Genomic DNA, 144,179 nt, shown 5'->3' on the forward strand with positions numbered 1-144,179 from the left:
TTTTTTCTGCTACAACCAGTAAACTACAGTAAAGATTTAGAAATACTGTGTCATACCATAAAGCACTATGGGTAATGGCAGTTTGAAAAACTGGAGAAGACTGTCATTAGAACGGGGGACATGTTCTACGGTGAAATTTTTTACAGTGTGTGCTGCACCACGTAATGCACTGCAGGCCTACCACAGTATGGTAACGCTCTGAATACTGATTTGCTCAAAAAAGGAATCTGTGCGTTTCTTGTACTAACTTCCCCTTATGCAAAGTAGTCGAAAAATGTTTTCAGCCAATGGGAAGGGGGAGGACATCATTCTGGAGTCTCGTTGACCTACAATGTGTCGTGTGTGAAGGTCATTTTGAAGAGTGTAGGTGGTACAAGACTGTGTTCCCACGTTCTTGGCAGTGTTGACTAATAACCATAATAAAGTAGAGGGTACATTTGTTGCTTCATATATTTGTGTCATGGCAAAGTATGTAGAGATACATCTGTCTCAACATGCAGGTGACAAAACTGCTTTTTATGCCTAAACTATGACAAATACATAGTTGTCTGTTCAGCATCACTAATCATGTGTCGGTCTCCATGAGATGTCTGTGACATTCCAAAGTGATTAACATGTCCCATAGATGTGTGCAATGCTGAAGATGACTGTGTACCTTCTATGGATTCTTGATTCAAGAAAAGTACTGTCTGATTTGCTAACAGCGCCTGGCTGTACCTTCACAATTCTACATAAAAATATGTAAAGTTTGCCGAAGGAAATATCATGAAGGTCCATAGCGAAAAACCCTGAGACGAGGGATAGGAATGGACATACATAATGTCTTAACATAGCTTGTTAATGTCCCTTCTTGTATCTCCTCTTCAGGTCTCGCCATCATGGACACTATCACCAGCTAGCTTGCTGTTGAACCGTTCTTTCAACGATAAGGGTCACTTTCATGGACTGGATGGCAGCCAACACGCTGTCAATAAAAAGAATAATGGAAGGAGCTCAATATGATCCTTAGGCTGTGCGTGGTCATTGCTTTCTGACAAATGGTGACTTGGAATTTCAGGACAGTGCCTGCAGTGGTAGTATTCTTGTGTTCTCACCCTTGACGCCCATTGTGTGTCATCGGTCATCTATAATCTGCTAATATGCACATAGCTAAAACAAAGTATATTTGTATTTCTTTGAATACAGTTGGTACAGCACATTGTTTTTTACATGTTCTTTGGAAAATATGAATAAAAAATTATCTACTCTGCAAGTCTCCTGTCAGCTCTACAGAGCAGCTTCGAATTTCACTAGAAGCCACGTGTGAAACCTCGACCAAACTAGTGGTGAAGGTCCATATAGGTCATAGATAGATACTATTATTATTATTAGATCATAGGTCAGGCTTAGGTCCTGGTTGGTAGCAACGCATTTGAATTTTATTAAAAATTGGTGCAGGAGGTGACCAACATAACTAAATACACCAACTGACTCTCACAAATTTTGTGGTGTTATACTTTTGAAACAACATTAATACGCTGCAGTGGTCTTTTTTCCTTTTAACCTAGAAATATTAGGTCTTCGGCATCACCAGCCTTAGTTGCTGAGCATGCAGTTATTTACGTTGAGCACTGCAGTTTCATATTTGTTTCTCTGGACAAGCAAGCCCGCTTCCCCATTTTGATAAGAGCCTTTCAGCTTTGACAGGGCATTTGGGGACAAGGAAAACATTTGGACTATTGTGTATTTTGCTATGAAGTGCACCGTACAAGGCAGAGGACAACATCAACCATTTCCACTAAGGTTATTAAATTTGTGATAAAATACATATACCTTTTGTCACTGACTAATTTGGTGGCAAAGTTACTTGAGTAGCAGTTGTGCAATTTTAAGCACATGTTTAAAAAAAATAGGATATGGGAAGTGCTGACTGGTTGAACATGTGGAGTACCCAATATAATAATTGGGGGTTTACGTCGCGAGACAACTGAGTGTGGAATACACAGCACAGTGTAATGTTCCTTATTCTGGCAATGTTAGCATGGTTCAAGAAGTGGGAAATGTTGCACTACCCTTAATAACATCTGTTGGGCCCAGCAAACAGGGTACTCATACCCTGATCTGAAGACACTGTGCCTAACTCAAAAGCAATATGAGATCTACCCGTACGTGTTTATTTGCGAAACTATTATGAATGAAATATGGCCTGTGTGGTATAGAACAATGCGCACACTCAAGTAAACATGCAAAAATACGTATAAGGGCTCTCGACCTACATGCCGCGATGCGCTCTACGAGATAAACAACACACTACAAAACTACATCCAACACTTTTTGTGCGGGGCAACTTTAATGAACACTTTCATATAACCGACGAATGGTTCAACGAATGCAGTTCGAGTGGTCACGATACATTCCTACGTCGTTCCTTGCAGTCGCGCTATGATGCTGCACAATATATGTATCTCGTGTAACAAGCCTGGCAATCGCACGATGTGCATGGGCAGAAATACGGCCTTCTTTATTTGAAGACCAGTCCTCTGCAGGTATATGCTCAAACGATCACCAAGTCTCACGTTGTTGCTCAATCGCTCCCATTCCTGTACTTGTACAGTAAAAGCAGCAAACGGGTTGACGTGAATGGCAGCCGAACGGTTGAACTGCGAAGTTCTCGAGCACATAATCACAATTTCACGCCGAAAATGATGTTGAGGTGAGTTCGCGGTTGTTGTCTCCATCGTTCAATAGTTCTCGGGATTACGTCGGACGAAACGCTCATCGTAGCCGGCGGCCATAACTGGATTTCCTCGCAAACGGGAGAAGACGGCAGGGAAGTCAGAGAAAGCCTCAGCTTTCATCCAATCAGACGCACGATTCTCTATCTACGTAGATGGAGCAGGTTTATCCCATCTACGTCACAAAAATGGCTGCGCCCATGGCTTGTTTTGGTTTCTTTGATGAATTAATTTTCGTAATAGGAAGACAAAATTGAGAAATGAAGGTCCGTTTCGGGGGCAGTTGGATGTGCTCGTTCTGAATATCACAACCGTTTCAACACATCGGGAAATCGGCGTAGCTGACCTTTAAGAAACATTCCGTCTGGACCCCTGACCCATCAAAAACTAGCCCTATGATCGACAATTATATTAAAGCAGTATCCAATGACATCAAAGGCCTTCTTAACATTTCTGGCAACCGGGGATCATTTAATTTATCTAAGCAAGAAAGGATAGCACTACGGAATCTCAAGTCTCGTGATGATATCATAATCAGGCCCGCTGATAAAGGCGGAGGAATTGTCGTGATGAATACTTCAGACTACGTCAGCAAAGCAAATGAGCACCTCAGTGATGCTAGGTTCTACAAGCCTCTTGACCCTGACCCCACCCCACTATTTTGTCGCAAAATTAACCAAAAGATCAGCGCGCTAATCACTAACGACTCTATTCCACGTAACATTGCGGAGTTCATTAGACCCAAAAATGCTACTCCAGGTTCATTTTACCTATTGATTAAGGTACACAAGAAAAATAACCCCGGCAGGCCTATAATATCAGGAATAAACACACCCACCGAAAACATTTCTCTCCTTTTAGACCATTGTATCAAACACGTTTCTGGGCTTCTGCCCTCTTACGTAAAAGACACCAATGACTTTCTCCTCAAAGTCGATTCGGTTAATAAGCAGAACAGCGATTTGAGCAACGTCATCTTGGCTACTATGTATGTTACATCCCTTTATACAAACATACCACACGATGAGGGTCTCGATGCGGTGAAAGTTTCTTTTGAATCTTTCCCGTCTGAAGTTCTCCAGGCATCAGCTGTCCTCTCGCTCCTTGAGCTTGTGCTCATGTACAACAACTTTATATTTACCGAAAAACATTTTGCCCAAATTCAAGGTGCAGCAATGGGGTCACGCGTGTCTCACAACTATGCGAATCTTTTCATGGGGCAATTCGAAGAAAAAACATTAGCATCCTTCCCGATCAAACCTTTAGTCTTCTTAAGGTACATTGACGACATTTTCATCGCGTGGTCGGGTGATGAACCATTCTTAATTGCGTTTTTCGATCATTTTAACTCCGTACATCAGCCCATCAAGTTCACGTGTAATCTTTCCCACGCATCAGTGAATTTTCTAGACGTGACTGTATCTATACAGTCCGGTAAGCTGGTCACGAATTTATACAAGAAACCCACTGACAAACGCCAGTACCTTCATTTTAACAGCTACCATCCTAATACTCAGAAAAGGAACATCCCCTTTGGTCAATTCACACGTCTAAAACGCATATGCTCTAACCCAGAAGATTTTGAGGCATGCGCTGAAGAAATGTCCAACGATTTTAGAAAACAAAACTTCCCTCCCAACCTTATAAGCAATGCTCTCTCCGCGTGCAAATCTCTAGATCGGGATAAATTACTTTCACATGAACCGCGGCAGCAACAAAACCTCTTATCCTTCGTTACCGCCTATAACAAAGCACTGAGTGGCGCAGGGTCCATCTTCACCCGCCATCTCAACATACTTCCACAGCGACGAAAAACTTAAAATAATTTTTCCTGCTCCCCCCAATATCACATTCCGTCGATCACGTAACATTCGTAACTTACTAGTTTCATCCCGTCTATCCCGACCAAATCCTGGGTGTTCCCCTTGTGGTAACAAACGCTGCCAAACATGTCATTTCATTAGCCGATGTACATTTATCTCGAGCACCTCAAACTCTTTTATTTTCGAAATCCGACAGGGATTGCACTGCAACTCTTTTAACGTATGTTACCTCATTATGTGCACTAAATGTTGTATTCAGTATATTGGAGAAACCTCGAACACCATGAGGGAAAGGTTTTACGGCCATAAATCCGATAATGTTAATAACCATCCTACACCCGTTTCTACACATTTTAACCTTCCTGGACACGCTTTAGGTACAGACCTCAAAATCGTTATCCTTGAATCGGGTTATAACAGTGACATGAAGCGCAAAAATCGCGAATTCTTTTTAATTGCAAAATTCCAGTCTCTGAAGCCTCATGGTTTGAACATCCACGCAGGCCCACTACAATTATTGAACCCGTAAATATAATTTTTCAAATAAATTTTAACTTTTAATAATGATATATACACACACACACAACTCTCCAATTTCCACATTTTCTTCGTTTGTCTCTCTCCTGAGACCACCTCCGTCTTCACTTTCTCACGGTCCACTGGTCACCTTTGTACTCCCCACCTGTGTCCTCATTCCGTCGCCATAACCCCCCCCCCTTTTTTTATCCTTAATTCCTCGAACGTCACCAACAAGTGTTCTCGTTTCCTCTGTATAAGCCCTTGGGCTCGCGTTATGTTTCGCTTCTGATACCCCTGCTTTTGTATTTATGTTCTTTTGATTTTTATCTGTGTTTGCATCCTTTACATCGACCTGTTACCCTCTCATGCCAGAACTCCCCCTTCAACTGTATATATGTGCCTGTACCATGTTTATATTTTTGTAACCTGAAGAAGTGCAGTCTCGTGCACGAAAGTCTTGTTTACCATGTGTAAATAAATAAGTTGTTCCTACCGTTTAATCACTCTTTGATTTACTCACCACCGGCAACTTGACATCGCCTATTTTTTCTGCCTTCGGAATAATTTTAGTACAAAGTAACATAGACTTGCCACTGAGTGGTGAACTTTGGTCAGTCACTTCTAAGATTCGCTTCATTTTATAAATGCTCCCGTCTTTAGACTAAAAAATGGAACAGTTTTTTTTCTCCCAGACCGATACCTCTCACTGTCAAATACTGTGCCTAAATAACTGAATCTGAAGTGTTCTTGCGCACGAGGTACACATTGCAGCAGTGACTCCAGGCAAGAAGTCTCCTGATGTGAGAGAAAAGAAACATGCTTGGGCACACCAAACATAACAGCGCTATCGACACGTCGTGCACTCTGAGTGTTTGGATGACCGAGAAGGTTGTGGCAGAGCTCTGCCACGTTAGCTGGGAGTGGAACCACTGAGAGCAGAAATTGAAGCTCCTGTGTCATGATGACCCGTTCTAGTACCTGCTCAGGGACACCTTTTGCAGCAGTGACTAGATTCACAATAACGCCATTGCCGCTTTCGAATCTGAATGCTGAATGGGCCCAGAGCGGTCCAAAGTTCTTTGCTGCGTTGGCAAGGTGCAGCAGCTGGTGAGCGTTGAAACTCATGCAACGATGATCGTAGAGGTTTGCTGCTTGCTGCACAAAGCGTCTCAGAAGACATTCTGAAATGGGGTTTAGCAGAAGTCAATTGCATAGGTTTTTGCGGTGGCTAGTAACTATCTACCATTGATTCCCACCTACTCACAGCCCACATTTGTAAAAAAAAAAGGTGTTTCTCCACCCAAATAAGTCGGTCGTTCATTTAATGTTCTCTCTGTTTAATGGTGAGTTTAACCAAAAAATACCTTAAAAGTAACTGGTTACTTCTATACAGGCCGTGGACGAATCCAGCGATCCAGTTAAAAATGAAATCAGAGAACCTCAGTGGGAAACAGTCAATATTTGGAACAGACTGTCCTGCTTCAGGGCACCGTCTGCATCATGGGCATCACTTTTAAACGTTAGGCGAATTACGTGTGAAAAGAGACATGCACAGTAGAGAGAAAAATGCTGTACATCCTCAGAGTGATGTGAATAACCACAAGTTCTTGGGGGTCATTGTTAGTGTCGAGTTGCTGGGTAGGTCGCCACGCAGAAAGGAAGTCAAAATATGATGATTACCGAAAAATACAGTAGGTACGTGCACAGGAGGTAGAACACACACATACATCAACTGCTGAGGCCCAAACCCAAAATTTATTCTAAAGCCCAAGCTCTGTCCACACTGGGCGTCAAGATAGTTGTGAGACCTGAGCTCAGCTAGGGTCAGAGGTCAGAACGTCTGTGAAACCGCCATTGCAGTGCTCCATTGTGCTATCAGGCTGGGAATATGAAATTGAGGCTCAAAAATTCATGGCTTGATACTTACCAGCATAGCTGATCTGACCAAGCGTGAGTTCTTCTTGCAACAAAATGAATATTGCTTCAGAAAGCAAGGCAAAGTGCCGCAGATACTGCAGTGGAAGAAGGTGATGGCAGCACTGCAGGCAGCAGTAGAGAAGTCAGTTTCTCCATTCGTGAGCTTTCCAATAGCACCTCTCACGTAGTGTTCGGGGCAAGCGTGTGATGTGATGAGGAGGCCTTATGCTCAACAGACGGCTGTTTAGCACTTCAAGCATGCTTGGACGCCCTGGAAGACTAAAAAATATATAAACATGTTGTGTAACTGCAGTACATTCTCAGCATGACCAGATACCAGTATCGTCCTGCCACACAACTGCATATTATTAAAGTTTGGAAAACTAGTGCCTCAACAATAAAATCTGCTGGGATGACTTGGGCTGCACCACACAGCAACACTTACCAATGTAATACCGTTCTTGGCTGTTTGAGGGGTCTAACCAGTAGTCGGTGAATGACACCAGCTGCAGTTCGCTCCACCTGGGGTTCAACATCCAAGTACACCCGTCTCCCTGTAACAGATCCAAAAAGCATTGTAGAAATACCATGTCTTTATTTTGCCTACTTAAATGGAAGCAAGCAGGACCAGCGTCTACTGTTATATGTGTGGGAGGCGAGAACTAAATTTACGGATCCCTCACAAGCACTGTTCAAGCAGGTGGCAATTTTGTGCCTCCACTGCTTCCAGTAGGCGCTGACCCTGTAAGCAATTTCAACATAGCTCATGCTTCAGCAAATTGGCGCTCCAGAAAATGTTACATCAACACATTTTTTTACCAATAGGCTTACCTTCTTAACTTGTTGCACAAGAAAGGCACCATGGGCAACCAAATGATCCATTAAATTGGACATGGTTTGCGACAGCAGCCCTTGCAGGAGAGTCAACGCAGACGCATGTAGTATACACCTTGCTACTAAGAGGAACCGTGCAGCACTCCCACACCAACTGTCCCACATTTCCCCTGGCCTCAACAAATTTGCCAAGAAATGACAGCATCTCGCGTCCAAACCACAACCCAGCAAGGACTGTGTTCTTGTGCCTCTGTGGTAATGGAAGCTCATTCACAAGAAGTTGGATAGATCATACGAAAGAATTTGATGATTTGTCAAGTGTCCTTCCATCTGTATTCAGCGTCACAGCCAAGTCTGTCCAGTTCAGTACCTCTTTCTGACGAAGTTGACGGTGGGTTGCACCAGTTGTAATCACGTATGACTTGGCACCCTTCGTCGCAGTCACGCTTCAGTTCACATAGGCTTTTGTACAGTACACTTTTCAGCTTTTTAATCAAGTCGATGAACTGTTCTTTCGAATCCAGTGTTACAAAAAAACACCTAGCACCCTTTGCTTTTGACAAGGTTGATACTGTTAAGCACACATCACAGGACAACCGTAATTTGTCCTGGCTCTGTTTCAGCAGCGAGCCACATACATCACAAAAGTAGTGGTAATTTACCAAGGACGCACACTTCGGTGCCCAAAGCTTTCTTAGAATGCACTGTTCTGAAATCCAAACAAGCCGTCGACCAAGTTCAAAAGGTCGTTCACAGCAGACCAGGGCAGCCCATGGGCGACAATGAACGACATAATCAGCACTATGGCCACTGAAATAGTCGTCGTTGAACCTGGAAGAGTTTTTGAGCCAAACTCAGCCGTGCATCGCGCGAACAAATCTGCGTTGTCGAATTGTGGCACGGTATTGTGATCGACGTCCAAATCTGCTTCATCCTCGGAGACAGTGTCACTGGGAGTCTCACTGTCAAAATGCTCGTCGTCATTTTCACTAATATCACCGTGTACAGTCGGGCCTCGTTTTATGAACCCTCGATATACGAATTCCCTCAACTTACGAACGGCTCCACAGGGAACCAAACTTTTTTCCGTGTATTTTGACCTCGTTTTACGAACCCTCGATATCCGAACTATGAACGAATTATTAGGGAACGGACCCAAAGTAACCAAGCCATTCTGACCTCGATATACGAACGGGTGTTATGAACGTTGAGAGGACAGGCCAATGGACCGGAGGATAATGAAAGTTCCTCAGTACATGCTGCCAAGGTCAAACATACAATGTCCCAACGTCGCTACGTTCCACAAACAAGATTCACCATTTCCTGAAAGAATAATTCGGGCGTTTACAGCCGAACGGTTGTGAGTTTGGACCAGGTCTCCGAGATGGAAACAACTTGCCGTTCCAAGAGAAGGCGTTTAGTCCTAACAGCCGGTGACAAGCGTTATATTTGCCGTTGGAAACAGTCTCATCCGCGCGCGATACGGTACTTTGAGGACCGGGTGGATGAGTCAAGTGTCAGACTTCCTGTCATCTCTTCTAAACAGGATAGACCCTGCAAAACGTATGGTGCAAAGCACAATTACGCAGTATTTTCAAAAATAAAACTTATTCAAATCAATTTCCCGTGTTTTTGTGAGGTATTTGTGCACTGCACTCCTCGGACCTCGATTTACGAATACCTCGATTTACGAAAGATTTTCTGAGAAACGAAGGGTGTTCGTAAAGCGAGGTTTGACTGTAGTTGGCCCCTGTTCTCTTCTTCTTCCTCCGCAGGGAGACGGCTGTCATCTAATGCCGTGTAGTCGTCTTCCTCGACTTCATAGCTGTCGTTGTTTTGCGAACTGCTGGAGTCACTTTCCACGTTGTGTACATAGTCAGGAGAGACATTCGATGCGGCTTCAGAACGAGAAAATGAAGAGTTGTCAGTTGCAGAGGAGTCCACGGCCGCCGCACGCTGAGATGTTTCCGAGTTGGAAAGGCTGTTGCCCCCGCGGTATTCCGCTTGCTTCCTGGACCACAATGTAGAACGAGGAAGGACTAACGGCTGACCGGGACCTAAATACAGTTTCCGTCGCTTTTTCTCATCGCCCTGGCTCATGATAACGTAACCTTCGATGACAAATATTCGAGAATACAATGAAAGAGAATAGTTGGCTGGCGTCGGCTGCAAAAGGTAGTAACCAAGTCAAAGGGAAGCGGAAAGCCAGGAGAATAGGCAGGTCCGATGTTAAGGTGCCTAAGGGTCCCTAAATTACACGCATGTTTTCATTAAAAAATGTATATTATTGTAAAACTTTACGATTTAGGAATTAACATGTGCAACAGAAAAATATTACCGTGTTTCGGGCTTTGAAAAGAGAAAAAACGCGAAGCTAAACATATCCAAATCCGTAGACCATTCCGTAGGCGTTGAACTGACAGCTGGTCAAGTATTTGCACGTGGTGTTGTGGTAGACGCTTTGTAGTGCGAAATGTCAGCTACGCCAAAATACGCGTACATTGTGTACAAGGATGGAGGCAAAGCCATCAAGAGAGAAACTGATGTTCTGAGGCTGGAACAACATAGAAGGGACAGATACAAACAAAGCCTCAAATTGCCTAAGAAATCAACGATGAAAGATGAAAGTCACTGAAAAGGTTAGCCAGCTTTAGGGATCGAACCGACATCTTCTGGATTACCGGTCCAGGGCTCTACCAATTGAGCTAAGCTAACACGCCTCTCCAGCGCCTTTCGGGGTGCGTCATCTGAAGGGACGACAAACCAGCCACTCACTCTCACTCACCCTCCTTTCACTCTTACATTTTTTGATCACTCATACACACATTCATACGACGGAAATCGACGCAAGCGGCACCTGTTGAACAAGAGAACACATTTTCATCGCTGATTTCTTAGGCAATTTGAGGCTTTGTTTGTATCTGTCCCTTCTATGTTGTTCCAGCCTCAGAACATCAGTTTCTCTCTTGTTCAACAGGTGCCGCTTGCGTCGATTTCCGTCGTATGAATGTGTGTATGAGTGAGCAAAAAATGTAAGAGTGAAAGTGGGCTACTTCATTCTGCCCAACTTGGCATGCTTGTTTTCCTAAATTCATCAGTTGCTATCTAATTTCGGCGTACTATGTGCGTGTCTCATATGTACTTGTTAAACAAACACGCAATGAATATTTTCCCACTACATCACTTGCTTGGGTGCTGTTGTTCGTTCGTCACTTTATCACAACACTCGACAGGCCAGAGCATGGAATCGCGGGGGGTTTCGTTTTTTGCCATTTCCAGTTCCCCTTGGTTCGCAGAGCAGCATCAAGATGACAGTTTACTCTGTGCATTCATCTTCGGGTTACTGTTTTCTTCAGAAATACATGCCTCCATTTGTTGCGATGGGTAACGATTTGATTTCACTTGCAAAGCATACAAACTCCACTTCAACATGTCATAGGCCTCCAACATGTCATGCTCCCTAAATACAGCGGAGCTGCTCTGTTTGTTGCCAAACACTGGACAGTCATGTGGGATGACAAACAGGGAAACGGGTCGGTGAAGGGAACAACGTCCAGCATAGGAAGCGAAGCAAGCCGTGTAATTGTGTTGCGTACATACAAATCTTTGTGATGCGCGCAGAATTGAGTAGTCCTATCAGATTCACAAGGTAACCATCGTGATATCAAACGTGAATCATATTTTATCCGTGATTGCCTGCGACACTACCAACACAGATTAAGATGTTTACCGTCTATGATGTGTTGAAGTGGCGTTTGTATGCTTTTCGAGCGAAGTCAATAAATCGTCACCAATCGTAACGAATGTAGGCATGTATTTCCGAAGACAACTATAATCGAAAGATGAATACACACAGTAAACAGTTATCTTCATGCTGCTCTGTGAACCAACGTCCAACGGGAACCGGAAATTGCAAAAATGAAAACACCCAGCATTCCATTCTGGTCTATCTGTTTCGTGATAATAGAGTGACGGGGGAATGAAGGACAGCACATAAGCATGTGGTGTTGTGGAAAAATATTCACAGTTTATTTGTTTAACAAATACACATGAGATACGCACATTCTACACCAAATTTAGATAGCAAGGGATGAATTTAGGAAAATAAGCACGCCAGGTTTGGCGGAATCAAGCAGTCTACGGAAGCAACACCTTCCATGACCAACGGATGGTTCCCTTGAAAGCTCCCTTGTGGTCATGCTTTCTAGAGTGAGTCCGACTCCCCCCCCCCCCCCCCCTGGGATCTACTACATTGTAACTTTGTCTTTTCAAGTCACATCCTGGACCTTTCTTACATTGACATTGTTAAAGGTCAGCTACGCCGATTTCCCGATGTGTTGAAACGGTTGTGATATTCAGAACGAGCACATCCAACTGCCCCCGAAACGCACCTTCGTTTCTCAATTTTGTCTTCCTATTACGAAAATTAATTCATCAAAGAAACCCAAACAAGCCATGGGCGCAGCCATTTTTGTGACGTAGATGGGATAAAACTGCTCCATCTACGTAGATAGAGAATCGTGCGTCTGATTGGATGAAACCTGAGGCTTTCTCTGACTTCCCTAGCGTCTTCTCCCGTTTGCGAGGAAATCCAGTTATGGCCGCCGGCTACGATGAGCGTTTCGTCCGAGGTAATCCCGAGAACTATTGAACGATTGTAACAACAACCGCGAACTCACCTCAACATCATTTTCGGCGTGAAATTGTGATTATGTGCTCGAGAACTTCGCAGTTCAACCGTTCAGCTGCCATTCACGTCAACCCGTTTGCTGCTTTTACAACAAGTGCTGGAATGGGAGCGATTGAGCAACAACGTGAGACTTGGTGATTGTTTGAGAATATACCTGCAGAGGACTGGTCTTCAAAGAAAGAAGGCCGTATTTCTGCCCATGCACATCGTGCGATTGCCAGGCTTGTTACACGAGATACATATATTGTGCAGCATCATAGCGCGACTGCAATGAACGACGTAGGAATGTATCGTGACCACTCGAACTGCATTCGTTGAATCATTCGTCGGTTATATGAAAGTGCTCATTAGAGCTGCCCCGCACAAAAAGTGTTGGATGTAGTTTTGTAGTGTGTTGTTTATATCGTAGAGCGCATCGCGGCATGTAGGTCGAGAGCCCTTATACGTATTTTTTGCATGTTTACTTGAGTGTGCGCATTGTTCTATACCACACAGGCCATATTTCATTCATAATAGTTTCGCAAATAAACACGTTGATCTCATATTGCTTTTGAGTTAGGCATAGTGTCTTCAGATCAGGGTATGTCTATCCTGTTTGCTGGGCCCAACAGATGTTATTAAGGGTAGTGCAACATTTCCCACTTCTTGAACCATGCTAACATTGCCAGAATAAGGAACATTACACTGTGCTGTGTATTCTACACTCAGTTGTCTCGCGACGTAAACCCCCAATTATTATATTGGGTACTCCACATGTTCAACCAGTCAGCACTTCCCATATCCTATTTTTTTTAAACATGTGCTTAAAATTGCACAACTGCCACTCAAGTAACTATGCCACCAAATTAGTCAGTGACAAAAGGTATGTGTACTTTATCACAAATTTAATAACCTTGGTAGAAATGGTTGACGGTGTCCTCTGCCTTGTACGGTGCACTTCATGGCAAAATACACAATAGTCCAAATGTTTTCCTTGTCCACAAATGCCCTGTCAAAGCTGAAAGACCCTTATCAAAATGGGGAAGCGGGCTTGCTTGTCCAGAGAAACAAATATGAAACTGCAGTGCTCAACGTAAATAACTGCATGCTCAGCAACTAAGGCTGGTGATGCCGAAGACCTAATATTTCTAGGTTAAAGGGAACAAAGGAGAAAAGACCGCTGCAGCGTATTAATGTTGTTTCAAAAGTATAACACCACAAAATTTGTGAGAGTCAGTTGGTGTATTTAGTGATGTTGGTCACCTCCTGCACCAATTTTTAATAAGATTCAAATGCGTTGCTACCAACCAGGACCTAAGCCTGACCTATGATCTAATAATAATAATAGTATCTATCTATTACCTATATGGACCTTCACCACTAGTTTGGTCTAGGTTTCACACGTGGCTTCTAGTGAAATTCGAAGCTGCTCTGTAGAGCTGACAGGAGACTTGCAGAGTAGATAATTTTTTATTTATATTTTCCAAGGAACATGTAAAAAACAATGTGCTGTACCAACTGTATTCAAAGAAATACAAATATACTTTGTTTTAGCTATGTGCATATTAGCAGATTACAGATGACCGATGACACACAATGGGCGTCAAGGGTGAGAACATAAGAATGCTACCACTGCAGGCACTGTCCTGAAATTCTAAGTCACCATTTGTCAGAAAGCAATGACCACGCACAGCCTAAGGATCATATTGAGCTCCTTCCATTATTTTTATTAACAACATGTTGGCTGCCATCCAGTCCATGAAAGTGACCCTTATCGTTGAAAGAACGGTTCAACAGCAAGCGAGCTGGTGATAGTGTCCATGATGGCGAGACCTGAAGAGGAGATACAAGAAGGGACATAAACACGCCATGTTGAGACATTGTGTATGTCCCTTCCTATCCCTCGTCTCAGGGTTTTTCGCTATGGACCTTCATGATGTTTCCTTCGGCAAACTTTACATATTTTTATGTAGAATTGTGAAGGTACAGCCAGGCGCTGTTAGCAAATCACACAGTACTTTTCTTGAATCAAGAATCCATGGAAGGTACACAGTCATCTTCAGCATTGCACACATCTATGGGACATGTTAATCACTTTGGAATGTCACAGACATGTCATGGAGGCTGGCACATGATTAGTGGTGCTGAACAGACAACTATTTGTCATAGTTTTGGCATAAAAAGTAGTTTTGTCACCTGCATGCTGAAACAGATGTATCTCGACATACTTTGCCATGACACAAATATATGAAGCAACAAATGTACCCTCTACTTTATTATGGTTATTAGTCAACACTGCCAAGAATGTGGGAACACAGTCTTGTACCACCTACACTCTTCAAAATGACCTTCACACACGACACATTGTAGGTCAACGAGACTCCAGAATGATGTCCTCTCCCTCCCCATTAGCTGAAAACATTTTTCTACAACCTTGCATAAGGGGAAGTTAGTACAAGAAATGCACACATTCCTTTTTTGAGCAAATCAGTATTCAGAGCGTTACCATACTGTGGTAGGCCTGCAGTGCATTACGTGGTACAGCACACACTGCAAAAAATTTCACCCATTCTAATGACAGTCTTCTCCAGTTTTTCAAACTGCCATTTCCCATAGTGCTTTATGGTATGACACAGTATTTCTAAACCTTTATTGTAGTTTACTGGTTGTAGCAGAAAAAAGACACCACTGTTTCCGATCACAGGACGCAAGCCATAAGTGCTATACGGAAACAGTACATGCTGCTCTCTAGCAGTTGTTCGTGTTTGAACATGGTATGGTGCATGCAGGGTAAATTCCATGGTTAAAATATCCGAACGTGAACAACTGTTAGATTACATGATGTAGAATGCTCTATAGTACAGTAAAACCTCCAAAGTCGGACACCTGCCTACCTCGGACAACTCCCCATGATTTCATTGCACGGGCAGGCTCCCATTGAAACTACATGGGGACGAAATTCTCTATGTCGAACACCTCCCTATCTTGGAAGTAGGATAGGGTTTTCCCTGCAAAGTCGGAGAAAACTCTGGTCAAATTACCTCAATATCGGCCCATCTTTGCACCAAAAAGTCCCAAAATGAGCCAGTGGCCTTGACTTTTGCCCCCTTTTTCCCCTATACTGGTCTCAGCATTTTGTTGCTTTAGTTTTTAGAGTCCAAAAAGAAAAACAAGTGCTGTCAGCCTACATTGTAATTCTTTATGTGAGCACTTGTCTTCAGTTTGTCTAGAGCCTTTGAACAAACACTGCACCAAAGCTATGAGAAGTGGGCTGACGCTTCAGAGACAAGTCCTTGCTGCTCGAAAAGCTCTAGAGGTAATGCCATTGAGTAGAATCTGAACGGAATTCAATATACTAAAATCAGTAATAATTATCAGTGAAGAGTGGGTAGAGGTACCACTACCAGGAACCACCACCAGGTACCACTAAGGACCTTAAATTGAAGAAGGGGGACATTTCTCACAGCTGTGATCTTTTCCATTTTTTGTTGCCGTCATATTCTGTAACTCGGACACCTCTATAAGTAGGAGACGCTTCGGCTGCACCGCGGGTGTCCAACATAGGAAGGTTTCACTGTATTTGTGTTCCGTGTCATGTGACCACAAACAATATATGCTTTTGCTCATGCTGCACAGCACAGGCAAATTGATCTGCATGTGAGGATAATAACATGAAACCCGAGGCGCGGAGGAAAAGTCATGACTTTACGGTCTCTGTGTCAGTTGTTTCATGTTGTAATTGCGTACCAGCTGGCCTGTACCTGAGAATAGGTTTGATGCATTGTACACGCACCATAGACATGCAGTATGTGGTGTGTTGTGATAGTAATGCCAATTGAAGAATAATGCTCCAGGTGGATTGTTTCGGTACAATCTTGAACTATGCATACCAAGGGGTAGGGCATCTGCGTGACAGGTTTACCTGGAAGTAAGAACGTAAATGTTAGCTGAAGTCATTGAATAATTAACATTATCAATATACTGCTGCAGATGATACAAACAATAGCACACAAGATGCTCCGATATGTTCTGCAGGAATGTCTCTGTACTCACAATATTAGTACAGCAGCTACAGAAGGGCATAAAACAAGTTTTTGTATACATGATACCACTTGAATTCAACAAAAGCTTCTGCTGCACTGCCAGAACACCACGGCAGACAGATTTACCTTACTTCACCTGAGAAAAAGTATGTACTGTTGCACACATGATGCTGTTTGAATGTCTTGGAAAACATAATTTATGACCGAAAGACATCAACTGGAAGATTTCGATTTACCTTAGTCAAAACTGAGAAAAAGTATGTGCTGTTGCACGCATGAAACTGCTTGAACTGCCCTTGAGCGCTCTGGAAGAACACCTTATTTGTGACCAAAATACAACAGCTGAGCAAACACTGAACTTATACCTTACTCAAAATACACAAGATGTGCTGCCGTGCATATGATACGATGATACTGCTTAAATGTACTCTGAAAGCGCTGGCACCTCAGACATGGTTGCTATAAGCTAGCGAGCAACAGCAAGGGTATACGAACACAAGAAGTCGAGCACAAGTGGTGGAATGCACTTGATTAATCGGAAAATGAAATGTTTCAGTACCAGGTGTCACTGTTCCGTCAACAAAAACAGATGAACTTTGAAGGGGCGTCTGGTTGGCACTGGTGACAGCCTTCAGCTTGAACCCCAGACGGTGATAGTTGAGACGAGGAGTGCAAGCTTTTCGGTGGTGCCAGAATGCCTGCGAAATCATTTAACAAATAAGGCAATTCCAAATCTGTACCCGCTGGGGCGTAATCTCTAAAGGATGAAGCAGTAACTAACAGATAGCGTATTTTTCTCTTCTACGTGATGCAATTTGCACCGCATGACTGACTTGTCTAACATTACGCGTCTTACCTTTATCTGCTGCCCAGTCCTGCCCCTGCAATCTCCTGCTGCAGGTAACGTTGGCACAGCATCCCGGACGAGACATCTTCGGCTTCTTGTGAAAGAAGTTGCGCATTGCTTCCGTAACATTCGTATGAGCCAGATGAACTGATCAAATCGCTGCTTTCGAAGGTGGCACACAGTCGAAGTTGTAACCGATTGTTGCAGTCAATAGATTTCTCTTTCGCCTTTCGGAAAATTGTGGTTTGAAACACTGGAACTGCATGCTGAAGTGTTCTTGCAGACGGGAGCAAAATGCTGACGCATTGTCGGCACGCAGCACAGAACACGAACCACACCTGTACTGGCCTAGCAAATGCTTTGCAGTCGAAGGAAGCAAAACTCACGTTCCTCGTGGGTTTAGTGAAGTCCAGAAATATACTGGCTCCCTAATAGCGAACTGTTTATCACTTCCCCAATGTGAATCTGCGCAGCAGACGGCTCGGCAGAAGAAACTAGCCGGCTTGGCGGAAGAAACCAAGCCAAAAGTCATGCCAAGCCGGAGCGCGGGCAGACCACGAATGTGTCGTCGACACAGGGTTTGCGGGCCACAAGACGGGATGTCAGTGAAACTAAAAATTCACTTTTTCGGAAAACCGCGAGGAGTTTGGGATAACTATTTTGCATACATAATCAGTGTTCCCTTATGAACACATCGTATGAGTACCATTCCATTCTGTAACACTCGAAAATCGGCGTAGCTGAGCTTTAAGTGCTGTGTGTAGAGAGCTTTCACCTACGTCACATTGTGACGTGGCATGCTTGTAAGCTCCTCCCACTGAAGGTCATTTTTCGTGGTAGCGGCATTGAAAAATGACAAACTGCGCTATTTTTCGATGCAACAATCATAGTTTTCATAAAAGAAAATTTGAATGACAATGACGAAGTGTCCCCGTGATAGAAGAAGGGTACGCTCACGACCAGATTTCAAAATACCATTCAGTGCTTCATTTTTGAGGGAATGCTACATAATCTCTGCAGCTGTGCCGAAAAAGTGACCACCGGAATGCAGCAAAACAGTTTCAGTTGAGGTCATGTGCAAACACCCTATAGGTGCTCTGTTGTATCGTCATCTTGCGCGCTCACACTACTCTCATCCCAAAATTGATTTTACAGGCCTGTTCACAAAAGGAAAAGGAGAAACGAGTTGCAACTTCCCGTAAACGAAAGCTTCATGACCTACTTCGATAGGAGGAGGGAAGTTCAGACGAGGAACTTATTGAGAAAAAACTGGTCCGCAAAGAGCGTGCCCAGAATAAGAAGCTACAAGAAAGGCTGCAAGACCTGAAGGAAAAAGTATCTGCATTGAAGTCTAGAAACGAAAGGCTGGAGGCTCGAAATGAAAGGTTGCAGGACCTTCTAGAGAGCAAGCTTGGTAAGCCACGAGTTGTATTTCACAAATGCTTGTTTATGCACTTCCACTTTGACAAAGTAGCTTTATCTGCCTTGTCAATTTTCAGCATCGTCGCCAGTGCTTCGATGTGTTCTTTTGGTGTCATATGCTGTTCCAGCAAACAAGTCTGGCCTGGGATGCATCTGTTGCACCTGCGACAAGGTTGTACAGTTTGTTGACAGTGCATTCATTATTCATGCACTTGATGCATTTGATAAAGCTCATATAAGTTACATGTTAGTTTTAAATGTTCCTACTTGTAAATAATTTTGTAGAAATGAATCGTCACCTTGCATGCTTCTTCTGCCCTCCGAAAATCGTTCGTGCCATTTAAAGACGCGTGATTGAGACAAGCACTTTTCACCATAAGCTTCGGTCGACAGTTGGAAAGTCCCTATCACACCTGCACACCCGTGCCCCACCTTTTTTCTTGCGGAGACAGAATAAGTATCGTGGATATACCGAAAGCCAGCTAACCTGTACTCCGCACTGCAGCTGAAGTAATTGAAATAAACTATAGTGGAAATTAATACTTGTCAGTCCCGCACCTGGGCACGAAGCATTCCACGAATGAGCGACGACTGTTTACTCCATCTTTATTTCTTGTGCTGCTGTCTTAAGTCATATGACATTATATGATTCATGAATGACCCTGTATAAGTCGGAACATGGTTCTTAGTGGAAATCATTCGTCGCAGACCATCCTTTCCGTTGCTTTTCAAACCTGTAACCTCTTGCCGCCATTCCAGAGACATGGTTCAGTCGGGCTCTGCAACCTGACTTCACCGCAACAAGAAGCACGCCTCGGACTGTTCGTGACATCGTACCACGTGCAGACATTTTTGATGAAGAATACAGCGCCTTTGCACATACGGTAGAAAGAACACTTCCTTGCTTATCACGTGGAGCACCTATGATAATCTGGTGCCAATTTCATGGGTTCCGCTCATAACAAACCGAAACCGTTATCTCTAATCGTGGCTTTTGCACATTACTACTATTGCTGGTAAGGTCTCAATTGTCTCTAGCATTCGTCCCCTTGGTGCAAACAAAAAAATCGCAATTAATTGTCTCGCGACGTAAAGCCACAAACTATTATCTCGGTTTGGGGGAAGGTACAAACAAAATCTCTAGAGTAGCCCAGAGCAGTGTCATGGAGCTGTCTAATCTAATGGTCATGGCATTTACATGCATATGCTTCTTTGCAGCTGCCAGCTGGCGAACCTGTTATTGTGCATGACAGCACCAGCTATGCTACCTTGACGCCTACAGGGGAGAGCAGTGTTACTGCAGTAACCAATCCCAGGAGCCCAGTAACTACGTCAAACGGCGAGGCTGCTGAAGTAACAACTCCCCAAAGCCCAGTAAGTGCATGCTGCGCGTAGATGTACTCTTGAGTTCATGACAATGTGCGCTCTTAGCTTTCCATGAAAATGTTAGCATATCTACATTCTACTGTGTCTTCATCTTTCCTGCACACTTTCTCCTGTTCCGTACATTTGCGATGCCCTGATGCCCGCCGTTGTTTGGGTCCATGCATGTAAATCACATAAAGCAAGGTATTTCGTAAGATATATTTAGTGTTGCCTTATTTTAGGTTTCAACGGACATTCCCACAGCATACCATGCAGAGCTCACCACTTTGCCCTTGCTGTCAGAGGTGAACGGACGGGTAAGTGAAGTGGTGCAATCCTTATAAGCTATGCTGAACCCTGCCATCCGAAGCTGTACATCGGATGTCACAAGCTCATTTTTGGACGTTTCATCCCAGGTTCATCTCGGCAACGGCATCTTTGTAACTGAGGAGCAGTGGCAGTGGCTCTTGGGTCGCAGGAGGGATTCTCTGTTCTGCAAGGAGGCAGTGAAGATCTTGTGGCCGATCTCTGAACTAAAGGGCAGGAGCATCACTGGGACTCCATGTCGTCGCTTTGCGAACAAAGAAAATGGGGTGAAGCCCAGAAAGGCGCTGACGCCAGTCAAGCTCCAAGCTGTCACAAGTTAGTACGACCTCTTTCTTCTGCCCACAGTAACTTTGTGTGCATATATAAAGTGCAGTTGTTACATGTAGTTTTTAGTAGGACAGATCACTTCACAAAGAGAGGTATAAAAGAAAAATTGTTACTGCTTTCCTGACACGTGGGTTACAGGAAGACAGCAACGGTTTTCCTTCTTTCGAGTCTGGTGGCTGCTGAAGTGATACTGACACTTCACTATAGTCATGCCTGATCAGAAGAAGCTGTGAACACTGACAGTACTCCTTAGATCTGGTCAGTTGAAAATGGGCAGAGTATTCCGTTGTGATGTCATTTGAAGCATATTGCAAAAGCTAGATATTTGACAGCAATTATGCTTTACATTGTGAACTTTACAGGTGCTTTTGAGATATACGTGGAGGAGACTCCATCAGAGGTGCCACAGAAGGACCGGCTAAACAAGATGAATCGGTTCATAGCTGAACTCTTGAATGACTTCAATAAATGATGTCACACTGGTATCAGTATGTCCTGTTGTATCAGGCACTCTGCAACACACACCTTGCATGTCGAGGGGGCTAGGCATACATACCTCTATATCATCCTATTCATCCTGCAATACCTAAATGAATCCCTATATCCTACATGTCCTGTATCACCCACATCCTATATATCCTTTAATTCCTGTATCCTATATTCTGTATCCAATAACACCATACATGTAGGTCCTATATATGTAAGATTTTTCAGTAGGGATGATACATGTATAAAAGCTACACACAGTATTAAAAATTCTGAATTACGAAGTTTATTATACTGGCACCTTACAATATCTACCTCATATCCACATATTCATGAAAGACGTCGTTTGAAGATTCCTGGCATCAGAAAACAGGAGTAAAGTTCAGCTCCCATGGATGCTCACTGGATGTAAGGTGGACCCTCACGTCTTATGCACGTCTGTGTGTCGTTGGTGGTTTACTGGGTAGAGACGCCAGTAATATTCCAATAACTGCGCGTCTTCGCAGCTGCATGTACGTATGTGGCTGACAACACAGGCCCGACTCTTTTAGAATGTCAACACGCGCAGGTATAATGAGCTTCTTTGACCTTTGCATATTTTCCTATTAGGCGTTGTCTGCTGCGAAGGATGTGGTATTATAATGGAAAACAATATGCAATCTCGCGGTAATTAATGTCAGTTTCTTTGCTAACACCCTTCTGAACACCTGCTGTGAAAGTGAGCGTATTATATGTATGTATTTCTCGAAGAAACACAATTAAGGTACTCCGTCGTGTTTGTTTTTCTGTGTGTATTTTTTCGCGCCATTCGGGGGAGAGATAGATCGCATAGAGGTTTGTTCCTTGTACCCACTGTTCATGACTCCAGAGAGTTCAGTTCACACTACGTGGTCTCCCGGACTGTTCTGGACCGGTTCACATGCGTCACGTTCCACCACATGATTTCGACGACCACGACGGTATATTCAATAGTTCCTCGAGCACCACTTTAGAACGTTTCGAAGCGTTCAAACAGAGTATTCCTTCCGGAACATTTTATTTCATAAATAGTTCTACAAATAAAATCCTCCTAACGTTCTTGATTCTGATTATTGCTACATCCAAAGCCCATTTTACTGTTTTCGTCGGCAGTAGACATTAAAGTAGTAGTGGGGTCGCTCTACAGAAGAGAACCGGATGGAAATGATCGATAGATAACAATGGCTAGGGAATGAATGATAGAAATCAAGCGAAATGTTTGCACACTTAGAAAAGCTATTTTCCAGACCTTGTATACCCGTGGAAAAGATTCCGTTCCCCAACAGTGGGGTGAAGGGGGTTTTCCAGAGTTTGGTGTGGGCTTTGCTCGCGGGTTGGAAAATGGTCACCTAGATTTCGTCCACAGTCTAAAACGGGGCAGGAACGTCCGTCGTCTGATTATTTATTTGTTGATACATACTGCAAGCCTTGGCACTAGCAGGAGTGGAAAACACCACAAATACAATAGAAATTCAACATATGAACGCGACACCGACACATGTTAGAATAACCAGGACTGACCGCTAAATAACGCTGCCCCAAATTAACACCACATATGCTCAAGCTCAAGCATGGTCAAGTGACCATATTCGTATTGCTGAATACAGTATCATGTCATTTTTTGCTGAAGAAGTGGACAGTGTTCACATTTGTCCTTTGAAGCTCCTATACGTTCCTCCAAATCGCTCGATATATAAAGTCTAGTTTCCACTTGCGCGATTGTGAGTCCGCGCCGCCGTCTATCCTCGCGCGGGTGGCAAATGGCATGGCTCTCGCCCCCTGCCCGCGTTCTTCTCAGGAGACAGGAATCCGCCGGACTTTGGCCGTCCTCAGCTTCGACTAGACGCTGCAGAGCGCACACGTCTGCCTAAAGGGGTCGTGCTCGGCCGTCCGGTCCGTGAAGGAACGCTATGCCAACTCAATTATTTCGTAACTTTTCTCAACTAAGTTACAGCAGTCGTTCCAGGTCAACGTCCCGTCTTCCGTCTCCCACTAATCCCGTCGCGCTCCCTTTTTAACTACTTCTTGCCCCTCTCCCCCGGACTCGTCCTCGCTACTCCCCGGCAGCGGCGCCCTCTCATAATATGGTGGTGGCCAACCGGTGGCGCCCCCACAGGTCTCCACATCCCCCCCCCCACACACACACAAACCCAGGCCAAGTAGTCTCTACAATTGTTCTTCGGAGTCAAGTTCGATGAGGAAGTCATCTTCAGGGCGAGGGAGCGGGGCTGGCGCTACCTCCTCACGCAGCAGCTCAGGGCGCAGATGACGCAGCGTCGCAACCGCAGCGGCAACGTCGACGGCTTCGGGTCGTGCTTGCGCAATACGGGACCGGTGGAGGTCGCTGCGTCTGTGGGTGGCGCGGTGAAGTTCTGGAGCTTGGCAGACGGGGCACAAGAGCCGCTGCTTGTCCGGGGAAAGGGGCTCCAACGGGTCGGCAGGGTTCATGGAGGAAGGAAACACAGGAGCGGCGTTTCCAATTTTTTTTCATGGGGACGGGCGTGCCAGCCTCGCATTGCACTCTGGGATGCTCCTGTCTACCATGTGACCGCTCACCTGACCCCAAGAGCATGCGCAGGCCAGCTTCCTAAGCAGACGACGGGAGTAGTGATTGCAGCTCAGACGCTCAGGTATCTGCCTTGTACGTGATGAGCGCCGCGCGTCAAGTTCTATTTGTGCGTGTTCGGAGGTTTACTCTTGGTTTACCCTTCTACTACAAGACCCGTCACGGTCTGCAGGACAAGCAGGCAGTACCAGATACATCATTGTGTGACAACGTGGCCACGTTTTGTGTTTGTTGCTGAAGTGGTAAAGCGTGCCAGTAATGAAACTTATTAACAATGAAGGAAATCAGATGAATCTGTAGCTGTAGCACAGCGCTAGCTTGCAGACGAACGATTCAAGATGACTCTCTCACAGACAGGGATACGAAACAAACCGATCACGTACGTACCCAGGCAGAAATCTGGAATGGGACCATTTCAAAATGGTTTAACGAACTGGTCCCACTCTGGTAATGGTCCCACTCTGGTCCCACTTGCCAAGTGGTCCCATGGGGGACCAGTTCGTTAAACCACTTCAGAATGGGACCACTCTGGAGTGGGACCACTTCAAAGTGGTTTATTGGACAGGTCCCACTTTGAGTGTGTCCCACTTAGTGACTGGGACCAGTTGAAAGTGGAACCAGCTTCACGATGGTCCCACTTGAACTGGAACCAGTGGAATTGATCCAGTGGTCCGGGATCCGGCCACTTAGCAGCTGGGGCCACTGAATGCATGACTGAAAATAATGCGTAGAAATGCAGATATTGCTCAAGTAAATACCGTTTATTCTGCTAAAAGCATACACTGAGCAGAAAGAAATAATCAATACATCTCTACATGTTCACACTACGTAGTATAAGTCTGATCACTCACTGTGTCTTGACAAAGCATATGCCTGACTGTGCGATGCACTCACGGAATACAGGGAGCTTTCGTTCGTTGGCCACCTCACATCTTGTATTTTCTTAGAGAAGATGACACATGACACTCCTGTTTTCCATGCGGGTCGCGACAGCCCCTTCCTCTTCACCGTACGTTCGGAATCTTCTTATCCTGTTTCTCTTCAAGTTCCTCCTAAGTTCCTAAAATGAAACATCTATTTAATAGTAATCAAAACATCACGGTCATCACTCATACCTGCAAACATTCGCGACGTGCAGTCCGATTGGCGTTTCACAGTGCGTTTTGCCCCTACGCCGTTTAGGTCTTCTTGGCGTCAAAACTCTTCCGGGAAATCGACAATGTGTTGCATAGGAACCATTGTCATGGCATTGTCTTACAAAGCCCACTAAAACACACGTAAATACTGCACAGGAGATACACCATCCTTGCGACGGCAACTGAAGACCAAACCAACTTGTTGCGACGCGTTCAAGCACCAACTGCCATGCCGCCCTGCGGCCCTGCCACCTGCCACTCTCGCCTCTCTCGCCCTCTCCTCTCCCTCTCGGCTCTCGCCGTTTGAAGTTTGAATTTGTAGCCGCCGTAGCGTCTTCACATTGCATGAGCCTCTGCAGTTACCTTTTCTTTTTTTCGTTGTCTTTCTTCTAGTTATTTAGCTTAATTTTTGTTGTTGTTGAGATGTATTTTTTACCTTTCTCTGGTACTTTATATGTTATGATATGCACAATATGTGCTCGAATTGGAGTTACAGGGATACAGCATATATTTGATCGCAGACGCACGCACCTGGATAAACAGCAATAAAAAGAGATCATGCATGTGCTAAAATAGATCAGAGTAATAGATCTAACAAAACCAGAAGGATATATGGCAAGTGTGGACAAGATGAAATCTCAAAGGGGAAAGCTGGGAAGCTGCCCAACTTAGAGTCTCAAGTGACCATTCTGGGAACAAAATGGTACCTGTGAGGCTCCAGCTGGAAGTGCTGGAACCATCTGAGCCCAAAATGGAACCCGCTTAAAGCCAGAGTGGGAACCACACACCACTTTGCACCCTTCTGGGCCCAGAATGGAACCCACTTAAAGCCAGAGTGGGAGCCACACACCACTTTGGCACCCATCTGGGCCCAGAATGGAACCCGCTTAAAGCCAGAGTGGGAACACTGCACCACTTTGGGACCCATCTGGGCCCAGAATGGAACCCGGTTAAAGCCAGAATGGGACCACTAACGCCACTTGGGGACCCATCTGGGACCAGAATGGAACCCGCTTAAAGCCAGAGTGGGACCATTACTACCACTTGGGGACCCATCTGGGACCATTCAACTGCAAATGGAACCACTTGGGGACCATTCGTGAACCAGTCCTGATTTCTGCATGGGTACTTGCGAATGAAACGTTATTCCCGTGACAGAGCTGCTTTCTGATGGACGACAGCCGCAACCGCGGTAAGAACACGTTAAGAAAATGTTGTTTCCGCAATGGTGCTCACATTTTAAGAGTAAATGACTTTGGACAAGCATAAAAGCACGGAAAGCAGCGCGAGCAACAAAGCGTTGCTAAACCGAAACTTTAGAGAGGATCACGTGGTGGACAGGAAGGAATGGCGGTTTTGACAGGGGCGACCGCCAGGGGTGTCCCTCGGAAATCTGCTCGAAACGTCCGCTCCTTTGTTTCCTTCCTCCATGGTAGGGTTCCTCTCTGGAAGTGTTAGTCCCCGGAAAGGCGGGGGGGGGGGGGCTATGGCGGGGCCGGCGGTTCTGAGTGGACGTGGCTGAGACAACCACTTTGAATGCGAGGCCCACAACACGGGGTATTCCTGGTGCACTACCGTCCAAGTAGCGGCCGATCTCTGTCGTGAACCAGGGGACTTGGATCGTGGCTGGTCCGTCGTGCCGGTAGCCCCGGACCAAGAACGGAATCCCCTGGCGACCTTGTTTTGCTGTCGACGACGTTGCATATTGAACCTAAGAAACAAAGGGAAAAGCAGTAAGAGGGAAACTCCACAATGCGAGTACCTGAAAAAGCACTCCCCGAATATAAGTCGAAGACCGCGTAACGGTAATCACACTAAAGAGTACTATAACGTGACTGATACCCATAGCTGTGAGGAGGATGCTGGACGCCAGGCAGGCCCTGGACAGCTTGTGAAACGACTGCAAAACTCAAAATAAGCGCCATGAAGAGCCACGATAACTGAATAAACGAAAAGAAACCCTCGATACTATTCCCCTACCTGACAATTTTTACCGTAATCCGCTTCTCTAATTAACCCATAAGAATTAGTTTAAGCAACGCACTGCGTTCCGCACACGGCCGGGCGTATGAGCAAGTTGAACAACACGGGGCGTTACCCAATAGTTCCGATGGTGCGGGAGGCATGAGGCTCGGGTGATAAGGAAATTTAAAAAATTCCGCGGTTTTGCGGCTAACCTATTACCAAGGTAGGGAAGCCAACTGGCACCGGGACAACAGCACGACGCTGTTTAAACCGTCCCAAGAAGAATCAAATTACATAGAAAACAAAGCTCACCCTGGCCCTCCGCCACCTAACGTACGAGCACATCCCTAGAAACGTTGGGCGCCAATTGTGGGAACCATTCCCACTCTCGGGGTCGTGCTCGGCCGTCCGGCCCGTGAAGGAACGCTATGCCAACTCAGTAACAAAACAATGGTTTATTTCGTACCTCTCCTCAACTAAGTTACATCAGTCGTTCCAGGTCAACGTCCCGTCTTCCGTATCCCACTAACCCCGTCGCGCTCCCTTTTTAACTACTTCTTGTCCCTCTCCCCAGGACTCCTCCTCGCCACTCACCGGCTTCGGCGCCCTCTCATAATATCGTGGTGGCCACCCGGTGGCGCCCCCACAGGTCTCCACAAACTCTACGATACAGAGACAGTCATTTTGAGGCAGAGTCTTCGAACTCGGAGTGACTGGTATCGTAAAGAAAGAGATACTCTGAACCTCGTTCAATAAAGAATTCATTGCCGACGCCCCACGCCCCCAGGCAGCACATGGTGGGCTAGTAGGCGCCATTATGACGTCTAAAGAAGAAAAAGAAAAAGAGATGTCTATGGAATGGCTCGGTCTAGAACAAGTCATAGATATCAGTCAAATAGCTTGGGTCAGACACCTAACCATGCATTATAGAGGCCAATTTTCGCCCTCCATTCAAGCAACAGGTTATACATTTTTGTACCTTACTTTAGTTGCTCTTAGGTGTACCTTAGACCATCAGTAGTCCTGCTTCCGTCCTGGCGTGCGCTTATGCAGAAATGTGATGTATTTGAAATTTATACGTGTATAATTTAGACAGAAAACATTTATCTTGGCATGAACGTTTATTCATACTAAACCGTGCACCAAGTCTTCAGTACAAAAGGCAGTATAAAACTGGATTGACTTCTTTGTCGCTCGTCACGAATCTTATAGTTTGACTTATGTGCGTTGAAAAGTTGGCAGTGTGGTGGCGGCGGCCGCATCATTTCTTACCTCCCATGTGTGATCTTTGTTGCTGCAGCGCTTCTTCCAACGTATCATTGTGGCTAGAAAATAGAACCAAACATGCGTTTAACTGAAAGCCTTATGCAGTGTGCCAGTTGTAAGCTTATTCATCAAAACTGGAACGGAGCATTCAGGAAGAGTTTCGCGAAGGAGCCTGGATCATGTGGGTTGTAGTTTATGACATGTTGTACAGGATGTCTGAAGCTTGTGATAACACGGAGGCATGTTTCCGAACAGCTTCATGTGCAATTGGTCGATGCATGGCTCAGTAACAGTACAGTATGGCTGAATATTATGGTATACAAATAAATACAATTCAAATAATTAATTGTACAGAACCCTTCTTGTGGAGATTGTGGTATTACAACAGTGATATCAATGTGTATACATGGAGAGAGGTTGATCGTAATAAAACAAGTTACACTGGTCTCATGCCTCCTTCCCCCCGTTGTACATGGGAGGTACAGATGCCAGCAGAAATGGCTATCTATAGCCAATGCTCCGCAATTACTAGATGTGTCCTGCTCAACACTGCATCGCATAAAAAGTACTCAGCAGTTTGTGGTACCAGGAGTTATCTGTAGGGAAGTACAGTCTGCTACCAAAAGATTGCAGCCATAACTGAAAAGAGGTCGAGGGGCAGTGCAAAACTTGGAAGAAAGGACCACAAATGCTTGTGGGGTCTCCTCCCCTGCCTGTCCTTCACCTTCTGTCCTGTTTTGCACTTCCCCTCTTTCAACAATGACATACTAGCAAGTCGAGATACTCTTCCAAAGCTCCTCGTACCAGATATGTGCACGTATTCCCGCTGTTGGATTACTGCAAGGTCCAGGCGATGCCTTCGCATTCTGCTACGTGCCCTGGTCTTCATTGTTCTACAGGCGTCAAGCGCTCAACAAATGTTTGAGGTGGTCCGTAGCTGTGGGCTGGGAGACTACCTGTTCTCAGATCCACTGTAAAGAGAACAAAGTTGTGGCATTACTATGAACCACCTTTATGTAATAATGGTACGTGTGGCCATAGGACTTCTCATGTTTACTACCAAACTGATATTTATCTTTTCTGCCACTACGAAAATTTCCTTTGTTTCTGCAGAGCTCATTTCCTTCCTATACTGTAACCGTCTTCACACCTTTAAAGGTTTAATAACGTGCATGGCGTACGCCTTTTTCGGCGTAATCTTGGCAACATCATAATGGAGCACGTTTAGCACTAATTTTCTTTACTCGAATGTTGTCTGTCCTTCAAAAATTCAGTCTTGCAACGTCTCAACATTGTTGAACAGTATTGGAGACACTTGAACGTGCTCGATTATCGGTAGCGATGCATATATGCATTAGTACGTATCTACGATATCCAAGACATAATAATAGAAAGATTTGCAGTGACACTTGATCTTTTGTAATGCTTTCCGAATTTTGCTAAATATCACTCTGGAGATACAATGTTACGCAACCAGGTTGAATGCGCATAGCGCACACCTTTAAAGGTGTGAAAGAGTTTACAGCGTAGATGACATTTCGAGGACTAAACCTCTTACAAAATACACCTCCAGTGTGGCAAAATTAAGTAATTACAATAATCAGAACACAAAAGAAAGTAATCCACTCTACTCTGAAAATAAACGGCACACTCTATAAAGATAATATTTGATATTATTGAAAAGGCGTCTCCACAATGTAAATGCGAGGCAGGAAGTGCACTACAGATATTTGCACAAGAACACGACCAAAGTAAAGCTGAGCTGGTCTAATTGGCATTTCCCAAAAGTACGCTAGAATGTGAACTAGGCTTGCTGAAACGAGGTATGCGATGTCGTGTTGATGTCTGCTGTTACACATACATTTGAAAGACCGAAACATTGTCATATCACTGCAGGGAACCTCTCCCAGCCTTATAAGGACCTCAGCATTGCACATATGTAGGAGAAGTCCCGGAAGCGATATCGTAGCTTGTATCAAAGGATTTCCTTTTTTCTTATGTACACATCCTCGAGGCATGGGGCAAGAGCTGAACGTGTATTGAGCACTGTCCCCTGTGTGTGCTTGACCCGCACAGTTTTGGTTCTTCTGCACAGCAAGATTCGGCTATGAATATTTCAGCGTACATGCTTGTTTTGGGGATGTTTAAAGCTTGAAAGGTTTGGCATGAGCACTGCCTTCCTCATCCTGCTCTCACTTCTGACCCTATCTGTAGTGATGTCTGTCTGGCCGCATAATCCATGAGAAAAAAACGGTATCGACGCTCCTCGGATTCGAAAATAAAAATAAAATACGCTGCAGATAAAAAAGAAAACTGTACGTATTTCGAAAGACAAAACAAAGCAAAAGCTGCATCCCTGCGTCAAATACTGGCTTAAATAATAATGCACGCGTAGCAATGCTACCGGACAGATGTTTACTTGAAACAAGAAAGCATTACGTGCTATCCTTCAGAGAATATCACGGAGCGACAGTACAGACGTAGCACAAAAAAATTTGCACCTGTTGAATAACATTTTGCCCGCTGCTCATACTTTTTGTATAATTATCCAACAAGCCTCTGGCACACCTGCGTCGCACACCTGCGTCGCACCTGCAGTTGCACTGCTTCCTCTCACAGCGTTTGAAAAACAGTTGTGTTTTGCAAACCTACAATCACACTGCACCCATTCAAATCGGATGCACTTCAAGCATTCCACAAACTACAATTGAAGTTTTTTGTTAACAAAAGAAATTACGGGGCTCACTCTACTGTCAGATTAGGGAGCACAATTAATACCACGAACCTCGGAAAACAACAGTAACATGATAAGACAACTGCTTTCTTTGACCTCACAAGGTAACTGTGAAACAAAAAACTTAATAAAAAGCAGTGTGCTGTTGAGCCCTTGCAAATGCCCATGTGAACATTAACTTGTGCACAGAACCGTCCCGACGCGGTTTGCGCCCGGGGCACGGTAAACGTAATCACCCTCTCCCCTTCCTTCGCTGCCGTCAGAAGTTCTGTAAACAAAGAAAAGAAAAACCCTCATTTGCACTGCAGGCATCCCAAATTCAAATTCTCTTCATTCCCGCTTTAAGCTGTCCAATTAACCTGCCGGGGCATGCCGTTCGGCGCTCCGTCTGGCTTGGTGGTCCGCGGGGTGGGTGCTCCTCTCGCACTCCCATCGAAACGGCTTTGTGAATCACATTTTTTTATGGTTACTGTTATTTATTTTTTAATGGTTAAGTACTATGGTTATTGTTACTTACTAATCATTGCTTGCCGGCTACAAGTTGCACTGCGTGCAGGCTGATTCGTCGGTTTGAAGTTGTGGACTTGAAATAATGACGCGCGCAATCGTGTGACGCCGTGTCGGCGTTGCGGAGCAGCTCGGCATAAAGTTTACAAATATTGTGGGTGCGGCAGGGACGCAAGCAAAGCATTTTTGCCGATATCGCTTCGTACGATTTTTAGTGTCTTCATATTAACGTGTTGTCGAAACTGACTCTGAAAAGCTCTGGGCCTATTCGATACTTCTGCAAGTCAATTCATTCCTATATCAGTGAAAGGCACGTCTGCTTCGCTTGCTTGGTGCGACAGCGATTCAAGAAGGACCAACACTGCGCTTTTCCGCTACGCCCTCGATCACAGCTAAGTCACATCCTATTCATTTCTGTCGCTTAGCATAGCATAACACCACACATGTGGCATAGACGCAGCATTTAGTACGGCAGAATTTTTGGTTTTCACGTTTCTGATTCCATTTGGGATCTCTCTGGCTCAGGTATAACACTCAGCTCATATCTGCATCAGAAAAGCATCTGCATAGATCAGCCACTCTGAGTGGTTGGAGCATCTTCATCTTTCGACACACCAGCTGCAGTCCACAAGTTCCCACGTCCCCCTTGTGAGGGGGACTTGAAGGGAGGAGGAACTTGTGACCAGTCACAGGTTCCTCCGTGTTTCGGGTCAAGCAGACGCCTACACAAGCAGGAAAGGGATATGAACATGTTGTCTGTCATGCCGGATCTGCGGATGTGTGTGCCTGTGCAATCAGTCTACTGTTATTCTAATGCGAAACCTTCCAAGTGAGACATCAGCTACCACTGAATGCAAAGTTGATTCGGCATATCATTAGAACTTCAGTAACGATGTTCGTGTCATGTTCCTGTTTGGTGCAGCTACAGCAGACTGCATATTAGTGATTTGGAAATACCTATCCCGAAAAATAAAGCACTTTGTGTAACAGAAACAGCCAACACTTCCGCGTTTTGTTGTTTATTACACTCGCCGCGAACGAAAACACACAAATAGCTAGAACCGCCAAAGCGGGGGAGAGGGAGAGAACAGATGAGAAAAGGAAAGCGTCGCTAGCTTCACGCGTCAACCAGGGAGTCAAAAGAAGTTGAGCGAAGAGCTACTCAACCATCGTCCAACAACTGGCCCGACGCAAAGGTCACGTGATTTGTTTCCCAAGAATAGAATAATGCTGCGCGTTCATCCCCCTTGCACAAGTGGTAGTGCCAGTGGTAGCACCAGGGGTGGAGTGCACGCGTAAACTTTTTCTAAGCGTTCTCACCATCATAAACGTTGGACTTCCTCTATCCCTCAACTAGCGAGCGATGCACTGGAACGAAATATTGTGCAGACGCGTCACCCTTAACATTGTGGGAAGCTTGCTCTCATGTCCCCTGGATGTTAACGTTCACTATTGGTAGGTGCATGATTTGAATCAACTGGTTGGCACAAACGGCTTTTTCATGTGAATTTAAATATGGACTGACAGCATACTTCGACTGAAATACGACTTTAGACAGCTTGCCTATAGACTATACAGCTGTTCCACGTAAAGTGATAAAAAATTATATCTGGCGACGTCCTAACCGGAGAATTTTGGAACATTCAGTAATGATCTTCTGGAAATTTTACCGCCATTCCGATAGGCTGTAGACGATTTTTAAGTGAGGGAAATTTATTTTTTTCGATCGAACTTTTAAAATAGCCAACCGAACCTCACTATTTTTTTACAGAAATATGAAGTCCCTCACGGATAACCGCAAATCCAACAAAAACTATGCACAGTATAGCAACAGAAATAGTAAAACAATATTATAAAAGTGCTGCTATAGCCCCGACAGCTTTATTGTCATAAACAAGCGCGCGCGAAATGTGAGGTGAGAGGAGGAAGTGTCTCTGCCTTCATTTGTTTTGTGTTCTTGTGATAAGACGGTCGTCATCAGCATCAATATTGAACTGGGGAAAGAAAGCGCGAGGACACTTCCTCTCCTCGTCGCACCTTCGGTCACATCCAAGTCTGCCGAATCCCAGTTGGCCAAATAGAGTTAAGCGGGTTATTTTTTAGGGGGAAGGCACCGACTTTCGGCAAATTGGGAAGGAGCACGTAAGGCATAAGGCGAGATAGGAATGGTCGCAGTGCACCTGCATTGGAAGAGTGGGGGCAGGGCATATTGCACTGGAGATAAGCGAAAAGGTACTTCTGGTTACCTCGTGGCATATTTCCTCCCAAAAGACGTTTACGAATTACTTGCTATGCGAAAACTATCTTCAACGACGGAACCTTTCAGGTTACCCCACATCTCTTGGCACAGTTGTGCACCGTGCATGCAGAGTATCTGGGCGCCGTCTTCGCCTTGTGTATGCTCTCCTCCCGGACAGGTATCTGTTACATGTTATTCCACAAGAGGTTTATCATGCATGTCAAGAATGCTCCTGCCGTGTTCGCATATGGTTTCAGCCCAGAGAGAGTTGTGTGCGAAATCAAAGACACTGCAAATCGCCGCAGTCAGCGACGCCTTCCCGAGGACCGAAGTCAAAGGTTACTTTTTCCACTACTCGCAATGTATCTGGAAGAAAGTCCAGAGCCTAAGCCATGTGACACCGTACGTAGCACATGCACAAGCCAGTGAATGGACAAGGAGGTGTGCTTCACTTCCCTTCGTTCCCCTGCCGGAAATTAACGACGCATTCGTGTTGGTGCAGGAACAGGCATCACAGCTATGCCACAGCCTCTTCACTATTACATGGTGGGCACGTGGGTGCACAGCAGCGCAATGGTCCCGAGGTAACGCGGCTAACGTATGGTGGCATAGGCTCAGCGAGCACTAAGTCTTTCCTTTTCATACATTTTTTTCCGGAGCCATCTGGAATCACTTTACAAAGAACATTTAATGATGTGGAACGCTGGCACTACCGCCTCAACAGCACTTCCCAGATTCGCCACGGGCGCATTGATAAGCTCATAGAACTTATGCAGAAGGATCAGCAGGTGAACGAGCGGGACCAGCTTTTGCTCCAGGCCAGTCACGTGGTTCTACCGCAATACCCAGAGAAAATACCCAATTTTGAACCAGAGGCTCAGTGTCCTTAAGGCGCAACTATAGCGGATGGCCAACGAACGTTGCAGCAGTGTATTGATGGCGTCTCTTTTCTTTTGTACTTTTCTCTCGTATCTGGAATAACTTATAATTATATGTGTAACCTGGACGTTTCTCGTATGTCACGTCACCATGTGAATTGCCACTCAGATATTCTAGCTTGAATAAATAACTAAATCAACCATGCAAGAGACCAGTATCTTCGGCGAACTGGGACTACACCTTTATGGCGTTCGGCAAATTGGGACCGACATTTTTTTTTTTTCGAAGGATTCAGGCGGCCTCACGCAGTGCAAAGCATTCGGCCGGTTCTAATTCGGCAGATCCGGAAGGCGCCCGCACCTTACGCGCGCATTTTATAATTTTATTTTTATTTTTTTGTTACAATCAAGGAGGCTATATAAAAGCAGCACTTTTTTGGACTATTTGTGTTGCTATATGTGCATACGTTTTATTGGGCCTACGGCTATCCGTGAAGGACTTCATATTTCTGTAAAAAAGAGGTTCACTTTGCAATTTTCAAAGCTGGATTGAAAACGACAATAATAATTTCCCTCAATTAAAAATCGCCCAATGCCTTCCTAAATAGCGGCGAAAGTTTCCACGAGGTAATTGCCTAAAGTCGCGCAATCCTCAGGCGGGTACGTCGCCAGTTAGAATTATTTATCACTTTAAGTGAAACAGGCTGTTATGAAGTATAACGTATACAGGCTGTCCCAGAAAACGTGTCATTGAATTATAATAAAAAATCTACACCACATAGAGTCACGCGGTCAATGGCATTTGTTCGTACTGGGTTTTTGCCACCTCCTCATGTGAATGTCCTGTAACGTAAGTTTCACTATGTAAATTTTTGCGAGCTTAAGTCGGAAATTTGCCTAGTAAAGGTCGCTCTTTTACCCCACCAATGTGAAGAGCGTGTCTAATTTAGTCAAATTAAATTGGCAGGAATATTCGGGAGCTATCCCATCGGAAAAAATAGCCGAACATCATGCTCTACGGAGGTCGCACAGAATAGCGCACGATGAATTTTTCAGCGCAATCTTTGTCAGTCCGACGAAAGGAGGCTGGAAACCCAGCCCTCCCCGATATCGCAGAAAGAGATAAAACACGCACGGCTTATCACGTCCGACTTTCGCTGGGATAATGCTTTCCCTCTCCAAATTTTAGGAACTGTTACTTTTTACTCTCTACTATCACTCTGTGGGCTGGCTTCGGAACCTCCTTTCGTCGCGCTGAGAGCGATTGCGCTCAAAAAGTCATCGCGCGCTATGGTCCGGTGCTCCGAAAAGCTTGATATTCGGCTATTTTTTTCCGATGGGATAGCTCGTGAATATCACTGTGAATGATCACGAATTTCAGTGAATTCGGCACGCTCTTCATATTGGTGGGGTAAAAAAGTGACCTTTACTTGGCAAATTTCTGAGTTCAGTTCGCAAATATTTACATAATTAAACTTGGAGTACATGACATTCACATTATGAGGTAGCAAAAACCTAATAAGAACAAGTGCTCTTGACCGCATGATTCTAGGTGGCGTAGTTTTTTTTTTTATATATATAATTGGATGACACGTTTTCTGGGACACCCTGTATATAATATATAACATACACATAACCCTATATATTTTGTATTCAAGGTGTGTAAAAGCCTCTGTATAGAACTTTTTGTATTGCCAACTGTAGAACTTGTATACATTCTTAGCTATCTGTAGAGGATACATATAGAAAGCTATATGAATATACATAGCTACTGTATGCTACTATATGCTCTATGTATAGACGGTGTTCAGGCTAACGTGTACAGGGCTCTAAAAAAACGCGCTGCGTCATAGGCTAATTAAAGCTGCCGAACACAGTGCGCTATCGCGTGTTCTGATCTGGAGTTTTTCATGGTGACCGATTAATTAATAAGGTGCAATTAATAAGTTAACTTTTTAACTGTTTGTCCTAGGCTCCAGATGTGAATTAGTTTACCACGTGATATAAGACGAGGGCAATAACGCGTTAACTCTCACGTTCCACACTTTCGGGCTTCGCGGTGCCGGGACAAAAAATCCACGCAAGGTGCACGCTGTAGGAAACATTTGCAATGGGTATCTCTCGACGTGCTCTTGAACTTTCGAATACCCATCTTGACCCTAGGACAAACACTTAAAAGTTGAAGTGATTAAGTGCGCCTACTTAATTAATAACTCCCGATAAAATTTTCGGAGATTAGAACACACGATTCCGCACATTATTATGCAGTTTTCATTCGCCTATGACGCACCGTGTTTTTTTAGACAATGGTGCACGTTATCCTGGACACCCTGTATGTTACTTTCACCATGGAGGTAAGGAACAAAGGAGAAGGCTATAAGCACGGAAACCGTGGGACTCCTCTAGCTGTCGCCCCTGGCAATGCCACGCTCATCTAGTTGCCCGGTCACGGAGTCCCCACATGTTTTGGTGTTATGGCGGTCTGCGCAAAGGCTTGGAAGTTTATCAAACCTCATCTTTAGCAAACCTCTTACCAGTGTCCTCTTACTTTCAAGGAGTCCATTTGCACAACGCTTTGGAGGTTATGGAGTGTTTTAACATTTGCCACATCCCAAAAATCACAGCAAGAGTTCAGCAAAGCGGAAGAGAAGCCAGGCAATGTCATGATGACGTACGTACGCCTTCTAGCAATTGAGTGACCTCTTGCTTCCACAGAGAGATGTCTATTTTGTGTTTCAATGGCTATGATAGAACTCCAAAGATGTTATGAAAGCGGAAGCAAGTTATTCGGCCACAGCTCGTATTCACGTGAGGTACGCCACGGGAATGGAAGACGGAAGGTTTTATGACGTGTTGCCGTGACGTTTACGGGTCACGTGCGTGGGCAACTAGCCACAGCGCCATGCGCGTGTCACAGCACGCCCGCTTGCATTGGGTGAGGCGCTTAGGGCATCTCCGTACTTTTTTACCACCATGATTTTCACAAAAGACCGCTGTATTACCACGCTCCTCATGTTTTTGTCATGTTGAAGTATACAGCACGACGTCACATCCTTCTCTGTTCTCGTTGGTCAACCGCCGTGACGCGACCGCGAACAGTCGCGCATCGCCATGATAAACCTGTACCCGACAAACGTCATCATGACGTTGGTAGACAGACCGAAACAGGTCGGAAAGGGAGAGCTGGGTTCCACAAATGGGCAATTGTTCGCTGCCTCCTATTGAAAGAAAAGCAGGACCGAAGGTCGCGCCCCTTTCAGAGACCATCGTAAACCCTTCAAGACCGTGGCTTTCGGGCGCGACCTTGTTCGCCACTAGATTTGAACGCAGTTCAACTCTACCAAATTTGTGGCGCTGTCGAACACTATGACGTCATTTGTTTACAAACAGCGAGAGGTCTATTGCCTCAGCGGAAGGGAAATCTGCCCGTAAGGCGAGATCAAAGGCGTCCTTGAAGCCGTCACGGGGCTCTGCGCGTCAGCTTTCCCGCATGTGGGCACGCGCCTTCAACCGTGTCGCGCATCACATCTGTGTTGCATTCACAGCGGGGAGCAGATATGGTTCGGTTGCCCGTCACGTTCGTCGTAGTCCTCTTGGCATATCTGGAATTCTGTAAGTGGACCCTTGATTACTGTTACCCCATCTTGTATCCCTTTAATTTTTACCCCTTCAAATCCTTCCGTATAACGAGTTATAGCAAAGCAGGGTATCCTCTAATGAAGAGTGTCGTCCACCCTTTAGTCTTTAGTGGAGTTCAATGGGAAGGTTTGAATTGGAAATGCAAGTGCTGCGGGTACAAAAATCGCTTTTTAGGTTTACAGTGCATGCCCACACTCTTAAAAATGAACTTCACCACATAGCACGCTCCTAGCCAACCATCACCCCGATTGACAACGTTCTCGCCCTAGATTTGTTGAAAACGGGAGGAGGAGCCTATTTTGTGCCGTGCATAATGGACACAAAATAGGCTCCTCCTCCCGTTTTCAACAAATCAGGGGCGAGAACGTTGTCATTCGGGATGATGGTTGGCTAGGAGCGTGCTATGTGGTGAAGTTCATTTTTAAGAGTGCAGAGAGCGGTTTTGGTTGGCCGCATACGGAACAGCGCTTAGAACAGCGCTCTTTGGGTACCTAAAATATTGGGGTACCTCAAGAGGTGACGAAGTAGAAGGAACAACAAACCATGTATCAACCGGCTCCTTTTGTAGGTTATTTATGTTCGGGTACTCAATTATAAAAGTGGTTCACCCCACAGCGAACTGGCGTCGCTCGGGCTCGCAGAAAGTGCACAGAGAAAAATCCAGCTAAAGTAGAATCAATTGAAATGAACAATGCTATTACACAGCTTATGTTTTTCATGACTATAAATTTTGCCCGAGAAACAAAATAATGCTGTTATAACTTCACACCACTGCAAGAGCGAGAATCTTGTGTTCTCGGGGGCGCCGGGAAAGTTCCTATGGCGAGAAGCTTCCGCCTCGTGCTTTATTGCGTGCATGGTAGGCCCTGCTCATTGGGCACAATAGAATTGGTCCGCCATTTTCAAATATCCCCCATAGAATGATCCTCAATATCACCGCACTGGCTCCATCAGTGTTCAAGTAACCACTCCCGAGCGAGGCAGAAACGCCGACAGGTGGGAATGCTGAAACTGTTAGAATATATTAGTAAACCTGCGTTGCGAGAGAGCTTGAATCACGTTCTACTGTGTCAGAAGAGCTAGCCTCTTCTGTATTTCAAGGGCGGTATTCTTGGGTCTGTGCGTGAAGCAGTGACGCAGCTCTCTCTGATTTTAGCCGAACGCATCAGGGGTGCAGCGTGTTAAGATATATCATTTTACAGCGGGAGGTGTTATGTGAAGACCTACGGGCAGTTCCGTGGTCCGTGTAGCTCTACACGAAACGGCTCTGAAACGGGAGAGGGCGGAACGGGAAAGCGGGAGAGGGGGCGGCACGTGGACCATTGCACAGATACTTGGCAACGCAGGAGGTGGTGCGACATCGTTCACGTCGGCGTTGCAGATAGAATGTAACTCGTGGGGGGGGGGGGGGCATAGCAATGATCGCTGAGTTGTCGCACAGAAAGCCCCAGCGGAGAAATATGTCGAAAGAACAAGCAGGAAGAACCTAGGAACTTGGCCGGGTAACAGATATCTTCAATTCTAAGTCGGGCTGTGCATACTGCGACAGGTTCAATAGGTTCGCTGGCGGGACTAGTCATTACGCGGCCTGTCAAAGTAGTCACTTTCTGTAGCTACTCGCAAAAATCAGACGATACAACAGAGAGAGCAGCAGCATTGTCGACCAACGAAAGAATGGGACGTCCGTCGAAATCAACAGTCATTCACTTCACACAATGCTATGATTACATTGCATTATGGGGTGAACCGCGGTGATCATGTCTAAAAGGGTAACAGGCCATGTCGGTCATTCCCCAGCAATTAACCACCTTAGAACATTACGTCGCCGAGCAGAAAGAACGGCTCGTCGGACAGGGCAACTTACGGACATTGTGGAATACACTCTAAATCTTTTCACACCTTTAAAGGTGTAATAGCGTGCATGGCGCACGCCTTTTTAGGTGTAATTTTCGTAACACCATAATGGAGCACGGTTTCGCACAAATTTTCTTTACTCGAGTGTTGTCTGTCCTCCAACAATTCAGTCTTGCAACATCTCAACATTGTTCAACAGTATTGTAGACACTTGCGCGTGCTCTATTATCGATAGCGATGCATATATGCATTAGCTCGTACCTACGATATCCAAGACATAATGAAAGCAAGATTTGCACTGACACTTGATCTTTAGTAATGCTTTCCAAATTTTGTAAAATATCACCCTGGAGATGCAATGTTACGCAACCAGGTTGAATGTTCACAGGTTGAATGCGCACACCTTTAAAGGTGTGAAAAAGTTTACAGTGTACCGCCGGATGAAAGCTAAAGTAACACGAGAACTTAAGAACGACGACAGGAAGCGTTGCCGTAAGTTTTGCCACCATCTTTCACCGTTTGATCCGGCCACGAAGATCTGGCGGACAATCCTATCTCTGAAGGAGGCGCCCCCTCAAAAGAATCCTCTCGCGGCCTTGGCTATCGTTAAGGGTCTAGACGAAAACACGCTTGCGACGGACTTCTGTATGGTACTAACGACTCCGCCGGCTGCCTCGACCACACCACTACACCGCAGTTTTGTATACAGTTTGACGGCTGAACTTCACCAAGACTGGCCCACCCCCAGAAGTTATAGACCGCGACTTCACACTAATCGAGCTAATGGCAGCGTTGAAGCTTATGAACGCCGGCTCGTCCCCTGGACCCGATAAAATCACCTATGCCGCTCTACGAAACCTTGACGGGCGGTCACTCCAAGCTCTCCTTCATGTGTATAATACGTCTTGGCAACAAGGATTTTTACCACATACATGGAAGGAGGCATTGGTTGTTCCCATCCTGAAACCAGGCAAGCCCCCAAATGCCCTATCCTCCTTTCGCCCGGTGAGCGTGACAAACTGTATGGGGAAACTGATGGAGAGAATGGTTTTGCATCGCCTCGACTGGTGGCTCGAAAAACGTGCGTTCCCTCACGAAATGGCTGGATTTCGTCGCCACCGAAGCTCCATGGATCCAGTTCTCGACCTAGGCTCTACAATTCAACATGCTCGTGCCCATCGACGGATCGTCCGATCGGTTTTCCTCGACATCAAGCGCGCATATGATACCGTCTGGCACATTTGTGTGCTGCACGCCTTGCGCTCGTTTGGAATATCCGGTCGGCTCTTCATCTGGCTCCAAGACTTCCTTACGGACCGAACTGTCGCTGTCCGTAAGTCCCAAGGCTAAAGCCCTCAGATCCTGTTCCTCAAGGAGTTCCCCAAGGAAGCATTCTCAGCCCGACACTCTTTAACGTGGTGATGGCCGGCCTACAATCAGTAATTCCTCGCAAAGTGTCGTTTTCCGTGTATGCAGATGACGTCGCCCTTTGGACAGTAGGAAAATCACGCCCAGCTCTCCAGCGCCGCCTGCAGCTCGCTTTAAACAATAACCATACGTACCTCACGCACCTCGGGATGGACCTTTCACCCGAAAAGTGTGTCGAGCTCCCTTTCACGCGTAAAGCTATGGCCAATTTCCCTCTTTGGCTTGGTACAAAGAAGCTTGAACCCATACAGTTTCACCGCTTCCTTGGCGTGGTAATCGACTCGGACTTGCGCTGGGCTCGGCACATCAAACACCTTGAAACTAAAGTGCAGCAATGACTCCCCGCAATTCAACATCTTTCTGGCTCAGGATGAGGGCGACTGTGCTTTACAGATTTCCTATTCTGCACAGGATATCAACAACCTCATGAAACACACTTTGGTCCCTGTGGTCCCTGGTCCCGATGCCTCGGAGTTCCAAGAATGGCTGAAACACGGCAAGTACTGGCTGAAGCTGGTGGGCTCCCGATTGAAGTTCCCCGTGAACGGGAAACGGCTCGGCGCTACCTCCGTCTGCGCGCTCACATTCCCTGCCACCCGCTCCTCAGGAAAACTCGATACCGCCCTGAACGCGACTTCTATCGAGTAGCGCAGAGGACACACCAGACTCTCACTGGCTTCGCAACTAAGGACACTATACCGCCGGAAGCCCCCTGGTCTCTACCGGTACCGCCCACTTTTGTACGCCTCCCAAACCTTCTGGAAAGAAGAGATCAGGTCCCGCCTCAAGTCCGCCGAGTCCATTTTCATGCTCTGGTGGACGAGAAGTTTTCTCCGTTTACGGCAGCATATACCGATGGCGCATCCCGAAACAACAAGTCCACCTGAGCATTCGTCATACCATCCGAAGGCGTTGTGCACGGAAGACGCCTTTCACATCCAACCTCCTCCACAGCTGCGGAACTCTATGCCATCCTTTTCCTTCTACAACACATCGCTGATTTTACACCCCGGGAATGGGCAGTCTTTACAGACACCAAATCTGCACTTCAAGCAATTGAAAATTCCGGCATACGAGGCCCGTCCGCACCCCTAGTCACAGATGTGCTAATGGCTTACCACACTATCTACGCCGCAGGCCACAGGCTAGTTCTCCAGTGGGTCCCAGCCCATTGTGGTGTCGTGGGGAACGAGCAGGCGACAGCGCCGCAGAAGCAGCACTCTCGTATCGGAAACGGACCCGTATTGTTCTGCTGAGAGGAGACCGCCGTTCAATTCTGCGACGCCTAGTGACACCCCTGGCTTCCCGCCAACGGACAACCGACATTCTTCCCCCCTCTATGTTGAGCAGAGTTGATCCAACGGTCGCTTTCCGCATGCCACGAAACACCTCTTGTCAAGATGCTGCATTAATCCACCGAATGCGCCTCGATGTGGCCTTTACAGCTCAGTGGCGTTACCGCTTGAGACAAGTTGACTCTCCCACTTGCTGCCACTGTGGTGCTCTTGAGGATCTGGAGCATATTCTTCTTCATTGCCCTCACTACCAACCTTCCCGAACCACACTCTCCGAGTCTCTTCGTCAGCTGGACTATCGCCCTTTCTCCCTATCGAAATTGCTTGGTTTCTGGCCCAATCCAGCCCTGCAACGCTCTGCGCTCAAAGCTCTTCTGACATTTCTGGACACCATCGGACTTCGATCGTTATTGTGAAGGGGCTCGTTATTTTATTCCCCCCATTCCAACCAGCAATGGGGTAGAGTATTGCCTGTGGAGATGAAACTCCCCGCTCTCGAAGGTCCAAAATAAAGTTGTTGTTGTTGTTGTTGGGGTGAATCCGGGAGCGTTTTAGGCTCTGACAATAGCACCATTTCAACGACCACAAAGCGATAGTGAAATAAACATTTTGTATACAAACTTCAATGTGTCCTCAGCTCATCATACACTGCTGACGCTGAGGTGCATGAATCTTTTGTCCCATATTTTATGCAAAACAATTCCAGATTTTCTGTTTCCTGCACACACCAGCAGGCCGTCCATTAGAAGCAATTCCTGCACTAACCAACTGATAAGAGAAAATAAAAATAAAATAAAAACAATATAGCTCGTTATTACTGTTTTTTTTATTATTATTATTATTGGCTATTGCAGAAAATGCTTACCGGGCGGCGCGGTGGTTTGTGCGTGCGACTAATATTCTGGAATTGTTTGCAAAAAAAATATGGGAGAAAAAAATGATATCGCTGAGCACAACGTGCACGTCCCGTTCCTGGGGAACACGGCTCTGGAAGTACAAAAGCAGCTAATTCTGTTGACGCTATAAAATGTCGAAATGAACGTCCAGCAGCCATTGCAGTCATGTTGCTGGCTACGCTTATGCGAGGGATTGACTCTGTCCTTTAACATGTAATAAATGAGCGTTCGTCAACTGCAGCGACAACTCCTGTCAGTGGCAACATGCCTTGCGGCATCCATGTGTATATAGACTGGATCAGTCGCATCGTTTCTGGAGGACGCTGTCTCGACTACAGGCGGATCACGGTAAGCAAGGCAATATAAATCCACTTCTGAGCGTCGAACCGAACCGGAAGCGAAACCGACAACCGGAATGAACCGTAATTTTTAGCTGGAACTGAACCGGAACTGAACCGTAATTACTAGCGCCATCTTGGAGCTGAAACGGAACCAAACCCATATAAAAGTTTCGGTTACCGCTTTAGGGATACTGGTTGGGCTTCGGGTTGGTGTGTGGATTCGAGCAGTGTGCCTACCTAGGTTGGCGGCAGGTTGCTCGCAGAAGGGATGAAAGGTGGTCCTGTTGGTCGAAAAACAGAAATAAGTGCATAAAAGCGTAATTAAGAGATATTTTATAATTTTTAGTGGCTATCTATAATTTGGTAGCATATTAGAACCTCGAACCGGTTCAGAACCTGTTTGCAGCCTCTGAACCGGTTAATCGAACCGATATATGAACTACGGAGCTGAACCGGAACGGAACCTTTATGGCCGATAACCCGAACCCGAAACAGACCGAAAAAACGTTACGGCTCCACGCTCTGGATAAGACAATTCAACATAGATGAACAGCTGTATGTTGACTTTCCTTAAACTATATACCATTATTGAACTAAGTCCATGCATTGGACGTTACTTGAGAATAATGCGTAACAGACTAACATGTGAGTTGGAGACTAGAGGCGCACTGAAACGATACATCTCTCCCGGGGAAATATCAGAGCAGCCCACGACGACGCGGGGAGCGACTTAGAAGTTGTGAGAATAATATCATGTACATCTAAATAATTGATTTGAATCGTGATTTAAATCACCGTTTTAAATCAATGATTTAAATCATAGGCCAAATGGATCACGTAAGTAAGGAAAAATCTCCCAGGGATTCGCATAAGCTGGTGAATAATATTTTTAGTGCTTCTCAGTTCCGACAATGCTCAGTGTAATAACTAAATGCTATGAACATCAACTGCAGATGCATATGCTGATGCGTAGTGGAAGGAGTCTCAACTCCGCCTGTCACCGTCGATACAAATCCCAGTAAACCACAGACGTTCCATGGACGTCCATGGAATATTAGAAAGTAGATGTGTGCATATACCAAGGACTTTCTCATACAGACTACACAATAAATCATTTTTGCACCTGTATTCGCTCAAAACAGGTGTATTCTTATAAAAACACCATTTTCTATCCCACAGACTGAAGCAAAAGTCTAAAAGGATCATTACTAATGGCAATGGCAACGGATATGGAATGGCAACGCTCTTAGTGATGGCTTCTTCGTTGACAGCATGTTCAAGAGTATTGAGACCAGAAAATTTACGTAACAAAAACAAACTCTAATGCGATAACCTTTCTGTCAAAACTCGCAGACTATAACTTCGTACATCGACGTGAACACTCAATTCGACGTGATGAAAACAGCTCTTAGAAACAGTCATTGAGCAAGGAAGAGATAATACCAATACACCACTTTAGAATGATAACTTGAATAAAGCAAGAGGGACTTTGCTTCCTCTTTGCCATAACACCAACACAAGTCAAAATCGTATTTAAAAAATGATGTCGAGAAGATTGTGCTTTTTGCAAGAGGGGAACTCAACAGAAAATTTGAGCTCCGGGACAATTGAAGTGAGGGTAGAAACCAGGCTTTCCGTAGATTAGCCAGGCAGATCAAAAATCACAATTATATCATCGAAGTAACACGCCGCCAAGAACAGTAGAAATTAAGAGCTGAATGGCGTTCTCTAGAGCTTTCAAATAAATTTCAGAAAGGATGAGTGCCACAGAAGAATGATGTGACACTTGACACTTAATGACATTATAAATCTCACCTCAGGTCTATTTACTTCGTAAACGGACAACAAAATTGAAAGAAGCACGAAACGCTATTTGTGACGTCTACGGAAAAATTTACGAACAAATGATAAATTTCTGGCGTCATTAAGTAGTAGAACCCATTGAGGTCTTCCATTCAATACTTATTTTACGCAAATTGAGCAGTTCCATTTCGAAGTTATGTGGTTTGAAAAATTCTTGAGTAATTCTATTAAGGCAGCAGGGTATTGCACCCCCTGAATGTATTTAGCGTTGAAAGTACTACGATTACAATTTTCAAGAAAGAGTTAATCTTCCAAATAATAGCACTGACATCAAACGCGTTACTCAGGCGAGACTTCAATTATGCGTACCTTGTGACTGTAGTAAACATCATGTTTGACATGTTTTTATTAGCACACTGCCACGCGTGGTTCAAAATTGCATCCCCGCTGGTAATTGGCTTACCGGAAAGTTACTATAGTAAGTAATGCAAACATAGAGGGGCACAGCATTGGAACACACATTTTGATATTTTTGCCGACAAATATTGCCATGAATGCTCCGTCCGATTCAGTGTAAAGCGCATTGTCCAGAGTTGCATTAAATCTTTCTATCCTTATTTTGAAGGGGCTCATTATTTCATTCCCCATGTCACCACCACCCATGGGGTAGAGTATCGCTCCTGGCGATGAAGCTCCCCATTCATCATCTTAAAGTAAACTTGTTGGCTGCGTGGGTCTCGTGAGATAGCAATAGTTTCCACTGCATTTAGAACGGTGTGCACGTAAAACCGATTTGAGGCACATTATAGAGCGATGTACTCTTGCGAAACATATGCCGCGGTGTACAATGTAACTGCATAATTAACCAACATTGCGCAAATTAATCCAGTCATCATAACATGTGTGTCAACAAACTTTCTACACTTGAATATTGACCAGGAGGTAACACTACCTGAAACGAAACTTCGGAACCCTTTGGAAAACTGTTCAGATGCAACGAGCATGATCTGACATCAGGACTGGAAGATGTATGTTGCTTCTAATGTCCACCTCTGCTTCGATCACTTGCAGTATAACGGCAAGTTGGTGAGCTGCAGTTATATGTGCAATCCTGCGAATTACCTTTCATGCTACCTCTATGAGGGTAAAGGATCATCTTGTTTGGTAAGTTAATGTCCTATATTGCGTTGTCTGTCCAAAGGGAGTGAGAGGACTGCATTTCTGACGCCTCCGACGTAACCCGCATTCCTCTTGAGAAAGTTCCCTTACAGCATGGAGCCGTGAGACCTATCTGATAAGGGTGATGAGGGGAACAATAAAAAAAAAAAAGAACAGGAGGTGGGCCGTGACACGATCGGACTAGATACCGCAGTGCTCCTATATACTACACTATGTCCCCACGCCACATAAGGGTTGGGGGGTATCAAAGTTCCCATGTAGCGAAAAGTGGGATAATACATGTTGAATCGACGTCTATATTTGGACAACTGACAGGTCTAGTACACGTCTTCCAATAGCCTTAATGTCTAGGGGAGTTCATCTAGCCTTCCTCTATAGCATAGCTCTGGTTACACCACCTAGACACCAAACAAAGTCGTCCAAACAAAGACGTCCAAAGTCTCGCCCTAGCCCAACATTATACTTTTTATGTACCGTACTGTGGCGACTTCTAGCACTGAATTAGCCGTAATGTCTAGGACTATCGTTGCTTTATTTAGACCACACTTAAAAGCTTTCCTGTATGTGTGCACTGTTTCAGAAATGTGTGCTGTGCGTGTGAAACTGACACGCAGTAGCTCACACGTGAAGCACATTTTGGCAGAATTTTATTTTAAGTAAATCTATTAAAACGATACAAAAGTGACTAGCGTCTGCACTTTACGTTGGCGCAGCGTTGCCCCTATCAAGGGCTGGAGAATGACTTGACAATAACGTCCATATTATCACAACACATATTGTTGAATATATAGAAATAATATTGAAATATTCCAGTAACTCCAGTTACTTCTGTTCCCTGATGATACATCTTCAACTCCCGAAGGCTGACTCTAATTCCTCAAACGCAAAATATCAAGTTCAAACAATTTACGAGCAGATTTCAGTAGACACTGAGCGCCCAAAATAGCAGTCGAATGTACTACCTTTTGGTAGCATGCCTGCATGCATAATGCTTTCCTGGTGACATTAGTGACATAGAGAAATGCATTGACCAGATAGTAATGTTCGTAACACCACAGTTCAATATTTGTCATTTGAACATTCTTGTGGTCAGTTGACAAGTATTCGACCAATGTAAATTGATCCTATGAAAAAACGACGCCAAGCAATTGTTATGGGTCATCTATTCCACCCCAAGTGATCCAAACGTCCTGTTCGACGCCCCTCAGTTCTTTTGAAAAAGAAAGAAAAGAAAAAATACCATAGATAATTCGTCGTGCCAGTAAACATTTGCCAAAGAGTTAGCGAAAAATATTTAACCGCTCTTCAGTTTCGAGGGGTCATACATAAGTTACGCAAAAGACGAAAACCATGGTGGCAATTGATGTTCTGAGGCTGGAACACATAGAAAGGACAAATATATACAAAGCCTGAAGTGCCTCAAAAACTACGATGAAAGAAGGAACCCACTGAAAAGGTCAGCCATTGAGCTCGGCTAACACACCTCCCCAGCGACTTCGAAGGCTATATCATCTAAAGGGACAAGCCAACCACTTTCTCACTCATCCCCCTTTCACTCTTACATGTTTTCTCACTCATACAGACAATCATACGACGGGATCGACGCAAGCGGCATCTGTTGAACATGATAGCAATTGATGCTCTGAGGCTGGAACACATAGAAAGGACAAATACTTAGAAAGCCTCAAGTGCCTAAGAAATTAATGATGAAAGAAAGAAGTCACTGAAAAGGTTAGGTAGCTGTAGGACTTGAACCCACGTCTTCTGGGTTGCCGGTCCAGGGCTGGTAAGAGCAGTAAAAAAATATTTACGGCGCGCGCATGGGCCTTGTATGTACTAATAGTTTATTCATAATTTAAATATTGATCTATCTAAATCTATCTACTGATCTAATCTAAATATTGATCTATTGGTCTAAATATTGATATTAAATATCCTGCTCCACTGCGTATGTGTAACAGTAGGCTTGTTTGTCCGTCCATCCTTGTATCCGTGCGGTACGTGCCGTGTGTCCGTGCATTGTAATGCGGAGTTCGTATTTTGTGGATTCGAATAGAAGCGACGTTCACATCTCGAAGCTGTAGACCAAGATTAACACTTGTGAACAGATGAGAGCAATGCAGCCCTTGTTGTGATATGACGAGAGAGTGTTTCGTCATGGCGATACCGGTCATGATAGCGTGAGTGTTAGGGAATCAGCTGTGCACCAACAATGCAATGTTTTTTTGTTGTTGTTTTTGCAATAGACCCATTCACTGACGAAATACACACGACGGATGATTACGTGTACGTTTAACTCTAGGTGAGAAATGGACATTAAGCGGAACTCCCGGTTTATTTGTGTTTATCACGTACCGTTCGTTAAAGTCTGTAATAACTGTATATATCTCGAACTGATATGTGTCATTAAACCTGATATGGTTTATTTTTATCTGTTCTCGTCTGGTATTGCTCCTCTGGGTGATTAGTATGGCTCGGTCAGGAAAAGGGAAAGGCAACACATCGAAAACGATGTACGCGAATGCAAACACGCCATAGTTAATTATCCACTGCTTATTATTTATACTGATACTGCTGACGTCATATCTGGCGTCATTTGTTTATCATCGTAGTAATCCGCGCAACGGATGGATGGCGCTGACCGTCTCTATCGTGGCGCCATTCTGAAGACGCAGACGCCGATTGGAGTTCCGCTACTGTCTATATACACCTTGTTAGTAGCAGTTTTAAAGCAGCCTCGAATGACACAACCGTTGTTTACATGGCTTTCAGAAGCGTGAGCATTCATCATCGAGATGGAGATCGCTTAAAAGAAACTGCACGAAACAGTAGCCCGATAGCAACAGAAACTTGATTCAGCACTTAGATATATTTGAAGGCGTACCATTCATCATCAACACACACGCCGAAATCAACAAAGCTTAAACTCATGGGGCACGTATCTGCAATGTCTGACCAACAAATAACGACTACTAAACATTTCCTTCAAGCACTCAGCTCCTCGATGATGATGTACTGCGTGTTAGCAGACTTAGGAACTCGTGATTTTCCGTCCATTTTCCCAGGCGATTTTTTTTTTCAACGGGTACCAGTTGAACTGAACAGTTACCAGTTCAAGTAGAACTACTGCAACCAGCCCCAGCTCAACTGGTCCCTGTTCGACAACACAGTTCATCCAGTCCCAGTTGAGCAGGGACCGGTTAGAAACCAATTGAGACTGTGACCGGCCAGAAACCAGCTGGGCCAACTGCACCAGTTGATCGAACTTGTCTCTGTTCGATAACACAGTTCACCAAGTCCCAGTTTAACTTGTTGGGTTGTAACTGGGACTGGGTGAATTGTGTGACCGAACAAGACCAGTTGGATCAACCGGTAGCAACTTTGCCATACTGGTTTCAGGCCGGTCCCAGTCTCGACTGAAACTGGTTGCTGTTACATCGTGAAGGCATGCCACATAAAAACGTTTATTTCCGAGAACCGCGCTCTTAAGTAAAGCTTGCCACCGCAGCGCCACAGGTGTAACAGATAGCAGGAGTAACAGATAAGTTTGTTCTGCTTATCCAGATCGGAGCACCGACAGCTCCCGCTGTAACATGTTCCTCCTCGGAATTATGAAACACAAAATATATACAGTACTTAACATTACCCAAAAGAAATAACTTTTTGCGAAAGTCCACTGCCTGATACCTGTCAGGAACAATTTTCACACGTTGACTACGCCGCACCATGGTAGACGCATTGTCTTGACTTGTCGGGCTGTCTTGCTGGTGTTGATTTGACGCTCTTCTAACTCAGCAGAACGCGCTGGTGCATCGGCTATCTCCAGTTACGTAGGGAGCTCTTGAGGTTGTGTTGCGGTCTGCGCGTCTTCGCGTGGTGCTGCACCGGCAGGAGAGAGCTGTGTGTGGGCTGTAGACGAAGACGAATACCGCGGAGGCCTCTCACCACTGGAACCTGGAATCGAGTGGCGCACGCGGAGATGGTCCGCGTGCGTAAATCGTATCGTGGTGCCCATCTCGTCTAAAAAGGTAACAGGACTTACACACTTCTCGACAACACCAGCAACCCATAAATCCCGTTCACCCTTCACGGTTCTGACATACACCAGACCCTCCTCTGGTGCCTGGGTGATCCTTAATGACACTCTGCTTCGATTTCATGTGCTCTATGAAACTGCCCAAGCAGCACAATGTACTGAAAGTCGAGTGCAATAGGGGTGGATGGTATGTGTCTTATCAATGTTCCTTAGGGTGCATTTATGCTGCAGCATCGCTGCTGGCACATGGCACATCGCTGTTTGGCGATGACGAAACAAACACATGTATCTCTGTGGGCGCGTTCATGCTGCAGCATCGCTGCTTGCCAAAGATGTACGCCATGATCATCGCCACAACAATGCTGCCAAACATGCTTGAACATGCCCGGGGACTACCTGACTTCTGGCGATGACAGGTCAAACACAGAGCTTTCTGTTGGTGCATTTACCCTGCAGCCTGGCTGCTCGCTTATCCTCGCCGCTGCTTGCCGCTCTGCTCGCTGCACCTAGGAATGTAAACATGTTTGTCTTCCTGGTATCATTGATGACTGGCGTCTTGAAATCCGACCTGCGATTGGTTGTGATGAAGTCGGTTTCCTCCTTCCCGCTTTTCCTCGTTTCCATTCTTCCCCAGTTTTCACCGCTTTCTATGTTTATCTGTCACCGATAACAATTGACCCTTCGCGTGGTACCGCTATGGGCGAAAATATGAAAGATGTGCTAATATCGGCTGTGTTTGAACGAACAGCTATTTGGAACCAACGCCATGCTGATCATCACAACAGGTTCAAGCTCGATAAGCTTTGGACTGAGGTTGCGGAGAAATGTGGAACAAGTACGTATTTTAATAATACCAAGAAGCATGTCAAAAAAGGGGCACAGGAATGAGGTCACATTGTCTCACAACAGAATTTTTCGTTCAGTTCGTCACGGGTCAGGCTTCACACATCGTTAAAAAAGTTCTTGAAGTGATTGCGCACTTCAACGGCTTCGGCAGAAGCACCATGATTCCTTCTTCCCGTTGGGGCCCTGGAAAGTACGTCCCCGGCATGGTGAAGATCCACGTTTTCCTTGTCAATAACGACGTTATGCAGGACACAGGCTGCCTTAACTGCCCACTCCGCTATGCCCACATTCGTCTCAATTGACTTTCGCAGTATTCTCCACTTTCCAGCGGCAATGCCAAAAGCACATTCAATGGTCTTCCTTGCTCTAGAAAGGGCTACGTTGAACTTCTCTTTTGCTGGGTCAAGGGTTCTTCTTGCGTACGGCTTCATCAGATGCTTGAGCAATGGGTAGGCTTCGTCACCGATGAATACAAAGGGTGCCGCTACGTTGCTATCCGGGAGGCCTCTGTCTTCGGGGATGCCAAGTGTACCCTTTGTAATCCTGTCGTACAACGCTGAGGTCCTAAAAATGCCTCCATCGCTTTCCTTCCCGTAAGATCCGACCTCAATGAAAATGAATCTGTACTCTGCGTCGCTGACGGCTTGCAGGACTATCGAGAAATAGCTCTTGTAGTTGAAAAACATAGTTCCGGACCATTTTGGAGATAGTATCCGGATGTGTTTGCCGTCTATGGCTCCGGCACAATTTGGGAATCCCCACTTCCGGTAAAAGTTGTGAGCAATTTCTCTGAAGCCTTCCGCGGTTGGTGGCTTCATATGGAGTGGCTGTAAGACTTTCCACAGCAGTGGTAACATCTGTTTGACGATATCCGAAACTGTTGTATGCCCGAGTCGAAATTCTGCTGCCAGACTTGCATAGGAGTTTCCGGTTGCTAAAAACCTGAAAACGAAAAGAACTGGTAGAAAGCTACTCAGAGTCACACCAAAAACGTTCCTTTCTGTCATTTTTTCAGCAATAGCCGAAGCTAAAGGCAAATGGAAGACGTTGCGCCAGCTGTTCAAGGACAAATACCAATCTCTGCCAAAGCCGTCATCGGGAGACCCAGCCCCCGAGGACGCTGTACAGTGGCAGTACTTTCGGTCTCTACTTTTCTTGCGTGACATTTTTGAGCCAAGGGAAAAAAGTGGAAACCTTAGCTTCACCGATCCAGCGCAAGGGGATACTGAAGCGCGTGATGAAAACCTCGACAGTGACCAAGAGGCTGATGCGAGCTCCCGCCCGCTAACACCAACCTCAAGCTGCAGCACCCCGGTGCTCCCTCAGTCTCAACCGACATCGACTGCATGCCCACCGATCCGTTCGACTCCCATTCCACAGATGCCGACAAGCTCACTTGTCCACAGGAAGAGGACGCGGCCCACTGATTTAATTGGTAGCGAGCTCGTCGGAATTGAAAAAGAAAAGTTACGATTACGTAAAGAAAAGGAGTCCCAGTCGGCTGCGAGACAGGATGAAGATATTGCGTTTTTCACATCCCTTCTTCCTCACGTGAGATGTATGACACCCGTAAATAAGATGATATTCAGAATTGACGTTCAACGACTTGTGATGGAACGGGCATACGGATCTGGTTACGGACCAACAGGCACGTACCATACAGACGGAGGGAGAACGGTTCCTGAGGGCCACGGGTTCAGTGATCCTTATCACCCATCGTCGTACTTTTGTAGGGGAGAATATTCAACTCCGCCAGTAACACCAGTGTACTCCAGTCCCCGCTCGGCAACTGTGGTCTCCCGCCAATCCCCATCAAACAGTGGGCCAGCGCCGTCACAAGGGATTGCCTTCTTCGACGGCAGTTGCACTCAGCTGTCGCAACCCAGAACGTGGCAGAGCCAAGAGTAATGCCGTAGCTATGCCGTCTCTATTTTGTTCGCAGTAAAAGCTCGTCTGCTGTTTGTAATTCTGCTCTTGTCTTCTGGTTCCGTTGTTGGTCGCAAAGGGTACGCGGGAGGAAAGGATATACATTTACTACAGGAATGAAAGGTCTGCCAGATCGTTAGGCATATGTTGTCTTCACCGCAAAAAAAAAAAAAAAAAGCTGTAGACGTCATGCAGCAGCTATCTAAATTCCGTTAAAGATACGAGGAAACGAATAAAAAGTCAATGGTATCTACGATGCGAACATTTACAAGCCACGGGATATATCCACCTACTCCCCAACGTACTGCTTCAGATTATGACTTTTCCTGTCGCTCAGTATGTATTCCTTTCAAGCTTTAATAAACACAATTGCCGTCAGTAAACGCAAATAAGCAGTACAATAAACAGTAGCATAAATTCATATAAACTAAAATGCATGAAGCAACCTACCTTAATGTAACTACGAGCCGCTCCTCGACAGATATAGGGTTCACGACGTTTGGAGGGATATTCAGCTGCATTTCCACTTCAGGTGTCATCATGTTCAGTATGTACTCGAATGTGGACAGTGACATCCTGACGTGTTCAGAGAACCTTTCGGGATAGGTCTTCAAGCGCTGAAAATACGTGTGAAAATAGCCTTCTTTAGGGCGTTCTTGATTCAAAGGGTGAACTCCATATCTTCTGGCTTTCCTCCTTGACGCGAACCATAACTTGACCGCAAGAGAGTCCGAACTGTCGCTGTCAGATGAAGAAATCATACTTCCACAGTGAACGCTGCTAGGCGACTGATATAGCGAAAGCGAGCAGCATCTTGAGCAATCTGCAGGGTAAACGCACCCTAGCGGTTAAGCGAGCAGCGATGTGCTTGAAGCTGCAGCGAGCAGCGAGCAGCGATGCTGCAGCATAAATGTGCCCTTAGTTTCAAGAGTCTGTTCAAGGTCTTCCACCTACCCGTCCACCCCTATTGTACTCGACTTTCAGTACATTGTGCTTCCTGGGTGGGTTTAAGCAGAGACAGATTAGTTCGCGGCTGCCGCTTTAAAAACAGATCCGATGGAGTATGTCCTGTTATCGAGTGAGGCGTGTTCCGGTATGCTAACAAGACCGCATCTAATCTTTCCTGCAAGGTATCATTGGAACGGTCGCGGTGACCTTGCAATCCAGAGTATTGCAATGCAAAGTACGTGCTTATCCAGAGCAATTTTTCTTGTCTGCACGAGCCTCTCTGCTGTACCATTTGATGGCGGGTGATAAGGGGGACTCCGGATGTGACGAATTCCGTAGGTTCTCATGTACTCGGCGAATTCGTCTGGTGTAAATTTGGGACCGTTATTACTCACCAACTGCTCTGGAAAACCATAAGCCGCAAACACCGGTCTTAACTTTACAATTGTTTTCGTCGTTGATGTAGATGTCATTCGAAAGACCTCTGTCCATTTAGAAAACGAATCAACCAGCACCAGAAAGGTGTCGGGGGTTTTCATCGTAAAATCAACACGTACCCTTTCCCAACACTTGGCGGGAAAGGACCACTGCTGCAGAGGCGCCCTTTGTGCAGAGGGCTGCATTGCCTGACAAATCGCACAGTCACGTATATGCTTTTCAACGTCACAGTCAATCCCGGGCCACCAAGCATAGCTTCGCGCTAACATTTTCATGGGAGACATTCCGGGACGTTTCTCATGCATTTTCCTATACATTAGCACTTGTATCCTTAGTTTCTCAGGCACCACAACCCTTCCGCCCCAGATTAGGCATCTCTGTTCGGTGGACAGTTCATTCCTTCGTGTCCAGTAGGGACCTAACTTCTGGTCCTTGATTTGACATGGCCATGCTCTTAACGAAGTCCATAACCCTTACTAGTGTGCTATCCCACTTTGTGGCCTTGGTCATGACATCTGCTGTTACATCTGTGACATCTGTTGAGTTGATTGAAATACAGCTAGACACTCACGTGTGTCCTCCGGCTGGTCACTAGTATCTGGTATTGGCAGACGTGACAGGGCATCGGCTGCTTCCAGGCTTTGTCCTCGGCGGTGTTTCAGACGGTGGTTGAACGCCGACATCAAAAGTGCCCACCGACGAATTCAAGCAGCTACAAAAGCTGGGACTCCCTTCTCATGTCCGAGGATGCCCAGTAGTGGTTGATGATTGTTGAAGATGAGACAGGACAGAGAGGGATGACGATGTGTTTATTCCGTTAGAAGGAACTAGAATGAACGCGACGTCTGTCACGCGAGTGTCACAGACAATGAGTCATCATCTTCTTTGTTGACAGTAGAATGTTGACATAACATTCAACAGCTTGCCGCCCGCGAAGAAGCAGAATCGTTTGGCCGTTGTAGCTGTGAAGACTCAATCTTATAGAGATGTTGCACTGGTCTTCTGAGTGTGGTCCGAGAGGATGTCCTCAACAGACATACCCTGATCCTTCCATCGGAGCCCGGGAAAACCTTCTCCACGGCCCCCATTCTCCATTGTAGCCTGGTTCGGTTCGGTTCTTCGATGAGAACAACGTCACCGACACTCACATCAGTCCCTTTTAAGCCCTCTGAGTGATGTGCAGAACGAAGCTCGCTGAGATATTCTCTCTGCCATCTTTCCCATACCAATGCAAGGCGTTGTTGGCGCATCCTCCATGTGTTCCTCATTAACTCCGTTGACTGGAGGGCATCCTGTAGTGCATCTTCGGGAGTGGTTGATGTCATTGCAGCCTGCGCTAGTAGTCGTTTTCCAGTAATCATGTCAGCCGGTGTCAATGGCGTGGGCTCTGTGTGTTCGTTATAGACGTACGTGATCGGTCTGGAATTAATCATGGCCTCCACTTCGGTGAGTAGTGTTTCCATCTCGGCGAAATCTATAATTGTCCTGGATAGAGTCTTTCGAATTGCGGATTTTACCGAGCGTATCAACCGCTCATAGAATCCACCACACCACGGAGCCCGCTCTGCTATAAAACGCCACATGATTGCTCTGATGGCCGTATAGTCTTGAATGATGGGAGCTCTCATTACACTCCATAGCGCGCCAAGCTCTTTAGCTGCTCTCTTGAAAGCCTTTGCGTTATCACTATAAACTGTATGGCAATTTCCTCTACGAGCTGTGAATCTGCGAAACGCCTGTAGAAACTTGTTCGCTGACATGTCCTCACAGAGTTCGATATGTACGGCTCTGGTGACCGCACGCGTGAACACGACAATGTATCCCTTTTGGTACGATTTAGTTCTGCGTTTCAGCGTTAGAGGCCCGGCGAAGTCGACGCCGACGACTTCAAAAGGGTGACACATTGTTATGCGTTCAGCCGGTAGTTGAGCATCCACTTGTGTTAAGTGCCTAGAATCGTTCTTCTTACATGTTGTACAATTCCTTATGACTCGCTCGATTTGTTGCCGTGCCTTCATCATCCAAAATCTTTCTCTGACCTGGACGAGTGTATCTCGTACCCCAGAATGCAGTACCTGACGGTGCGATGCCAATATCAAGAGGTCGCCGTAGTAGGAGTGTGCTGGGATGAGAATGGGGTGACGCTTTGCAAATGACTGCTGACTTGAGCGCAGACGTCCGCCGACTCTCAAAATGTCGCTGTCGTCCACGAATGGCCTGAGATTTCGGTGCTTGGATGACTCGCGAATGGGCCTCCCCCTTTTTAAACAGCTGATCTCGTCTGTGAATGCCGAACTCTGCACTATCCTGATCCAATAATTTTGTGCTTTCTCGACTTCTTCCGCCGACAGCGGCCCTACCTGCACATTCGTTCTCCTTGAGTTAGCTATGAAGCGTAGCACCCATGCTGTCATCCGGTGAAGGAAATTTAAGTTGCTGAATCTTCCCACATCCACTATGGGATTTGCTGTCTCTTGATTCGATTGCAACACTACATGGTGCACTTCTAAGCTCTCGACTATAGATGAACTGTCCGGCGAGGGCCACATATGACGTGAAACTTGTAACCATGACGGTCCTTTCCACCACAGGTCAGAGTTCAGTAATTGTCTCGGCGCTATGCCTCTGATTAAGTGGTCGGCTGGGTTCGTATTGCTCGACACATATTGCCAATGTTCCTTCCCAACGCTTTGCTGAATTTCAATTACCCTATTGCAGACAAATTTCGTCCAACGTACTGGATCGCCCTTAATCCAATGTAGCATGATCATCGAATCAGTCCAGAAGTAATTCAGAGTCTTCAGTTTAAAGTTGTCCCTCAAGTACGTTGAAAGGCGTGCCGCCATCAGTGCTCCTAGGAGCTCTAGTCGAGCGAGCGTCATCTCTTTGATGGGAGCAATCCTAGATCTTGCCATTAGCAGTTCTGTCCGGTATCCTGTCGAGTCATGCTTGAGGCGTAAATAGACCACGGTCCCGTAGGCAGCAGGACTTGCATCCGAGTAGAAATGCAACTCTAACACGGCCTGCTCCGAGTCTGTCATGCCATAATACCGTGGAATTTGTACATCTGTGAGGAGGGTGAGTTGGCTGTACCAGTCGCGCCACCTTTCATTGAGGTCACTTGGTAGTGGCGTGTCCCAACGCAGCTCTCTTTTCCAGATGGATTGCAGTATCAGTTTTCCGGTGACAGTATACGGTAGAATGAACCCCAGTGGATCATATATCTGCGCAATTTTACACAAGGCCTGTCGCTTTGTAACATTCGGAGTTTGCATGTCACCTTCTCCTGTGCCATGTATGGGTAACGATAGGGTATCTTTGGCCTGGTCCCATGGCACTCCAAGAACTTTCGTAGTTGTGGGCAGCAAGATTGCGTCCTCTTCCTTTCGAAATCTGTCGCGCATTACCTTGCTGTTTGAACCCCATTTCTGTAGTTTCATGGAGGCGTGACGAAAAATCTCTTGTGTTTCAGCGTATCTCTGCGCTGCCTCTTCAATATTCCTGGCCCCCAACACCACATCATCCACGTAAATAGAGTTCTCTAGGGGGCCCACAGTCTCCGGATATGGGTTACCCAGACAACACGAAATTGTCCTATAAATGTTACTGGGATGTCACATTGGGGATGTTGCGGACATCCCGGGGATGTTCCAAACACAGCCTAAACTTGTCCCAAAAATGAAAAAAATGAGACACCGAGAAATGTTTCAGCAGATCCTGTGGATGTCCTCGAGGGATGTGCATCAGACATGAATGGGATATCGCTGAGAAGCCCTTCCCTCTCGTGCCGTCCCCGTTTTAGTGTTGTCCTTTCCACTTTTTAAGCTATATAACGTATTATAAGCACTGCAAGCAACATGCTCACACGTTGAGTAAACATGACAACATTTTATTGTTCCTTTGAGTTACATCTGTCATCATCCAGCAAGTTGACCATTAATACTATGAAGCTAATAAAATATCACAGTTCCAACAAATACAAACACTTGTACGGGGTTATAACTATTCCCTGTAAACACTGAAGAATCCAAATGAGGGGATAGCAGCTGCCGCTTCTAAAGAAATCTAAAGCTCCAAATAGATTGTTAAAATTGCCCTCTGTAAAAACACTAAAGGGTTCCCAACCCGAAAAGGGTCAAATGGTGAGGTAGCAGAAGTTAAGCTCATTATAAGCAAGTATAGGCATTATAATATGCAACTGCAACATTCATGATATCCCTTCTGCATCACACCGCAGCGTCGGACTTCGATAATGCAACTTGCAACAAGAAAAGGCAGTGCAAAAGTTCAAATAGGATGTTGTAAGTAACGACAGGTACTGAAAATTTTACCTGATATTTTATTATGTTACCTCGTAGAGGCGCATTTCTGGCTTGGATAGCTGAGGAAAGAGCGGAAGCTGAGGCAGAGGTATGGCGAATACGGCTGACTGCAATTCAATAGTTTCAATGCACCGTACGCTATCGCCTTTGCGTACATAAGAAATAGTGTGGTGGTTCTGTGCAATGCGTGAAGCTTTCTCTATGTTTTGCTCGTGCACAGAACCAGCAACGCTACCTCTTGCGTACGCAAATGCGGTAACGTATGATCCACTAAAACTCACTATTCATACACAGGAAATGAAATGTACAGGTGAATATGCAACAATGGTATAAATGCAAGACATACCACAAGCCCGTAGACTATATAAAAAATTCAAAAAAAATTATGTGAGTGTGGAAGGAAATTGTTCAAACGAAACAACAAACAAAACAGTCCAAACTAACAAAATAGCACAAACTGGAATGTTCCTGGTACAGGATGTGGGGCAGTTCAACTGCGCTTCTGGTCTGGGCAGCCGAAGGAAGAGCAGAAGTAGAGATGGAGCGAATACGACTCACTGCAAGACAACCATACAAAGGGAGTTAAATGTACAGGTGAATATGCAACGGTGCCAAAAATGGGAGATGTATCACAAGAACGTGAAACTTGCTCTCAAACATGATGTGGCAGAGTATAGGCCAAAACTGATCTTTTGTCAGCGGAAGTCCATTGACGTTCATAATTATCGCAATTTCGTATAGTATTTGACTTAGTCCCTCCAGTGCACACCTCTTGCCAAACCGAATCTTCCATTCCTTCCACACCGGATGCAAAACGTGGGGTTCGTAGCAGGACGTTGCTACCACAAGCTGATGGGAGATCGATAAATGACGGCTGCGTCTTCAGCAATTTCAACACTTTTGTCAGATCTACATGTGACACAGACGATGCAAGCGCCCACAACCTCGGCCGCTCTTCAAAGTTAGCATGCAAAGGAACACTGGATGGGGAAGCGTCTCCTTCGTATTCTTGGTTCTGATAACTCGATTCCATTGATGTTTTACTCAACACGGTGTCAACGTTGTGAAAGGGTAATAGACTCGAAACCGTGAAAATGTTAGCTGGCACAGCCGTGTTCTCAACGGACACAGAACGCATTTCATATCTTCGAAGGGCACGTTTTGGAGGAAGTAAAAGCAGCAAGTGAGGGCACATTAATTGCTGATAAGTTTCCTTGCACCGCTTTCCGTAAGTGACGGTGAAATGTTTGTCTACATGTCTTCATAGTGAAATACCTGTCAAGACTATGCAGCCCACAATCCGAACATGTCACCTCGTCTAAGCAACCGGGAGACGCGCTTTGTGTTTCAGATGCATCTGCCTGACGTGGTCATGATGGGTCTGCACCCGCAATAGTAGTCACATAACAATGCAATTCAAGAGTGCGGAAAGTTTAAATATACTTACTTTTGCTTGCCATTGCTAACGACAGTTCCGTAGCAGAGTCGCATCACAATGGACGCCCGAGCGGCCTCCTTCCCGCCGCTTTCCGTACTGCTCATCGCCGAACGTCCCAATTTGGCATCCACAGGGCGATTTCGCGGATTTCAAATGCTGCGTTTCAAACGCACATCCTACCAATGTACTAGATACATCGCCTGTGGGACTGCGGATGTTGGGACCTGTTTGGGATGTCCCTACAAAGTTTCGTGTTGTCTGGGTAGCGTTCGATCGCAGATGATGGCGTAAAGTCGCTGCCAGAAGAAAGGTGCTAGGCGTGGTCCCAAATGTTACCCTAGACATTCTCCACGTCTCAAGTTTCGGTAGCGGCTGCCCTTGCTGTAGGGTTGTTTCGTACCATAAATATCTCAGTGCGTCTCTATCCTCTTCCCGTACGACTATCTGTAGAAACGCCTTCTGAACATCGGCTATTAGAGCCACAGGATGTAGCCGGAAATTAAGAAGAACAGCCACGATGGACGGGTTTAAGTCTGGGCCAGGGTGCAAGTTCTCATTCAGCGAATGCGTATGAACTTGAAACTCTTGATACTCTTGAAAACGCTGTAGCACTTGTTCAAGGTTAACGTTGTGCTTCTTCCGTAGCTTCGCCTCCAACGATGACATCATCGATATAACACCCCACCTTGGCAATTCCCGTCAGCACGTGGTCTATAAGGGACTGAAAAATGGCCGGAGCGCTAGCAATACCGAAAGGCAGTCTTTGACACCCAAATAACCCCATTGGGTATTGGGTATACTCTACCGGTTCGTTAGATTTCTACCCATTTTAACCCCATTGGGTATTAACAGTCAAGAAAGGGCGACATTCTGGGCCGATTGCAACTTGCTGGTCGGCGGATGTTAGGTCCAGCACTGAAAACACCTTGCATCTCGTACGCGACGCAAACAGGTCCTCCGGGTGTGGCAGTGGGTAGTAATCTGTTCTTAACACGAGATTGATGGTGACTTTGTAATCTGTATAAAGTCTTACTGCGTCCCCTGTCTTATTAGGAACAACCACCAGTGGCGTCGGCCATTCACTTTGTGACGCACGTTTAATAATGCCGGCTTCCTCCAAATTGTTTAACTCTTGGGCTACTTTGTGTCCAGACGGCAAAAGACATGCGCCGGGGTTTGCAGAAAACGAGGACTGCTCCTTCCTTCATTAAGATTTTTGCTTCATACTTCTCGATTCTGCCGGGTTGTGATGAAAACACAACTGGAAGGTTGCGATGCAGTTCGTTCACAAGATCATCTACGCTGACCGAGAAAATGTCTTTCCAGTTCAATTGGAGCTTTTCCAATCAGTCTCTTCCTAGAAAGACCGAAAATCCATGGTCATCATGAAAATCATGGTCCATGGTTTTCCATGGTCTTTCACGATGTAGACTGGTAAAACACGACTCCTTCCTTCGTAGTTAACGTTTACATCCGCTTTTCCTTTCACTGCGATATGTTCACCTGAGTAGGTCTTCAAGCATACTGAAGTCGGCCGGCGCCGTAAATGAGAAAAATGACGTTCGAAACGTGCTGCTGGTATAAGTGACACGGCGACACCCGTGTCGATCTGCATAGTGACAGGCTGCCCTTCGACGTTCATAGACACCGTATAATTAGGCTATTTGCCGTCCGCGGTGTAAACTCGTACTGCGTAGCAGTTCAGTTCATCACTTTCATTGTCGGACACGGACACATATTCAATTCCTTAGCTTATTCGCGGATTTCTTTTCTCTCGTCCCTGCGAGCACATTTTTTGCAGATGCCCTTTTTCTTTACAGCGATTACAACGGTACCCCTTGTACTAGCATTCTTGTTGTATGATACGCGCCTTATCGTATCATGTTGTTTACCTTGATGGTATAAAGGTGGAAGTGTGGGGGCGTGTACCGCTTCCGTCAGAGTGGTATTTAAGTGTTATCGACAGAGAATAAAGCTTCCTTTTTTTCCCCGGCTCGCAACCGGCCTCACGGTACGCTCTTGTTACGTCGAGCCGTCCTGACGGGACGACACATAACATAACATGGTGTCAGAACCAGTTGGAAAGACTTAGTCACGCCCACAGTCCACGGAAACTACGCGCCTCCAGCATGGCCAACGCAGAAGTATCTGCAACAACGTCAGCAGCGCTGACGACCTCTTTCCGGATGGACCCGCCGGAGGGCTTCAACTTTTCGTCGCCAAATGAGTGGACAGCCTGGAGAACACGTTTCCAACGCTTCCACACGGTTTCGGGCCTCAGCCAGCAATCGGAACGACAGCAGGTGGACGCATTAGTCTACATCATGGGGCGACAAGCTGAAGACGTCTTTCAGACATTTAAGCTCACGTCAGAACAAGCTTCGAACTTCGATCATGTGCTAGAAAAGTCCGAGAAGTATTTTCTCCCTCGGAGGAATGTCATATATGAACGTGCCGTGTTCAACAGCAAAGTGCAAGCAGAAGCAGAATCAGTTGATGATTTTGCGACATCACTTTACAAGCTGGCGGACACATGTGAGTACGGTAGCCTGAACGAAGAGCTGTTACGTGACCGTTTTGTGGTTGGACTTCGTGATAAACGACTTTCGGAGAAGCTGCAGTTAGATTCAACGCTAACATGGGCAAAGGCTTTGACAACGGCACGCCAATACGAGAGCGTAAAGCTTCAACAAGCAGAAATGCACCCAGTCGCCGATGATGCTGAGCTTTCTCATATCACTATCAAGCGCGACAAGACTCTTGCCAAGACTTCAAGGGCGCCGAAAGAACACATTCAACAGCCTTCTTCAGCCAATGACCGTAAGTTGAACTCCAGCAAGCAACGAACGTGCGCAAGATGTGGACGCACTTCTCACCCTAGAACCGACTGCCCAGCAAAGAACTCGACATGTAATAAGTGTCACAAACGAGGTCACCTTGCTGCTGTTTGTCATTCAGGAAGACCATCAGTCGCAGTGCAGGGGTTCCTCGGAATTGCATCATTATCTACACCATCATCGAAATGGGACCGTAACGTTTCTGTCAACGGGGTACCCGTACCATTTTGGATAGATACGGGAGCAGATAAATCCGTCATATCAGAAACATGTCTCAAGAGACACTTTCCAGAACTGACTTTGCGCCCACATCATCGCACACTATGTGGGCCCGATGGAAAGCAACTGGAAGTAGTCGGGGTGACTACACTGAACATTGTCTGTCAGGATAGGGCGTCCGACCAGAACGTCTTCGTCATCCATAATCTGAAGAAAAACCTGCTAGGCAAGCCGGTAATTATAAAGCTACGTTTACTTGGCCAGCTGGGCAGCGTCGAAGCGAACCCAAGGGATCCAAAAGCAGACTACCCACATCAATTCCGGGGACTCGGAATACTGCATGGCGATTATCATCTCCGTCTTTTCAGCCATACCTTTTGCGGTAACCTCGCCAAGAAGGGTTCCGCTGCCTTTATATGACTCAACACGCCAGGAGTTGAAAGACATGGAACGTCTAGGGGTAATATCAAGAGTCCAAGAGCCGACCGAATGGTGCGCGCCAATGGTCATAGTACCCCAAAAAAAATGGTAAGGTGCGTGTTAGTAGTAATGAATGACCACGTCTATCCGGAAATGCTACAAGGCTTCTGGACATGTTTAATTAGCAATTAGAGCTAATTGGGACCCCCCACATTAATCAGCACCCTCCAGGGAGTTATTACACTAATTGGGGAGCGTCTAACTCATGTCCAGACCACCCTGTGCGTTTCCGGATAGTCGTGGTCATAAAAAAGAAAAAAGAGATAGAAACAAAGTGGAGAGAAACAATTTATTCGAAAATCAACGATGCCGTTGCGAAGAAACCGCTCCGGAAGACCCGAGTGACCAGCGCCCGCCATGTTGGCAGTTGTCGGCGACGGGTAGTTGCATAGATCGACGACATCTGGCCACTTAGTTGCAAGGCATCACACCAGATGGCGCCACCATCATAGCTCTAGGCGAGAAAGACAGAACAAGATGCTAGCGCCAGGTAAAAATGTCAACACTGCTGAACAAGTCTAGGCATGCAAGAGAAAAGGTTTAACCGCTACTGCTAAACAGAAAACAGTACACATCGGGGAAAAGGCTTAGGGGGAGCGATCGCTTATGCCTAACCACAGCGCCTCAACACTATACACCTAACACAAGGCGGGAACCGCTAAACGTGCGTCAACAAGGAGAAAAGGCTTGGTCACTGCTGAACAAGTCTAAACATGCGAGAAATGGCTTAACACGAGCACAGTCAAACATCGGCAAATCACTCGTTGGTCACCGCTAAACACGGGGGGCACGGCAAACATTCGAGAAAAGGAGCGCGGTAAATCACTCACCTTTTCCCCTGCGGTGACTGCTCATCAGCCAGGCAGAAACTGAGCGGCCCTATCGAAAATGTGTCTAAGAGACCTCTCAAAATTTCCTGAGAGGTCTGAGAGGACCTTTCAAAAAATCTTGAAAGGTTTGGTAGGACCTTTCAGGCAGCACAGAGGAGTCTGAGAGGACCTTTTAGAGAAAATCTGGAAGACGTTGTAGAATCATTCATGTTGCCCTGAGGGATTTGGGGGGACCTCTCAGACAGCTTCGCGACAGTGCGTCGTGCAACACCTCTCAGAGCATGTTCCTACATGTTTTCCGCGCCGCGGGACATGCTACCTCGTCCGCTTTGGGAAATAGTTCGCAAGATTTCACATGTATGTACATTATTCCTCCAAGGAACACGTGCCGTTTGTTGTTCCCCCTTGAAGCTATTGTTCTTGCAATCAGTGCATTATTGCACTGCACGTAAGTGGAAGCGTTTCGGCCAGTCGCCAGCGGTTCAACAAGTCTGTTTTGAAATGTTGAAGTGTGAGGACGTCGGCCGTGGATCGCAAGTAATTTGCGTTTTGTCTTCAGGATTCTAACTGTTTTTGAGGTATGTAGACGATGTGTCAAATATACTTTTGTGACAGTGAGTGACAGGCATTCCTGTTCACTTTACGCTATTACCACTGTTCGCAGACACGCATTATGTGCGCCGATAGGAAGATTACCAACCACATTAGGTTACCAACGGCGCTTTGTGCCAAACGGTATGTTATATATTTCGATGCCTACACACTGACTTACACTGACATTTTGAAATTGTATTTCTTACAGATGAATCTCGTACGAAGCGACAGGTGGTGAGAACCCAAGGTGATGAGAACCCAATCTCGCCAGTTAGTTGGCATCTTACGCAAGCAACTAGAAACTAGACGGTGCATTGCGACTCCCCAAGTATACGTAAAACAGACGAGCTTGATCACCGAGAAGCTGAGCTCCTCAAGAATATTTTTCATCGCCGCTGAACGGATATTGCGAATATGTGTCCCATGAGTTCACGCTTTGTGGAATACCAGAGTATGTGTTGATGATGACTTGTATGCCTTTGTAGACATGTAAGTGCTAAATCTAGTTTTTGTTGCTGCTAGTTACCGTTTCGTGTAGTTTCTTGCGAGCGATCCTTCAACAAATATTAGATATTCACAATTCTGCAAGACATTTGAAATAACTATTAGATAATCTGATAGCAGTGTGCATGCCTTGAGTGTGTCTGTACAATCGAAGGACCTCAATATATGTGGAGTTTTGTGACATGCACTTGTCTGTATCTATCTCTAGTGTATCATAGCACTGTACGAGTATGATTGTACCTCTCCGACGACAGGTGCAGCGTAGACGGCGAAATTGAACATTGATGTTCCGATGTCAGTTCTGGGCATTAGCTTCTGAGAGGTCCTGATAGGTCCTGTCAATCCGAGAGGTCCTCTCAGCCTTAGAGGTCCACCAGCCTGAGAGGACCTCTCAGTCCTATAACACATTAGACCTGAGGGGTCTTTTCACTAGGGGGGTGCAGGGACTGCAGAGCAACCGAGCACACGTCTGCTCTCTGTGACAGCCAGAAGAAACTGAGCGAGCGCGAGGACTGCAGAGCAACCGAGCACACATCTGCTCTCCGCGACAGCCAGCGAGCAACTGACTGAGGCGACGCGCTGCGGCAGCTATGCGCGCGCGCGCGCACCTAGCGCCCTCTGCTCCACCCGATCGCGCATGCGCGCGCGCACTCCTAGCGCCCTCTGCGCCGCCCGTCCGACCACGGGTAGTTTCAGTGTGGGCTCTCTGCTCCTCCCGCTGCGCGCGCGCTCCTAGCGGCGACGGGTGGCTTCTGAGTTTCGGTTTTGCTCTCCTTTCTTTGCGCGCGCGTTTATCTGTATAAAGGCACCGTGCTCGCGTCATCAATACGTGAAGATGTTCAGCTACCACTCGTTACAAAATTATTCCCGCACCCACGCTTCTTGGGAAGAAATGGAGAAGGAATGTTTCAGCAGCGAAAGTCCCCGTAACGAGCTCGTCATCACTGCTTTTCGCTACGTGATAGACAAGGTAGGCTTTGGCAATATAGGAGAGATCTCGCCGGGGCCGCCGTAGGAGATAGTGCGTCGGATTCAAGCCCGTTACAAGAACGTCTGCATAACGGTTCCGGACGGACCCCTGGGACTAATGAGCGAGTTTGTGAGTCTGGTCAACGCAGAATTCAACTACATCGCTGCAGACATCGTGGACCTTCTCGCTCGTGCCATCGCTCATATCAAGCACGCCCTGCGGAAGCAGTGACATTTGCAAGCAGTCTACATCGCCAACTTGGTCATTGATTTATTGAAATACCGATTGGTTATTGACATGCAACGCATTAAACAGTCCGAATAACTATCCGACCTATCGTCCGTCGCTACTGGCTTCTCCACACATCCCTCGACGTCACGGTGACCGGCGACGACGAGCGTCGGGTCAGCACGTTGGAAGATCGCCTCGCAAGCGTCTTGTGTATATCGTGAAAAAATAAATAGACTATTTTACAAAACGAGTTCGCTCACGAGGAGACGTTTTATTGTTTCGTCATTCTGTTCGAGGTTACAGGAAAACATCGATACACAATTTTTCAAGCTGTAGCGTTTCGACATGCGCGTGGCTACATAGATACAAAAAAGCCCGCAGTAAGGCGAAAAAGGTGATTGAATACACTTGTCGTTATACTCGTCCACTGCAGGTAAACTCCTTCGAAGGTTTGCTTCGATGGGGGGAAGTTCGTAGCTGTCAAAATACACGGCAGACCCGTCCTAGGTTTTCAGGTAGAGCATCCAGTGCTGCCCGCGCTTTCTTCACTCTTCCGTATTTATGATTAAATAAGCTTGCGTAAAACGAAGGCTTCGTCGGAAGCGCAAATGCCTCTCAGCATGGAGGAAGCGAGGGGGTTCAGGGACACGAGTTCCAAAATGTCGCTCTCGTACATCTTTTCTATGGGAAGGTGACCGCACGGTCCTTCTCGACGCACATGAGCTTGGGACACTCGGAAATCATGAGGACGGTGACCGCGTGTGGAAGGGCGTTAGCGAACGTTTCCTTTTCGCCACTCGTTCAAATGCGAAGGAGAAAAACACCTGTCCACGTCCAAGTTGAAGTAGAGAAGGAACCCGTTTGTTGTAAATCGCTCGTAGCTATGCTTGAAATGTTTTTCACTCAGTTCTGGCATGAAGTTAAAGTAGGGAATTTTGACGAGGTCGTTTTTAAAGTTGTACTCGGCTCGCACTTGCTGGCCGTCCACGGAGAGCATCGAATGAGACAGGTCGTAATTACGGAATTTGTAGGGGTTCGATTGGATGTCGCCGAGAAAGTCGGACGTGGCGAGCAGGGCGACGCATAATTTGGAAGGTACCCTTTCGGAGTAAACGTTTTCAAAGTGAGCGCCCAAACTCCCGGCACTCAAGCTCCGCACCTTGGTTTCCAATCCGCGTAACACGTAGATGGCCGGCGTGGTTGAAGCCGCCACTCGTATTCCAAAAACAGGGAAGGTGCCAGCGTCACCTTTTTCAAGTGTAACGTCATTTCTTTAATTTCCACCTCGTAATTGTACGTTTTCTTGTCGTTGGGGACCGATATGAGTTTAAATTCGTCGTTGTTTAACAGGAAAACGACGCAAATCTCGAAGGCAGGTACCATCAGGCGCGGCTGTTGAAACAGGTGGGTATTGATCTGACCAACCAGGTTAAAGATTTTTTGCCACCCTTCGTCGCCTCGTAACGTTGTTTCGGACCGCGAGACGAGACGTCGTAATCGTTCTTTAAATGTTCGTTTTCGTAAGAGTTTTCGTTCGTAAGAGTCCAGCCGCGTGCACGGTTTCTTGAGCCATGGGCGTGGAATGAATCACGACGTCCAAAATACTCCTGTTGGCGTACAACTTGTTGGAACTGACGAGCTTGTTGTTCGCATAAACGATGACCGTCTTAAACATGCCGCTCAACAGATGGTTTATTGGGAAAACGACATCTTTCTCGTCCATTTCTCCCCCGTCGTCGCGAACAATGCGCACGGTCGAAGACGCGAAACTGCCGTAGAGATCCAAGTGTGCCCTTTGTAAATTTTGAATAGAAAATTCGATCGCGGAATTATTTACCCCGTTGACCGGATAAAATAGTTGGTACGAAGTATCTTCCACGCCGTATTGAATGGAAGGGGGTTCGAATATCATCACATCACTCGTTAGACAGATCGGCGTCTGTATTTTTCCTTCCATTGACGTCATGAAGGACGGAGCGCGCACAGCGGATGTGTGACCTTCACGGTGTACCAAAGATATCTGCAGGTGCGTCGTGTGTCGGCGCCTTTTGTTGTCTTTTGCGGCGTTTCTTCCCATTGTTGTTTCCAGAGCTCTCCATGGAATCCAGCACTTCTCTCCCCATTGCTATGGCCGTCTTTTTTACTGATACTGCGATATTCCTTCGCCATCGGCCAAATTCCGCGCCAAGCGCTTCAACGTTCTCTTGGCGATAGGTTTTATTTCCTGCCAGATGGGAACGATAAACTTGGATATGTTGCTCAACACACCGCCCCCTCGTTGGAAAAGGGGTCCCGTGTACACGGGAATTATTTTGGGGGAATTACGGTACATATTTGAAATGCAACGTTGGATTGGTTCTGCCTTTGGACCGCAACGGCAAACGTCTTCCCGTTTCGTCCGCGAGAACGATCGTCACTGAGGGAATTTCGAATTGACACAGGTTAAAATGGTGGATGTTATCTAATGTGTAGGTGACGACGTGGTTGTCTTTCTCGTAATAAAAGGGTAGTATTTTTAATATTGTTTTTTTCCCGCTCCCCACGTACGTGGGTTCCACGATATCCATGTAGACGATTATGTTGTGAAACGGGGGTTCCAGGAGTACCTCGACGGAGCTCATGGCATCCTCCTCCTCCCCCATGAACACGGTACGCGATTCGCAGCCCAAAAGCATGGCCAGGTACTCGGAATGTCTTAAGGTGGAGGTACCCTCGGAAAGCCGAATTTTACATTTCTGTTCGGTTCCGTCGAAGCTGAAGCGCGCGCGTTCGCCTAGGCGCTGGTTAATCGCATCCAGAAGTGCTTGCGGCGTCGCATAATAGCCGGGAGGCAGAGTACTTGCTAAGATCGAGGAATTTTCGTCTTGATCGTGAAAGAAAATTGGCGCGCTACGGGGAGAGGGACGCGTAGCATTTCTTCGTGTCCCTCGACATGTGTGAGATGTAGCAGCTTGACAAAGGGTTCCGGTACGTGCAACCCTTTCGGCGTTTTCAGAGAGTAGACGTTATCCGCGAATTCTACCGAGGCGTCCAGCTTGTGCGTCTGGAAATACTTGTTGAGTGTGTTACGTAGGGACGCGGTTGCTGAATTCAGAGTGACATCGCCGAAAGCGACGGGTGCGGCGTGCTCCAATAAGATGGAGGTGGCTTCGCGTTCGCTGAATTTGGGAGGCTTCACCGCAAGACCTGCTTCGCGGGACGCTAGCGAGGCGTCGAGCGCCTGTGCGAGCCGAGGGTTCAATTCCACGGCCTTCACGTCCACGGGTAAGACGAAGTCGTATTGCGATTTATTGTACGTGAAAGAAACGTTAAATTCCGAAGGGGCTTTTCCCAAATCCCTCTCGAGATCCGAGGCCACACGAAAAAGTTATCCCGGCTTCGACCGTGTCCTCGAAAGAATCTTCAATTTTCGCATCTTGCCTTTCGTACGCGATATTTAAAAAATCGTTGCTTATGCTGATATCCATCAGACCAACTTTATAGCGATTCAAGAGCTGAAGTGGACTATCGAAAGCTACCGTGAAGGCGTTGAGTTTTTTCGAGGGAAACTTGTCTATGCTGGCGTTCGAGAGCAGGTGGACGTAGATGTCTGACGTCATTTCCCAATCTTAACCACGTCGCTGCTCGGAACCCAACTGTCGTGTTCATTGTCGTAACCGAACCAGCAAACCAAGGAGAAGCTCTGACCGTTCACTTGCTTCTTTGACAGCACTTTCGCTACTGGCCAAGGCTGATTGGCGTCTTGGGTTACGACAAGTAGCTCCTCCGGGTAGAAAGATCCGTCCACTTCCTTACCCCGGTAATCTTCCAGGTGCACGACGGGAGGGGAGGTGTCTCTCAGGCGGGAGACGGTGAAAATCTGAGGCAACCAACTCCCTTCCGAGTTCTTATGAAAACCTGTTCTGTGTAGTAGGACCCTCACTTTGTCCCCCACATTGAGCTTCTTTTTCACGGAGGGTACGACGGGCTTCCCATTTCTCTTATGGAACAGCTCCAATTCGTTTTCGGGTGTGACTTCGGACGGGCTGATGCCCAAAGTCCTGTGTTTGGTGTTGCTGTAGTCGCGCACGATCTTGGGAAGCGCGGAAACGAAGTGGTATTTTCCGGTTACTCTAAAATAGCGAAATATTCTGTCGCGTAATGTGCGTATCGCGCGTACTGCCTGCGATGCTTTGATTACTAGAGAGAAGGTGGAATACATGTGGACCTTCTTTCGTGAGAGATACTCATTGACGGTCTTGTTGTAGAATTCCCCTCCTCTGTCGCAAAAGATGTGTGTAGGTGCATTACCTCCCCGAAAAAGTCTTATCATGGCCCTTTTCGTCTTTAGCAGGAGGGTGCGCAGAAAGCGGGAAAGGGAATCGATTGCCACCAGAATGTAGCCGTAGCTGCCGTTGAATCTCTTGTATTTTGGAAAGTCGGGGAGGTCCATTTGCCACACGTCGTTGATCTTGAGCGCGATGATGCGTCTCCTATTAAACTTTCTTCTGACCGGATGGTGAAGCGTGTAGGCATCCAGCTTTCTGAGAATGGCGAGAGCCTTCTTTTTGCTCAAGTGACGCGCTTTTCTACAGCGGTCCACACCCCCCAAACCACCCGCTGGTTTCTCATATCCCTCCATAAGTCGTCCACGCAATGGAGGCCTGCTGCTGCTGCTGAGGCTCGCGAGATATGGGCAGATAAATCAGACGCAATAGTTTCGAGACTTTGGGGAACCAGGAAGGTTTCTTTTCCGTTCTACGTTGCACCAAATAATTGACGAGTTCGTAAACGGAGGAGTGTCTGATGGGCTTGCCCGACACGGAGACACAACCCTCACGATCCCAGGAAAGAACCTTCTTTAATTCAGAGACGACCCTTTCCGCTTCCTCTTCATCCACCGCTGGAGAGAGGAGCGAATAGTCAAAGTCATTTGTAGTGTCGCACGCCTTGTTTTAATTGTCGTAGGGGTCAAATCCGTACTGCTTGAGTATGCGATACAGTGCTTGAAGTATGAGTTTCACTTTGACGTCGTCACTTGCCTTCGAGAAAAGAATGTTTCCGATGGAGGAGGAGGAGGTGGTCACCTCAATTCTCTTGGCCATTGGCGAAAAGGTTCAACATGGCGGAAAGCAGGAGAGGAACCACCGACGAAAGAACGCCCTGTCCTCGCTGCTGAGACAGATAGCGCTTCAAACGTTGCGGATTCTTGTGAATCTTTTTGTAGGCGAGCCGTCGTAAGAAGCGTTTGTGCTTCTTCAAACGCGCGAACGTGTCTGGAGCTAGAACCACCTTTCCGTTCAATACATTGAGGCAAATTTCGGAGAGGTGTTCCATGTCGGACGAGGAAGAACGTCTCAAGAAGTCGCGACGGCGCGGAGGGGGTAGAGTGGAGAGTACTTTGAGTAAAGTGAGGTGAGGGAGGTGATTCATTTCAGAGCGTAGATATGTTGACGCTCACCCGGAAAAATATTGTTACGCAACCTGTGATCCTCGTGCGTATAGTTGTGAAGATCCATGAGTAAATAAGCATGAGGCGACGACATCGCTTGTTTATATGCGTCCAGAAAATACTCCAATCTTTTTCTGCCAAATAGCTGTTGCCCGAAATGTTCCATCTGGTGCACGCTGCGCCACAGGACAAATTAACTGGCGTTGTAGGATATAGTTCTAAAATGGCTACTGTCGAAAAAGATGTTTTGAACGAGTAAGAAGATCGACGCGTTGGCGTGGTGAGAACCCCGAATGAAAAGATTGGTGACCTCCTTCAAGGAACCGGCGTCAGTCATGTGATCGTCGACGACGATCAGCGTAGCGCGCGACGTGTCCCACTCTCGCGGTAGCTCCTTGGTAAATTTTACGGAGTCCCCAAATTCGTCCTGCATGCTTGGCGCAGCATATTTCTGCACGCAGAATATTTGTGATGGAGGCTTGTCCACCTCATCGTTCAGGTTCCTCAGCACGTTCGCAATGAACATAGATTTGCCACACATGGAGGGACCGCTTAAGATACACCGAAAAGGATGACGGAAACGAAAAGGTTCGGGGGAAGACATGTTGCGTGCGTACACGTTGCACGAAGAAAAAGAAGAGACTGAGACTCGAAGAGAAATGCTTCGCTTTTATTTGCACGTCGTCGTCGTCGTCCTCTACATCGGAACTGTGTTCCCAATACAGATTATCCAGGCTAAAGTTGGACTACTTTTTCGTCAGTCTGTCCGCCGCTAAGATGCAGTCGAGCGTCTTCGTCTTGTCCTGACACATTTCTTGACGCGCTTGCAACCATTCCAGGTGGTGGACTGAAAGGCTTCCTCTACGATGCCGCGAATAAATTCGCGAAGTTCTTCGTTTTTTGTCTTTTCCTTGCGACAACAAGAAACGCAGGAGAATAAACCACACATGGCGTTTTCCACGTATTGGTCAGAATGATGATGCGAGCGTGGTGCGCGCTGCCTTGATACAGATAAACGCGCGCGCAAAGAAAGAAGAGCGAAACCGAAACTCAGAAGCCACCCGTCGCCTCTAGGACCGCGCGTGCAGCGGGAGGAGCAGAGAGCTGAAACCGAAACTACCCGTGGTTGGGCATGTCGCCTGCGCGTCGCCTCAGTCAGTTGCTCGCTGGCTGTCGCGGAGAGCAGATGTGTGCTCGGTTGCTCCGCAGTCCCCGCGCTCGCTCAGTTTCTGGCTGGCTGTAGCGGAGAGCAGACGTGTGCTCGGTTGCTCCGCAGTCCCCGCACCCGCTCAGTTTCTGCCTGGCTGATGAGCAGTCGCCGCGGGGGAAAAGGTGAGTGATTTACCACGCTCCTTTTCTAGCATGTTTGCCGTGCCCCCCCCCGTGTTTAACGGTGACCAACGAGTGATTTGCCGATGTTTGACTGTGCTCGTGTTGAGCCTTTTGTCGCATGTTTAGACTTGTTCAGCAGTAACCAAGCCTTTTCTCCGTGTTGACGCATGTTTAGCGGTTCCCGCCTTGTGTTAGGTTATAGTGTTGAGGTGCTGTGGTTAGGCCTAAGCGATCGCTCCCCCTAAGCCTTTCCCCCGATGTGTACTGTTTTCTGTTTAGCAGTAGCGGTTAGACCTTTTCTCTTGCATGCCTAGACTTGTTCAGCAGTGTTGACATTTTTACCTGGCGCTAGTATCTTGCTCTGTCTTTTTTACCTAGAGCTATGATGATGCCCTGTTGAAAAAAAGCCAAATAGGTTGTATGCGATCCTATTTATCCTATACAAATTGATGTAGGATCCTTTATGTCCTATTTTGTATCATGTGGGAAGGTTGTGGGATCCTACATGTCCTATATTCACTCACATATAGGTGAGTCATAGGATCCTACATGTCTCATATTAGGCTATGTAGGAGAGTTGTGGTGTCCTACTTGTCCCATATTCGGCAATATAGGAGAGTTGTAGGACACTACATTGCCTATATCCGGCTACATAGCAGACTTGTAGGATCCTACAAGGCATCAAAAAGGAGCTATGGGAGATCGTACGTGACCTGCTTGGTTTCATGTGTGGAGGACGTGGGGAATTATTTTGAGATATGGAAGTGACATATTAACACAGCAACAAACATTATTTGATTGCATATATTTATATATATCCTTCAAAACTGGGGCCTAGAACGAACTAGTCATATTCAATCACGTTTGCCAACGCGCATACATACGGCAGGTTATCAAGTGCAAATTCTATTAGAACCACTGCAAATAAATATATATTTTTAGGTTAAAAACAAGTGAATGGACTGGTTGCATTCATTTATGGAACATGCGTAGAGTATGTCCATTACTAGTCGACGAACCATCAAGCATACAATGATGCGTGCATTCCTTTGAGTGCTATTTAAGCACAAACTTCGACAGTAGTGCGCAACAGGTCGAGGTGGCGGTTGAACCCCATCGAGCGACATTGCAGTGTCGATGGGGTTCTCGGTCTAATTTCTAGGACTAAACCGGTTCTATCAGGACGCGGTTTGTTGTCACGGATTCCCCAATCCTTCGCCTTCACGTACACGCTCATTGCTCGCAGGAATCCTAAGAGTACAGTGGAACCTCGTTAGCGCGTACCCGCATAAGCCGTAGTTCCGGTTTAGAAGTAGTCATTCGGGTTCCCCGACCGAACACCCATTGAAGTCAATGCATTTCATGACCGCTTTACACGTAGCATTTCTTGACGCCTGTGTCGCTTATCGCGTACCATTTTCGTTGGTCTGTTCTTATGAAACCCTCTAGAACGCTCCGGGATTATTTCCGTAATCTTCCCCATATCTCCCCTTTCTTATCTGTAATCTCCTTCTTTCTGGGAGAATGAATGGGGGTCATGACCTGGCAAGGTCATCAGGATCACATGTCAGCTTGGGATCTTTCTTTCTTGGGAGGCTGCCAGTAAGCGTGTTCTGCGCATAGCTCGGCGTTTCGGGCCTTTGAAGCTCACGATAACATCACACCTACTCTGTTTACAGGTGTGATGTTATCCGGTGAGCGCACTAATATGCGGCATGATCGAGCTCACCGATACGCCATGTCGACCTTCACGTGAGTTCGTAGCAGGGCCCGATCTCACGCCTTATCAGATGATTGTGATCGTGAGCTTCGAATGCCCGAAACAGCGAGCTATGGTTGTGCGTCGCGTGTTCGTTCCCGCTGCAATATCGTACAATGGCCAAGCCTCGCATTTTGAGGGTAAAGGCACGTAAAGGAGAAGGTCGCGGCATCAGCCGAATTGACGGACGACAACATTATCGCCGCTGTTGCTCCCGAAACAGCGTCCAACTCTGATGGTGACGAGGACGACGTGTCGTGCTGAGGCCAGCGCATCGCTCAACAAAAACAAGGGATTTCTGCGTTTGAGCGTGAAGTAAAGATCGTGAATTGGTGTCTTGTATAACGGCATGCGTTTTTCGGGTTTCTCGTGACGATAAGTGACATAATTAGTAATTTTCGGTTATGACATAGTACCGCTTTGCACGTACTTTTCCCGCGTCCCCGCCAGGTACGCGCTAACGAGGTTCCACTGTAGTCGAGATACTTGAAAATTCCAGGCCTCCGTCTGCACTTCCGATGCATTCGGAGCTCCGTAACATCCGCCCCGCTGGTCATGTCGACACCAGAATGTAGGACTTGAGTCGCTCTACGATCGGTCAAATGGAACCATGGGTCGGTCTTTAGCGGTTCGGGGGTTGTGGGCAGAGACGCGTTCGTAACTCTGTTTTTCTAAGCTTTGACGCCCTTTTTCGGACGGAAGCCCGCGATGGACAGTTTTCATCTTTCTAGAGTGTACTCGCCTCAAATCGGTGAACGTGGCAAAATTTACTACAGCTGTCAAAGTCTTCTGCTTCTCGAGCTACAGGTTTCCGTGTTTACACTCCTCCCAATACATGGGACTGCCGGCTGTTTTTTCCCTAAAACCGTTTTAATAGCACCTACAGAGTCGTGTTTGACATAGTTTTGAAGCTCTTGACGTGCTCTTTCCAACCGCTTCAATCCCGTAAGCGCGCGACTCTCCGTTCCCCAGATATGGGCTTTGGAGTTGGAGAGTCATGGCACTGGCGCCAGCAAGTCTGGCTGACGCCGCTCGGAGACGCTTCCGTGAGTGCCGTTCCTTTAGTGCCGTAATCTCGCTTACATAACGTCCAATTTACTGGAAATTTTGGATGCGTGTTCTTCGTTCTTTGCTCTACAACTTTTCAATTCGCACCTTCCGTCTATTTACTACAGGTTATGGCGTTATTCCCGAAATTCCTTAGGCTGACTCTCCTAGTTCTGCAACCTTCGGCCCTGTTTTTAGGTTTGAACCCTGTGGGAGATCTGAATCACCTATTAATGGATTCGTGCACTCCGAACACCGAACGGCTAGAAACTTGCGGGATCTTTTTATCTCTGTCCATTCTCGAGTGAGGACAACATGGCAAAAGCGGCTCGTTATACGTGGGGCTGGGGGCATTTTTTTTCGATGTCTGTTTGTTGGCGTAGAAATGTGATTGAAGACTTATTTTGACGGGAAAAACGTCCTCTTTCCAATGGCACTGGTCACCCGTACGCGCGACTTTCTGCTTTCTGAATGTAGCGCGAGGAGAACATGGTGGAGAGCCGTTACAGCCAGGTGGCGCCGTTGGAGCTTGGAATTCCTCCAGCTCATTTGGAAGGGAAATCTTAGAAGCGTTCGGACGCATGTCCAGAGAGCTCTCGTTCGGGAAGCGTCTTTCGTCGTAGTTTTGGTGGTTTTGGTGCCCCGCAGTGCTGTGACTGTATTTCATGCCTTACTAGTGGTATCTGGACCTGTTTATGTGTGTGTACCTTGGAAGACCGAAAGCTGTCGGATTTCGTGAATTGAAGGTTAGTTGTGTGCATGTTTCGTGCACCTTTTGCGTTGTATTCTTCCTAGCGTGTGGGTTCCTATAACTTTATCCGCTCAGTGCGATTATTACCCTATTGTTACCTATTTCCTTATCCTCCATCTCTAATCTTGTGCTCTTACCCTGTTGGTTAACCTGTATCATCACTTAACATCAGGTTGATATCATGTGTGATGCTTCAGCGGCCCTGCTACAGGGTATCGGTGCTCTAAAGATACAGATCTTCCTTTTTTGGTTATCAATTCATAATAACTCAGCTTGGGTCATGCATATTTTCCCCGAGTGTGGAAGGAATATGTACAGAATGTAAATAATTGCGGATATTAAACTCAACGTGCATTGTTTTCACCCTGTTCAGGTAATGCCTTACTGACACCCTTGCTGTAGCCCCAGTTGTCATAGTTAATTGATCTTACTGCTAACAAACAAAACCATTGTCTTTAGACCTCAAGTAACAGCATATGTGGGAAGTCTGGTTAACCTGTGCACGAGTTTGGCATATTTTATGTGACACATAATGTATTATCCCTTGTTAAATCTAGCTTCCTAACTCACTTTATTGTTTCAGATGCCTACAAGAAATGTATCTTAGAGCTATCATCTAGCATGATCTGTAAAGGTGTTGAAGACGCTGTACATCAGGCAAGAGTGTGATTGTTCAACAGTCATGTCAGAGGGATGATGAACGATATCAATAAAAAATAAAAAAACAGAAGCTGCACGATTTGTTATTTCCTAATATACACTGCACAATAGGGTGCACAAATCATACAGGATCACCACGAGAGACTTGGACCTATTTGCATGTAGGACCCAACGTAGGTCCCACAATCAAATAGGATCCTGTTTATATGTAGGATCGCATTTGCATGTAGGTCCCACAACCAAATATGATCCTGTTTATATGTAGGATCGCATTTGCATGTAGGACCCACAATTAAACAGGATCCTATTTGTATGTAGGTTCCTTCATCATGTAGGACCTGGTGTCATAATACCATATGGAGTCAAGTAGGAATTTCCAACAGGGTGGCACCGTCTGGTGTGATGCCTTGCAACTAAGTGGCCACCTGTTGTCGATCTCTGCAACTACCCGCCACCGACAACTGCCAACATGGCGGGCGCTGGTCACTCGGGTCTTCCGTAGCGGTTTCTTCGCAACGGCATTGTTGATTTTCGAATAAATTGTTTCTCTCCACTTTATTTCTATCTATTTTTTCTTTTTTGTGACCACAACTATCCGGAAACGCACAGGGTGGTCTGGACACGAGTAAGACGCTCCCCAATTAGTGTAATGACTCCCTGGAGGGTGCTGATTAAGGTGGGGGTCCCAATTAGCTCTAATTGCTAATTAAACGTGTCCAGAAGCTTTGTAGCGTTTTCGGATAGTCGTGGTCATTCATTACTACTCGTGTTTGCGTCGATCTCACGGAACTGAACCGCTTTGTTTTAAGAGAATGGCACCCCATTCCTTCGGTGGAGCACACACTGGGACGATTGTCGGGGGCAACGGTGTTTTCAAAGCTTGATGCCAATGCCGGGTTCTGGCAAGTTCCGCTAAGCCACAACAGTCGCCTACTCACGACCTTCATAACCCCCTTTGGCTCGTTCTGCTTCAATAGACTCCCGTTTGGAATTTCATCAGCGCCCGAACATTTCCAGAGGCGTATGTCGGAAGTCCTCGAGGGACTCCCGGGAGTAATATGTCACATGGATGATGTGGTCGTCTTCGGTTCAACGCAGCAAGCCCACGACGCAAGTCTCCATGAAGTACTGGACCGTCTAACATGGACAGGGATGACTCTAAATCCCGAAAAGTGTATCTTCGGAGTGGACACGATCGACTTTCTGGGAAACACGATTAGCAAGGATGGCGGATGTCCAAACGGAAGAGCACTGGAAGCCATCAAGAACATCGCCGCCCCAACCTCGAAAACCGAACTGAGACGACTCTTGGGCTTGGCCACATACTTGGGTCGTTTTGTTCCACGCATGGCGGACCTTCTAGCACCGCTCACTTTGATGCTAACCAGTAAACAAGAGTTTGTATGGCAAAAACCACAGCAAGAACCCTTTTCACGATGGAAGAGCATCCTGTTTTCGGCTCCGGTGCTGGGAGTTTATGACGTTAACAGAGAAACAGTGGTCTCTGCGGACGCATCCTCGTATGGCCTGGGAGCGGTCCTCCTCCAAAAACAAGACGACGGGTCGCCAGTGGCGATCGCTTACGCTTCGAGAACCGTCTCAGAAACAGAGCGCCGCTACACTCAAATTGAAAATGAAGGCTTGACCCTCACCTGGGCATGTGAGAAATTCCAAGAATACCTCATAGGGAAAGAGTTTCGCCTTGAAACCGACCACAAGCCCCTCGTCGCGATCCTAAGTACGAAGTTCTTGGATGACCTCACACTACGGCTTCAACGGATCAGGATGCGCCTGATGAGATACTCATACACCGTGGCATACGTCCCCGGCAAGGAGCAGGTCGCTGCAGATGCGCTTTCCCGCAATCCACTCCGATATGCAAGCCCTTCACGGCTACGTCAATCTGCTTGAGAAAACCCTCTCTGTGACGTCAATGAGTCTGAAGGCCATCGCCATGGAGCAAACAAAGGACAGAACTTGCCAGACGCTGGTTAGGTTCAGCACTCAAGGATGGCCATCTCGGCGTGACATAAATCCGGAACTCAAAGACTTCTGGGAATATAGTGACGCCATCGCCTTCAAGAACACCTTGCTGATGTATAAAGGTAGAATTGTCGTACCCCTATCATATCAGAAGTACATCTTACAACAGATCCACTCGGGGCATCAAGGCATCGTAAAATGTAAAGCGAGGGCGAGGGACAGTGTCTGGTGGCCCGGCATAGGACATGATATCGGTACTTTTGTCAGCAGTTGCCCTGCGTGTAAGGAGCACGCACTGAATAGGAAGAAACCGTGTTTGACGACGAAATTCCCCCGAAGACCGTGGCAGAAGGTCGCTATGGATCTTTTCTTCATCAAGGATCGTTGGTGGTTGGTTCTGACCGACTATTACTCACGATTTCCTGAAATCGCCCCGTTAAGAAGTACCTCATCGGAAACAGTGATCGAACACTGTAAGTCCATCTTCGCTCGCCACTGTATTCCTGATGAGGTAATGTGTGACAACGGTCCCCAGTTTTCTGGTGCGCAGTCATCAGTATTTAAGAACTTTGCCGCAACAAACATATAAATTTCGTCACACTACATCAAGTCCGCGTTACCCCCATAGTAACGGCCTCGCGGAGGCGGCAGTGAAATTCATCAAGAATTCCTTGAAGGAAACAGATGATCCCTATGAGTCGCTCTTACCATTCCGGACATCTCCCTTGGCCAACGGTTACAGCCCCTCGGAACTTCTGATGGGCTGCAAGTTGCGTACTACTATCCCAATCTCTCCTGAAGTACTTTTACCCAAGACGCCGAACTACGATGACCTGAGGAAGCGGGAGGAGCTGTTAAAGCTCAAACACGCCATCTGGTACAGCACATGGTGTTCGACATGTACCACGAGTCGAAGTTGGAGATAGGGTATGGATAATAGACCTTAAACGCCAAGGAGTCGTCAAAAGTAAAGCTACAACTCCTAGATCAATCTGGGTAGCTACGAGGGGCAAAGAAGTACGTCGAACGCGGACCCATCTTGTACCGTATAAGAAAGACACCTCTAACAGTGACGATGCCCTCTCTGTGACAAGTGATACTTCAGTTTCTCGCCAAGAAACCCCAACTTCAGCCACGGGATTGCCTGATTCAACAAACCATGCACAGGGACAGCAAGGGAAGCAAGCGACCGTGCCAGTGACTGAGAACCTTGATGCCATGTGTTCAGATGACTTCCACAGGCACACGAAGAGCAGACGATGTATTAAGCCGCCTGATAGATTTGGGTTCTGATTGTATTTCACATCTACAAAGTAGAGATGTTCTTCGCTTTGTTTAATAGTACATGGTGAATGTAAACAGTGTCAGTGTTTCCATTTAGCTTTGGAGGGAAAGGGGGATGCATGATACGTGCCTTATCGTATAATGTTATAATGTTGTTTACCTTGATGGTATCAAGGTGGAAGTATGGGGGCGTGTACCGCTTCCGTCAGAGTGCTATTTAAGTGTTATCGACGGCGAATAAAGCTTCCTTTTTTTCCCTGGCTCGCAACCGGCCTCACGGTACGCTCTTGTTACATAGAGCCGTCCTGACGGGACAACACATAACATAACACTTGTGGGTCATGTTGGTTTCCACATCGGAAACACCTCCCACTTCTTGATGGCACTGACCCTTTTGAGTACGCTTCACTTTCTTGACCCTTTCTTGTCACTTCTGTCTTTAGTACGGCTTCTACTTTATCTCTAGAAGCATCCGAGTGCAAATACTCTGTCTCCTTCTCCACTTGCTCTCTCTCTAGCGCAATCTTGCACGCCGCTCCAAATGTGAGCTTTGGTTCCGCAAGTAATGCCTGTTGCGTATGTTCGTTTCGTAGTCCTGGTACAATGTCCCGCAGGGCCTCTTGTAGAAATTGTCCAAATTCGCACTTGCTAGCCAGTTGTTTTAACTGCACTATAAAGTCCGCTACACTTTCTTTTTCATGTTGAAACCTGCGATTAAACCTTCATTGCTCTGCCATTACAAATTTTGTTGATCTGCAAAAGTTATTTAATGCGGCCTTGACCTCTTCGTATGTCTTCTCGCTGGGTAAACTAGGAACGAGTAAGTTTTTAAGTACTTCGCATGTTGATGCACAAATGACAGTCAGGAAAACTACGAGCTTTTTTGCGTGAGGAATGTCATTGGCTGGGATGTTGTGCTCAAACCGCTCTATGAGAGAATCAAAATTTTCCGTCTTCCAGTTAAACTCTCCAATACGTCCTATGCGAGACATTGTGGTATTTTGAATGTCTTGCCTGTCTGCCGAGCTCCGTTGTTCTGTCATCAGTTGGTTTGTGGCTTGCGGCTTTGTCCTAGCTTGAGCTTGTTGGAACTTAAGGAGAGACAAAGAGAACCGGCTGGTTTGACGGCCAGAGCCCAACTGATTTATTTTCCGCGGCTACGCGGGCGCGAGATGATGAACGAGGATGATGATAGCACCGCTGGGGCTGCTACATGGCTCCCCCCTCAGCGTAGCGGTTGATGAGATGAGGTAGCGGAGAGGCCCAGCGGACACGTCGTTGAGGGGTGTGGCAGGGGGAAGTACTGGGGAGGATTGGGGAATCAACAGTCTGTGGTGGAAGCCGGGGCGCGTCGACTTCGTCATCCAGGAAAGCCGGTTTGAGTCGGTCGAGCGAGACCGTTTCCGTGCGGTTGCTATTTGGACTGTGAAGTGCTTGGGGCCACTGGACACGATCAGTAAGCGTCCGTCGTACGGGGCCTGGAGGGCCTTGCGCACCCCGTCGTGTCTGACAAAGACGTGGGTAGCCGTCTGCAGGAGACGGTGCTGGTAAGACGGGCGGGCGCTAGATCGGGGGGACGGGGCTGGAGGTCGGCGAGGCAGGACCGTAGTCGCTCGACATAGGAAGTTATGTCGACTGGAATGGTCGGGGCAGAAGGTGGGAAGAAGGCGCCGGGAATATGAAGCATGGTCCCGTAGACAAGTTCAACAGGGGTACATTGGAGGTCCTGCTTGACGGTTGTTCGTAGCGACAGCAGTATGAGAGGCAGAGCTTCTGTCCAAGGGCATGTGGTAGTGGCTTTGAGGGAAGTCTTAAGGCTTCGGTGGAGGCGCTCTACCATTCCGTTAGCTTGGGGGTGGTATGCCATGGTACGCGTCTTGTGTCCGCCCAGCAGGGCGGAGAGCTCGGCAAAAAGACGGGACTCGAACTGCCTGCCTCGATCCGTTGTAATTGTAGCGGGCGCGCCGAATCGGGCGACCCATGTCCGCACGAAGGCAGCTGCTACCGTAGTAGCGGAGATGTCAACAATAGGCGTGGCCTCCGGCCATCGAGAGAACCTGTCGATCATCGTGAGGACATAGCGGAATCCGTTTGATGGAGGCAGAGGGACGACGAGGTCAAGATGTATGTGCGCGAAATGGATGTCTGGTTCAAGGAATCGACCGGGGTTCGAAGTCGTGTGCCGGGTACCTTTGGACTTCTGGCAAGCATGACAGGAGCGAACCCAGCGCTTGACGTCGCAGCGCATACCAGGCCAGATGTAACAGGAAGAAATTAGCTGTTGCATGGCCCGGATACCGGGGTGCGCCACAGAATGGAGGTGATCAAACACCGAGCGGCGTACTGCAGGGGGTAGGAATGGTCGAGGAGTGCCACGGGAAACGTCGCAGCAGATTGGGGTACGAGCTTCGGGGAAGGTTACGTCCTCAAGAATCAAGCTTGTCGCCGCCGCCGACCGCAGCGACTTCAGTTCTTCGTCTTGGGCTTGAAGTTCGGCTAGCTGGTCAAGTGCAGGCGGCGCGGACGCGAGGGCGGAGAGGTCTCTGTCAACGCGGCTGAGGGCGTCGGCGACGGGGTTGAGGGGGCCGGAGTTGTGGCGGATGTCTGAGGTGAACTCTGCGATAAAGGCAAGATGTCGTTGCTCACGACCGCAGTAGTTGGCTCCGGAAGAACGGAATGCGTAGACATGCAGTTTGTGGTCCGTAAAAATTGAAAAAGCACGGCCTTCGAGGAAATGTCTGAAGTGCTTGACGCTAAGGTAAATTGCGAGTAGCTCCCGACCAGTGTTGTACCCGTTACCGAAATATGGTATCGCGATACCGATATTCGTTACTTGAGTAAAAAGTATCGAAATACCGATACCGATACTTCTTTTTTAAAGTAACGAATACCGCTACCGTTACTAAAAAAAAGTAACGCGATACTTTGCCCGATACTTTTGTTTGAAACACGAAGATGATGCAACATAGAAATACTGTATCGCTTACGTAAACAGTTTTGCAGTAAAAAGACAGCAGACTTTTATCAATAGCTCGTTCTGGAACTCGTCTTCTGCCATCCTTTCAGGCCGTGGTCTCTCCGGCAGTTGGCAGAGACCAGTATGACAATTACGTTAGTGTCAGGCCCACACACCCTGGAGTCCAATTACCAAGGAATTCTATCCGAAGTTAACAATACCACAGTATATGTGAGCGTGACTCAGTGCGACACGGCAGCTAAGCAGTGGAATCCAGAGCGTACTGTCAATGACTTGACCTCTGTTCGTTGACCTCAACTCTTTTGTTCTGGTTATTTTCTTCAGTTTCTAAGAAAAGCAGTGAACATGTGTTTGGTATAGTAATTCTATAATTCCGGTTACGGAGCACTTGGACATGTCCACAGGCTTCTTGTCGAGGGCTAGGCGAACCATTGACAATGAACAAGAGTGAGAAATGTCGTCGGTGAAGAAAGGGTGGGGCACTAAAAAGTATCGGTATCGGTAACGATACGGAGATCGCGTTACCATAAATTTGTAACGGAAATACTCTTCCGATACCAATTTTAAAAAGTATCGCGATACGCACTCCGATACCGAAAAAGTATCGATTACAGTAACGGCGTTACTTGTAACGGCGATATGTACAACACTGCTCCCGACTGAAGGTACTATAGCGCGTTTCCGGTGGACGCAACTTGCGGGAGAAGAATCCCAGGGGCTGCCATGATACAGAATCGCCTGATGTCCTCTGCTGGAGGACCGCGCCTACAGCTGTGGAGAAAGCGTCCACCATGAGGGCGGTTGGTGCACCATGTACCGGGTGCACCAGCATGGTGGCGTTAGCAAGATCTTCCTTGATGTTGGCGAATGCGGCAGAAGTGCCAGCAGCCCAGGACAGAGACGAGGTGGCGGAGCGCTTGATGGACAGCAACGATTCGAGTGGTCTTAATATATCCGCGCAGTGCGGGATGAAGGGGCGGTAGAAGTTTGTTATCCCCAAAAATGTCCGTAGCTGTTGCAAGTTGGCGGGTTGCGGAAAATCTATGATCGCTCGGATTTTGGATGGCAGAGGAGAAATGCCAGCCGAGGAAATGTTATGGCCCAGGAAGTCCAATTCGGGAACGCCGAACTCGCTCTTGTTAACGTTGATTATTATGCCGAAATCAGTGAGGCGGGAAAATAGCTGGCGCAGGTCGGCGTCGTGCTGTTCGGGTGTCGGACTGGCCACCAGAATGTCGTCGATGTAGGCATGGACATTCGGCAGGCCACGGATGACACGATCGATCCGTTGGAACGATTGGGCAGCATTACGAAGGCCAAATGGCATCCGTGGAAATCCGAAGAGCCCGAAAGGGGTCGTTATGGCCGTTTTTGGGATATCTGCCTCGGCAACGGGGATCTGATGGTATGCCCGTATGAGGTCCAGCTTCGAGAATATAGTAGCGCCATGTAAGGATGCTGTGAAGTCATGGACATGGGGGATGGGGTACTGGTCGGGGATGGTAACGCGAATTAAGGCTCTGTAGTCCCCGCAGGGGCGCCAGTCGCCGGTCTTCTTAGGCACCATGTGCAGCGCCGACGCCCAGCTGCTGGAGGATGGGCGGATGATTCCCATTTCTAGCATGTGGTCGAACTCCGCGCGTGCAATGGCCATCTTCTCCGGCGGAAGACGGCGGGGACGAGTGAAGACCGGGGGACCTGTGGTCTCGATATGATGAACCACGCTGTGCTTCACGGGCCGGGTCCAGTCAGGAGGGCGAGTTAGCTGCGGGAAGTCCCTCAAGATGGCGAGGAAGGGGTTGCTTGAGTCCTGGTAGAAGGCAATTCGAAGCGATTGCAAGGACGAACGTATACCTGACACAGTGAGGCTGGTGGAGGAGTCCATGAGTTTGCGACGGCGCATATCGACGAGGAGATGGTGGTGGGTAAGGAAATCGGCTCCGATAATGGGTTGGGTTACGTCAGCCACGAGAAAAATCCACCGAAAGATGCGGCCGAGATGAGGCCGAGGTTTAGGGTGAGCGACCGCTGGGCATAGACCGGGATTCGGGAACCGTTCACTGCAGTAAGGGAATACAAGGATTGTTGTCGACGGTCTGTACGGCTTGCGGGGATTACGCTGACTTCCGCCCCAGTGTCAATGAGGTAGCGTCGGGCAGAAGCTTGCTCGCGGACGTAGAAGAGGCGACTGGGGGAAGAGCCTGGGCCATTGGTCCCCATCAATGGTCCGCCAGCTGGTTTCCCTGTTGTTGCCATGAGCAAGGTAGGAAACAGTGGTGTGCGTCAGCACCGAAGCGGCGGTGGTACCAGCACATTGCAAGACTGCGGTCTCGGTTGGTGGAAGGCGACCGTCTTGTCCTGCGGCCACTTCGGTCGCGACTTTGCCGTCGGAGATGGGTGTCTGGTCTTGACGCGTGGGAAGCGGCTATGACAGCGGCCAGGGAGCGGAACTCGCGACAAAGGTCGTCAATGGTGGACTGCGGGGGCTGGTGCGGTTGAGGTCGGACAGGTTCCAAAGGGGGCAATGCAGGGAACACAGCAGCTACAACTGGATTGGCCACCGCCATAACCGCGTCAGCAAGAGTGGCCAGCTGGTCGGGAGTCATGTCAGCCGCTGTGGCCAGGACCATTTGTACATTCTGCAGGAGACGCTGAAGAAAGAGCTCACGCAGAAGGGCATCGTCCACGGAAGCTGATTGATCGCCGAGCAGCTGTCGCATGCGCCGCAGTAATTGAGAGGGCCTGCGATCACCGAGCTCTTCTGTCGAGAGAAGCTGTTGCAGGCGTAGGCGGCTTGATAATGTTGTTCGCTGGAGAAGAGCCTTCTTTAGCTGGTCATACGGCGTAGAAGGGGAAGGAATTGCCAGTATGTCGTAAACTTCATTCGCAGCAGAGGGAGTAAGGGCAGAAATGACATGGTAAAACTTGGTCTGTTGTGCGGTTATGCCAGCCAAGTTGAATTGCGCCTCAGCTTGGAGAAACCACACAGCTGGGTTGCGGTCGAAATACGGGGGCAGCTTCACGGCGACGGCAGCCATGAAGACATCGGGGATGGAGCAGAGCTGCGGGTCCCCGAGAGGCATGGCGGAGCACGGGCCAAGGTTCTAGAATGTTCGGTCACCGAACGTTCGGGTCACCAGTTGTTGGAACTCAAGGAGAGACAAAGAGAACCGGCTGGTTTGACGGCGAGAGCCCAACTGATCTATTCTCCGCGGCTACGCGGGCGCGAGATGATGAACGAGGATGATGATAGCACCGCTGGGGCTGCTACAAGGTGTATGTACATCGCAAGCAGCTTGTTAGACAGCCGCTGGGTTGTAGACGAAAACCCCGTCGCCAGTGTTACATTGTCAAGGCATACCACATAAAAACGTTTATTTTCGAGAGCCGCGCTCTTTAAGTACAGCTTGACACCATAGCGCCACAGGTGTGACAGATAAGTTTGCTCAACTTATCTAGATCGGAGCACCGACAGCTCCCGCTGTAACAGTTGCAAAGGTCATTGTTGAGTTGGGACAGGTTGAAGTGGCTCCACTTGGAGTGCTGCCTGTTCGAACAGAGTTTAGCTGGTACCAGCCCAAGTGGTATGTAACCAGTGCCCCTTCGCATGATCGCTGTTCCCAACATAGGCACATCCAATGCAATGCTGCAACACAAAAGTGCATAGCTATTATTTGTAGTCAAACATTGCACATTCCAATGTACATCCAGAATAACAATAACGTAATTAAATGATAGCAGTTGAGGAACTACACAGATACATGGAATACAATATTTCATGTTTTGTTGGTCCTTTGCTTGACTGTCATGTGGGCATCTTGAATAGTCCAACATAGTATTTGAGATGTTGTTAATAGCACACAATGGATCGATATTTTATTTTGAGCCCCAGCAGCTTAAAGCGACCGAAAAGTGAAAAATAACCCCCATATTTTTGCCCACTGTCGTGCACAACATCGTTGTTTGATAAGATACAGAAAGCATTACTTCTCAATTCGGAATATTTTTCACGTATAAATATTTTGAAGATTGCCGGAACATGGACGGTGCTGCCAGCGAACGGCGAAAAAGAGCAACTTGGGTTTCAGGTCCAGGGCTCCCAGGGATTGGTCAACCCTTACCACGTGAGAGTTAATTTTGTAGAGAACAAAGTTGACGCACATTATCTTATAGCTAAACGCCATTTTAAAAATGACGCTCACTTCCATAGCTTTTACGTTAATAAAGCATTCAGCTACTTCGCCGGTACGAGCTACGATCCGCCGCGCCATCTGCAAGGCCGTCTGTGTGACTCAAATTCCTCGCTCCTCTTATGAGAGCTTGGAGACTCGCCTGTGACACTTTTTATGGATGTCTGCCCTGTTGTAAAAGGGATTAGGCGAACCTGAACCTGAACCTGAACCTTATCGCGTTTATTGTTTACGTCGTGAGTGGTCGTGTTGGTCGCGCGAAGAGAAGTGAATGACATGTTCGTGGTTGCTGTGTCAATTATTCGAGAGACCTACATATGCCTGGTGTAGTTTTGGTGTTCGGGGATGCAAAAATCATGTTCGTTCACCATCGGTGGCGGGCGTTTTCTACCACAAGATTCAACAGGAGAGTGCGCGAAAACGAATGTGGTTCGAAACACTCGATTATTAGATGTAGCAGTCGTGTCGTGTGTGCTGAGCTCATTTTGCTGCCGATGACTACGAAGATGCCGTAAAAGGCGAATTGCGAAGACGTCCGAGGCACACTGATGCTCAATCCCCAGTGATTTTGCTTCACCGAGGTGACGAGTTCAACACAACGTCTTAGGTATGTACAGGCGTCACACATGTATAGATTATAATATAGCGACGACGTATTCCATTTAACTTATGTTATCCCACTTGTCCCGTACTCAACATTGTCAACATCAACAAATTTAATTTTAGGGGCCTTCCAGTGTTGAAGTGGCGCAAGACTGCTTCGTGTGTGTGTGATCCAGGCACTCAAGTTGACATGACAGAAATAGCTGAGAGCAGGTATGCAAAGTCCACAGATGGAAGCACGAGATTTGTTACGTGTTGCAGACTTTGTGACATTTTTTTGAGTCTTTGGACAGGTGCAGAACATTAGTATGACGTCAACAAGAGGAGAAGAAACCGATGAGAACTACTAGCTTGTTTGAAGGGTACAAGAATACTTCTTGTTGAGATGTAGTTATGACTTTATCACTAAGGACCGCTAATTAATTTTGTAGGGATGCATCTTCTACACTTGAATGCCCAGTGAAAAAGCAAACGTTCATTGTCTTTGAAGCCCCACTACTGGAATTGTTCAATGTGTGTCAGAGCTGCAGCGAGCGATGCAAGGTTACCACATCATATTGGTCCTAAATTTGCAGAGTTCCCCAACTAGGACGCAACTGTCATTTCTCTTTATTGCTCTTCCGATCCTACCTTCTCAAAGATTAATGTGGTTCACCATACACTGCATGGGCACTGCCTTTCTCTATACTCATGCTTTCGGTTTCTTGTTCTGTTGAATAAACTTCATTGAGTTTGCAGCCATCACGCTGTCTACTGTGTTTGCCCCTCATCTATATTGATGTGCTGTAACTGTATAGCCCATCAACATGCCAACAACCTACCAAACAACCTTGCCTAGTCCGACTTTTGGATGGAAACTACACGATGTGGTAACATCCACATATATAAAGTTTTAGTCGACGGAAGATTTGCTGTTTTTGTACAACCTTCATTGTACATTTATTTTGTCTCACTTAGCATGCCTGAAGAAATGTTCTGATCTTCATCAAGATGACAGGTCATTGTTTGATCTGCAGCATTATTGTTCCTGTAATCTTTTCACCAACAGAGAATACAAAAGTGAACAAATGGTAAAATATAACTAGCTTGTTAAATTCAAAAGGGAAAGACGAAACTGTTTATACTTCTCTTGTTTATTTTGTTGCAGGTTTTACAACTCTATCAAGTATGTCAAAACATCAGAGGGCAGGAAGTCCTACTCTGTTTCCTAAACCCCTGGACAATAAAAAAGAGAGATATAGTTTGAGTTGTAACAAAATGTTGCTTCTGCTCTTATATTTCAATTAAATGTTACGATGCATTTGTAGTGTACACTAAAGCCAGTTTCAATTTGCAGGGCTGTCAACAGATAACTTATGCAATAAGTTATTTAGCCATTTTGGAGTACTATGCACACCAATGGTGCATGGTTAACTTTGAACCCAGATCAAGGGTTAATAATACTTGAAGTCAGCCCTCAAGTCCTTCTTTACAAATGTTAGTTGGTGACGTGATAATGAATCAGTTACAAGTACTCCGTTTAGCAAAACAGTTAATTAAGTGTTAAATCCCAATCTTGGTTCAATTATTAGTTGACATTAGGAAACGTGGTCACTAAGAAGTATCCTAAAAGGTTATGAAAACAGTTCAGCTGAATGACACTGATGAAAATTATCTTGCTTACTCCTCACATATACAATTGAGACATGAGTATAACCTACAAATACATCTATGCCCACAGGTTACTTAACCCTCCAGGAAAAAACTAGTAATTATAATATACTGTGACAGCAAAGCAAAAGCAATGAGAAAAACTTGCAGCAAACAAGAAATGAAAATATGCTGACAACATTTCTACAGGTCAGCGCACTGATGGGTAAGCATCCCTAATAGCATGCATGACGCAGATCGAGATCCAGTGGAGTACTTTCTATTGTATTTTCTCGGAGCACCCCATATCCTTGTGAATGGCCGACAGGTGGTATAACGGAATTTCCTGCAGAAATAATGCCGTTTTCCGTCCAGTTTGCCGTTCAAGTAGCGCGTAAAAACCACACGGCGCTGAAGTGTATATTGCCATGCTCTTCGGTTTCTCGGATGTATGTAAAAGACACTTGCAATACTTCGGTGTCAAGGCACAGTGTTTCGAAATATTCGTTAGTTCTGATGCAATCGTCTGTCTGCTTTTCACACGCATTCTCTACCTCTCGGCAGCAAAAACCGTAGTATCCGTCCGTAGTATCCGTCGGTTTGCATTTCACACATGTACACCTGCACAACGAAAAAACAGCGCTTGTTTCGGCTTACACAAGTGCTTCTCCATGATACATGGAAATTTCACAAAGCAGTCCATGTTCACGGCACGGTGAGCTACTGCTGAGGACGAATGTGACTCCGATTAATCTCTGGACGAGGAATCTTCTGCTGCGAAGAACACACTTTCCAGCACGCTAACGCACAAACAACAGTTCTGTGTGAGCGACAGTTCTCGAATGCGGAATTCCAGCGCACTCATGTTCAAGAGGCTCGACATTCTCGACTTAGAAGGTGGTCACAAATGCACTGCCATTTTCGTTTTCGCCGGATTAGCGCCCGGAAGTGCGCGTATTACATGCGTCCTCGACAGATGGCGCGGGGTCATGCAATTGTTGACAGACTGCTCGGTTTCCTACTAGGTCCCTGGACATGCAATTATGGAAAATTCGATTACAGAAAAACTACAGCGATTTCAGGGGAGTTCTTTGATATTTGAACTTTTGAAGGATCAAGCTTTTCGCTGAACATAAAGTTTCGATGGGTTTATATTCACTTTTCGGTCCCTTTAAGGCTTCTGGAAAGCTGAAAAGACACAACTAAATATGCATGTGATTACAACGTGTAATTGTAGTGTGTGCCTGGGCTGTCACTCAGTTTGAGCAGTCGTGGAGCAAGTCAAGCAATGAAAGCACGCGAATCTCTCACTATTTCCGTTGTGCAGTAGCTGTCCATTTCAACTAAGAGATTCGCCGGCTTTCGGTGGAACTGGGTGCTACTCTGGCGCGGTACGCTGGTCCGAGAACACCCGTGTTGTGAAGGATCTAAAACACGAGAATGAACATGTGCCGTTGTGAAAAAGTTGCTGGTAACGTTCGCGGACGTTACTCGTAAAACGGCATCCATTTGCAGGTACCACGAATGTGAGGCGGAACACAGAGGTTCTAGTGGAGGTAATATTTCTAAATTATACATAAGAAAAAGCACTTCAGCATAGTGCTCAAGATGAAGCGGTCTCCACAGTTGTGGGCGAGCTGCAATCCTATATGACACCCGCCCAGCCGTACAGAAGTCGCTGGCGCTCATTGTACTCTCGCATTGTCATAACTTGCAGACAAATCTTTTAGATTATACGAACAACGTCTATGTCACACATCACGCTAAGGGCATAAGGAGAAAAAAATCTCAGTTCAGGAGTGCTGCTACGCAAGCGGTCGTTACACATGCACAGTAAACGCATCATTCATTGCGCGAGCAGGAACGCAAAAAAGTACAAATATAACAATGACAAATTAGCTTTCGTTAATACTAACAGTAGTATAGATACATGCCGTAGGAAAAGCGGCATCGCTGGTAGGGGCGTTTACTGACAGCTGGGCCAACTTGACTCGCCAATTTTTTTGGTGGGTGGCGCGCGCGGGTGGAGGGCTGCCCGCGCTTACCGTCGTGCATTTTTCCGCCTGTGCCGACTTCGTTCGCAATTTTTTTTCTGATACATCAGCTGTGTGGTGGGCAGTTTACATGCAAGTATGCACATATATGCCGGCAACTCCGCAAAGCGATGCCATCATTGCACCTGAGCCGACTTCGTTCGCGATTTTTCTGCCTGGGCCGACCCCAATGGCAATTTTTTTCCTACACAGCAGCTGTGCGGTGGGCGCTTTACATGCAAAGGACAGTCATACATAAAAGTACACGTGGAAATTTATATTTATTAATACCAATATATAATAATATTAATACCAAATATTTATTAATACCAATCTGTGAAGCTGAAAATCCCGCCGAAAAGACCTGAAACAGAAGAAGCACATTACAACACAATTCACGTAATAAAGAATATACTTATTACAGGTATGGCGCAGTAGCATTAAAGAGGCATCACACAGAAAGAATCAAATACAGTATTTTTTATTCATGGTAATCATACACACAAGTTTTCAATGAATCAGAGTTAAAATGGAATTTGATGATGGAACGTGATGGAAATCCATTAAAATGGAATCGGAGAAAAATGGAACTTAGTTCTGGAAACCTGTTTTATTGTATCTGTTCTCCTGGTATATATACTTGTGTCGCACTTAGTTGTGTAACCTGAAGAAGTGCAGTCTCTTGCACGAAAGTTCTTGTTCAAATAAATCTTAGTTGCTCCTAACCGTTTTTCATGTTACGTGTGTGATTCCCTCTTCGCGGGCTCCTTGACAGTGTTTCTCTTTTTTTCCCTTTTCGACGTATTAAAATGGAATAGTTAATTTAATCAAAGAAGATAATGTTAATCTATACGATTGCAATAAAAATTACAAGTTTTATTATAAAAAGTCTAATATTCCTATACGTGAGCACCAGCATTGCAATAATGGATTTTTAATTTCAATTACTAGTTCTGATAGATGTAATTTCAAGCACAATAGGGAGGCTAAGTTGAATATGCATTATTTCAACATGACACAAATTTAATTTATCAGCTACTTATTAAGTGAATAGCATAGACGTAAGCAAATAATTCTAATCAACACAAGACAATTAATAGCTAGCACTATATGAGAAACAAAAGAGACGCATCCTCAAACACGCAAACAACAGTTACATGTAGGGAAATAATAGCGAAACAGTGCTCTATCAAAACGAGAAATGGACGTGACTTTTAATCAAAGAAGATATTCTTAATCAATATGATAACAATCAAAATTTCAAGTTTTATTATAAAAAGTTTGAGACGCGACCACTGTCATTGCAATTCCAGCAAACCAGGTACATCCAGCAAATGTCCATAAGATATCCTGCCCGGGACATTTGGATATCTAGTGGAGTTTGCCACAGATCCGTTTTACATCCATGCGATATCCCAGCGACTAGCATTTCTGCCATGTTTGTAGGTCCACTGAAAGTCCCTGCGACGTCTGTCACGGATATTTGGATATATAAGGGAGATTACGAATATGGTACATATTTTGCTTTTAAAAATTTAGTGCATCACATATTTGGTGTTCGTAGAGTGCGTGGAGAACACTGCAACTCTGTGCCTGCAAATAAAATTTGTGTGTTTTAACCCATTTTATACTATTGTTCCCATTTGGGGAACAAAACATTACCTTAGCCTAACAGGATTCATCACAGTACAGCAACACTGTGGGACCTGCCAACATAAGTGCCGAACCCTGCCCGCCTTACTTGGACCACTTGGGAAAACCCGCAGTAACCTCTATTTGCGAGCTGGATGGAACATATACTGAAATACAAATCGTTACACTCACGTTCGTTAGGGGTAGCGTGGCGCAAACCATTTGTAATGGTGATGAGGGTGTATCTTCGCATCCTGTGTTTCTGCATCAACTCACGGTATACCCAACAACATTTCTGACATCCCTTCCTATCAACTAAAGTGTTTTTAATTCAGGTTACCATCTCTATAAGGACAAACAAATCTTTCCTGGATCTCCCATAGATATCCCTAGGATATGCAGGCTGCCTGTCATGGGACATTCAAACATCCAGAGCGCGATATCCTTCCAATGTACAGGGACATCTGTTGTTTACTGGAGTAAGCCCAACACGCATTGAAATTGTGCGATATCCCATAGATATCCTACGGATGTCAAGATATTCAGGACGTTCGCGACCTTGTAGGGATGTTCTAGGGATATTAATGGTTTGCTGGGATAGTGGGTTGGCAATTCAATTACAGTTCTGATACATGTAATTGTGCACAACAGAGACCATGAAAGACCACATGAACACAGAGGGACGACACGAGCACAAGAGGAAATAAAATCTATAACAAAGTACACTACATTTAGGTGAAGAAGACAATCTTAATTAATGCGATTACAATCAAAACTGTGTTGTTATAAAAAGTCTGAGACGTGATCGCTACTATTGAGACACTAATAATTTCATCATTATCATGTTTTGTTATTAAGCGCTGTAAGGAATTTCGAGTACAACACAGAACCTAAGTTGCATCTCCATCAAGTGTTGTAAAGGCACCGTTAGCATTGACAGGCTTAAGCCGGCATTCATCGACAATGAGCACATGCCAGTTTCCCTTGTCATGGACCCTTCGCCGCCATTTTCATCCACCACAAAGCGTCAACATCACGTTACTTGGTCGGACAGCCTTTCGCTGGCACTGGAGGAGGAGCCTGTGGCGCCGCTGCCCGACCAACGCGATGCACCAGGCAAGCGCGGTCGTGCGCTTGCGCACAAAGCTTCGTGCGCAACTTCATGCCTGCATACTAAATCAATTGTTGCTGGAAGCTGAGCGCTTTGGTTCTTCCTTTTGAATCTAGCAGATTTTAACATGTGCAAAGGAACTTGGGAATATGTTCAGATTCGAAACTAACATACAAGTTAACCCACAAACTTCGACGTTCCATAACTATAACCGACAGACTCAACAGATTAAACCGCCAGGGACTTGCTGAGACGCTTCCACGCACACGCAAAACAAAAGCTAGTAAAAAAAAGTAAGAGCTTCAGTATGACGTTACAACAGCACCTGTACCACGAAGGAATTGAAATCCTGGAAGTCCCGGAAAAATTGGAACAAACATTTGAAATCACGCGAACTATTTTCAACGCGGACGAGGTGGCTGTAGTGGCTGTCAGTACGAAAAGCGTGTGCACCGTCTTCCAGATTCAAAAGGAGAGGGTCAACTGGTGCTGAAGTCACGTGGCGCTGGTCGAAAGAGAGGAGGAGAGGGTAAACCAGAGAGGCATGGAGTAATAGAGGAGGCCTGGTGTCATCTTTTTTCCTTCTGTTCCCTCGAAGCGTCGAAGTTAGGAAGCTCTTCGGTAGGAGGAAATTTCGATGGTTGTGGGCGACATCCTTAACGTTTGTAATTTTACCTGGAGTGAAGCTATACTATTATATAATTGATGGTATGGAGGATCTTTATATGCTACTACTGACCGAAAGCTGTGCATGCGCTCGAGTAACATGCAGCACATATTTGTGTGTTTTGCCTTCTTCATGCTACCTTCTTCTTGAAATACGTGGATGATTTCTGGAGCTATGTGGTCTCCCTAGTCGGCACCAGCAGCTCCATTTCTTTTGAGCTTCTGCGTAATTGCGAAGACGTGACTTGGACGTGCGACGCTCTGACATGAGCGTCACGGTTTCCTTCGGTCCCTTATATATGCTTTGCGCTCACTGTTTATATTAGAAAAATGGGAGAGCACAAAAGCGGCTGACAAGCTAGTTATGATGGAACGAATACCCGAGAGACCAGTTAGTCTGCGCCCTCTCCCTTTTGTCGTAGCTGGCTATGTTGTCTTTCGCTCCAAATGGTCTCTTTCATCTCCACTTCTGTTACAGATACTTCGCTTTGTGTGAAAACATGGTCTTTTGCTTACGCTTATGCAATGCTACCCGAACCACTTGCTTTCTAGGTAACGTTTCTTCTACAACTATTACGCGTCGCATTTACGAGCTCCATTATGGAACTGGTTTATCTGAGACCCCAAGCACGGGATGGGGTGAGGGAGGGGGAGAGAGAGGATTGCCAAATATCGAGCTCATACAATGCTCTGGTAGAGCTTGTCTGCTGACTCCATCACCTGTGGGGTCAGCGCAGCTGCTAGGAGACAGAAATAACCATACAGAGTAGAACAATTTCAAGGTTAATTCCAAATAAGAAATAGTAACCACATACAAAAGTATCCGAAAGTTCTTCTTATACCCTGGAACAATCCAGCATCCCAACCCTCTGCGGCAGGCGCCCTGCTACGATTCCTGACCCTGACAGAACAATGCTGGAGGCTTTGACCGCGTCTTGACGTTGACTGCCACTCTTTGGCTGTGACCACTCCAGTGTCCCAGCTACACATGTATTTCAGTGTGTATTGCCTGCAGCCAGGGTCGGCGAGAGAATTTACGGGCCCCGGGGGTGAGTCTTGCCTGGGCCTCCTCCTCACGATACCGTCGTGATAACACAGTTGAAGCATTTCTTCTTTGTATGATTACGACAGGCCTTGGATCCTGCGGGGCCCTGAAGTGGCACGGGTCACGGGGCACGATCCGCGGCTGCCCTACCCTCTCTTCCGGCCCTTCCTTCAGCCTGAGCTAACGAATGATGAGTACGCATCAAGCAGATGAAGAGTACAGATATTTTTAGAATAAGATCGTACACAAGGGTTCTGGACCCACAAACGAATGAGGGGTCGTCACTGCGCATGCCCAGAACCGCGGCAATGCTTTGCACAATGCTCAGTGAGTACACCTCATTTCCTTGGAGGCAAAAAGCGCTTGCAGGTCCTCGTAGCTCTCACCAACCTGGAAACCTTTCCACGTATTTTACCTCTACATATCCCCTCCCATCCCCTCTACATGTGAAAAGAAAAATCTCAACATTGAGAATGTTTAAGTAGGGTCTACAGTTCAAAATGAGCTGCTATACGACGCGAAAAGATTTTTAGCTTCGAACGTCTCAGGGGTGTCTCGTGGACCATTTTTTGTACATGTATAAGGAAGATCTAAAACTGTAGAGGTCGAGTAGACTTCCAAATTAAAATGTCTACTGAACGTATAACCCGATAGAGGTGTAGCAGACATCTCGTTGCAGACATTGACTAAACATTTAACCCCGTAAAAGGCTAATACATGTCTACTTTTAGACCTAGCCCTAAAGTAACAACTTATCCCTGGGTTAGGCGTCTATTATCCCACCATGTGCTACACAGTAAAAGTGCAGAGAATTGTCTGCGCTTGTACTGACGCACTGTTTCAGAAACAAGAGACAGCTAGGCAAGCGCAGATACCTTTTTAGTTCTGTTTGAGTTTTGTGGAAGCTTACACTTGTTAAGTCACACCGGCTGCGTCACAGTCTCCTGCTCATCAGCGTTGCTTTCGGTAAAGCATCTTAAGCCATTGAAAAGTCACACCTTGTGTTGTGTTAATAAACACAACACAAGCTTCAAAGTGCATACTTTAAAAGCGATAAAAACCCCCGTGCCGGGGAACAAGTCAACAGACGACACAACACACAGGCACAGACTGACGAACAAGGATTTATTATCAAACTTGGTTTATATCCTCTAACCTAACCAACAACGCCCTCTTCAGCAAGTTCCCAGTACACCCCCAGCATGCCTAGTGACTTTATCTTTATCAAAAGTATAAGACTTATCTTGCGTCCCTCCTGTTTGAATCTTCCAAAAACTTCTCGACTGGAGCAGTTATCAGCACTGAAGGCACACTCACGCACCTGGACCCCGCATTTTTTATACTTAAAGCTTCACGATATAATAAAGCACCGCCCTTATTACTCTTATATAAAATTTTTGTCTCATGGAATTTTGCAACACAACCGTGGCACCTTTTTAAATGCTCAACCAAGTTTCCATACCCCCTGCTAACCGAATAACGATGTTCCTTTAACCTAATATTAATGCACCGGGATGTTTGCCCAATATATTCACGCCCGCAACTAAACGGTATGCAATAAACAACCCCAACTATACAGTCCACAAACTGATTTTCATGACTTATAGAGCACAGAGGTAACTGCTCCTGATTTACCTTCCTAATCAGTGATCTTAAGCCGGGTTTTTTACGAAAGACTACTTCAACATTGTACTTGCTAGCTACTTTTTTTTATCTTGTGAGAGGCTTTATGGGTATATGTAATTACCCCAAAGTTCCTTCTTTCAGGGCTTTCGGTTTTTTTGCCACTACTTATTTCTCTGATGATTCTGTTTAGGATATCCCTAATGATGTTCTCAGGATATCCTGCTTCTTCTAACCTCTGAATTTGCTCTATACAACCAGCTTTCAGCAAGTGGATGCAGCACCTGCTCAGAGCGTTATTAATGACGCATCTAGCTACACCGTTTTTTACGGTCTTTGAAATACAGGACCCATACGGGGTTAAAGGCTTTTTACATCTTTGTTTGTATTGCCAACAAACACCTGTAGCATGCGCAAAGATAGCAAGGTCAAGAAATTGCAACCTCCCCTGTTCCTGTGTCTCCAGGGTAAACTTCAAACCTTCCCCACTTTTTTCAAAAATTTCCTTGACCTCAACCTCCCTGACTTCATTTGGGGCACATAAGAGAAAATCATCCACATATCTCATGATAGTTAACATGCCTAATTCTCTGCAGCTACCCATAACCTTCCTATCAATTTTTGCCATAACCAAGTCGCTAATAATGGGCGCAATACTTGAGCCTATACAAACTCCTGTCCTCTGTCTGTAAACCTTTCCGTCTACCTCCACCAAGGTTGATTCTAAGTACATACTAAGTAACTGTAAGAACTGTTGTACAGAGCAACCAGAGGAATTTTGGAATTTTACACCTCCGAACAATTCAATAGCCTCTTCAACGACTTCAAACATTATCTTTTTAGGCAGACTATAATACAAATCAACAACATCTAAAGAAAAGAATTTAACTTCTTGATTCTCTATAGTTTTTAAAAAATCCACAACTTCACAGGCATTTTTTACCCGGAAAGGATCATCAACAGTCAAAAGTTTAAGGTTATCCTGTAAAAATCTGCTAACTACACCCTGCCAGGTATTCTTTTCACAAATTATAGTACGAAAGGGAAAGCCCTTTTTGTGTAATTTTACGGTATGAAAAGCCTCAAGATACTGGCTTTGTGCTTTTTTTATCAAACCAGCCACTTTGTCTAAATTATTATCTATGAACCATTGTCTGGCTTTTGTATTTAGGTTCCTACTAGGTCTGCCCTTAACACTCACGAAATCCTTGGCAATGGCTTCCATCTGCTTATTTTTGTACTCTTCAACCCCCAAAATAACAAAGGAACTAACTTTGTCGACTTCCAAAAGGACGCAGTTGTTCTTCCTTAAATCCTTAACCACATTGGTAGTGGATTTGTCAATTTTCTTTTTCTTCTTCATCTTATCTTCACACCCAGAGACAGCTACTATAGCTTCATCAATGAAATGGCTCCTATCATCTTCTTTCACATTCTTACTAACCTGGTGGACCATATCAATTAAAGTGTCCTTCGATGTTATGGAAGAGGGGGTGTACTTGGGTCCTTTTGCCAGGAGCTCCAGTCGAGAAGTTTTTGGAAGATTCAAACAGGAGGGACGCAAGATAAGTCTTATACTTTTGATAAAGATAAAGTCACTAGGCATGCTGGGGGTGTACTGGGAACTTGCTGAAGAGGGCGTTGTTGGTTAGGTTAGAGGATATAAACCAAGTTTGATAATAAATCCTTGTTCGTCAGTCTGTGCCTGTGTGTTGTGTCGTCTGTTGACTTGTTCCCCGGCACGGGGGTTTTTATCGCTTTTAAAGTATGCTGTACCGAACAGCCCAATTTTTAACCATTTTCTTCAAAGTGCCTAAGAACATGAAAGATAGAAGTATAGCACTCATCGAAAAACCCAGACAGCGACAGGAAACACGTACTCAACAATAACCAACGTCACCACTCCAACAAAGCCCCCCAGAGGACGAAGCTTATTCCTTTCAGCCATGGAGTACAGCGGTTCGAATTTACCAGCTCGCATGGCGTTGTGGTTAGGACGGCCTTCCACACCGAGATCGGGACGTGATGCAGATCCAAATCCGGTACCATCTGTGCTGTGTGAGTTTTCTTTTTTTTTTCTGGCTTCACGCTGGGCTTTCCGGTAGACTTTCCAGACGAATTTAGGCACAGTTGCCTATGTCTGTATGCTCCTGATAGCCACAATTCATTCGGAGCGTCAAACAGAATTAACAAATAGCTTCTGAGCTTCTTCCATATTTTGCGTACCGCTAAACGTTCCGTTCTCTGATACGTTTCTGGTTTCCACCAGAACGGCAATACAAATCATTTCTTGAATCGGTTGCTAGGGAACCGGAAGGAAGACTGAGAAGACTAGACAGTTTGAATATTTGCTGGTTGCTGTTAAAAACAGTAACAGACGCTAATGCTTCTCATTGTAGGCGTGAACTTGGTCACGCTGGTGCGGATAGAGGAAATTCCAAGCTGAAGACACTGAAGGCTAAATTGTGGATATTACTCAGTCATAGCAAAAACATATAATAGGCACACGATGATTAGCCCTACCGCAAAGGAAAATATCAAATGTTTCCTAGATATTAAATAGAGAGGGCTCTCTGTGTGTGGTAGGGCAATAGAGAGTTTTAGTGGATCGTACGCTGTGGTTTTGCGTACACTACGACAGTACGGTATGCTCTGTGCTACGGACGGAGCAGAAATACGTTATAGTAAACCGTACTCCCATCCGCAAGGTACTTTCGACGCAAGAGTCACCAAGCGGTCGGCTGCAACTGAGCCGCACGACAAACACAACTCAAATATAACTACAACTGACGAAACGCCATTAAACGAGAAATATGAATTTATTTTTATGGTGTTTGATGCTATTCTGTGCACTTAGTAAGCGTTACTTTGCGATCACGACCTACTCTATACTAGAGACCTGGACAGCTGGCGCTCCCCTATGGGAGAGACGGGTCATGGGTTAGTTACGTTACTTACCGCTGCAAGCGCCACATAGCATTATTGGGGAGAGGGAATCACCCTTGCCACCGTCTTTAGTCTGCTAGGGATACACAGGCTGTTGCTAAGCACGCGCTATTCTCTCTCGTATGCTGCTTCGTCGTTGTTAACATAGCCTACCATACATCGCCGCGGTTTCGACAAGTCACGTGGTAACAAATAGTGCGAGCTAGCGCCAAATCCCATAGCCAAGCGGCGATTGCCAGAACTACTACCCCGGTGCTGGGAGCATTGCGGACGTCCAGGTCTCTAGTATAGTAGTAGGTCGTGTTTGCGATCTTCACGAGTGAGCCGCTGAAGCCCAAGAAGTAGTCGACGCTAGCCGGCTCTTTGTCCCTGTTGCAGTGCGCATGTGCAGGGCGCAATGTGGCGTGTACCGCGTTGGCTGCGTCTCGCCGTCCAAGGAGCTTGTGTTGTGGTTGTGTTTGTTTTGAATGAGCCTGCTTACTGACCCGTTGTACCTCTCTTCTCTCAGCTGGCGAGAAATAGAGGACTTGTATTGCATTGTAAGTAGTAGTGATCTACCGCGTTGTACCTCTGAGCGTGGTCGTTTGAACATAGAATCTCTCCACGGACAAGTGTTCCGTACGTACTTTCGGTTTGAGAAGGAACATCTTGGACTGCTCGTGTCTGCACTTCGGATGCCGACAACAATCACCTCCGACCAGGGTGTGGTGGTGGCCGGAACAGATGCGCTACTGATGAGTTTACGGCGCCTGGCGTATCCAAACAGGTTATGTGACCTAGAAACAATCTTCGGACACCACACATCGACACTTTCAAGTGTACTCAAGCATGTGTTCGCCCATATAGACGGAACGTTTGGACACCTGTTAGACAACCTAAACAACCACACCTGGCTCACGTTGGACACCCTTGAGTTGTTTGCTGAGGTATGTATCGTATACACATACCTATGATAAGCAATGCCTGAGTTTGGGCAGCACACCAGTGTACCACACATGTATCCAGCACATCGCATGTATACAGACCCCCAATCCCCCCAATGGTTTGACAGCATCCCCATTTTTTGTCCTGTGTCTCACTGTTACATATAACTACACAGTCTTCTTTTTTTGCCCCCCCCCCCAAGCTTGCGGTTGTGAATAAACTACTGGCACACACAACACACAAAGTACGACAATGACGACAGCTAACCACTGACTTTGTGTACAAACAGATCAGAACAATGCAAGCGAGCTGGTGAGCATTTGATGAAGGCAACATTTCCTTGAGTTTAAGGTACAAAGAATACAGAAAGGCAGACACTATACAAACGGGGCTCAGTGTCTCGCTTCTGTAGTGTCTGTCTTTCTGTATTCTTTGTACCTCGAACTCAAGGAAATGTTGCCTTCATGGACAGACTGTGTTGTCTGTGTGTTATCCAAACTCAGGTATTCTTAATCGTCAATCTTGTCCAGTCTCCACCAGTTAAGCTGTGTGTATGCTATTCTATATATTATGGTGTCCTCGTTGTACACTCTTCCCGAATTTCAGGCTGTGCACGCTAAAGGGGCCCCATTGAGAAACTGTTGGGGTTTTGTGGATGGGACGGCGCGTGCCATCTGCCGACCCTCCCTTAACCAGAAGGTGTATTACTCCGGCCACAAGCGTCTTCATGCCATAAAGTTCCAGGCTGTGGCTGCTGCAAATGGCATAACATGCGAACTTGATGGCCCTTACCAGGGGCACAGGCACGATGCAGGTACGAAAAAAATTATTCGAATACGACACAAAAACATTGTCTTATTGTGTCATTTAGTTCTCCTGCTTACCGCACAACAATTTATCTGCTATTTACGGTGACAAGAATGCTATTCATGCAATTCAGTACTTCAATGGAGTTTTTATACAGTTTGAGTAAATTGTTTGTGCTTTAATGGCTTTCAGGAATTCTGCGAGAATCCCATCTGTACGAGAACCTTCAAGAACTGGTGCAAGGTCATGAATTTGTCATCTACGGGGACCCTGCTTATCCACTGTGTCCCCTGCTAATGACTCCATATGCTGGATCCCATCTGAAGGACTATGAAATGGAGTTCAACAAAAAGATGAGCACTGTGAGGCAAGCAGTCGAATGGGGATTTGGGAAAACAGTACGGGAGTTTGCGTTTGTGGACTTCAAAAAAAATCAGAAGCTTATGCTCCAGAATGTAGGTCAGCTTTACAGAGTTGCGACAATATTTGCTAATTGTCACACTTGCCTCTATGGTAGTCAGGTAACAGACTTTTTTAATCTTGAGGTGCCTGCGCTTGAAGGCTACCTGCGTCCCCTTCCCACCACTGCTTAGTGAATACCGAAAAGACGAGTGAAAGCGACCTCGATTTCATTTCATTGTACCATGATAGAGAATCAGGCCTCTAGAGGCAAGATGAGAAAGAGGGGGAATTCAGTCATCTTGTATCAGTAACTGGTGAGGTGAAAAGTATTAGTTTTTCTGTAACATATATGCTGCCACTACCAAGATGTAGTGACTCTGGACACTTTAAAGGGGTTGTAACAAGCCATCTGAGGTTAAACGTAAAGGACAATTCTGTGCAGATGTGAAATGGCATTCTAAGATTTACAGGAAAGAAGTAATACAAGCATAGAAAATTGATGATGAAAGAAGGAAGTCACTGAAAAGGTTAGCCAGCTGTAGGACGTGAACCCACATCATCTGTATTACGGATCCAGGGCTCTTACCAATTGAGCTAAGCTAGCACACCTCCCCAGTGACTTCCAAGGACACGCAACTTCCCAGGCGAGGCGTGTTACCTTAGCTCAATTGGTAAGAGCCCTGGACTGGTAATTCAGAAGATGTCGGTTCCAGTCCTACAGCTGGCTAACCTTTTCAGTGACTTCCTTTTTCCATCATTCATTTCTTAGGCACTTGAGGCTTTGTTTGTATTTGTCCTTTCTATGTGTTCCAGCCTCAACACATCAATTTCCATCATCAAAAATTAGCACCACGAATGCTAAAACTCAACTGGCTTTGACATCACAGCACGTGCTGTGCATGGTGTATTGAACAAAATCTGTTAAAGTGTTCCGACCCTTTTAAATGCTGGGTAGCTTTGTCAAGAACCTGGAAACTATGCTTATTGAAGCTCCATTTTATTACTTTTCTAACGTATCACAAATCCTGTCGGCTGTTAGCTAACATGGATTTGACAACTTCAAGGAGGGCTTGCTGGTGGTCGAGTTGCAGTAGCCGTGCACGTGATTCCTCCATGTACTTTTCACGTTCCAACTGGAACCTCGCTTCCTCAAGGTCCAGACGCCTGTTCTCCAAGGATATTCTTTTTTCTTCAATTTCTGCCTCTCTCTCGGCACGTCTTTCAAGAAATTCACGGTTCATCAGATCTGCCCTGCGTTTTCCTATATAGTGTGTGGACATAACATGACTTAGATACACAAAGATAACTGAAAGTATCACACCTGTGTTTCTGTATGAACTGCGTGAGAAGTATGTAATCGTCATGATGAGTGTTATTACTTCTGTTTTTGCCCAGAAACACTGGGAGCTGAATAAAACAAGGTTGCTGATATAATTGTCTTCATTCACAGCACATCATAAACTTTACAAAATTTGTAACAAATACAAGCATGCTGAAGAATTGGTGATGCTTTTGTAACCATATCACACAGTAAAACAATCACTCTAGGAACATCTCCAATGTAATTCAGTGTAACTGCAGTAGTCACATGCCTAAAATGAACTGAGACATGACTAGGCAGTACAAGCTGCAATTTGAACTGCTTTTCAAACCATATCATTGTCAAGTTTTCATGGCTACTAACCTCGGCTCTGCAGCATTCTGTAACTTGAGCACCCTTGGGCGGGTGGTGTATGTGTGGAGCTGGCAGCTTCTGCCCCATTTTCAGATGATGGCCCTACATAAATGTCAGCCGCAGCAACCGTATCCTCCACTGTGCTGTTGCCTCTTTGTTGAGGCATTGTGGCTACCCCAGCACTGATTTGAGCCAGTAGAAAGGTAGCAGGAGTGCTGCTTCCACTGCTTGCACCTGGAAGTGGTCAGTGATGCAGTACAGGTAAGTGAGTAAGTAAAACAGTAAATACAAACAATACGCAAGCGTTCTAAGTAAGCATCGCAATCAGAGGGGAGGAATCACCATTTTTGAACACACGTTATGTAAAAGAAAGAGCCACAGAGGAAGAGAAGTATGTCATCATGCAGCAAACATTCAACCGCAAAGACTTGCATTCAGCACTGGGAAGGGACATTTCAATTTCCTCTTCCTGTCCTTGCACCACAGACGCAGTGCTTCGGTTGCAGGGGTCCGTAGGGCTCACATCATACACTGCAGCGTCCAGAGCAGCACGGTCACGAGCTGCGACAGCGATTTGCCTCTGTGCAGCTACAGCTCTTCGCGGCTTAGCCACATGTGAGACGGGCGCGCTGCATAGACCACTTCTTGACTTCTTGATTTGATGTCCGAACTCTTTGCCCAAATCAACAACTTCTTGAAGTAGCTGTTCCCTTTCTGTGTACTGCTCCTCGGTTCCAGATCTAGCGGGACAGAAAACAGTGACACATATCCTTCCCGCACAGTCGTACTAGAAGAAAAACAAGCACTGAAACTTACTTTCTTAGATTTATTCTGTCTTGCCTGATGAAGTATCCGAGGAGGAGGTCCAATCTCTCTCGAACAGCGCGGGTGCTGAAATCTTTCTGGGTGGACGCTCGTATGTTATTCGTAACGTCCAGCCACCTGGCACAATTTTCGAAAGGATTCAACGCAGTCACTTCACGCAACAGACAAATGTCGTCGCCTGCATTGAAGCGCTTTCGTGGGTGCTGCGTTGCCGCCATTTTTTAAAATCTCGAACAAGTCGCAACACCGCGAGACGCTTCCGCGGTACGCTTCTACCGTACGCTCGTTATTTGTGAAAAATAGCGTACGCTCGCAAGGCGCGCTTTGGTACGCTACCACTACGCATGCGCAATGATGGCAACGTTATCTTATAGCGTACGCAAAGCAATAGCGTACGATCCACTAAAACTCTCTAATGACGGTCCACCAAGCCAAGTGTACCTTCGCTAGTATTTCACATGCCCTACTTTCGCTGGTGTCCCTTTGCACACGTCGGTCCACCGTCGAAGTTCCTTACCCTGGAACAAGAAAGAGCCCAATATTCCGCGACAACTTTAGGGCAATGAACTACGTCCAAGTAAAGGTGTGGTCCTACTTGGCGGACCTTTCGTTTATGGTGTAATTACTGACGGGATTGATTACTGGAATTACGGGAATTACTGACGGGATACTGACGGGATACTGTAATTACTGACCGGACAGTACCAAGGCACACAGCACGGCTGCGCAAGTTTTGAAGGAGTGATTGTACTTGGAGCATGACTAACGTCCAAAGCGTTAAATCATACCATCATGTTGTGTCATACAATATTGAGAGTACTATAATTTTACAGATATTCGACCCTCCTTCTTACGGCATATGCTTCGGAGGAGAATGTTATCAAAAGCCAGACTATGAGCAATTCAGCAAGGGAAAGGGTAAGCTTGCACGAGAACTTCGACTGCATTGATGTGATTGTCATGACAGTTCTTATGGACTATGTTGCGAATGTAGCGCAAAAATTATGGCCGCGCTGGAAGTGTTAGAAAAAAAAGCATTGGAGAACATGTGCAGACCAGATAAAACACTATGCCGGTTGTAATGCAGACCTGGAAACAAATGGCGACAAGTGCTGCCACAGTTCCCTGGACGCACGCACGAACCCCCCCCCCCCCCCCCCCCCCCGACAAGAAACCTGAAAATAAAACGCCATCAATCAACTAGAAAGTTACGAACGCAAGACAATATTGGTCTCTAATGCTGAAGTCCTTACACGACATTGAAACGACTTTAGATTTGCAGACCTAAAGGCATTCCAAGGGCAATCAGTCTGATGTGCAAATGCGATGGGCTGGGGCCTGGGAGGAGCGAATATTATACCCCTGTCACACGGGCATTTCGATCCTTCTCGAATCCGATCTGTATCGAACTTCCCGAGCACGCTCGAGTTTTGACGCTGCTACACGGCCACTTTCAATGCGCATTGAATGGTTGACCTGTGCAAATGAATAAACGGAACTCATTAATTTCGCGTTTCCTATATAACAGCGATATTAGTGGTAATTTATCGTATACCGATGTAAGCATCATTTGTAGCCTCGCGCGCATGTCCGTCTTAAGTTATGACAGTTTACCGGGGTCGAGGATGCAAATGGCGGTCGTCGAGCCGTCTTGAAATTCTCAATCCTGTTATGGGAACTGTCTTGAGTCAAGCAGGATCAAAGTTCGATCCTGCTTGGAAGCGGCCGTGTAGCACCATCCGATCTGCATTGGCTTCAAGCAGGTTCGGTCGAGCAGGATCGAAAATGCCCGTGTGACAGGGGTATTACTCAGTGTTACTAGACCGTCGACAACGTGGCTTCCTAAGTACCGTGTCTATCGCACGTCATAGATAAGACTCTGAGTCATGCACGCAATCATTCGTTCCGGTAGATACGAGAACTTCATGGTGAAATAATCAACAGTCTACTATTACTCCCTGTTAGAGAGTTTTATGAAGAACAAGTTTCATGGAAACATTTCAGAAAACATGATAAGCCAATCGCCTGATTCCTTTGAAGTGGCTGACATCGCTTTGGTGATATCTGATTTACTGCCAATGATACGGAATCCGAGAGCCCTTACGATTTCGTAGATATACCACTTCACAAAAAGCTATATTCGCCACACGTTATCAAAAGGCTCAAATGTTACCGTTGGATCCATGTAGTCTTCTGCATCCCTACTCCATTTTTTTTTTCTATGTATTTGGCAGAGCTGGAAACAACTTCACGTTGCGGGGTAGGCTATGACTATTTATACGTAAGTATTGTATTGAAATTGTTTTCAAAGTGCATAATAGTTCAATAGTTCAAGATACCTACACGACACATCTCAGGGACCGTTAGTACACAGCGCTCTTACTGCGATGAATCATGATCATTGGATCACTGAAAGTGTTGTTGCACCGCTGTCATGGGCTACCATGACACTCGGTTCATTGAAACCATCTTCTTTGGTCATCGGTTGAAATATACAATGTGTTTCAACTAAAGTGATAAAAAATTATAACGGAATAAATAATTATAACGGGACTGGGGACGTACACGTCGGAAGATTAGACTCTCGGCAATTACCGTCTGCAAACTTTTGCTAGCATTGAGGAAAGCTTTAGACTTCTTTTAATTGTGGGAAATTTATATTTTTCAATTTAACTTTGAAAATTGCCAAGCAAACCTCACTTTTTCTTTAGAGAAATATGAAGTCCTCCACGGATAATGGCAGACTCAACAAAAACTATGCACAGTATAGGAACAGAAATAGTCGAAAAAAATATTAGAAAAAAAGTGCGCTTTAGCCCCGCCTGCCTGATTTTCGCAAAGCAGCGCGCGCGAAATGTGCGTCTAGAGAAGGAAGTATACCCGCCCTCATTTCTTTTGCCTTCTTTGCGATAAGGCGGTTGTCATCAGCATCAAGATCCAAGATGTCGGGAAAAAATAAAGCAAGAGGTGGGAACACTTTCTCCTCTCCCCGCGCCTTGCCTGCGCTCTTTACGAAAACCAAACACGCGGGGCTAAACCGGAATTTTTACTAATTTTTTTCCTACTTATTTGAATTACTATTTCTGTTGCAATACACTGCATAGTTTTTGTTGGGCCTGTGGTTTTCCGTGGAGCACTTCATATTTGAGCAATAGAAGTGAGGTTTTCTTTGCATATTTCAACGTAAAAAATAAATTTCCCTCAAGTAAGAATTGTCCAAAGCCTTCCTAAATCGCGGCAAATGTTCCCAGCAGATAATTGCCCAAATTCCCACAACCCTTCGGCGAGCACGTCGCCAGTTAGAATTTTTCAACACTTTATGTGAAACACCCTGTATCGTATATCATACATCCTCTGTGGGCTTCCCTGACCGACATTAAATTATTGCACAATTCATTATGAGAAGTCATTTACGGACGGATCATTGCAGCCTTAGTCATAATTCTTGATGCCTTCCTCAGTACCATTCCGATGACGGGCGGGTGAGGAAGCTGCCCCGTGTGCCTTCGCCAGTGGAGGCGCACGACGGCAAGTTCGGAAGCTTAGCTAGTGCCATACCAATTATTCGAGATAAAAATAAAAGTAAGGCAGTTGACAGTATACAAAACAATATTCTTGTAGAGCAGACTGTACTTCTTCAGGTGCTGTACGAAACTTTTGTTTTGTATATGAAACATGTGCTCTCAACCGCCTCATTTTTATTTTATTTTTTCAAATATTATCTTGCTAACTTGTCATTGGTCTCCATACCTTCAGCGTTTTATGAACTACCTCAACTTTGCACTTAGGTTCAGAGACTAGGTTGAACCAAAAGACGAGAGTCCAGAGATCTTGTGATCAGTGATCCTGAGGTAATCAAGTGATCTCGGAACTACATGCGAGGATTTTATTTTAGTTTGTTTACAGAGGCGTCTAGTGGGTGGTTTCACGTAGTCGTGCCCTCAGGGGAAGATCGCATCGGGCGGCTGTGGCCTTACCACATTAAATCTAATTCTATTTATTCTTTTTATTCTATATTCCGTCGCATATCGCCCGTATATCCACGTATGTCACCGCTATGCTCTGTCCTGCTAGGTACATATTTCTTAATGACTTTCAGTACCACAGGCATACGAGTATTTCAGAGATGCCGAGCAGAAAGATAGTAGAAAATACGTGCGATAATCATTCTCAATCTCAGTTAGCCTTGTAATTTCAGTATGCTCCCAAGTGCAGTAGTCTGATCATTCCTCACCCACGACCCTTCTTTCTGTTGTAAACAGAACGAGCACGGACTTTTCGGCTGCAAACATTACTGCGGCAGCGATAGGAGCCAGACTAACCGTCCGGACGGAATAAAGTGCCTGGTAAGGACGACTGATCTGTTCAAGGCGTTGTAAGATATACTTTTATTCGACGACTTCAAACCGACGTTGTGACTAATGTTTATTTATTTCATTTAGTTTTGTTAATATTATTTTTATTAATTTAGCTATTTACTCAAATTTACTCCTTGACCCGTTTTCCAGTGCTGTTGGGTAATATTACTGCGGAGGTGGTGTCTCTGCACCTAGATTTTCAAAAATGCAATCACCGTAAAAAGTTTCCCTGTGAATTGGTGTACGACATCGGCTGAAGGTAAGCAGGAAGACATAGGAGATATTTACGAAGAAGTACCGACCATATTTGGCCTATATTCCAGAAACACATCAAAGTTGTATTTCTTCTTTCTGGCACCGCACACTGGTAAATGTTCGCGAAACACCCCACAGCTCCAAGATCTCCCGATCGGAGATCTTCGGCAGGACCAGTTAGCTATCGTAGAGCGAAGTAGGCGCTCCATCAGTACTGAAGACGAGGTTCATCATGAATGAAATCAAGCAACTCACGAAGAAGGCTCTAACGCCAGAGCTCGAACCTAGCCTCGTTATTTCCGATCAGGGATGCTACTGTTAGACCAGGCAGGCTGGACTCGCTCCTGAGCTTAGGGTACCTCAAGTACAAGGGGAACGGGCAACCGATCACGCTATTCCTATTCTCTAATACATCTTTCTCACTCATTCATCCAGACACCAGGCGTAACGAGAGTGGTTCTACATGAAACATTGAATAATTCATTGACGAACGATAAAAAAAAAAGAATAATGTGGGAAATAATAAGGGTTCTGGGTCTTCAGAGTTTAATTTTGTGCAAATTCGGACATTATTCTTCTCAGGGGAATTTGAGATTTTCGAAGTTTATATTCAGGGCTGAGTGAATATCAGAAATTCAGAGAAAAATTTGCGACGTATGTGAATGAGTGGTACATTAAAGAGCGCGGCAGAACTGGTGTACGATGACATCAGCGTCGTCTTTCAGTTTGCGTTCACCAATGATACAGTCCGCCAGGGACGCCTGCTGTTGGTAATCACCTGCAACGGACCATTGGTGTTAGTATTGCATGTGACCACTGACGAACCACGTGCTCTCTCGCGATACAAAGTAAAAATCTTACATTACATACAAAATGAGATGATTACAAAAATAATGTGCGTTGGACAAGGAATTACTTGCACGTGTCTACCCGTGGCTTGTTCAGTTGAATGTGGTCCCGAGAGCTGAGGTGCTCGGCAATTCTTAGCACACCCTTTCCGTTTGCGTTGCTTACTGTTATGCGAGGGCACTTGCAGACAATGACATCGCCATCGCGATCACCCGACGATTTGAACACCTCGAACAGCTTCGGCTTTCCTGCCATCGCGCTTGTTTACGCCATCAAGCAACCTTTCTGAACGCTCCATTGTAGTGTTTCATTCACGTGGAGGATAAGGAAAATGGGACAAAGCCACCAGGAAAAACCCAGGCGTACAACTGAACTGGTTGGAATGACGGCATATGTCCTTGGGGTTGAGTACAACTACCGCATTCATTGACACTAACAGCGTGGTGAATCACAGGCCTTACCAGCATGCCAAGTGAAACCATGACTGCCGAATTCGTGGCTTCTGGGATCTCTAAAAACCGGATTTTGAATTGCCGAAAATTTGAGCGGCGTATGTTTTCCCGTAGTTTTTTAAAATTGTTCCGAAATCCAGAATCATAGAAACAATGTATCATTTTGCAACGCAGCCCACGGTTTTTCAATGCAGCTGAGCCATCATTTGGGAACCACCTGTATTGCAGCAGAGGAGTCATTTGGCCGATTCGCTGTTATTCATGCGCCGCTTCCTTCAGATCTTCAATCTAATACAAACTTACGGCCGCCAAGATGCTCATTGAGGCGGCCAAGTATGTCGTAGTCCGATTGTGCACGCTCAGGCGAATATGGGGGATGGGAATGGCAATCAAACCGAAGATCGCAAATAGCTGAAGCAGTTACATGAGAAGTATACGTGTCATGTTGAAGGAGAACTCTATTGTTGAGCAGTCAACGACATTTTGTTCGTATAGCGTGGTTCAGGTGTGCACATAGCAGCTCACAAAATACTTTGGCGCTCACTGTATGCTCTTGAGGTGTTTAGTGCTAAAGAGTAGTAGGCCGGTTTCACATCAGTTCAGGCAGGGACGTCCCATCAGCCTCCTCGATATATTTTTTTTATATTTAGAAGCTCATCGCACATGATGAGCAACAGCGGTAAAACGAATAATTTCTACCGAATAGTTATCATGGAAAAAAAATCGTGAAAAACCGGCCCCGAATTCGAGTGTTTCAGTTTTGCCGTGTTTGCACGCGCATATCTCGTGAGTTTTAAAAGATATTGCGGTGAAATTTTTTTATGCTTAAGTATGCCTACAGGCCAGCAGCCTGAACGCGAATTTTGACGCGCAGGTGTAACGCTGTGTGCTATAAAAAATTGCGAGTATGTTTTCTCGAGCAGTTTTGTTTCAACTTCGACGCGTGATTTCTCTGGCTGTAGATGTCCCTCATTACCATATTTGGTATTAGTTTACTCAGTTGTTAATGCTCTTTCATCTGATATATATATCGTGCGTATGCCTCCTACAGATATCTGCTGGAACAAGCAAATGTGTCGACATATTTAAAAAAAACAAGGATTTTGCGCGTCTGTTACTCGAAAATCATTTTGATTTCATTTATATTTTGGCAGGACATGGCCCGATGTTTGACCTTTCATCTGACGTAAAATAATCACGCTTCTAAAGGAGTACACTGGCGATTACACCGCTAAAACGTGGCCCTACTCTGCGTGCGTACGTGTCGGAGCCCGGCTGGCGGCACTGCGGAATTGCGAGCCTCCTGTCGATGCCGTACAAGGAAAGGGACAGTTTTGTGTAATCGGAAGTTGTAGTTTATGTCGATATCTTTACAAGACTGCGGAAGCCGAATTTTGCAATGACAGCAACAAATGATTTCACTCACCTTCTACGAAAACGTCACTTTTCTGCATTGATTGTACACTGTGCGAGCTATGAACGTTTCTCGGCCTCCACTTTCCGATGTCTTGCTTTGCCACGCATGCGAACCTTGTATGCCACTTTGATGCAGTACACATTTGCCCATTCCTTTTTCTTGTGCATTCTAAAACAAGTCACATCCTCAGCGCGTAGATGGAGTAAATGACGCGCTTTAGGTGTTTCGGCAAGCACGCTAAAGCATCTTGTGACCCTAGGATGACATCTTGCTTGGGTGAACGCAAGTTGCGTGTCGTGGTATGGTGCTTGATTACTTCAGCGATCCTGTCACCCGCACTTTTGTCCTGTTCCTGTGAACAGCCATGTCGCGCTCGCAAATCTAGATTTGGAGATCTCATGCCGATTTTTAAAATGACTCGCTGCTCCATGTGACACGTAAATCATTAGCTGCAACAGGAACATTCTCGTCAAGCCACTCTTCAATAGTGACGGAAGCCAACAGTGAGAATGCTGAATGATGACAGGTCTTCGCTCACCACACCAAAACTGTATGTTTCCGTGCCAGCTGTTACCACGCATGTGTATATGGAAATCTGTGTTTCCCAGTGGCACGCATGTTTGCACGCGACTGTTGATTCTACTGCTCTGACCACGATGATTGCATCTACCCTTTCCTCTGACGACCGCGTATCCCTCACTTCACTGGTAACGACGTATTCCCACCTCTTTGACCTTGGCAATACACCGTTGGGAGCTGCAAAAGGTGTGCATCACCGCATCGACACCGGCGCTACCCCTCCCGTTCTTCAGCGCCCGTACAGAGTTTCTACGTCCGAGCGCACGACTATCGAGAAGGAGGTGTCAGACATGCTTTCTCGGGGTATTATTCAACCCTCATCTAGCCCTTAGGCGCCACCTGTTGTCTTAGTTACGAAAAAGCCCTTTCCGTTTTCGTAGTTTTCATAACAAAGTGCCATCACCACCGGTACCCATTCCGCGCGTAGGGAATCGATCCTGGAACCTCACGCATGCCAAGCGAGCGCTGTACCGACTGTGCTACGAGCTCACCCACCCGTTGAATGGAAGTGTACGTGATCTCGCCTTCCGCCATGTGTCATAGCAATGCCCTCGATAACACAAGCAGGTCCGAGAAACATCTCTAGGACGTCACTTGGGGAAGACGATCATATCTCTAGAATGTCAAAAATACAGCATCAAATGAATCCTATCACGTAACCATGGCACACCCAGACATGCCTCTGGGACGTATCTGGCTAGTCCCATGGGGCTTTCTTGGGGATGAGCATGGTACGCAAATGGGATGTGCCCGGAGGGCGCTCCTTCTCTCCTACCCCCTCGCTTTTTCTGCGTTGCTTGGCAACCATACAAAAAAAAAAACGCACTAAATACTAAATGCGCTTGTACAACGGCGATTGGAAATTTGAAGCAGCGAGTTCAGAAAATAACTAGTTTATTCTTACTATTGAGACTCGCAAATGTAATTCTAGATACATCCTTTGCATGCGGAATTGAAGCACTTGGCATAAGGCTAAATGAAATTATCACAGTATAAAGAGCAAACCACAGTAACTGTATATCACATATCAGCTTTGTTGTGGTCTTCCTGTTGTACTATTGTCTTGTCCTGTTGTTGTACAAGTACCTTTTCAAGTATTCAACTAGAAATATAAACTCTAACAAACCAGGTCACACAGTTTGCCATGCAACGAAATACAAAAAACGCGTACTCACAATATACTTATGCACTTGGCACATTTTTAGAACATGATGATAAATGGAACGTCAATGAGCACGTTAAGGGGAATAGATAACTTCTGCAGCTAATGTAACCATAAATATACGTAAACAACTTAATATGAGCAGGAGGGCACATAGGGATGCCTTACGAGATCAGATGTGCTATATGGCCTTACAATAACAGACTGCGCTGCTGGAAGGGAGATGCTCCAAAATGTTTATCAAACAAATAGCACAGTAATAAGAGAAAGCTTAAAACATAACCTGATTACCTAAAATTTAATCGCTGGGCATATCACCTTACGAAAGACCTGGCTAGAGAGTGTTCCTTTTTCTGTCACATGAACTTTGTGATATCCGAGTTGAACAAAACCGAACAATGACCATAAAAATATCATGGCACCAAAGACTGCAACACACTACAAAGTACCCACTGAAGAATCTGTAAAATTAACCGTAAAATACCACCTTTCATAATACCCTTGCATTCAAACACTAAGAAAAGTTCCGATGAAAACGAGACTCTTACTTTGCCTGAGCATGCTGATGAGATGCGGCGACCAGGTGTCGTTCTTCTCGCAACAGTGTGTGAATAAAGGATGGTGCTTTTTCGATGGCATGTTCAAATAAGACAAGGAGACCATCTCAAATGTATCGAAGTTCCGAGCATTGTGCACTTATCAGCATGTACAACACATGAAAGGTCCAAAAATACTGACTTGTAAAATGTAAAAAGTGTAGGTAGCCACATATTGAAGCACACATGATGCTTCAGGTACGAAAATTGCAGCCCGTTTTGGAAGTGTGGTAATGAAAGCCTCGTGTGCTGTCGCTCCCATGGCAATCCCATGGCTTCTCTGCTCCTTGATTTGCTGCCTCTCGGCTGCCTGTGGTGAATGACGAAGCCAAGACATGGCTGCGTTCTCCACGTCTTTCATAGTACCCCCATTGGTAGCACCGGTGGTATTCTCTGCCAGGCAAGCTGTTCTCGATGGGAGAAACCGAAGGTATCTTTTAGGACAAGGGTTGGGACATATGAAAAAAACAATCGGTGCTGAGAATCATTCAAGAGCAATAGGTTCATTGGCAGCCATTATGAATTTCTCCTCCCCACGGTCTTCGAACTTCCCAACGTCCCAACAGCAAGCTTCACTCTCGATTCCGGATAACACACCAACAAAAGTATACTTACAATTCGTTGACACCACGCCGTTGTTGAAGGCAACTACATCGACAAGGCCTCGCTGGAGCACTCACCACCGGAGCACATGCGATCGCAAGAAGATCGTTGAAAATTGAACCCCAAGCGTGTAACACGTTAACGGTTAACCGCGGCATAAAAGGGTCCCCGGATGCGTGGAGCCTTGGACTTGTTTAGTACGTTATTGCATCAAGTGTGGCGCTCATTGATAATGTGGTCGTGTATTTTTCAGTGCAAAGGGCCTTTTACAATGACTAACTCTCATACAGTATATTGTCTTAAGTCTCATACTACTTGCTCTGGAGTTCGACGCATTCTGGTTCTAAAAAAATATGATACATACAGCTCTCATTATTTGCTTATTTCAGATGCCACGGGCTGCCCGGATTGGAGTGTGTAATGGTTATGGCTACTGTGTGAATAAACTATAGGTGATGGCTCAAAGCCAGTAAATAAAAGATAACCACTTGATTGATGGGTTTGTGTTTCTGCGAAAACTAACTGTCGAAACAGCTGTCGTCAATCAATTTTCTGTACGCGGTGTAATATTTACGCGTCAGTTTGAATTTCTTCGGTTGTCAAGGCAGAGGCTCGGCAGGGTGTCGTTCCTGAAGAGTGTGACCACGCAAGAGAACCGGGGTCCCCGACAGGTCGTTGCCCCTTAGGGGTCTGAACTGATTATTCCAGCGTGGCCTCAAGGCCCATCAGACTGGCTCTAAGCAGCCGGGGGGGGGGGGAACCACCCAAGGGTTTTGCTCTCTCACATACGGAACAAGCACGAACATACTTTCTTACATCCTGCCTCATTCCCATATCTCAACACGACACAACTTCTCGTAAGTTTTCCTGCTGCCGCTGTGGCCTGCCAAGGCCGAGTCATGAAAGTAAGCGTATGGAAGACTTACGCAACTTCCGTAGCCCCACGACTCTGCACGGGGATGAGCCGTCGACCTCATCCACCTCGGGTATGTACCTTAACAGGATGCCCTCCTCGCCCAGCAGATAGCAGTCGTGCCGTCCGTCAGTCGTTCCGGTGTCCGCCGAGTCCTGCTCAGCTATCCATTGCGACACCCGCTGACAAAGGCCGTCCGCTATCCGAGCTGCTCTCTGCTCACCACCGTGCCCCAAAGACGAAGATGCGTCTCGTGCCATTTGTGTTGCTGCCAGAAGTTGAGACGGTGCCTCTTACGGTAGAGGGAGAAGAGGAAGGGACCGGGGCACCTCCCCCTCCAAAGGATAACGTGTCAGCCACCACATTCGTCGAGCCCCGCCTCTACTCCACGTTGAAGGAGTAGACTTGTATGTCATGGCCCACCTGGCGAGATGTCCAGACGGGTTGTGGAGCCGCTGCAGCCAAGAAAGTGTCTGGTGGTCAGTCTGGACAGTGAAGGTAATGCTGTTCAGGTAGAGATCAAACTTCCTGAAAGCGAAGTTGATCGCCAAGCACTCCTTTTTCGCCGCGGAGTAGTTCTGCCCTGCCTGATTCAGCGTGCGACTTGCAAAAGCCACTGGACAAAGAACAGCGTCATGCTCCTGCAAAAGAACTGCGCCAACACCAACACCATAAGCGCTAGCATCTATTTGCACAACAAATAGTTTGTTCAGGTCGGGCAGATCAAGCCTAGCCCTATCAGCGATTGCTTGCGATAGAGCTCGAAATGATCGTTCCTGCTCTTCTCTTCAATTCCAGCGCGTGTCTTTGCGCAACAACTGGTTAACCGCCTGCGCTAGCTCGGCACAATTAGGAATAAAATTTCTGAAAAACCAACTATACCTCGGAAGTGCTGCAAGGCTTTGACGTTATCGGGAACCGGAGACTCCGTGATCGCCCTTAGCTTGTCGTCGTCGGGATGGATGGTACCTTCGTCCACCACAAAGCCCAGAACATGGAACATCCTCCGGGGCTACTTGGATTTGCAAAAATTCTCTACTACAGCCAAGCGTTGAAAACACAGTTGCATTCCTCATGGAATACATGACTGACTCAATGCACGGGAAAGGTAACAGTTCCTAACAGTCACTGAATTAAGTCGACGGTAGTCGACGCATAACATTGCCGTACCATGATGTTTCGGAGCCAGGAGAACAGGAAAGGCTCAAGGGCTGAGGTTTTTGGACTGCACCAGTTTCGGAGATTTCGTCAAGAGCATCGTTTCATAACGCACGCTTATGTACACTCAATGGTCTCGGATTACAACGCCAGGGTCTAGCGTTACCGGTGACTATGCTATTCTGTAACACGGACGACTTACCCGGTTTCTCCGTAAAGATTCCGTCAAACTGCAGCAGTACTTGTTCAAGCTGACGGCGCTGCTCCTCAGGACCGTGGAATGACTCATAGGCAGTCGGCAGCCCAGAGGTTTCAACGGACGCTGCCACATCCTCTATTGGGCAGGTCCAGCGTCAACTTCTGCCGGATGATGAAGTATCTGCCCAGGATAACAAGAACTGCCATGCGAGGAAGGTGCACGAAGCGGTGCTTTTGTCGTCTCCGATCAAAACGAACACAGAGAACTGCGGCCTGTACTGAAATGGCGTCACGGGAAGCAAGACGAAGAGTGACATCTGTGGATTGCAATTCCAGGTGCCGTCATACGGAATGCTCGTAAACACTGTCGCTGATAACGGAAAGCGTAGCTCCCGTGTCGATATGGGCAATGTAATCTCTTCCCAAAATTCGAACAGCGATGTTTGGTTCCTTATCCTCGATGAAATCTCGGAAAGAAAAAGCAAGAGGAGCCAAAGTGTCTCTTCCCGTTATCTTACTGCTTGCAAAGCTAGTTTTTGACAAATCAAGGCCACGGATGGTAACCGTTTGCTCGCTTTCTTCGCAACTTGCCGACGTTGTTGAGCGAGCATTCATGGACGCCGGCTGCGACTGTTTCCCGATGGCACATTACGGGGGTATCTTGAGGCCCCTTCTGGGTCGTTGTTGCGGGCATTCACGACGAAAATGGTCAAGGCTGCCAGAGTTCGAATGGGCGTTTGGCGCTCGTGACCGCGGGGGCGCAGGATGATGCCGCTCCCGCTGCCGTGGGGTTTCGCTAGCTAAAGGCCAGGGTGACCACGACACCCCTGCGGCACGGATCTCCAAAGGCTTGTTCCTGCAGGCATCGTCCTCTGGTCGTAGAGGAAGGCATCTAGGGCTCGATGGGATGACTCCGCATTGTAGAAATTACGGGGGCTGTCACCCAAACCTGTAGCTTGCAGGCGTTCGATCGAGGCGGCTCCACCCGACGACGCACCCCGCGGTTCCAACGCTAGCTCCGGGGGCGGAGGGGGCCAGTATTCGAGCTCTACCAGGAGGCCGCCTTGTATTGTACGAGCCTCGTGGCCCAACGCCTCAAGGGTAGTAAACTATAGGTTCTTAAGTAGGGCCAGAAGCGCGGGTGGCACTGACGGATAGCCCGTGCGACGCGCTGCTCTTCTGTAGCAGTGGGATCCGCTCTGCCGTACAGATATTGCAATGCCTGAACCAATTTAGATAAAAGATGAAAGTCACTGAAAAGGTTAGCCAGCTGTAGGACTCGAACCCACATCTTCTGGATTATCTGTACAGGTCTCTACCAACTGACCTAAGCTAACACGCCTTCTCAGCGACTTCCATGGTGAGTCATCTGAAGGTACAAACCAGTCACTCTCTCTCACTCATCCTCCTTTCATTCTTATATTTTTGCACATTCATACACACGTTCATACGACAGGGATCGACGCAAGCGGAAATTTAGATAAGCTTTCCCCAGGATGCTGAGTACGCGTATGCAATTCCTTTAGGACACGGTATTCGTAATCTGGGGAAGAAATTCGTTTTTGAGCCCCTTCTGGAAGTCCTGAAGGGACTTAAATTCCGATTGCAACCGAAGCCAGTGGGCGGTGTCATGCGTTGGATTAGAATTCCTTCCGAGATTCCCATACCCGTATGATAGGCGGTAAGGTCGTCTGGGAAATCGGCAACAGACGTTTTATCGGTGCACCCCGAGAAGGTAGGCACCGGTAAGTTAACTCGCAGAGACGCTTGTGCTTGCGCCGGCGAAACCGACCCAGCAGCAAGGCGTTGAACCACCAACGAGCAGAACTCAGTCGTGCGTGACAGGAGTCCTGCCGTTGCAATGACGTCTTACTGCAGCGTGGGCACCTTCGCTCCGGATGGCTCGTACACCGGGTGGGACCAGGAACACTCAAGCAAAAAAGAAAAACACAAACACGAAAAGCAACAGCCATATGAAGTACTATACTAGCTACTACAAAAATTATTACAAACTAGTCAAACAAACAGTGCCGCGTGTTCCCCGCCGCGGGGGAGATAAACGGACCCCAAACGTTGGGCGCCAGTTGTGGAAACGTAAGTTCCCATAACCTCAGTCGGTAAGCCCGTCCACCGGGATGAGCCCCACCGGGATGAGCTGCCGCGCGGAGGACTATCTGTTCTGTCCTGCGCCGTGGAGAGAATACGCTTATTTCTCCATGGGATGCCAGCGCCATGCACCAGAGGTAAAAGCGTTCGCTTGTTTTTGGTAACCAATGTCGTGCTTAGGGCAGGGAGGTGTTGGGTAGGAATGCTACCAACGGCTGTGCTGTCTCAGGTTCACTTTGGGCTTTTCGGCAGACATTGCAAACGAGCGTCGGCGCAGTTCTTCCTGAATAAAGACGCATTGTCGCCCCGTTGTCTATCAGCCCGGCCAAAATCTGTAGTGGGACCATTTCTAAGTGCTTTATTGAACAAGTCCCACATTTAGTGGCGCGGGCACGTTGAAAGTGGAAACAGTGGAATTGATCAAGTGGTACCCTCTGCTAAGTGGTCCCGGATCCAGTCACCTAGCTGCTCGGACCACTGAATGCATGACTGAAAACAATAGGTGGAGATGCACATATTGTTCAAGACAAGGTTCCTTTTTATGCTAAAAACATATACTGAGCAGAAACAAATAATAAATATATCTGTATCTACGTAACACATTTTGTACATGTGATCACTCACTCGCTGTGTAGGTGTGATGCACCCGCCTGCTCGCGTTGCATCCACATTAATGTTTAACACAACCAAAACGGTTGGGCCCACGCTGAGGCGAGGAAAAACGAGACGAGACCGCTTTACAGTTATGGCATCTTCACTTTCCTAGCCGTACAACATCGCATCATGTGTGACAGGCTCACCCTTTCGACGTGACATGCAGACTGTTCTGGCTGACGGGCCTTCGTGGACGACGGCACCCTGGGCGATGGTCTCGGTCGCACCACGTTGGTGTTCAGTTCAGATCCGGGACGCAGACATGTCGGCTATGACGCAGGGCCTGGTCGGCGTTGTTCCGGGAGGCGGTTAGTGTCAACTGGCGAGCAGGCGATCTCAGAGCTCCCAATCGTCAGTAGATGTTTTCTCGTTGGTTGTCGGGTCTCCTCTGTCCACCGTCAATGCTCTTCCTTAACGCGAAGGCTCGGTCCCTTTGTTTCTCGCTCGCCTGCTTGTTTCCCTTCGAACACCCCGCACATATGGTTTTCAATCGGCTCGAAGTACGCGCCCCTTTGATGCCGCCGTCAGGTGCCACCGTGAGGTGATGGGGTCCTCTAATTGCTCCCAGACGCGGAGCCTTGTCGCGTCGCTTGCTCCTTTGTACGTCACCTGGTCTGCATTACCTGACACACCCAGCATATTGTTCATGTCCCACGTTTACCAGAAGGGTCCGTCACATAGGTATATGCCTGTGTTGACTGTGCGCTGCACTCGCGGATCACAGCGAGCTTGGCCTTTTGTTGACCACCTCACATCTTGTGTCTTACCAGAAAAGGCAACACCCCTGTTTTCCGTACAGGTGGCGACATGCACCCCCCTCCCCCCAAGGGAACCCAGCTGTGACCATCCACATCCAAGGGGAACCATTCCTGGACCCATTCCAGATTTTCGCCTGGAAATCCTCCCTTTTGGTCTCTTTCCATCTCTTCTACGTCGTTCTGTAGGCCACAGTTATTTCGCGGCGCTTGCACGGAATGAATCAACGAATTTTGGCAATGGATCAGCGAGGTCCTGTGATTTGGTGGAAGAGAATGTTTCTCTTTGCTTCTTATTACTGAACTCGATTTTACCTTTCGCGTTTCCGGGTCAATATGCTATGCAAGTACACTCTCATTGTCGTCCCTTTTAACGTTACTCTGAAAATGCCGTGACCGGTAATTCAGAAGTGGCATATCAATTTCCTTAAGGTGACACCCAGTTTATAAGTTATACGCAGGTAACTAACTTCAAAATCAAAGTGACGGCTTGGTCAAGGGCGCAGCGTTGCCGCCGTGCTATCGTGTCCCCTTAATATAGAAGCAATTTTGATGTCACCTCTACAACGGAAGCTCGCGTCGCACGTGATCCACCCCACCCTTTCCTCCCTTCGTCGTCTTGTCAAGGCATGCATTTGTCGTTATGCGAAGTCGTGTGGTGCGCGTCTCTATGAACACCATTTGAAAAATTGTCGGTAAGTTGCCTGTTTCGCGCATCAATTGGCAAACAGTTTTTGCCTAGCAGTTTATCCTCTGTTCTATCAATCAATCAGTCCTCTGTTCTATCAATCAATTAGAGCAACGACGATAACCGTCGTTGTGAAGTGGAACAGCCTTTAGCCCTTTTCAGAGCCGTTCACAAAAGAAATCTAACCATCACGGACCTCCTGCCGTAATCTGGACGGGAGGTCCAACGTCTGTATGACACTTACCACAGCTCAACAGGTCCCCGTCAGCCCTGCCAAACGCCAACGGGTAGGGAGCCCTTCCTCTGGTGACCCCAACAACCCACAGATCGTGAATGTTCCCGATAACACCATGGACACTTCGGCACCGCCAGCTCCTCAGCAGACAGATGCGATGAACGATGGCAACCTTGCCACTTCACTTCATGACCCGTTCACCACTGTCACCTACAAGAAGAACCGAGCCGGCGGTATTCCCATACTGTTTCGACCAGCAACTACTGACTACTCCTTCTGGAAGGTGAATCCTAATGCGGTCGCTAGTGAGATACGCCTGCTAACCCAACAACAGGTTATGCACCACCGTTTCCACCGAGATGGTTCTCTCTTCGTCTCCGTACGGTCCGAAGCAGCCGCCCGCAACCTTTTGTCTGCTAAGTGCTTAGCTGGGATTCCGGTGATACCATCAATACCCCAATCGTACGCCAGAAATATGGGCAAGATATATGATGTTCCAAGAGAGTATTCGAACGACGACCTCGTGCTCTACCTTAAAGACGCAGGGGTTTTATCTGCACGGCGACAGGTTCGGCATTCCATAGCAGAAGATGGCAGTGATGTGTTTACCCCGTTACGGAGCGTTATCCTGACTTTTGTACCTACAATCCGTCTTCCTCCCCGAATTGCCCTTGGGTTTCAGACCTTCACAGTCCAAGAGTACATAGAAGGCCCCATACAGTGTTATAACTGCCAACGATTTGGCCATATTGCACGAAATTGCCGAGGTTCTACCCGGTGTGGCATCTGCGCCGGACCTCACCGGAGAACAGACTGCAACAATAAAAGAGAGCCGAAGTGTGCTAACTGCAAATCCAGCCATCCCGCATCATTTTCTTTATGTCCTGTCAAGACCGTCGCCACCAAGAGGCACCAAGACCGGACCCTACGACTTCCGTCCGACGCTCCTAGCGATGCTAGTGCCACAGTCCCGTCTCGTACAAATGCACAAGAATTTCCTGCACTACCCCCTCGATCTGCACCAGGTGACCGAGGGTCGCTGAACACAGTCGCGGCTACGCCTATCACAGGCCCACCGCCTCCTCGTCCATCAAGACAGATTACAAACCATTACGCCAGTGTGACGGAACCAGCACGCCCGAGGCGACAGTTACCCTCATCAGCCTCTCAATATATGCCTCAATATATGCCTTCTCTGGGACTCTTCTCAGCGGTACTCGCTGCCCTTAAGGCCATTGTCTCTGCTTTTCCTGGTGCGTCGCAACTGCCCGAGGTTCAAACGCTTCTGGCACTGGAGGAATTATCTTCGCTTCAGCATGACGGAATTGTATAAAAAGGCCCTGGCTATGCAGTGGAATCCTCGAAGCCTGCGTAACAAGCTCCCAGATTTTAAATTACATCTACAACAGTACAAGTTCCCTTTCATAGCTATATGCGAACACGGCATGGATTGTTCAGATCGTGTTAATGGATACACAATCTATCGCTCTCATGATTCCCCTGAGAGCAGAGCAGCGCTATACGTTCGCAATGACCTCGTTGCTGCACCCATCGGCTCAGTTTGTCATCGTTCTTATGATTACGTCACCTGCAGGATTCGCCTTGGCCCCATGCTATTAACGGTCGTCAGTATCTATATCCGTCCCGCGGTACAGGTCCCGTGGAGTGACTTCGAACGCTTACTTGGTTCTCTGGAAGCCCCGGCGCTTGTGCTAGGGGACTTCAATGCACATCACTCGGCCTGGGGAAGCCGAAGGACGGACAGTAGGGGAAGGAGGTTGTTGGAGGCAATGGAGAATAATAACATGTGCCTGCTGAACAACCGCGAGCCCACTTACATGCGATCCCCAACGTCCCTTGATGTATTGGACCTCTCGTGGTGCTCAACCGACATAATTCGCCACTTGTCGTGCGCTACGGACGTCGACACTAGAGGTAGCGATCATTTTCCTCTATATATTTCACACGACAGACTGCCCCTCTCAGCCACTGCTGGACTGATTTCTTTCACAAACTGGAGACGTTTTCGTGCGGGCCTCAGAACATCTGTGCACACCGGTATGTCCCCAGAGGCTCCCTCTCAAGCAATTACCCGCGGTATTCAGGACGCGGTGGTCATGTCTAAAAGGGTAACAGGCCATGTCGGCCATTCCCCAGCCATTAATCACCTTAGAGCATTACGTCGCCGAGCAGAAAGAACGGCTCGTCGGACAGGGCAACTTACGGACATTGTGGAATACCGCCGGATGAAAGCTAAAGTAACACGAGAACTTAAAAACGAGGACAGGAAGCGTTGGCGTAAGTTTTGCCACCACCTTTCACCGTTTGATCCGGCCACGAAGATCTGGCGGACAATCCGATCTCTGAAGGAGGCGCCCCCTCAAAAGAATCCTCTCGCGGCCTTGGCTATCGTTCAGCGTGTAGACGAAAACACCCTTGCGACGGACTTCTGTGTGGTACTAACGACTCCGGCGGCTGCCTCGACCACGCACCTACACCGCAGTTTTGTTCACAGTTTGACGGCTGAACTTCACCACGACTGGCCCCGTCCCCCGGAAGTTATGGACCGCGACTTCACACTAATCGAGCTAAAGGCAGCGTTGAAGCTTGTGAACGCCGCCTCGTCCGCTGGGCCCGATAAAATCACCTATGCCGCCCTACGAAACCTTGACGGGCGGTCACCCCAAGCTCTCCTTCATGTCTATAATACGTCTTGGCAACAAGGATCTTTACCACATACATGGAAGGAGGCATTGGTTGTTCCCATCCTGAAACCAGGCAAGCCCCCAAATTCCCTATCCTCCTTTCGCCCGGTGAGCCTGACAAGCTGTATGGGGAAACTGATGGAGAGAATGGTTTTGCATCGCCTCGACTGGTGGCTTGAAAAACAACGTGCGTTCCCTCACGAAATGGCTGGATTTCGTCGCCACCGAAGCTCCATGGATCCATTTCTCGACCTAGTCTCCACAGTTCAACATGCTCGAGCTCATCGACGGATCGTCCTTTGGTCTTCCTCGACATCAAGCGCGCATATGATACCGTCTCGCACATTTGTGTGCTGCACGCCTTGCGCTCGTTTGGAGTATCCGGTCGGCTCTTCATCTGGCTCCAAGACTTCCTTACGGACCGAACTGTCGCTGTCCGTACGTCCCAAGGCCAAAGCCCTCAGCATCCTGTTCCTCAAGGAGTCCCCCAAGGCAGCATTCTCAGCCCGACACTCTTTAACGTGGTGATGGCAGGCCTACAATCAGTAATTCCTCGCAAAGTGTCGTTCTCCGTGTATGCAGATGACGTCGCCCTTTGGACAGTAGGAAAATCACGCCCGGCTCTCCAGCGCCGCCTGCAGCTCGCTTTAAACAATATCCATACGTACCTCACGAACCTCGGGATGGACCTTTCACCCGAAAAGTGTGTCGAGCTCCCTTTCACGCGTAAAGCTATGGCAATTACCCTCTTTGGCTTGGTTTAAAGAAGCTTGACCCGGTACGCTTTCACCGCTTCCTTGGCGTGGTAATCGACTCGGACTTGCGCTGGGCTCGGCACATTAAACATCTTGAAACTAAAGTGCAGCGATGGCTCCCCGCAATTCAACATCTTTCTGGCTCAGGATGGGGCTGTGATCAGCGTTCCCTGCTCGCGGTTCACGCGGCATTGGTGAGGGCAACTGTGCTTTACAGCCTTCCTATTCTGCACAGGATATCAACAACTTCATTAAATACACTTCGGTCCCTGTTTTCTCGAAGCCTTCGTCGATGCCTCGGAGTTCCAAGAATGGCTGAAACACGGCAAGTACTGGCTGAAGCTGGTGAGCTCCCGATTGAAGTTCTCCGTGAACGGGAAACGGCTCGGCACTACCTCCGTTTGCGTGCTCACATTCCCCGCCACCCGCTACTCAGGAAAATTCGATATCGCCCTGAAAGCGACTTCTATCGAGTAGCGCAGAGGACACGCCAGTCTCTCACTGGCTTCATAACTAAGGACACTATACCGCCGGAAGCCCCCTGGTCTCTACCGGTACCGCCCACTTTTGTACGCCTCCCAAACCTTCTGGAAAGAAGAGATCAGGTCCCCCCTCAAGTCCTCCGAGCCCATTTTCATGCTCTGGTAGACGCGCAGTTTTCTACGTTTACGGCAGCATATACTGATGGCGCATCCCGAAACAACAAGTCCGCCTCAGCCTTCGTCATTCCATCCGAAGGCGTCGTGCACGGAAGACGCCTCTCACATCCAACCTCCTCCACAGCTGCGGAACTCTACACTCTTAAACCCGCACCTTTTATTGTAACTTTTAGAAACATGTAACTTCTATATAGACGTAGATTTCGAGATTTCTTATAGGTTACACCACTGTAAAGTATATTTAGAGGTTAAATGCGACCAAAGTCATGTCTTTACAACACGAATAGAAGTTACATCTCGGAAAAAACAAAAACAGCTTGTTGTAACTTATAAATGTACCCTCTACTCCGGCACTGTAACTTCTAAGCGAAATCTCCAACGATAATTTCTTTGTTAGTTTCTTATCGTTTGTTTTCCTTCTGTTTTTCAGCATAATGCCGCGTTTCAGCCTCCCATTCTAGACGACAGTTGCGAACCTACGCTGTTATTTTTTTATCTGTTTCAGCGTCATCTATACGTCGACTACATGTTATCAATGCTGTATGAACACAGATTATAAGTTCGCAGTCTGGTATACTGATAGTGTGTTTCTTTCTAAAGGGTGTGGGGTGGCGCTACTGTCGAGACAGACAGGCCGCACCGGGGTGGAGGGTGGATCCGCGGAAGGATTACCACGATAAAAGGGAGATAAGAGGCATTTCGCGAGAGACAAGAGGAGACAACACGGAATTCCTGTTGGGACTTGGACTTCAGCTTGTACACGATGTGAGTGCCCAATTCGTGTAACTCTTTGTCAGGCAATAAAGAGTCTGTTCGTTCTACTTCTGTTCGTGTCTTCCGGTGTGGCGGTTTGGCAAAAGACGGGTTGGACTCAACCCCACGTGGGATTCAGGGGGGCAGAATCCTACAAATTGGCGCCCAACGTTGGGGCCCGACCCGTCTTGCCGCACGCCCGGGAGGCACTGACAGCGAGTGTAGTTAGTAGCATTTGTCGCCCGTGCCCTTCGCTCGCTGTCGCTTTTGCTGTATATTCGTAGTTCGGGAGTTTGCATTTGCTGGCCATGCCGCCCAAGAAGCCCCCTCTCGAGCCCGTCTACGAGGACGACCCGCCAGTAGCGGAGGACCTGCTTCGGCAGATGACAGCTCTCTGCGCTTTATTGTCGCAGCAGCTCCCCAGTAGCACGTCCTCCGCCCAGCCGTCCTCTGAACCCCCGCTACGCCTGAACCTGACGATACCGACATTTTCGGGCTACAGCGACGCCAAGTCCGTCGAAGATTTTCTCGCGGATCTGGAGGCTTACCAGACAGCCGTTGGAGCAACCGACGAAGCCGTCCTGCGCCGGATACTACCCGCTGCATTGGTAAGCTCAGCTGCTTTGTGGCGCCGGTCTCAACCCGCATTTCCGTCTATGACCGAATTTCAGCGGCTGTTTCGGGAGGAATTTTTGCCCCCGGATTATGCAATGCGTATGCGTGAGGAACTCATGACTCGAACGCAGCACGCGGAGGAGAGCCTGTTGGAATATACCCGGGCAATCCAAGAGCTGTACCGCAGAGCTGAACCGCTCGCGACGGAAAGCGACAAGGTGGCCCGCGCTATTCGCCAATGTCACCCTCGTTTTAAGCCTTATTTGCGGGGGCGAAGCTTTTCTTCGCTCGATGACCTCGCTAAAGAAGCCCGTGTCATCCAAGCAGATTTGTTGGCGGAATTGCAGTACCGCCCACCGCCTAGGCCGGAACAAACGCTGGAGCCTAGCTGCGCGTGGAATGGGCCGAGACAGTCGTTAGACGCGGAATTAAACCCCCGTGGGACTGTTGGAACACACGGCGGTTCGTCCGCCGGGCCAGTTTACCGTTCTTTGGATCCCTTTGCATATGGGCAACGGAACCGAGCGAGGTCGGCACGAGCAGAGCCGCGCGAGCGCGAAGTCGGTGATGCACGCCATGCACCACGGCAGGACAGGCGCGACTCTAGAGCAAGTAATAACGCAGGAACACAACCCCGTTGTTACGGTTGCGGTGAACGCGGTCATTTTCGTCGTAACTGCCCGCAGCAGACCACTACTACCCCCAGACAACCCCTGCAGGGAAACCCGGGACGCCGGCGGCGGTAATTGGGAATGACTCAGTTCTGTCGTCGGCTGCTGAAAATGTCGATAAGAAGCAAGCGAATTCTAACCATGCTATCTTGTCTGATAACGTAGTGGCCTTGGTCCCGCTCGCATGTCGAGCGCAGGATGACATCAGACCGTTTATCGTGGCGCGCGTTCTGAGTAAGGACGTTGCGGCTTTGGTGGACACTGGAGCGGCTGTATCCCTGATAGGTGACACCATCCACGATTGGTGCCGGGAGCGGAACATTTCCGTACGGACAACCAGGACCTGCCTAAGGCTCGCATCAGATGCAGTGGTACCAGCCGGAGGAGCAGTACGTCTCACTTTGACCGTCGACGGACAACGTGTCAGACAACGCTTCATCTACCTGCCCGGATTGGCGGGACTGATGATCCTGGGACGCGACTTCATTATCCGGATGCGACTCGTCCTGGACTTACGTCGCGGAGGCTACCAGCATGCAAGCGGTACTACCTTCTACCCCTTCATGGAGTGGACGACGCCGGAAACGGAGCAGAACCGGACTGGTGAGGAGACCCAGGATCCCGGAGCTGGACAATCTACGTCCGTTGAGCTATTTTCCGGAGCAGAACACCTAACAGCGACGGTCGTACCCGCTGTTTTGGAGGACGTCCTGAAACGATTTCCAGGAAGCCCAGACCAGCGACGCATGCTCGCTAAAGCATTGCGGCCATTCTCCTGTATGTTCACAGAGAGACCAGGTCTAACCCATGCATTGGAGCACCGGATAGAAACCGGCGACGCAAGGCCCTGGCGATGTAATCCTCGGCCTTTGAGTGTGCATAAGCGCAAGCTCCTCGACGCTGCGCTGGAAGAAATGATCGAGACCGGTGCTGTGAGACCTTCTCGCAGCCCTTGGGCTTTTCCGGTGGTTCTTGCGCCGAAAAAGGATGGAACGGCAAGGTTGTGCGTGGATTACCGCCGACTGAACGAGGTGACGGTAAGAGATTCATACCCTTTTCCCTCGATAGACTCGATCATGTATTCGTTCGGATCCGCCCACGTGTTTACAACTTTGGACTGCAGTAGAGGATTCCTGTAGATTCCGATAGCACCGGATGATGTTGAGAAAACAGCATTTACCTGTCACAGGGGATTATTTGAATTTGTCCGACTGCCTTTTGGACTGTCTAATTCTCCCGCTAGTTTTCAGCGAGTGATGGACGAGGTGCTCGGCGATGCGAAATACAATTTCGCTATGGCGTACATGGATGACGTAGTAATTTTTTCACGTACATTCCAGGAACACCTTTCTCATTTGAAAGTGGTGTTAGAACGCATGCAAGCTGCAGGATTGACTGTCAATCCCCGGAAGATGCAGTTGGCTACCAACAGCATCGATCTCCTCGGGTTCAAGGTGGAGTCCGGCACGGTCAGGCCGAACGAGGACAAGCTGAAGGCTATCCTTGAGTACCCCCGCCCGACGGATGTCAAAAGCTTGCAGCGCTTCCTCGGTATGATTGGCTTTTATAGACAGTTTATACCGCGATGCGCAGACCTAACGCAACCGCTAACTTGGCTGTTGCGAAAGGGAGCACGATGGTCGTGGGGACAAGCGCAGGAACAGGCGTTTACCTCTCTCGCTAAAGCGATTGCGGACACTACCCGCTTGTATCTCCCGGACCTCAATCGCCCATTTGTACTTCAAACAGATGCGAGCGATTACGGCCTTGGTGCAGTCTTGTTACAAGAGCATCACCGTGAACTCCAGCCCGTAGCATTTGCAAGCCGTACGCTGACGCCTCCCGAACGCAATTATAGCGTGACGGAGAAGGAGTGCCTAGCAATCATGTTCGCACTACATAAGTTCGACATGTATTTGGATGGTGCGAAATTCACTATTCAAACTGACCATCAGGCACTGTCCTGGTTAAGGCGGTTGAAAAACCCAGCCGGACGGCTCGCACGTTGGAGTTTAACGTTGCAGCGATATGACTTCTCGGTGGAATACCGGAAGGGAACCTCAAATAAGGTGGCAGACGCGCTATCTCGAGCACCGTTGCCCCTTGAGGACGTCGTTATTCCGCAGGAGCTTGTGGCCGCGGTTAACCAGACCGTCACGGAAGAGGAGCTCTCGTGGGGACAGATTGTAAGCAGGAACGACATCCTGGAAGCGCAGAGGACCGACGGCCTTTGTCAGCGTGTGTCAAGGTGGCTGGAAACAGCAAACCTGCAAGGCACGGAAGACGCTGAGGAGAGGTACGACTCCTATCAGCTGAGCGAGGATGGTCTCCTGGTCCGGTACATTCCCCAGGCGGACGACGAGGAGGTTGGTGATAGCCCCTTTCGGATCGTAGTTCCAAGGAAGCTACGTAAGTCATTCCTCAAATACTTCCATGATTCTGCATTGTCGGGTCACGGTATCGGCAGCAAGACTTATTCTAAGTTGTGTCGTATCGCGACTTGGCCAGGCATGAGACAGGATGTTTTGCGGTATACACGCAGCTGTCCGATATGTCAGAAGTCTAAGCCGCGTGGAGGGCAGCCTCCCGGCTTGCTGCAACCGATTGTTAGCCAGAAACCTTGGCAGATAGTCGCATGTGACGTAATGGGTCCTTATCCCTGAAGTCCCCGTGGTAACCAGTATCTGTTAGTTGTTACAGATCACTTCACGAAGTGGGTTGAGCTTTACCCGCTGCGGAAGTTGGTGTCCGCTCGGATCTGGGACAGACTGCTGGACGTTTTTTCCCGGTTTGGATTTCCGGACCAGCTCATCACGGATAACGCCTCGTACTTTACAAGTAAGGTGTTTGTCGATAGTTGCTCTGCATTGAGCATACGTCACGTAAAGACGTCCCCTTATCACCCTCAGGCGAACATAACTGAGCGGGTTAATCGCAACATCAAGATGATGTTGGTATCTTTTACCGAAAGGCATAAAGATTGGGACGCCCGTCTTACGGAGCTTGGCTTTGCCACCCGTACTACGGAAAATAGGTCGACAGGATTTACCCCGGCTTATTTGAATTTCGGACGGGAAATTGTGTTCCCCCTCGAAAACACGTTGCGAACACGGCACACACAGCCTAGTCGTTCGTACGCGAAGTATGCTAATGATCTTCGCGATAGAATTTCGACTGCCATTCGTTTGGCACGAGAGAGTCTTGAGGTCGCAAGACTGGAGCAGTCTCTCCAGTACAATAAAGGTCGGCGCCAGGTCATTTACCGCGTTGGAGATCTGGTACTAAGGCGAACACATCCCCTTAGCGATGCAGCGAAAGGCTTTGCTGCCTCTCTCGCTGATCGATGGGACGGTCCTTATCGGGTAAGCGCACAGCTAACTCCGGTCACTTACAGGCTCGAGCGTTGCAGCGACAACGAGGAAACTGGCCCCGTCCACGTACAAGACCTCAAGACCTTCAGCCAGCGCATCTCGGACAGCGGCAGGTGGGAGGAGGACCACGATCTAGCATCGCAAGCCCGCTCTCCCTCAAGTCCCCCTAGGGCCGGTCAACCATCCCCCCAAGAGACTACTGCCCAGGGCGGGGTTCCCGGGATTACCCGCTATAACCTTCGCCCACGAAAGCAACCGAGGTGACGTTTTCCCATTTTTTTCCAATGCAGGCCTCGACCGAGGTGTCGGACCCCCAGGGGCCCCTCCACGACATGGCAAGGGCAACCCCCCGGACGTGACGATCGTTCCCTGCCTAACCCAAGATGGCTGCCCTCGCGCCCAGCCCAGCATGTGGCAACCTGGACGGTGTTGTCCGGCGACACAAGCGTCGGGTTCGTGTCTCGACGCCGTTGGCGAGACCAGACTCGCCCTGTACGAACCGACCCATCATCCTCGCTCCCTGAACCCTTCAGAGGTCTAACACTAGCCGACCGACACCCGATTGAACCTCCTGCCGTCTACACGCCAGAGGAGAGGTCACAGCTGTGCCCCATCTGTGGCACCCTCCAGCTTCACCAGGAAACTCATCGTGCCGGCGCACTACACCTCGCCCGTGTTCAACACCAGCTTGCTACTCCTGCCCCAGCGTTCCTGGGCCCGTCGGACGTCCGGGCTGCCCTGGAGCTGATACAAAGGTACCAACCGCACCTATTGGTTGGTCGCCACACCCCCGTTCGCCCTGCAGATGAACGCATACTGGACCTGCCGGACCTCCCGGAACTTTGACTCAGTGGTGGTGTCTGTGTTAAGGGGGGGAAGAATGTGGGGTGGCGCTACTGTCGAGACAGACAGGCCGCACCGGGGTGGAGGGTGGATCCGCGGAAGGATTACCACGATAAAAGGGAGATAAGAGGCATTTCGCGAGAGAGACAAGAGGAGACAACACGGAATTCCTGTTGGGCCTTGGACTTCAGCTTGTACACGATGTGAGTGCCCAATTCGTGTAACTCTTTGTCAGGCAATAAAGAGTCTGTTCGTTCTACTTCTGTTCGTGTCTTCCGGTGTGGCGGTTTGGCAAAAGACGGGTTGGACTCAACCCCACGTGGGATTCAGGGGGGCAGAATCCTACAAGGGTGGAAAACCATTGTCAATGCCGCACCACCAAGATTTCCGATTTCGCTGCGTAGCCGAGCCTGGTCTAGGTCTATCCACACTGAGAGCGGTTTCCTTGAAACGCTTAACGCTCGTCGTCCGTCCGTTAACAAGTGTAATCTGTTTTAATCAGTGGTTTTCCTCGCGTTTATCATAGTATCGTCAGGAACAACGGAAAAGCTAGATGTCTCTAGCAAACACGGATATTTTCGGTGTTCTCAGGGGAAAGTGTAGTGAGTGCGAAGATTGCAAAGAATATATAACCGAAAACGAACGTCACCACCGCAGCCCTAATTCACACACTTCATACACTGGGTAAGTGTACGTTTTGTGCTAGGTATGTGCGTTATTTTGGTAGCAAGAGCTCTTAGCGCATGTTTGTTGTGATTATGGCAAGCGTTTTGCGGTCCTGCATATGAACGCCACTTACGCTTGCTACTTTTCTGCTCTTGCTTGGTCGCCAAGTCAATACACCGGCGTGCATTTTGCGAGCTGCGGATATATGCATCGAGATATATAATTCGCAGCTTCCTACTTGTTGTATTCTTACGATATTCTAAGACTCAATCACGGAGTGAACGCCTTCCTGCATTTATGCTGCTTTGTACCTTGTGCTTTGTACGGATTTGAATGGTTCCGTAAATGTTACTCTCATTGCCCAAACTTTTGTTCCCAGGATCCCACATGCAGGTTCACATACCGTCACCAGCGCAATGCAGTACCTCACAAACTCGTCCCAGAGCGCCTCCAACGCTGATAACGCAGTAATGTAGTGTCTCCTGCGTTACTGTACACTCATATTCCTCAAGGTTGTGTGCGTTTTATGTAATACTGTATTGCCATTTGCGCTCGCCCCTGCAACACGAATGTGGAATAAATTTTTTTCTGCTGCAGTTCTCCATTTCGTTGGATCTGTTCAGCTTAGCAAACATGTTTTGCAATGTTGTTTTGACTCGCTGGCTTCCTCGCACTTTTATGCATTGCTTCTCACTTAGAAGATAGTTATTTTTTCCACATACATGGTAAAGCGACCATGGTTTCTCCTCACATCAGAATCGCACTTGTGCACAATGTGTCACCTCTCGACAGACTTCTATTTTTGTAATATACATATGTTCAAGATCTCCTTTTCTGCTGGTTCATTTTGGTACCTTGGTGTGTTCTGTAAATGTCTGTCCATATCCCACGCACAGGGTGTTTGTTTTTATTCGCATCACACCAGCGCTCACTTGACAGGTGGGTTATGTTAATTTTCGCAAACTAACCCATCCGTAGTTACAAACATTTCTCCTGACGCATGTGTTTGTAACTACGGATCGATTAATTAGCAAAAATTCACATAACCCACCTGCCAAATGAGCGCTACTCTGTTGCGAATAAAAAAGAACATCCTGTATAAAAAGCCGCACGTTGGCGTAACCTTTACGGGCAGGTGCTGGATTGAAGGCCGTAACCTCTAATTAGTGGGTTTCCTTGTAACTTTTATAAAAGGTACTGCTCAGAGGGTACCTGGTAGCTTCTGAACTAGAGGGTCAAATATTACGATTTTTTACCCTTTACTAAAGGGTACCCAGTTAAGAGTGTATGCCATCCTTTTCTTTCTACAACACATCGCTGATTTTCCACCCCGGGAATGGGCAGTCTTTACAGACTCCAAATCTGCCCTTCAAGCAATTGAAAATTCCGGCATACGAGGCCCATCCGCACCCCTAGTCACAGACGTACTAATGGCTTACCACACTATCTACGCCGCAGGCCACAGGCTAGTTCTCCAGTGGGTTCCAGCCCATTGTGGTGTCGTGGGGAACGAGAAGGCCGACAGCGCCGCAGAAGCAGCACACTCGTATCGGAAACGGACCCGTATTGTTCTGCTGAGAGGAGACTGCCGTTCCATTCTGCGACGCCTAGTGACACCCCTGGCTTCCCGCCAACGGACAACCGACATTCTTCCCCCCTCTATGTTGAACAGAGTTGATCCCACGCTCGCTTTCTGCATGCCAGGAAACACCTCTCGTCAAGATGCTGCATTAATCCACCGAATGCGCCTCGATGTGGCCTTTACAGCTCAGTGGCGTTACCGCCTGAGACAAGTTGACTCTCCCACCTGCTGCCACTGTGGTGCCCTTGAGGATCTGGAGCACATTCTTCTTCATTGCCCTCACTACGAACCTTCCCGAACCACACTCTCCGAGTCTCTTCGTCAGCTGGACTCTCGCCCTTTCTCCCTATCGAAATTGCTTGGTCCCTGGCCCAATCCAGCCCAGCAACGCTCTGCGCTCAAGGCTCTTCTGAAATTTCTGGACACCATCGGACAACGATCGTTATTGTGAAGGGGCTCGTTATTTTATTCCCCCCATTCCATCCAGCAATGGGGTAGAGTATCGCCTGTGGCGATGAAACTCCCCACTCTCCATGGTCGAAAATAAAGTTGTTGTTGTTCTATCAATTACAACACCGCGCTCACAGCTACCAGGTAAGCATTACTCGTTATGCGTTGATGAGAAAGACATCGCCACATGTCTGTTTCAGGCGTCCACGCCATGCCGGTGACAAACAAAGACATTCACGGCATTCGCCGTCGAATGTGCTGGTGCCGACTGTCCATGTCCTGGCCACGTTATGGACGTTGGTGAAGCCGACAACGGCAAAAGGACATTGTGTTGCTAGTGATACAATGAGTTTTGACTATATCATCCTCTAAATGTAGGAGCTCGCAAAAGGTCTGTGGCTGTGGCTGTAATCCATTTCAGTTCATCCATCCAAGTTCTGTGTAGTTTTCGCAACGTTGTGATATGTATATCACTTGATAATGTATTCTTGGATCAACTTACTTGTGCCTTTTCTTATTGTTGTCGAAACAAACGTGGGAGCTAATGGTGACAGCACTGTGTGCAGCGGAATTCTTCACAAAAATGCCCTGGCGGAAGAATTCGACACCACAGACCAGCAAAGTCTCCTTTTGGTAAGCTGCCCACGCTCATACGGGCTGATGGATGCGCGTGTGTTAGTGCTCACTATTTTTCTAAACAAAAATTCAAAACTAGAAAATTTGTGTGACAGCGCCAGTGATCGGGCGCATCACTTAAAAACATGCACAGCGACATTCTCTCTATTCATTTCTTTTTTTTTAGAGACGAAGAATGTTATCGACACCCACTTCTCTTCGTCATGGTTAACACATTCTATTACACTCGCGAAAGAATGGTTAGGAATGACATAGATTATTTCGCTGCTTATTGTTTTAATATTTATTATTTATGTACTGACTACTACTACCGCCTTAATGCAGGTACTATGTGGCAGCCTTCGTGTATCAAAATTTTCACGAGTTCCCAGTTTAAAGTGCGCGTTTTTGTATAGTGAGCTGTACACGCTGCCCATCTATTGGTATGCCAAGTGAACTTACCAACAAGGTAATGGTTGAGGAGATGGTTACCGGTGCCAAATTGTTCGGCAATCGGATTTGTTTTAATTTTTATTTTTTCTCGAAACATACTGTACAGCTTTCGCCTGGGATAATCCGTGTGTGCAGCTTATATCCAAAATCTATATACAGCTCTCGTTACACTCCACAACAACGCTGAGACTCGTCCCCAAGCACTATAAGAGCCACCTTGGCAGTGCTTGGGAAATATTATTTTAACAGGACCTTTGAGCTGGCAAGGTCCAGGGATCCTGTTTAATTAATATTAAGTTTATTAACATTAATTAATATTATTATTAATATTAATTAAGCTATATAGAAGGATAATCTCAGAGGGTACGGAGGGTAAATAAAGGCTACAAAAATGAGAGAGGAGGAAAGGTATATTTTAGAGGAAACAGTCCCCTTAATATAAAGGTAATTTTGATAGTTTTAGAGGTGATGATGTAGCTTTCCTTCAGAAGAAACAAAAGGTAACAGTTAGTACTTCTAAATGCAGATAATTTGTGGCCATGTTCCTTACCTTTAAATAAAGGGGACGACATTGAGAGTGTAGGTCAGGGGATCCGTCTAGATTACTCCTTACATCGTGCGCGCGTGTGGGAAAGCCCTGCTGTCTTTGGTCAGGCTTCAACGAGGGAAAAAACAGTTCAGGTGACTAATGTACATTCCATGCATGATTTGAAGCTCAGCCACACCGATTTTCGATTGTTAGAGAACGGAGCAGTACTCACACGACGTGTTCATTAGGAAATTTTTGGAAAGCTCATGTTGACTTCATAGCTAGCAATGTCAATCGTTCCCTAGGTTACATTCGACGTAACTTTCATCACGCACCTTCTCACCTCAAGCTAACCTACAAATCCATCGTTCGACCTAAACTCGAGTATGCAGTTTCCGTCTGGGATCCAGGTCAGGTAACGTTTACTAACACTCTCGAAACCATCCAAAACAGACCTGCGCAGTTTAATCCTCTGGAACTATCAACATCCCGCAAGTGTCACTTCCATGAAAACTAACCTTCACCTAAATAATCTGGCGATACAGCGGAAAATTTCCCGACTGTGCCTCTTTCACAAAATCTATTACCACAATGACTCGCTGCGAACTAACATTATTCATCCTGCCACATACATCTCCCACCGCACCAATCATTGCCAAAAAGTGCACATACCTATTTCGCATATAACATGCCTCGCCAATTCTTTTGTTCCCCGTACAAGTCAGGATTGGAACTACCTTCCTGGTTGTCTCACCTCGATTTCATCCATTAATCTATTGGAAACCGCTGTTTATGATTGCGTTACCCAAGCGTGAAATTTCTCAACACAGACAGTTGCTATTACTTGCTATACTACTATCATGTTGTCGTTGTAAGCTTTTTGCAACCCACTCCCCTCTGTACCGCTTCTTGCCCTGAGGGTAAATAAATAAATAAACACTTATTATTTGCGCAAAGTATTTTTCCCAAATTTTTAGCTGTTTTGTAGAAAAGTGGATATTTAGTTCCACTGACATTCCGGCTTGAGGCCCGCAAACCCTGTGTGGACGTCACACTCGAGGTCCGGGATGTTTTCGCTCGGCATGACATTTGGCTTGGCATCTTCCGCCAAACAGTGATGTCTGCTAAGCAGATTCAAGCAATGATGTAACAGTGATGTGGGATTATTGAGCAATTATATTTCTGTGACTTTATTGAACCAACGAGGAACGCAGTTTTTGCTTCATTCAGCTGGGCCGCTCAATTCAGCTGCCTTCAGCTCGCATCAGCTGGGGCCTACAAGCGTGCCGCAGTGTAGGACTGCGGATAATTTGGACCACCTGGGGTTCTTTTGACGTGCGCCGGAAATCTCTGACACACGGTGCTGGAAGCCTCCTCCCCCTCATTGCTGCTATGCTCCCCGCAGCAAGAACTACGTACTACGCTCCCGGCTGCAAGAACAATTCGGCATGCAATTCCGATGTCTCATTCCACAAGTTCTCGTTCCGCGAAAGGAGAAGCTTATGGATTGCACAGATCGGTTATAGCTTCGATTGGGTGCCGCCTTCGAAAGCAACGATTTGCTTCGATCATTTCGCCTCTGAACGTTACGGAAGCAACGCGGAACTGGAACCGCAATTTGGAGTCTGCGGACGAAGGTATCTCAACCGGGATGCTGTGCCAACGATATCAGCAGCTGCCGATCAATGAGGCAGGAAAAGACAGCGGATGGAAGTAATAGCGTCCTCGATAAACTTGCTCCGGAATTGTCCCGAAACCACAGTGGTGCGTGGCGCTCTACACTGGCGGTGCCCTGGGCGGAGGCATTATCGAACATGAAACTGCACTGCACTGGTGGATCTAATGGATACTAGCATGCGCCACCTAGAGATCTGTGCTCGTTGTGGCTCGTAGGCTGCGCGACCCGTAGCGAGAGGCACCTGGCGAGCGGCACCGATCGAATGCCATGCTGACGATGACTGTCTGCTGCTACTTGCCCGGCTACACCTGGCTATTTGCCGCTTCCGCCTTCCTCCGTGCTTCCGGCAATCGCGATGCTTCTTGGGCACTCTGGCGCTCGGCCGATTTTCTTGGTGTGGGTTCGGGGCAACTCAGTGCTGCACTGAACGGGTGCACTCCTTTAATCGAGGATGTTCAGTGCGCACCAGTGCAGTTTATCGAGTATGGCAAGCCGCACCAGGTCGCACTGGGGCGCACCGGTGCAGTTTATCGAGGACGCTATAAGTCGAAGTCACAGTAACGGTTCAGTTGTTAAGCAATGTAACACTCATGCGGTGCCAATGCCAATTGATAGGAAAGAAAAAATGTGTCACTCGTTGCCTCATCTTGTAGACTCGGCTTGATTACCGAAGCAGTGATAACCCATTTGTTGAATGGTTACAGGCACAAGTTGAAAGTGAGAGTGAAACTGGTATGCCTTCTTTGCGGAAAGAAAGTGACGTTCAGCCCCCAACATGTATAGCATTTGGATGTTATAATTGATTCAATGTCTACTTCATTTGTTAAATGACTCTGCATGCACCCTGGCACAGCTGAAAAATTTGCCATCCACATCCCAACTTCGACCCCACGTGCTTGAATCTGGAGAATACTGCCACCACTGTGGTTAACTGCTCCCTCAAAGTTCGCCTGCTTTTCCTGACAAACCCAGAGACACCTGCAGCTGGCGCTGCTGTTATTTCAATTTTTGGTGAATCAGGTGGATTGCATCACTTGGGTTGCGCTTCTATTATTTGTATACCCTTGCTGTTGCTAACTGGGTTAGAGCAACCATACTTTTAGTCGCAGATCCCAAGGATGCCAGAGATCCCCTCACACATTCTACTGTCATCAACTCCCTTTTTTGGGGACCTAGTCCCTGTCAGTGAATCCTTTATTCAAGAAGTGCTGGAGAGGTAAATTGTGATAACTCAAGGCTTCTTGCGATTTGAGTGCGAGCAATTCTATACTAAAGGATCCACTTTTGGGCGAGACTGAGAGTGAGTGAGAACAACAACACAGTTCATAACAATGGGAACTGTTTATTAACAAACCCGTTCTCGATCTAACCAACGCCTCGACCCCGGGTGCGCTCTGGACTCACCTAGTAGAACTTGGTTTCGGCGATTGCTTGCACCGTCCACGTCGCCGTCCTCCTCTGGATTGGCTTTCCTTTCCGGTGCTTTACGTTTTCACTAGGGGTTGTTGCTCGTAGAGTCGCTGTGATGAGTCGGAGCCCAACGTCCGTGTGGGAAAGGGGCCGCACGTCGCCAGTGGACAGTAGAGCTTCACTTGAGTGCAGGAGTCCGGTGTCCGTGTCCGGAAACGGCCTCACGACGCAAGTCGGGGTTGCGGATCCTCGTGGGCAGCTCTCCGGTGACAGGCAGGCCGATCTTCCTCCTCGCAGCAACACTCTTCACTGTGGCCCAGGAAAACTGTGTCAGCCATCGTTCGCCGTCGGCTTTTGTAGAGACCATCGGACGCGGTTGACCTTCTTGCGTCGGCCTGTCCCATTCTCCCGAAATTCCTTTTCCCTTTCAGCGGGACGTGCGTCCTCATTGACAAGGCTGTCGCGCGACAGTTTTCTAGGAACCGCTGTCTGCTGCTTGGTTCTTTTTGCGGTGTCTGAAGGTTAGGTTGTACGTCATTCTGTGTTCTGGGGATTCCTCATCGTGGTATGCTCTTCGCTGGTAAAGACGCTGCAGCACTGGTTGCCTCTTCGATTCTTTCAAGGTTTGGGTCAGTGAGAAGGGCTTTGTTGTAGTTAGTCTCGGGGAGTGCAGAGCCGTGAAGGGCGCATTACAATGCCGAATCCTCGTCCCAAAGGTGAGCAGAGCGCACGTGCAAGGTCAGGCGTCCATATATCTACGGGTAATTCTTAGAAGCAATAAAACGTGTAGCGAAGCATCACACTCGCCCATTCTTTTTCCCTTTTTTTTTAGAAAAAAAAATCAACTGCAATCATTGTCACTGTATCCACACTTAGGAATATTCGTGTAGCGTATACTGCGGTTAATTTCACAGAGATGAACGTCACAGCACTTTCATTTGTATTGCTACAGTCCGCACACAATGTACTTCTCGAGCCCAGAGCGCAATCCCATTGCCTAATAAATGCAGAGATGTTTACATTACTGACTACAGGCGTGATTATATGAGGCAGGGTGAGGTTGAACACTGGAATTACACACATGACATGTCTGGGTGGTACTACCATTTGCAAAATGTAAGTGTCCCTATAATATAAATAAAAATTAAAGTGGTCAGAGAGGCTTTACAGAATACATACATACAAAATACAAAAAAAAATACAAAAGAAACAGGTACACTCTACATCCAACTCTACAGGCTCTACAGAATACATACATACAAAACACACAATTTAAAAGACGAGTACACTCTACAGCCAACTACAACTAGGTATCTTGTTCCTTTCCTTCTCCCGCGTATGTGAATTGCCACACGTTGTCATTAACTACTATACCTCGGCTTCTCAGGGGATATCTGCAGTTTTGATTTTCCCATGATTGGAGGTAACCCATTATCAGCAGAAACGATTTCTGTGGGTTGCGTGTCCTGGTCCTCGGATTGGCTATTTCCTGAGGCCGGTTGTGCTGGTCAATCCGACGGGACTTCGGCTGCGCTTTCAGGGGGAGACTGGGTCGTGCACGCTAATTGACGTTCCCTTTCTTCTAAAGCGACGAAATCCATAAAGTAATCGGCAGGCGCGCTGGACCCAGTTTTCTGTGGATATGTCAGGAGCTCCTGCGATATCGACCTGGTTCGTCCCCCCGTACGCCCGGTAGCCATTACCGGTCCCCTATCACTTACTGTACAGCCGTGTTTGGCTTGATCGGAGTCGCCATCTTCGGAAATAGCAGCGGAATATTTAACTTCGTCGCGAGCTATCTTGAGGCGGTTCGCGTGGACTATCTGTGAACTCCTTCCCCGAATTTCCTGTATTCTGAACGTCACCGGTGACAGCTGTTGTGTGATCCTGTAGGGCCCCTTCCAATGTGGACACAGCTTCCGCGAGACGCCAGGTTTCGTGTGTGCCACCTGTAGATATACTCGGTCGCCCACTCTGAACATAGGATCCTTTGCCCGTCTGTCATAAATAGCCTTCCGCGCTTCGCCTGACAAATTTATGGCTCTGCGAGCCATATCATGTGAAAGTTGCATACGAATTGCTAACTCTGCGCGGTAGTCATTGAGTGTCCCGTAGTGTGGCGTCCTCGGGGCCTCCAGTAGCTCATGCGGTAAATCGGGGTCGCGCCCGTACAATAAGAAAAACGGTGTTTCCTTTGTGCTTTCGTGGACCGCCGTGTTGTACGCAAACATCACGTATGGGTTCTAAAGGTCCCAGTCGCGCTGGTCTTCCGAAACCAAGTGTGACAGTAGTCCTTTAATAGTTTGGTTTAACCTCTCAACGGCTCCATTAGTCTCAGGATGGTAGGCCGTCGTTTGAAGCTTTTGAACTTTCAGTAAGTCGTATACCTCGGCCATTACTTTTGATGTACAATTGCTACCCTGATCCGTTAATAACTGTTTCGGAGTACCGTGTC

General features: G+C 47.0%; 4 protein-coding genes and 1 long non-coding RNA gene across 5 annotated transcripts; 3 read left to right on the top strand and 2 right to left on the bottom strand.

Annotated features, from left to right (window-relative positions):
* Positions 1 to 15,969: 15,969 nt before the first annotated feature.
* On the bottom strand, positions 15,970 to 17,395 carry LOC135383187 (uncharacterized). Its single transcript, XR_010419722.1, has 3 exons — positions 17,376 to 17,395; positions 17,079 to 17,217; positions 15,970 to 16,398 (listed from the first exon to the last, which is right to left on the bottom strand). It is a non-coding gene; the product is annotated as an uncharacterized LOC135383187 (long non-coding RNA).
* Positions 17,396 to 18,935: 1,540 nt separating this feature from the next.
* Positions 18,936 to 21,279, top strand: LOC135384373 (uncharacterized). Its single transcript, XM_064613577.1, has 6 exons — positions 18,936 to 18,960; positions 19,548 to 19,672; positions 20,007 to 20,162; positions 20,396 to 20,470; positions 20,570 to 20,795; positions 21,170 to 21,279. The coding sequence occupies exons 1-6, from the start codon at positions 18,936 to 18,938 to the stop codon at positions 21,277 to 21,279; spliced, it is 717 nt and encodes a 238-aa protein (XP_064469647.1).
* Positions 21,280 to 38,122: 16,843 nt separating this feature from the next.
* LOC135383188 (uncharacterized) lies at positions 38,123 to 117,754 on the top strand. Its single transcript, XM_064612767.1, has 7 exons — positions 38,123 to 38,214; positions 43,956 to 44,062; positions 46,930 to 47,022; positions 107,825 to 107,909; positions 109,226 to 109,272; positions 111,254 to 111,337; positions 117,652 to 117,754. The coding sequence occupies exons 1-7, from the start codon at positions 38,160 to 38,162 to the stop codon at positions 117,712 to 117,714; spliced, it is 534 nt and encodes a 177-aa protein (XP_064468837.1). The 5' UTR covers positions 38,123 to 38,159; the 3' UTR covers positions 117,715 to 117,754.
* LOC135386404 (uncharacterized) lies at positions 52,015 to 54,626 on the bottom strand. Its single transcript, XM_064616318.1, has 2 exons — positions 54,296 to 54,626; positions 52,015 to 52,861 (listed from the first exon to the last, which is right to left on the bottom strand). The coding sequence occupies exons 1-2, from the start codon at positions 54,604 to 54,606 to the stop codon at positions 52,015 to 52,017; spliced, it is 1,158 nt and encodes a 385-aa protein (XP_064472388.1). The 5' UTR covers positions 54,607 to 54,626.
* Positions 103,033 to 104,682, top strand: LOC135386405 (uncharacterized). Its single transcript, XM_064616320.1, has 3 exons — positions 103,033 to 103,284; positions 103,889 to 104,096; positions 104,282 to 104,682. Exons 1-3 carry the CDS (start codon positions 103,033 to 103,035, stop codon positions 104,680 to 104,682), a joined length of 861 nt encoding a protein of 286 aa, XP_064472390.1.
* Positions 117,755 to 144,179: the final 26,425 nt, after the last annotated feature.

Source organism: Ornithodoros turicata, chromosome 2 (genome assembly GCF_037126465.1).
Source record: "Ornithodoros turicata isolate Travis chromosome 2, ASM3712646v1, whole genome shotgun sequence".
NCBI lineage: Eukaryota > Metazoa > Arthropoda > Arachnida > Ixodida > Argasidae > Ornithodoros > Ornithodoros turicata.

Coding starts and splice junctions, on each gene's coding strand:
- LOC135383188 (XM_064612767.1), top strand. CDS start 38,160: ATGGTTCGGTTGCCCGTCACGTTCGTCGTAGTCCTCTTGGCATATCTG. Junction 44,063..46,929: donor TCGACTACAGGCGGATCACG/GTAAGCAAGGCA, acceptor GATCACTTGCAG/TATAACGGCAAGTTGGTGAG. Junction 109,273..111,253: donor TAGGCTATGACTATTTATAC/GTAAGTATTGTA, acceptor TGTTGTAAACAG/AACGAGCACGGACTTTTCGG.
- LOC135386404 (XM_064616318.1), bottom strand. CDS start 54,606: ATGATTTCTTCATCTGACAGCGACAGTTCGGACTCTCTTGCGGTCAAG. Junction 52,862..54,295: donor CGGCTCGTAGTTACATTAAG/GTAGGTTGCTTC, acceptor TTTCGTTTTCAG/GTTTTTAGCAACCGGAAACT.
- LOC135384373 (XM_064613577.1), top strand. CDS start 18,936: ATGCATCTGTTGCACCTGCGACAAG. Junction 19,673..20,006: donor ACAGCGCCTTTGCACATACG/GTAGAAAGAACA, acceptor GCTTCTTTGCAG/CTGCCAGCTGGCGAACCTGT. Junction 20,163..20,395: donor TAACAACTCCCCAAAGCCCA/GTAAGTGCATGC, acceptor GCCTTATTTTAG/GTTTCAACGGACATTCCCAC.
- LOC135386405 (XM_064616320.1), top strand. CDS start 103,033: ATGCCGACAACAATCACCTCCGACCAGGGTGTGGTGGTGGCCGGAACA. Junction 103,285..103,888: donor CCCTTGAGTTGTTTGCTGAG/GTATGTATCGTA, acceptor CCCGAATTTCAG/GCTGTGCACGCTAAAGGGGC. Junction 104,097..104,281: donor GGGGCACAGGCACGATGCAG/GTACGAAAAAAA, acceptor AATGGCTTTCAG/GAATTCTGCGAGAATCCCAT.